This window comes from Trifolium pratense, linkage group LG6 (genome assembly GCF_020283565.1).
Source record: "Trifolium pratense cultivar HEN17-A07 linkage group LG6, ARS_RC_1.1, whole genome shotgun sequence".
In the NCBI taxonomy this organism is placed as follows: Eukaryota; Viridiplantae; Streptophyta; class Magnoliopsida; order Fabales; family Fabaceae; genus Trifolium; species Trifolium pratense.
The window spans coordinates 30,334,164-30,478,342 of NC_060064.1; the positions used below are offsets into that span (position 1 = coordinate 30,334,164).

The 144,179-nt window shown below is 31.8% G+C and overlaps 14 protein-coding genes, 1 long non-coding RNA gene and 1 pseudogene across 38 annotated transcripts; 5 read left to right on the forward strand and 11 right to left on the reverse strand.

Annotated features, from left to right (window-relative positions):
• The first annotated feature begins 2,032 nt into the window (after nt 1–2,032).
• LOC123891410 lies at nt 2,033–2,284 on the forward strand. Its single transcript, XM_045941277.1, has one exon. It carries the CDS (start codon nt 2,075–2,077, stop codon nt 2,282–2,284), a length of 210 nt encoding a protein of 69 aa, XP_045797233.1. The 5' UTR covers nt 2,033–2,074.
• A 1,843-nt stretch (nt 2,285–4,127) lies between these two features.
• On the reverse strand, nt 4,128–4,739 carry LOC123891411 (zinc finger protein 1-like). Its single transcript, XM_045941278.1, has one exon. It carries the CDS (start codon nt 4,737–4,739, stop codon nt 4,128–4,130), a length of 612 nt encoding a protein of 203 aa, XP_045797234.1.
• A 1,215-nt stretch (nt 4,740–5,954) lies between these two features.
• On the reverse strand, nt 5,955–7,165 carry LOC123891412. Its single transcript, XM_045941279.1, has 2 exons — nt 6,689–7,165; nt 5,955–6,177 (listed from the first exon to the last, which is right to left on the reverse strand). Exons 1-2 carry the CDS (start codon nt 7,108–7,110, stop codon nt 6,174–6,176), a joined length of 426 nt encoding a protein of 141 aa, XP_045797235.1. The 5' UTR covers nt 7,111–7,165; the 3' UTR covers nt 5,955–6,173.
• A 4,649-nt stretch (nt 7,166–11,814) lies between these two features.
• LOC123891413 (zinc finger protein 2-like) lies at nt 11,815–12,474 on the reverse strand. Its single transcript, XM_045941280.1, has one exon. The coding sequence runs from the start codon at nt 12,472–12,474 to the stop codon at nt 11,815–11,817; it is 660 nt and encodes a 219-aa protein (XP_045797236.1).
• A 4,500-nt stretch (nt 12,475–16,974) lies between these two features.
• On the reverse strand, nt 16,975–22,451 carry LOC123891414 (DEAD-box ATP-dependent RNA helicase 10-like). 10 transcript variants are annotated; one of them, XR_006803093.1, is made up of 17 exons: nt 22,252–22,451; nt 21,925–21,987; nt 21,716–21,848; nt 21,498–21,630; nt 20,870–20,939; nt 20,720–20,782; nt 20,559–20,639; nt 20,356–20,475; nt 20,020–20,061; nt 19,811–19,885; nt 19,535–19,690; nt 19,298–19,435; nt 19,116–19,215; nt 18,940–19,028; nt 18,592–18,683; nt 17,279–17,894; nt 16,975–17,136 (listed from the first exon to the last, which is right to left on the reverse strand). XR_006803093.1 is itself a non-coding variant. In XM_045941281.1 (16 exons), exons 1-16 carry the CDS (start codon nt 22,318–22,320, stop codon nt 17,062–17,064), a joined length of 1,458 nt encoding a protein of 485 aa, XP_045797237.1. In that variant the 5' UTR covers nt 22,321–22,451; the 3' UTR covers nt 16,975–17,061. The 10 variants fall into 10 exon arrangements, 7 of the variants coding, with proteins under 7 accessions (XP_045797237.1, XP_045797238.1, XP_045797243.1 ...); XR_006803092.1 differs by having other exon boundaries at nt 17,279–17,890; nt 18,583–18,683; XR_006803091.1 differs by having other exon boundaries at nt 17,279–18,683.
• A 13,572-nt stretch (nt 22,452–36,023) lies between these two features.
• LOC123892081 lies at nt 36,024–37,627 on the reverse strand (annotated as a pseudogene).
• A 1,205-nt stretch (nt 37,628–38,832) lies between these two features.
• On the forward strand, nt 38,833–40,632 carry LOC123891416 (F-box/kelch-repeat protein At3g06240-like). Its single transcript, XM_045941289.1, has one exon. It carries the CDS (start codon nt 38,885–38,887, stop codon nt 40,166–40,168), a length of 1,284 nt encoding a protein of 427 aa, XP_045797245.1. The 5' UTR covers nt 38,833–38,884; the 3' UTR covers nt 40,169–40,632.
• A 7,787-nt stretch (nt 40,633–48,419) lies between these two features.
• Nucleotides 48,420–53,377, forward strand: LOC123891417. The gene is made up of 2 exons (XM_045941290.1): nt 48,420–48,686; nt 52,707–53,377. The coding sequence occupies exons 1-2, from the start codon at nt 48,535–48,537 to the stop codon at nt 52,780–52,782; spliced, it is 228 nt and encodes a 75-aa protein (XP_045797246.1). The 5' UTR covers nt 48,420–48,534; the 3' UTR covers nt 52,783–53,377.
• Nucleotides 53,378–57,830: 4,453 nt separating this feature from the next.
• Nucleotides 57,831–63,022, reverse strand: LOC123891418. Of its 9 annotated transcripts, none has more exons than XR_006803095.1 (5): nt 62,553–63,022; nt 62,041–62,113; nt 61,712–61,748; nt 60,162–60,807; nt 57,831–59,898 (listed from the first exon to the last, which is right to left on the reverse strand). XR_006803095.1 is itself a non-coding variant. In XM_045941291.1 (2 exons), exon 2 carries the CDS (start codon nt 59,708–59,710, stop codon nt 58,997–58,999), a length of 714 nt encoding a protein of 237 aa, XP_045797247.1. In that variant the 5' UTR covers nt 59,711–59,898; nt 61,712–61,748; the 3' UTR covers nt 57,831–58,996. The 9 variants fall into 9 exon arrangements, 1 of the variants encoding a protein (XP_045797247.1); XR_006803099.1 differs by having other exon boundaries at nt 60,162–60,528; nt 62,048–62,113; nt 62,553–63,021; XR_006803097.1 differs by having other exon boundaries at nt 60,162–60,528; nt 62,553–63,020.
• A 1,675-nt stretch (nt 63,023–64,697) lies between these two features.
• On the reverse strand, nt 64,698–68,878 carry LOC123891419 (squamosa promoter-binding-like protein 16). 2 transcript variants are annotated; one of them, XM_045941292.1, is made up of 4 exons: nt 68,700–68,878; nt 67,616–68,036; nt 67,117–67,253; nt 64,698–65,715 (listed from the first exon to the last, which is right to left on the reverse strand). In XM_045941292.1, the coding sequence occupies exons 2-4, from the start codon at nt 67,966–67,968 to the stop codon at nt 65,105–65,107; spliced, it is 1,101 nt and encodes a 366-aa protein (XP_045797248.1). In that variant the 5' UTR covers nt 67,969–68,036; nt 68,700–68,878; the 3' UTR covers nt 64,698–65,104. The 2 variants fall into 2 exon arrangements, with proteins under 2 accessions (XP_045797248.1, XP_045797249.1); XM_045941293.1 differs by having other exon boundaries at nt 68,549–68,878.
• Nucleotides 68,879–73,894: 5,016 nt separating this feature from the next.
• LOC123891421 (probable WRKY transcription factor 75) lies at nt 73,895–77,550 on the reverse strand. The gene is made up of 2 exons (XM_045941294.1): nt 77,004–77,550; nt 73,895–74,321 (listed from the first exon to the last, which is right to left on the reverse strand). Exons 1-2 carry the CDS (start codon nt 77,348–77,350, stop codon nt 74,144–74,146), a joined length of 525 nt encoding a protein of 174 aa, XP_045797250.1. The 5' UTR covers nt 77,351–77,550; the 3' UTR covers nt 73,895–74,143.
• A 9,978-nt stretch (nt 77,551–87,528) lies between these two features.
• On the reverse strand, nt 87,529–91,589 carry LOC123891422. Of its 4 annotated transcripts, none has more exons than XR_006803104.1 (5): nt 91,142–91,589; nt 88,612–88,690; nt 88,367–88,443; nt 88,010–88,186; nt 87,529–87,936 (listed from the first exon to the last, which is right to left on the reverse strand). It is a non-coding gene; the product is annotated as an uncharacterized LOC123891422 (long non-coding RNA). The 4 variants fall into 4 exon arrangements; XR_006803103.1 differs by having other exon boundaries at nt 88,612–88,666; nt 91,088–91,589; XR_006803102.1 differs by having other exon boundaries at nt 91,088–91,589.
• An 8,206-nt stretch (nt 91,590–99,795) lies between these two features.
• On the forward strand, nt 99,796–116,356 carry LOC123891424 (ABC transporter I family member 11, chloroplastic). Of its 3 annotated transcripts, XR_006803106.1 has the most exons (11): nt 99,825–100,046; nt 100,193–100,272; nt 101,327–101,378; nt 101,491–101,624; nt 102,622–102,736; nt 102,899–102,985; nt 103,143–103,191; nt 103,753–103,837; nt 109,285–109,405; nt 115,791–115,867; nt 115,952–116,356. XR_006803106.1 is itself a non-coding variant. In XM_045941297.1 (10 exons), the coding sequence occupies exons 1-9, from the start codon at nt 99,939–99,941 to the stop codon at nt 109,361–109,363; spliced, it is 789 nt and encodes a 262-aa protein (XP_045797253.1). In that variant the 5' UTR covers nt 99,796–99,938; the 3' UTR covers nt 109,364–109,405; nt 115,952–116,356. The 3 variants fall into 3 exon arrangements, 2 of the variants coding, with proteins under 2 accessions (XP_045797253.1, XP_045797254.1); XM_045941297.1 differs by lacking the exon at nt 115,791–115,867 and having other exon boundaries at nt 99,796–100,046; XM_045941298.1 differs by lacking the exon at nt 115,791–115,867 and having other exon boundaries at nt 99,824–100,046; nt 101,332–101,378; nt 101,501–101,624.
• On the reverse strand, nt 110,563–114,693 carry LOC123891423 (protein LAZY 1). Its single transcript, XM_045941296.1, has 5 exons — nt 114,535–114,693; nt 114,385–114,451; nt 112,913–113,655; nt 112,285–112,546; nt 110,563–110,794 (listed from the first exon to the last, which is right to left on the reverse strand). The coding sequence occupies exons 1-5, from the start codon at nt 114,538–114,540 to the stop codon at nt 110,775–110,777; spliced, it is 1,098 nt and encodes a 365-aa protein (XP_045797252.1). The 5' UTR covers nt 114,541–114,693; the 3' UTR covers nt 110,563–110,774.
• Nucleotides 116,357–122,157: 5,801 nt separating the features above from the next.
• LOC123891425 (probable metal-nicotianamine transporter YSL6) lies at nt 122,158–129,378 on the forward strand. The gene is made up of 7 exons (XM_045941299.1): nt 122,158–122,850; nt 124,631–124,803; nt 125,229–125,326; nt 125,471–125,608; nt 127,013–127,202; nt 127,761–127,893; nt 128,019–129,378. Exons 1-7 carry the CDS (start codon nt 122,481–122,483, stop codon nt 128,951–128,953), a joined length of 2,037 nt encoding a protein of 678 aa, XP_045797255.1. The 5' UTR covers nt 122,158–122,480; the 3' UTR covers nt 128,954–129,378.
• Nucleotides 129,379–130,957: 1,579 nt separating this feature from the next.
• LOC123892082 (G-type lectin S-receptor-like serine/threonine-protein kinase At1g11330) lies at nt 130,958–135,746 on the reverse strand. The gene is made up of 4 exons (XM_045941928.1): nt 135,716–135,746; nt 131,965–132,259; nt 131,721–131,871; nt 130,958–131,621 (listed from the first exon to the last, which is right to left on the reverse strand). Exons 1-4 carry the CDS (start codon nt 135,744–135,746, stop codon nt 131,313–131,315), a joined length of 786 nt encoding a protein of 261 aa, XP_045797884.1. The 3' UTR covers nt 130,958–131,312.
• Between the last annotated feature and the right edge of the window lie 8,433 nt (nt 135,747–144,179).

Genomic DNA, 144,179 nt, shown 5'->3' on the forward strand with positions numbered 1-144,179 from the left:
TAATCACTCTAGATCATCACCAACCTTGTATTCTTTTAACTTTCGATTATTTAGAAGAGAACCATTCAAAAATAAATATTTAACAACTTTGATAAAATTGTATTAGACTATTATTGTGCATATCTCCTTATTTAGAATAGCAATGATTGTATTTAGTCATAATTGTATAGAAATCTAGTGTGAAACGCTCTTGGTATATAACCTAACACAAAGGAATAGAAAAGCCAAGGTCTATTATTCTTACATGGTATCAAAGCATTGCATTATTCAGGTCATGGTGTTTTTCATCAACTAGTTGTTAAGAATGCCTTTTTGCATGGAACCGTGTATATGCACCAGCCTCCTTGATTCTGTGATCCCTAGTATCTAGAGCATGTTTGTCTCTTGAAAAAGTCTCTCTATGGTCTCAAACAAGCATCTCGTGCTTAGTACCAAAGATTCACCGACTATGTTGCCACTTTAGATTTCTCTCACAGCATCTCCTGATAACTGTTTATTCATTTATCATCATTTTATTGATACTGGTTATATCCTTCTATATGTGGATGACATAATTCTCACTGCTTCCTCTGATACTCTTCGTGACTCTATTATGTATAAACTTAGCTCTGAAAATCTGTAACTAAACATACAAATGGTCTTTTCTTGTCTCGAAGGAAATATGCAGATGAAATTATAGAACGAGCGTGCATGTCCTCTTGCAAGCCAACATCCACCCTAGTCGACACCAAGGCAAAACTAAGTGGCTCTTTTGGAAATCTATATCACGACCCAACTGAATATCAGAGTCTTGCAGGAGCATTACAATATTAACTTTCACAAGACCTGATATCTCTTATGTTGTACAACAGGTATGCCTATTCATGCATGACCCTCAAACACAACTTATGTCACATCTGAAACGTATCATTCGGTATATTCACGACACTTTGGATTTTGGCATCACTTATATCCCTCCTATGTCAGCAAATTGATATCTTACACCGATGTAGATTGGGTTGGTTGCCCAGACACCGATGCAAATTGATATCTTACACCGTTGCAACTCTTTGAAGATTTTTGTGATAGTCTCAACATTTATCAACGAGGTGGGTTCTCCCCTCCCAACCGAATGTTTTCTTTACGCATTAGTAAGGAATCGAACCCCTGACCACCTGCTTAAGGGGACCAAGACCCTTACCACTTGGACCAATTTATTGTTGGTCGTGCATATCTCTTTATTTAGAATAACAATGATTGTATTTGATTAGTCATAATTGTATAAAAACCTAATATGAAAACTCTTTTTGTATATAACCTAATACAAAGGAATGAAAAAGGCAAGACCTATATTCTTACAAAATGCTTGTCATCATCACTAACAATAGATAATTAATTGCAGCAGTAAAGAACTTTGGATGTACTCCTTAAGCAAATGGTCACATGTTCGATCATTATCTCTTGCAACAAAAGAAAATTTAATTGAAAGAAGAGAAACCACTTTATATACCCTTACATATTCTCCGACAAATATTAGTTACCACTAAATGAAAATGAAAACTTCGTAGGCAAAATAAAATCCATTTCTCCCTTCATTGATAGCCGTCCAAGGATAATAGTTTATAAGATCTCAAAAGTGTCATGCCATAGGGATGTACCTTTCAAATTATCGTTTTATCCAATGCCTCTGCCGAATTTGATTCAATCCAACCAATTCTATTTGTCATATCTAGCATTTGAAAATTGATTTCTCTCCCTTTCCGCTCTCCTTGAATTTTACGTTGTCCTTTATGTCATCCATTTATAAGAAAATACATAGTAGACCGATCAACTATTAATTTGAGATCGGTTGGCTCACACTACACATAAACAAAATCATGAATAAATCATCTTCACCGTCAATTTTAAATCAGACGGCCGAGACAAGTAACTGCATGACATAGTTACTACGTGTAATCTAAATCCTCGTGCTTAAGTCTTATGCTTGCAAGGGAATACTTCAATAGTTTGTTTATAAATTGTTCTACAACTCCAATCATGTGTTACATTTTTTCATTAGCTTTTGTATCTCTTATACTAATTAAGTGATAATTAAATGGCAGATTGGGCTCCTATAATTATAGGCTTGATCCTCTTTGTAATTTTTTCTCCTGGATTATTGTTCCAGCTACCAGGCAAAGGCAGGGCAGTGGAATTTGTGAATTTCCAAACAAGTGCCATTTCCATTTTTGTTCATTCTCTTCTCTTCTTTGGTTTTATGGTTATCTTTCTTGTTGCCATTAAAGTTCATATAGGTAGTGGTTAAGGCATCGTCGACGGTCGATCCATGGTTTTGATTTTAGTTCCTGCAATGATATAAAAGATTTTGAGGTCTCACCGATTTCAATTGTACCGGCCGCAATTTTCCATGGTATAAAAGATTCGTAGAGTAACTGCGACTGCGATTTAAAACCATGTATTCATCTAAATACACTGCTTGTTCTTGCAAATTTAGTTAGTTATATTCAAATTTATACACTCTTTTGGTCTTATAAGTGAGGATTTTTGTGAGATAGATGCATAAAAGGTTGCTATGTGCTTAATTCCTTGCTTCTTATGATCAGTTTCAGTATTGGTGAGCTTGTTAGTTTGTGTACAATAGTTTTAATATGAAGATTTTGATGTCTTTTTCTTATTATATTTTAACTTGTTGTGTTTTGAATTTTGATTTAAGTACAACATTATCACTTACTATATATGTTCCTCCCATATTTTGTGGATAATGACATAACATAATCACTAATCAAGTTAAAAAAAATTAATGAAACATATTAACACTGACAATGCAGGCTAGCTCTTTAGCACAAGACGTACTAAAAGAGACCACAAAAGTTTGCAAGTCGACAACCGAGAAATAAAAATAAACCCATCTTAGCTGATATCCAAACAAGTAAACGGGCTCGGCCGGTCCACCGGTTTTCACCAGTTTTACCGGTTTCCTCTGGTTCAATAGCTTATCCGATCTAACATCCGGACCAGACCGGTGCACCCTCCGGTTCCCGGTTCAACCGGTCGGACCGGTTTTTAAAACACTAATTGTACCGTTTTTTATTTTAAACTTTTACTCAGATTGGAGAGATCGGAGGAAAAGAGAATGGACAAAAATATAAATTATTAATGTTTTTCACTAAACTTTTTTGACAGGGTCTTTCACTAAACTATGAGACAACTTTTTGTCCTAATAGCAGTTTATTAAAATACTATAATAATATTTTATCCAATAAATATCATATAAGACAAAAAGTTATTCAAAATCTTAAAAATTTGTTTTTTATTTTTATTTTTGGTATTGTTCTGTCTTATGCTTATCATGAAACCCATGGAAGATTTATGTTACAAACAAAATTTTAAGTAGAAATATATTTCAATGACCAGATGAGTAACCAGATGAAATCTTACATTCTTGCAAATGTAAATATGAAAATTAATCAATGTATAGTGATTATGTTATTTACCATTATGATGATACATGTACCTATTTAATTTAACCTTATTTTCTCGACAATTCTTCCCAGCGCTTTAGCAGTATATTCTATATTGACCTCATCTCAACTGTACCATGACCCATTACAAATTGCAGGCACTCAAAGTAAATCAATTCCAATAATATACAGAGGAAACTATAAAATAACAAACATAAAATTGTTTAATTAATTAAATTAAAAGTGGATAGAAAATTTTGTGATTTCTAAATTAACAAGTCAGCAATTTTATTTTGGAATTTTAACACGTCAATCAAAATAGTCGTGACAATATCATGTTACATGTTAAATAAAAATGTCACAATCCTGAGTTTGATCCGTTACACTCATATGTAAGTTTTTTTTTTTTTTTTTTTAATTTACTTTTTTATGATTTTTCTATCAATGTAAGAACATTTTCATTCATGGACCAAATATTGATGGAGCAACTTAATTAGGATGGCATAAACCGTATTATTATAACTTGAAATTTACCTTTTCATGCACTACAAATAATACTCATACTATTATAGATTGAAGTTTATGATTTACTTTATTCCACATAAAAGAAATATATTGTTTACACATATTATTATAATTAAAATTCATGGTATTAAGACCTTATTTATAGATTATATGAAACATAGATCAAAGTTTAAGGGTCAAATCAATCTTGAATTCTTCCTCCTTCTCGGTCTCTTTGTCTTCATGTTCAGCATCATCACAATCAGCACCCATATTTGAAGTTGAACCATAGTAAATCTCAGTCATAGTAATTTGTTGACTAACAATGCCTTGGTCAACCTCATTGATAATTTCATTATATTGATATCCATACCCCCCATGGTATGGAATGATGGTGTTTTGACTTATCAGTCCTTGATTACCATTTAAGTAATTTATCCAATCATTGTTCATATCTTCAATCATTTTTTTGAGTCTTTTCTCCTGTCTATGACAATTTTGATGGCCACCTAATGCTTGTGGACTAATGAACTTTCGGCTACAAAAATTGCACGAATATGCATGTTTAATTCCATTATTAGGATCAATAATGAATCCAAAAAGAAGAAATGGAGACATTTCTTTGGATGATTTTGTCGATTCTTTTTCACCACCATCGACATCAGATTCTACTAGAACGATCGCCTTTCTCTTGTTGTCATTGTTTTGAATCTCCATAGTCTTGAAATTGACTATTGGTTCTTCATTCACTTTCTCCTTTCCCTTGTTTGCATCACGTTTATTAGTGTTGCACATGGCTAAGGGAGAAAGTGAAATGCTTAGTGTAATTTGGTGATGAGATTTTTAGGGATGATTTAGAATATGATTATCTTATGAATTTATAGACATGAATTTAGAGCAAATATTCATGTTAGGTTTCCACGTGTTTGTGTTTTTGGTTTAGATTAATTCTCATGTATTAGCTTATGATGGAAGGTAAATAAAAAGCAATATTGATCTTATGGATCTATTAATATTAGATTTGAAATTTTATTACTTTTTCGCTTTATTTATAAATTTATATAATGGTAGGGATATACCTAATACAAAGTCAAAAGAAAAATCAATTTTATTAAAGATTTAAAATGAAATTTATTTAAAAACTAATCTACCAATAAATTATTAGCCTTTTTGTATTTTATGTGTAATAAACCTAAAAATTATAATAAAATGTTCTTCCACCAATCCCCAAAGGGTATAATTTTAATTAATAATTAATGCGTACGTAGTTGATAAGGGTATGATTCATGAAAGTATTTAAAGTGTCAATTTTTAGAAAAGTTTATGCAACATTTTTTTCTTCTCGTTTTCAAAGAAATATTAATTGTTAAAAAATAAAGTAATATTAATTGTTGTTTTGCTCTGACAATAAATTACAGGTGGAAGCATGGGGAGCTCAAAAAAATATTTGTTAAAAACAGTCTAATACCCTTACTAAATTTATCCATCAATCACTAATCAGAATCTTTACCTTGTCAAGATAAAAAACAAGCTTTCGTCAAAAAAAAAAAAAAACCTTATTAATTAATTGCAATTTAACTGTTCGATCAAGGATTTCACTACTTGGATTACATTACAAACAAAATTTGAAGTGAAGATAAATATGGTTTAACTATATATTTAGTCCCTTATGTTTATTTTAGGTTTTAATTTGGTCTCCTACGTTTAAAAAGTATCATGAGATGAAACATGAAATAAAGACATACTAACTCACGAGATGAAACATGAAATAAAGCTTGACTAACCAGATGAAATCTTACATTCTTGCAAATGTAAATATGAAAATTAATCCTGGACAGAACAACACAGACAGAACAACACAATATATGACAGAACAGCATAGAACAAACTTTTGGGATATTAACATTTTTTTGTCTTATACGATATTTTGTTAATAAAATAGTATTTTGGCATTTTAGACAACTTATACTGCGGACAAAAAGTTGTGCTGTGGTTTAGTGAGGTACAAAAAATTTTGTTTTTGTCCTGTCCATTGCTTCCCAGTTTGTCCAGTTCCTGAAACAGTTTTACAATCAAACACAGTACAACTACAGTTGTCCTATCCAGTCCCTTATTTTTAGCGAATCAAACGGACCCTCAGTTACAAGATTATGTAAATATGAAAATTAGCCTTTGTTTCTCCGACAATTATTTTCCCTCCCAGCACTTTAGCTGTATATCGGCCTCATCTCATCTGTACAACAAATTGCAGGCACTCAAAGTAAATAAGTACCAATAATATACAGAACAAACATAAGTTTTTTTAATTATTTAAATTAAAAGTGGATAACAATTTTGTGTTGAAATTGTAATTATTTATTAAATTCATCTTTGAATTTTATAAATCAGCAATATTGTTGCTGACTTTTTACACGTCAATCAAAATAGTCCCTCCAGAGTATAATCTCCGCCCAATTGCGAAGATTATTCTCTCAAGTTTTGTGGGACCTAAATGAATGACAAACTCTTCTTAAAAATTTACACTGCATGTCTAAATCAGAAATCGAACCTAAGACATTGACTAAAGAAGGCATATGCTATTATGCTATCAAATCTAAGTTTTAACATTATATTTTTTTTATAGGGTCAAATTTCAATAAAACATTTATAATAATGACACATGCATGTCCGACATCAGGACACATTTCATATTAGAAATATTGATTCTTCATGGCGAACTAGGAATGAAGAAAAGAGAGGCATACCTTGAACATCCTTGTGCAAATGCAACCCCAATTGAACCAACAATGAAACGACCGAACAAGGACAAGTTGGAGACAAAAGCAGCAACATAGAAAACCAACACCAAAAGAGTAATCCAAGGCAACAAAAGCAACCCAATTAAGAAAGTAACAGATCCAAAAAGCATGAAAGCTAGACATATGCCTAGAAACAACGACGCGAACGCTGCCGGTGAATCCTGTGATGATGTCCGCAGTGTTGTCATCCACCAGGGCTGTCTCTTAGAAGTTGACAGAGATGAAGAAGAAGAAGAAGAAGAAGAAGAAGAAGAAGCCGTAGAGGTTGAAGAATATGGATATGGAGGGAACTTGAGAGTATAGATTATCATGGAACAAAGCTCGTATAAAGCCTTTGATGGCTGGTCTTCTTCTCCTTGGTGTATCATGATTCTATCTTTTTAAACTTTGGAAAAATGGGGATAATGAAATTTGAAAGAGGATGAAAATTTACAATTGTTTTATAATAATAAATATTTTTCTCTATTATTATATAGTTTTGATAAAATGATTGTTAAAGTGGAAGAATGGGTAAGAGGTATGGGGGTTGGAATGGGATAAGTCACGGCATGGATAACGTCATATGTTTGGTATCACGGTGAATATGTCAGTATACCACGGCGAGTATGTCAGAATTATGATGATCAACTGTAATTTTGTAAAACTTACGACTTTTAAAAAATTACGATGGATTATCATAATTTTTGTTAAATATGTTTGGATCTCATCCCCAAAAGCTATCTCAAAAGGTGAGGTTGCCCTCACATATTTATACACTTTACATCGCGGTAACCTAAGCAATGTGGGACTTCAAACAAACTCCGACAACACAAACAACATATTCAACACCCACCCTCACGCATAGCATGGTCCTGGGTCAGATGTTCATATTGTAGTCCTTAACTCGGCTCTGATACCATGTTAAATATGTTTGGATCTCAACCTCAAAAGCTAGCTCAAAGGGTGAGGTTGCCCTCACATATTTATACACTTCACATCGCGGGAACCTAAGCAATATGAGACTTCAAACAAACTCCGACAAAACAAACAACATATTCAACAATTTTGACATATATACCCACCGTGATTTCATACATAAGGTGGAATTTCTAACTAATAAACTACTAAATAAAATTGGTCCTATTATTATAAAGTCATGCTTGGACAATTAGGAACCATAAAATGCATCATTTACACCGTATTCTTCATATTCTCTATATTTATTCCTGTAGAACAAAAAGAAATTAAAACAATAAAAATATTCTAATAAACTTAAATAAAAAACATTATTTATTTAATAAAAACAAAAATATAAACTATGCATGTCATTGTCGGTGTCACCACCGCCTATCCTTACTCTTCTTTAATCACTAGTGATCTTCTCTTAATCTTCTTAGCTTCTGCTTGTTTTCATCCTTCTTAATTACCTATATAAACAAAGCTTTGTGTCTTAAACAGAAAGTCAGAAAGCCATGTCTACTTAAGCAAAAGTGAAGGACATACCTCTCTCATTGAGACAAACGTAAAATGATTACTGGCATAATTTTTATTTTTTTGTTTTCTTTTTTACCGATATCCAGTTCACTAGACTATCTAATCTGATTCGGGGTCCTGACATCAAATCATTACAGTCCACTCCCAAGTCCCGATCATAGTTCCGGTATCCAGTAAATAATCTCTTCTACTTGATAATTTCTTAAGGACGGAATATTTATTGGATTTAATTGATATGCACCGACGGGGTAAAATAATTTTACACTGTCAACCAATACCAACCATGTTTTCCGCCACATCACCCCACTTTTTTGACATGACATTGCAAAATGATGGTTATTTATTGGACGATCATGTAAAATTATTTTACACCGTCAGTGCATATCAATTAAACTGATATTTATTTAACCTAATTATTAGATATTTCAATAAATATATTCATATTTTCATAAATATGACATATTCAACCAACCACAGTTATTCATAATAATAATATATATACAACATTTTAGGATCATACTTCTTGTAAATAATCTCATACTTCATGAATATGTTTTTGCAGTTATACATAAATGTAGAATGTACGTACATGTTCCATTATTTTTGTTTAGTTGCATTTATACACAAATCGTCGAATGTAGCAAAATTGTTCGTATCAACTAAATTGAAATATTAAAAATAATAAACACAAGTAATAAAATCATTTGACATATATTTCTCAATTCAAATAAAAATAGTACAAAATTTAGGCACAATTATAATTTACACATAATTTTGACAAAATTAAATTATATACATATGAAATTTAAGAGAGGAAGCAAAGAAACAATTATGGTAGCATTAATTTGGTACTTCTTCGTCGATTTGATTTGAGGATATGATCATTATTGAAGGTGGTCTTTGAAAATGTGGGAAGAGGAAAACAACACCGATAAAAAAATATGAAAACAATGTAAGCTTAAAACATGATAGACTTAATTTGAATCCATATTAGACACCATCTATAATATTATATTTCCTGTTTTTTTTTTTTTTTTTTATATATTAACTCTTCATTTCTTAGGAAAAGGAGACCTGGTAATTCGGAATTCGGCTTACGAAGCAATTATTCTTCCCAGGAATCAAACTCAAGTTTTTTCGAACTACTTGAGTCCAATAGCTTTGTCAGATTTGACTTACCCAGCAGTGATATATTATACAAAGCATACAAAGAAGGGTCTTGTTAACGAGTGCTCCCGGGGCACTCTTTAAGCATTCCATTTAAAGAAACTTTTTATTCAAAAAGTTAAACACTACAATTTCCAATGCGTTGACTTTACGCATTCCGATAAAAATTCTATAAAAAACTTACTATTTAAAGGCTTAAAGAGTGTCCCGGGAGCACTATTTAGCATTTGCCTACAAAGAATTATGATATCTCATCAAACTGAAACTCTTGATACCGCTATTAGAAAATAACATAGTTGAAGAAGAAAAATAAACACAATTACAACACAAAATATTTACAACTTATATTTTTGTATGCAATTTAATTTTCGTATTTAATTTTTATATTATAACTTTTTTAATGGTAACCATCCTCACTTTGAAACACAAGATCCCCTCATGCTCTTCTACCAAGCCGAACCACGGTTTTGATACCACTTGTCGGGGGAGTTCAGAAGAAACAATATGTCAATGCTCCAGGACCACAAGAGATGAGACGCCACATCCCAACCCAAAGTCAATGTGAGACTTAACCACTCTTATTTGAAACCCAACAACCACCTAAATTATTTTTTCTAGTTCCCTACGCTGCATGCACACACAAAGATATATAGGGGCTCCGGATAAAGGTCCGAGAAAGATAACCCCTCCGTGGGGACCAGCTCGGAATTCCGTTTAGGAAGATGAAGGACAAAACAAAATAAAATGGAAAAGAAGAAAAAAATAGAAAAGAAAGATTAGTGAGAGTGAAATGTAGAAACACCCTTTGGGAATTTGGGTCGGGTGTTTTTCTTCTTTCTTTGATTCGTGATATATATAGAGTCAAAAGAAGCTCCCTATCCATATTTCCCTTTCCCTTTTGTAGAGTATATGCATGTTTAATAATGTCATAGTCAATATATAACTCTTTGCATAACGTCATTAGGATCGAAGGAGTGACTATTGAGACAAATTTCTCCTAAATATACATTTATAAAATAACAATTACACGTCTTAAATCTTTAGCATTTCTGTAAAATTAAGTACAAAAAATCCTCTAAATTGTTTTACATAAAATTGTATTATATACTACATTTATTTAATTCATTGTGTAAAATAAAATAAAAAAATAAAGCTAATCAGTGTACATGACAATGTAAAACTATTTACAGAAACATTCGATTAAACTACATCATGATTGAAAATACGTGTTAAAAAAATTTCCACTCTCAATGCATATATAGGATTTTATATCATGAAAGATTTGTTATGTTTTTATTCATAAATTTCCTCCACTTGAGATAGTCATATTCAAGACCAACTAAATATAGATACATGTTCGGTAGGGATTAAAATATATTTTTAAATATAAATATTAGTTAATTGCATTTTTGGTCTATCTATTTTACAAGATCTATGATTTTGATCCATCTATTTTAAAATCAAACATTTTTGTCCTTTTATTTTATTTTTTTGGCACTTTCGGTCACCCATCCCATTTTTTTAACCAACTGACAAGAAAAACACTGATGTGAAAGTATCCATGTGGCAAAGAACAAGTATATGTTAGCAAATGTGTTATTTTCAATAAAAAAAATATAAGCATTTTTTTCCGCCACATCAGCATTTTTCCTGCAAAGTGGTTAAAAACGATGATATGGATACGACCACATCAGCATTTTTCTTGCTAACTAGTTAAATAATGGTGATGTTGATGTTGTTATTTAACCACGTGTGGATACTCTCACATCAGCGTTTTTCCTGTCAACCGAATAAAAAACGGAGTGGGGAACCAAAACTAAAAATAAATAAATAAGACGGGCAAAAGTGTTTGATTTTAAAATAAAAAGATCAAAGTCGTGGATCTTGTAAAATAAGTGATCAAAAGTGCAAATAAATCTAAATATTATACATATTATTACCTACATTTCATTAAATTTCAAATAAAAAATATTATATATTCTCATTGAAGACAAAAATTAATATTTATTAATTAAAGTAACATTATTACTAATCATTTTACAATTGTTTGTTGATGAAATTTGGGCTGACACCTCATGAAATTACAAAAGTTATCCGATTTTAGATTGGATCAAATTGTTGTACCTTATTCTAGTTCATTTTTTCATTTAGTATTTCAAAACATGTTCAAATTAACTTAAGAGTGTAATCCTGTTACATTCTTTTGCAAGTAATTTGTTACATTCATGTTTATAAATCAATTTGTTCTCGTGCACGAGTACTCCGACTAGAAAAAAAAAATGGAGAGCTTTATTTTATTAATTTTATTTTATTCAACATAAAAGATATATATTGCTTACACAAATTATTATTATTATTATTATTATTATTATTATTCATATATGGTACTTAATATATTAAGACCTTATTTATAGATTATATTAAAACATAGATCAAAGCTTAAGGGTCAAATCAATCTTCGATTCTTCCTCCTCTTGATTATCTTTGTCTTCTTGATTATCACCATCAGCACCTCCAGGCATAGTAATTTGTGGGTTCATAATGCCTTGGTCAGCCTCATTGATAACTTCAAGCAAATTTCCTGCATGAAAATTTGATGATGCTGAAAGCTGAATCATATTGTCATAACCATTATATGGATATCCATACCCGCCATGGTATGGAATGATGGTGTTCTGACTTACCATCCGTTGAGTACCATTTAAGTAATTTATCCAATTTTTGTTAATATCTTCAGCCCTTTTTTTGAGTCTTCTCTCCAATTTGTGGCAATTTTGATGACCACCTAATGCTTGTGGATTAATGAATTTTCGGCTACAAAAATTGCATGAGTAACCATGTCTAATTCTCTTATTAGGATCAATAATGAATCCAAAAAGAAGAAATGGGGAAATTTCTTTTGATGAATTAGATGATTCTTCACCAGCATCAGCATTTGTAGGACTTTTTAAATTGTTTGTTTCAGATTCAACTAGAACGATCGCCTTTCGCTTGTTCTCATTGTTCTGAATCCCTATAGTCTTGAAAGTGACTATTGGTTCTTCATTCACTTTCTCTTTCCCCTTGTTAGGGTCATGATCAGTGTTGCACATGGATGAGGGAGAAAGTGAAATGCTTTGGGTAATTTGGTAATGGGGTTTTTTTGAGGGATGATTTAGAATATGAAATTCCTTTGAATTTATAGACATGAATTTAGAGCAGATATTCATGTAGGTTTCCACGTGTCATTGGTTTAGATAATTCTCATGTATTAGCGTACGATGGAAGATACTCACTCCGTCGCAAAATATAAGTAAAAACTGGTCAATAAGTTGATGTATTTTGTTGAAATTTTAGACCAGATACATTAACTTTTGTTGACTTAGTTTTGCTTATATTTTGAGACAGGAGAGTAAATAAAAAGCAATATTCAAAAAGATGAATCTATTAATGCTAGATTAGAAATATTATTACTTTTTCGCTTTATTTTTTAATTAATATCAATAAATTTATATTATGGTAGGCATTTACACCCAATACAAAAAAAGAACCTATCAATTTTATTGAAGATTTACAATGAAATTTATTTAAATACGTGTAAGCAGAGCAGTCAGCTATCTTGTAAATTTCAATTATTATTATTTTTTTTTTGTAGTGCCTTTCAATTGAAATTATTTTTCACAAAAAAATATTGTTTTAATTAATAATTACATTTTAAACACAATCAATAACCTTTTTATTCTTATTTATGTATTTACTATATTTTTATTAATATAAATTTAAAATAGATAAGGTTGAGAGGATGACTCACAAAATTATTTTAATTAGGTATAAATGTTTTTAAAATCTTATGGATCATTTTTATTTGTCGTATTCAAAGTTATATTAATTGTTTAAAAATAAAATAATATCAATTGTTGTTTTGTTAATTAATTGTTAAGAGATAAAAATCTCAAATGAGGTTATAAATTTTAAGAGTACGATAAAAAAATCAAAAGAATTTTTTTTTTTTATAGCTTTTCTTGTATATTCAATGTATTTGTCCTATAATATAGACCAGATACATTAAATATGCAATAAACCTAGAAATGTGACTTTTGCTTATATATTGTCACTGAGGGAGTATGTAATTATGTATAATTAATATTCCTTAAACGATATAATTTTAATTAATAATTAATATTTAAATTTTAAACATAATATATTACGTATTTTCCCCCCTATTTTACGTTTGTTGTTGTTTTAAGATTTATCATTATAAAAACACTTTCATACACCAATTGCTAATAGAACAATTTAATTAATTGTTATTTAGTAAAAAAAAATTAATTAATTGTTATGATAGCATGCACAAGTATTTTTTTTTTTTTTCTATAAACAGCATGCACAAGTATTTTTAAACTACTCGTCGAGAGTAGAAAGAGATATGAGGTCATTTTCGACCATTAAAATAATTAACTCCCTTCTCTCGTTTCATTTAAAATTAAAATAATACTATAGTATAACTTTTTTTAGTCGATAGGTACGTATCTTCAATTAGTTTTCGTAAGTTATTTTATTGTATGCAAATTATAGTATATTATTTTGAAATTAAAGGGTCTAAGCCCTAATTTGTATATTCAATTATTTTTTGAATTTAATTTATATGCACCGTCGGTGTAAAGTTATTTTGCACATGCGTCCAATAATATACCGATACATTATGTATGGTAATTAAAAACACATGACGTGTCACATTCATTAAATGATGTGGCAACGCGTCATTGGATGCATGTGTAAAAAAAATTTACACCGACGATGCACAACAATTAAACTCTTATTTTTTTAATATATAATAAAAAGAATTTAATTGATATGCACCGACGGTGTAAAATAATTTTATACTATCAACCAATATCAACCATGTTTTTCGCGGATACACAAGGGAAAGTTATTGGAAAATCTCCAAACTGATATTTCCAAGTGTAAATGAATTTGTTACCTTTCATAAAAATAAAAAAAAACTATGCTTTTCGCCACATCACTCCACTCCCCACTTTCTTGATATGACATGACAAAATAATGGTTGTTTATTGGACAATTGTGCAAAACTATTTTACACTGTCGGTGCATATCAATTAAACTCTAATAAAAATAGATATGTTTATATATAAAAAAAGATATATTGAATTAAGACCCAATGTTGGTCAAATCAGATATAAATTTGGAGATTTATTTTTCCCACTCTACTGGTTACTCGCGCGCGCTACTTTTTTTCATTTTACCCTTCCACTACTTAAGTAGATGTATACTGATAATTTTGGTGGGCGCGCCCCAGAATCAGTAGGATGACAAAAATAAAACTCATAAATTTGGCCCTAAGAAAAGTACTTTTGGGCTCCACTGTTTTCTTTCAACACCTTAAGAAATATGCTTTTTAGACACCGTAGTTGCTTCCACGCCCCTCAAAAATTCAAAAATACCTCTAATTTTGGTCCCGGTTTAGTTTGTATTATACAATCCGAAATACTTTAATTTCTGTACATACGCTCCGAAATTTCTTAAAACTAGTGTTGTGCATGCTATACTATGGAATGGAAGAGAAACTAGTGGCGGAATCATTATGAAACAAGTGTTGACCCATAAACTAGGACAGGGAGGAGAAACAAGTGTTGTGCCTAGCTACTACATTAAACGTTACAATGTTGCTATAAATTTAGGATCATCACAAACACTCCTACACCAAAGCATTTCTTTTCTGAAACAAGTTCTCGCTATTTCATGGAAGAGAAACAAGGAGAAACCATGTAACCAACACCAAAAGACTAGCAATAATGGAGAAGAATCTAGCAACGATGTCTATTACAGTTTCAAGGTGAGAATCTTCACAAACCCTTCGTGACCTTTCAGAATTTATGTTACGAAGGTATGCTATTTTGGATTGTAAATTCCGAACCCGTTATAAGGGTAAAATGACCACGACAGGGGGCTCGAAAGTAACATATGGGGGCCTAAAAAACAAAATTCACACCTTAAATTGACGACAATACTAACAATGAAACTCATTATCGTTCTCTCCTCTACGGACTACGGTAATGTTATGTGTTAATATTTTGAGTTTTACTTTTCGCACTCCCTGAAATTCGTTACGCACTCGTTGAAATTATCAAACTAATCCCCTCACTTCCTAGGATGTGAGCACTTTTCGCACTCTAAGTAGCGAATGGCAATATTTTTAACTCAAACTCAGTATTTACGCTCCCCTAGACGAAAAAAATCATGAAAAAGGGTGTTCATATTCTAGAAAGCGAACTCAGTTGCAGTTTGCTATCTAGAAAACAAATTACTCAGTTGCAGTTTGCTATTTAGAAAGTGAACTCGGTTTGCAGCTTGCTATCTTGAAAGCGGACTCTATTTTTCATCTAGGGTACGCAGACGTTGAGTTTGAATTTAAAATATTTTCACTCGCTATGTAGAGTTCGAACTGAAGCACAATTCGCTATTTAGAGTGAGAACTCAATTTACAATTTTACACTTTAACATTTGTACCTTATAATAATGTGGCAACTATCTTATATCATATTTTAATTTGTCACTAGAGCAGTTGTGACATTATCGACCAATCACACACACACCGTAACACATAGCTATACTGAATTGTTACTTTATTCAATATCTCAAAGTTTACATTTACTTGCAATACACATGTATCAATGATACAAGAGTTGATAAGTTTGACAGAAAATAGAAAATTAGGTGAATGAATGATTCACACTTTAACTTGTGAAGTGTGTTTCATTCAAATTATTTCATGGGAAATAAGAAAAGGGTGAAGAGGACAAAAAAATTTGATTTTTATAAGGTTCACATTCTAGAAAGCGAACTAAGATTTAAGTTTGTTATCTATAAAGCGAACTCCGTTTGTAGTTTGCTATCTAGAAAGCGAACTCTTTTTGCTGCAATTTTTGCTATTTACACGCTCGCTTTCAAAGTAGTGAGAAGGATAAATTTGGGATATCAGGGGCGCTCATGTATCCCAGGAGGTTCAAAATAAAGCTATATTTTGGAAATTTTTTGGATGAGAGTTTTTTTTTTTTTGGATGAGTAAAATTATGAAGAATATAATAGATAATACAGTAGATGAATAAAGAAGAAAAAAAATGGAAAAAAAAAAAATTTAGTGGAGAAAAATAAAGTGAAATATGAAATTAGTGGAGAATGATAAATAATAAAAAAGTAAGAGAGAAAAGATAAGTGGAAAGAGAAAAAATAATAATAAAGGGTTAATTGTTAAAATTGACCTTGTAATATATGCGAAGTTTCAAAATGACCTTGTAAAAATAAAAACACATATTTTAAAAACATGTAAAGTGTAAAATATGTGAAGTTTAAAAAATAAATGGTTGAATTTTTTCATGCTTTAATTTTACAGTGTCATTTTTTAGACTTCATGTATTTTACACGATCAATTTTAACAATCAACCCAATGCAAAGTGTGAATGGACAGCTTGCAGTTGCTCGTGTTAATGAAAGTTTCTTCTACTTTAAGATAATGTGCAATACATTACGGATCATGCCAACAAACAAAACAAATAAACACTATACATAAAAAAAAACCAAATGAGGAAACAAAATTAGAAACAGCAAAAATAAACACCATTAAATTATTCCAGATAACTAAAAACCAGTACAAGTATTCTACATTAACACATTTATTCTTACTAATTAAAATTGTTCCAAATTGGTCTGTAGTATTCCCACTTGAATCTTTGACCGAAACCTTGTATCTTATTGACCTGAAATCACAAGAGAGCAATTTTCCCTATTACTGTAACTACAAATTTGAAGATAAATAAATTACACAATCAAGCATTTTTAATATACAAGCAGTGCATGGAAAATGCATTATTATAACAAAATATAGGAAAGATATTCAACCTAAAATAATATGATTAAATACTTTTTAGGGCAGCCCGATGCACAAAGCTTCAAAATACGCAGTGTGCAGGAAGGGATCCCACCATTTGGAGTATTGTACACAGCCTTATCCTGTTTTTTACACAAGAGGCTGTTTACAGGACTTGAACCTGTGCCCTTACTATCATGTGACAACAACTTCACCATTGCCCCAAGGCTCCACCTCAAAATGGCATCCCGGTGCACTAAAGCTCCTGCGTACGCAGGGTTCGGGAAGGGTCCCGCCATTTTGGTGTATTGTACATGGCCCTTACATTGTTTTCAGGATTTGAACACGTGACCTTTCAGTCACGTGACCTTTCAGTCACGTGACAACAACTATACCGTTGCGCTGAGACTCCCTCTGGATTAAATACTTTTTAAAATATATTTAAAAATTTAAAAATATATAAAGGAACAACTTTACCGTTGCGCCAAAGCTCCCTCTTGATTAGATACTTTTTAAAATATATTTAAAAGTTTAAAAATATGTAAAGTTCACCAACCAGAATTTATGTTCATTGGAGTTTGACAAAATAAAAGAGAAACGGCAAGAAATTATATAATTAGAGATAAAAATGATAACTATGTAAAGTGAGTCCAGATCCACTCCATTATTTTATCCTCCATTTCCCTTCAGTTTTCCTCCGGATGAATGACATGTGGCAATTGAATTTTTTAATGGATGAGATTAAACTTCAGTATAGGTTCAATTTTTATGGTTACTCTCTGGACCCTTCCTCTTCTCAACAACAACAACGAAAGATACCGAGACAACAACGTGAACCAACAACATCCACCCCGTTTTTGTTGCTTTACCATCGATCTCTTTATCTTCTAGCCGCCGCCGTCGTAGCGCCGCCGTTCATCTCCCGCCGTCCATCTCTATCCCACTGTCACAAACCACCCCAAGGCCACCGCTATTGTTGTTGGTTATGCTATTATTGATTCCAAAACACTGCAATTTATGTTGATGTTGAGCTTGCAAAAAAAATTCTACTTTGTTAATGCAAAATCAGATTTCATTTAATCAAAGTGTAGACGGTGGCACTGCAGTAAACATAGTGGTGGCGGAGCTTTGGCATGGTGGTGGCCATCGACGGTGGCACTGCAAAACTGTTGAATGCAAACGGAGAAGAGGAAGCGTACAGAGAAGTAACCATAAAAATTGAACCTATACTGAAGTTTAATCTCATCCATTAAAAAATTTAATTGCCACATGTCATTCATCAGAGGAAAACTGGAGGGAAATGGAGGATAATGTAATGGAGTGGATCTGGACTCATGTAAAGTAAATATGAAAGTAAAAGATTGATTGATTTAGTCAGTGTAGTACATCCTCCTGTGTTAAGTATCCTCCGCTCTTCCAACCGAATTCTTTCGTTTCCTACACAAATAAAATACAAACAGTTAAGTATTTAGAAAAGTATAGTTAAGTTAAATCAGATTACAATAGACCAATTTCAAATCACTCCTCGTAATTTAATATATCGAATTATACAATTCATGCATCTTTTCATACATTCTTTTCTATCTTGTCGGAAACATTACTTATACAAAAAATTAGAACAGATCGGCAAGGACACCACAATTTCAACTTGCCACAATCCCGAAACTGAACTATGCTCGATGCATAAATTTACCTTTTGTGCAAATTCTTTGGCCTCACTAACACGCCTTTCCAAAAGCAAAACATCCTCATTTGGTGCAGGATACATTGGTAGCTGATTGCCTGAAAAAAAATACTTGTACCAATTGTTTACCGACACTTTTGTTCTTTAAAATGGCAACGCAAAGGCAAAGAGCATACACTCCTCACCTATAAGTCTCTCTATCATATTGAACTGTCCCCCTTCATATTTGCTCACAAAGGAAATGGCAACATCAGCATGAGCAGTCCCCACGCGGTACATATAATCCTGTAGATCACACGGTCCAGAATATACTAAAACACTAAAACACATCAACAAAAGTACAAAAGTATTATTTAGCACATCTTACGTTTGGATCCCTAGGAAGGCCGTAGTTAATCACCATATATATCGCTGGAATATCTAGTCCCTTACTAACTACGTCACTACAAAGGAGAATATTGGACTCCCCGGACTTGAACGCATTCAAGGATTCAAGTTTCTTTGCCTATAAAAAAAGTTATTATGTTAAGAATTAGGCATATTTGTTGGTGTCGGTTTAGAAGAAATTACAATTATAACACAGGACCTATAGTACAGTTACTACCTGACTCATATAAATAATAATCGGGATGGGTCTGAAACCAAGATTCTTAAGAATCAAAGCCAGAATAAGCGTGGAACCACATGTCTCGGTGAATACAATTGATTTTCTTTCAGTGAATCCAGTCATTTCAGCGAGAGTGTATGCAAGGTAGCAATCCTATGCAAGAAGCATGCAATTGATGAACACAAAGTGCAAGCATGAATAATAATAGTTTCTTATGTCTTGACATTTCAAAGAATTTTCCCCTCAACATTTTGAACAAGGGAGAAGATAAACCTTATGATTTCCTAGCAATGAGCAGCGTTTCTGTTGCAGTGTGTCCAAGATAGAATATGTTGAAGATAAGTCAATCTATACAGAATAAAAAAATAGTGAATAACATCGGTGTACATACGGTAAAATACAACTCCTTCCCATGAAAGATGCTTAAAATTACACATCCCTCCGGATGAAATAATATGTTAAACTGTAAATTAAGGTTGTACCTTTACAGGATTCCTTAAACACACACTTTGGATTGGATGCACCTGAAATCACAGGAGTGCAATTATCGCTATTATTACAACTGTAAATTTGAAGACAAATAAATTACACAGTCAAGCATTTGTAGTATATAAGCCTTGCATAGAAAATGTACTACAATAACAAAATATAAGATATTCAACCAAGAATAATATGGTTAAATACTTTTAATTAGTGACTAATAATGAACCATCAGATTAAATAAAATTAATGGTTAAGATTTGGAGTAACTCTTTTAAGTTATTCTTGGAGTCAACTGATCCTTCCTCATAGTCACACTTATAAACCTTCATATTTACCTTCTCTGTCGATGTAGATGAAAAAAGAAATGTTCTCCGCTCACTAGGAATCATTTCTAAAATATCATATAGTTGTTGCTCGGAGGGATTATTCAACAGCAAGTGTGCATCATCTATAACCTGTTCAAAATGCAGCGCAGTCAAACTAAACAAAAGATAAATATGTAAAAACCAAACAACACAACAGAGAAATCAAATCATACCAGGTATTTTAATCTACCAAGAGCAAGAGAAAATCCTTGGGTGTGTCTTAGGTTGTTTAAGACTTGTTCAGGGGTCCCAACCTTGAAGAGTAAGAAATAAAAAATTAGAAGGGAAGAAGCAGTAGTAAATTGAAATAAAATTTCTCAAGAGTAACACTTACAATAATATGAGGTTGCTGAGAAATCTGGTTAGATTGATATTCCATGTCGGGCGTTTCAACAAGCTATTGGAAAAGGCAATGTTAGTAACCAGCAGCAAGCATATGATAATGATAAAATTGCTGATTTAAGAAAAAAATATTAGAACTCACCACAGCACCCTTGACACCAAATTGAGATCCCAGATCCCTAAAGTATTTAGCAATTTGAGCAACAAGTGGCCTATAGTTTAAGAAGGTTAGTTTAGTTAAATATATATGAGCGATGAATATGATTATGATCGGGTATCTAATCTAAGCAAGGTTTAAATTGCGGTCGCATCAGCAATTGCTGATGCGGTAGCCTTCGCATCCGCATCACACTGCAATTAAGGTATGATCTTAATTCACGTGTACGATCGCATCGTAACTGCATCACAACCGCACCAGAAGCTGCATCAGACGTTTTTGACGATGTTCGCTCAAATTTTCTCACCAAAAAATAAACTCTATGAACTTCAAATCCTAATTTGTGTCAAATCTAATGAAAAATCTTACTTTTAACAATCTCTCAACCGTGTATTTTAAGAACATTCAAATTAGTGTATTTTAAGAATAGACTAAAACTATGCAATGGTAGATAAATAGTGTAGTTACACATAGTAGTTTCATTTTATATAACTTGTGAAATTCCACAACAGTCGCATTGCGGTTGCAGCAACTGCAATGGCCACATTCGCAACAACCGCAACCGTTACCGCATCGGCAACCGCAATTTAAAACCTTGAATCTAAGTACATACCTTGTAGGAGATAGCACACAAGCAAAGAAAGTGTTTAGGTTCGGTCCGGTTTCTAAGAGGGCATGCAATATAGGAAGAACAAAAGCCCCAACCTTACCGGAACGCGGTGGCGAAATTGCAAACACATCTTTTCCTGGGAAGTGCAAAAACCAGAAATTGAGTTTCAAAATCAATAAAATTTGAGTTTCAAAATCAGAATACATTACATCTAACTTAACCTTGTAGCGCAAGGGGAATCACTTCTGTCTGAATCTTCATTGGATTATACCAAACCAGTTGTTTTTCACAAGCTTCCACCAATTGAAAAGATAAACCCAAATCCGTAAATGACTTCATTCCTTCTAACCTAACCTAATGAATAAAAATTCAATTTAATAATAAATTAATATAAAAATCAAAACCAATTCAACAAAGAACTAATACATACAATACGAGGAGGCAGAGGACAGAGGAGCAATTGCTGAGCGAGCGAGACTCCAAATTTGTAACCCTATTGCAGCAGACTCCAAATTTAAATAAATTTTTTTTTTGTTACAAGATTTGAATAATGTTTAATGACTACGTAAATAACATTTAAAAAAAAAATTAAAAATTTTAAAAATTATTTTTTTAAAAAATTTGTTCTTACACCCTGCTTCCAATTCTTGCTTTAACATTTTCCTCGATTAAGGTTAAGGATGATTTTTTATTTCTTCGAGAATGATAAAGAAGATATACTATCAAGGTTTTTAATGGAAAGCAAGAAGGACCAAACAAGTATTGCTGATAAGTATTTGAGGGATATAATACTTAACTTTATCATAGCTGGGAAACACTCTTTCATGGTTCTTCTACATGCTATGCAAGAATCCTCTTGTAGAGGAAAAAATTGTGTAAGAAATAAAAGATGTGACTTGTAGCTCTGAAAAGTGAACTCAACAACATAGATGAGTTTGTTGCAAATTTTACGGATGTATGTGACTGGAATCAGGTTTTAAATTGCAGTCCGCATCCGCAATTGCGCCCGCAGTATTGCTGATGCGGTAGCCACCGTAACTGCATCGCACCGCAATTGCGGTGTGATTTTAATTCACGTGTACGACCTCATTATAACCATATCAGAGGCCGCATCAGACGTTTTCGGCGATGTTCGTTCAAATTTTTTCACCAAAAAATAAAATTTATGAACTTCAAATCATAATTTGTGTCAAATCTAATGAAAAATCTTAATTTTAGTGATCTCTCAACCGTGTATTTTAAGAACATTCAAATTAGTGTTTATGGAATATACTAAGAATATACAATGGGGGATAAATAGTGTAGTTATATAGTAGTTTCATTATATATAGCTTGTGAAATTTCAAAATGATTTCACGCCGCAACAGCCGCATTGCGCGCTGCAGCATCCGCAATGAACGCATTCGCAACATCCGCGACCGCAACCGCAATTTAAAACCTTGACTGGAATTAAGTGTCAAAGTAGGAATTTCAATGGTTTGAATAGAATTCGGTACAAATGAGAAATAAGATCAATTGAGCGTTTTTGAGAGGAGGAGATATTTGTTGAAATGTTTGATTCATTGATTGATTTTTAAAATGAGGCACAATGCCTTTAAATACATCTACAAAAGGCTAAAAAGATAAATTGACATAAATAAAACTATTTATTTAAAATAAACTATTAATTAATGAGGAGGGTTATATTGACTCCAAGAGTAAGTTTTATAACTTACTCCAAATCTTGACCTTTGATTTTAATTCCAATTAATGGCTAAGATTGATTGATAATAATTATTAAGGTGAGACTTATTTCTTTGTTGCACTGGAAAATAAGGATGATCAAAACATACCTCAAATAGAATGAATTAATGAATTCTTCTACCATAAAAAAAGAAGAAATTAAACCATTAATTATCAAAAATCAAAATTATCAAAATAATGATTCTTCGCCTTTGTTAATTTTTTATACGCATAATAAATTGCATAGTAGAAAGGATAAAAATACTCTACCAAAAAAAAAAGTATAAAAATACAAATGATAACATTTGTACCAACAAAAAAAGAAAACAAATTTTAAACCAAAAAAAAAAGGTAAACAAATGATTGCATAAAAATAACAATAATTGGTACATTTTCTTATAAAAAATATACAATAAAATAATCAACTCCATTTAAAATAGTTCAACATAACAACGGCAAAGGAACACATGAATAAAACACATAACACAAATAAATAACCAATATTATGTACCAAAAAAATAAATTAAATAACCAACATTAACTCTTGCCATAAGCATAATAAGAGCTAAAAGTTCAAAAGCAAAAGATATAAAAATCCAAAAAAAATCATCACTATGGTCCAACCATCATCATAAACGCGGATTGAACAAACATAAAATTAGGTGTATAGGCAAAGAGAAGAAAAGAGCACACATGAAATAAATGGTGTATTGTCAACAAAAAAAAAAGAAAAAGAAATGTTGTACTTAAAGTGTCCAAAAAAAAAATGGTTTATTCGTAAAAAAAATAATTGTGTACTTACAATTAATTGTTAGAGTTAATATATTCTATTTAAAGTATGTTTTGATAATCTTGATTTTCAAGTGCAACAAAGGAATAAGTCTCACCTTAACAATTATTATCAATCCATCTTAGTCATTAATTAGAATTAAAATCAAAGGTCAAGATTTGGAGTAAGTTATAAAACTTACTCTTGGAGTCAATATAACCCTCCAAGAGTAAGTTTTATAACTTACTCCAAATCTTGACCTTTGATTTTAATTCCAATTATTGGCTAAGATTGAATGATAATAATTATTAAGGTGAGACTTATTGCTTTGTTGCACTGGAAAATAAGGATGATCAAAACATACCTCAAATAGAATGAATTAATGAATTCTTCTACCATAAAAAAAGAAGAAATTAAACCATTAATTATCAAAAATCAAAATTATCAAAATAATGATTCTTCGCCTTTGTTAATTTTTTATACGCATAATAAATTGCATAGTAGAAAGGATAAAAATACTCTACCAAAAAAAAAATATAAAAATACAAATGATAACATTTGTACCAACAAAAAAAGAAAACAAATTTTAAACCAAAAAAAAAAGGTAAACAAATGATTGCATAAAAATAACAATAATTGGTACATTTTCTTATAAAAAATATACAATAAAATAATCAACTCCATTTAAAATAGTTCAACATAACAACGGCAAAGGAACACATGAATAAAACACATAACACAAATAAATAACCAATATTATGTACCAAAAAAATAAATTAAATAACCAACATTAACTCTTGCCATAAGCATAATAAGAGCTAAAAGTTCAAAAGCAAAAGATATAAAAATCCAAAAAAAATCATCACTATGGTCCAACCATCATCATAAACGCGGATTGAACAAACATAAAATTAGGTGTATAGGCAAAGAGAAGAAAAGAGCACACATGAAATAAATGGTGTATTGTCAACAAAAAAAAAAGAAAAAGAAATGTTGTACTTAAAGTGTCCAAAAAAAAAAATGGTTTATTCGTAAAAAAAAGGGTAAATGATCATTTACCCCCCTGCAAAATAAGCAAATTTTCGTTTACCCCCCTGTGCATATTTTTTTTCTGTTTACCCCCCCTGCAAAAAATAAATTCTCTCATTTTGCCCCCTGGCTGTACAGCAGGACATGTGACTGTGCAAATCTGCTGACGTGGCTTGTACACATGGAAAAAATCATTTATATTTTTTTAAAAAATTCCACGTCAGATTTTTTTTTTATAAAAAATAAATTTTTTTTCCTACAAAATAAAAAAACCAATTTTCTTATTTTCTTTTCCCAAAATAAAAAAAAAATTCCTACAAATTATTTTTTTTCCTACAAAATTTTAAAAATTATATTTGTTATCCTACAAACGAATTTAAAAAAAAAAATTCCTCCCAAAATAAAAAAACGAATTTTCTTATTTTACTCCCAAAATAAAGATTTACTCCGAAATAAAGTTTATTTCCAAATTAAATATTTTAAAGATTTATTTTCAAATCTCTTTAAATTAAAAAAAAAACATAATCTTTAATTTTTAAAAACAAAACTTTATTTTTTTTTGTTAATCTCTTTGAATTAAAAAAAAATAGAAGAAGAAGTTTTATTTGTGTTTTCCTCTTCTACCAAAATTATATGTGATATTAAATTATGCAGCAAAAAAAATTAAGCAAAATTATGCTTCAATTCTTATGTGATATTAAATTGTGCAGCAACCTTAGCTTGTACTATATCTGCAGCACTAAATTACGCAGACAAAAATAAAGATTCTATTTTTTTTAATTAAAAGATATTTGAAAATAAATCGTTAAATTCTTTATTTTGGGGACAAAATAAGAAAATTTAATTTTTTATTTATGCAAAAAAAGTTATTTTTGTACGAAATCTTTTATTTTTTTTTATTTTGTAGGAAAAAAATTATTTGTAGGAAATTTTATTTTAAATTTTGGGAAAAAAAAATTCGTTTTTTTTTTTGTAGGATTTTTTTTTTAAAAAAAAATTATGTGACATGGAATTTAAAAAATAAATATAAATGATTTTTTCCATGTGTACAAGCCACGTCAGCAGATTTGCACAGTCACATGTCCTGCTGTACACCTAGGGGGCAAAATGAGGGAATCTATTTTTTGCAGGGGGGTAAACAGAAAAAAAATCTGCATAGGGGGGTAAACGAAAATTTGCTTATTTTGCAGGGGGGTAAATGATCATTTACCCTAAAAAAAATAATTGTGTACTTACAATTAATTGCTAGAGTTAATATATTCTATTTAAAGTATGTTTTGATAATCTTGATTTTCAAGTGCAACAAAGGAATAAGTCTCACCTTAACAATTATTATCAATCCATCTTAGTCATTAATTAGAATTAAAATCAAAGGTCAAGATTTGGAGTAAGTTATAAAACTTACTCTTGGAATCAATATAACCCTCCAAGAGTAAGTTTTATAACTTACTCCAAATCTTGACCTTTGATTTTAATTTCAATTATTGGCTAAGATTGATTGATAATAATTATTAAGGTGAGACTTATTTCTTTGTTGCACTGGAAAATAAGGATGATCAAAACATACCTCAAATAGAATGAATTAATGAATTCTTCTACCATAAAAAAAGAAGAAATTAAACCATTAATTATCAAAAATCAAAATTATCAAAATAATGATTCTTCGCCTTTGTTAATTTTTTATACGCATAATAAATTGCATAGTAGAAAGGATAAAAATACTCTACCAAAAAAAAAAGTATAAAAATACAAATGATAACATTTGTACCAACAAAAAAAGAAAACAAATTTTAAACCAAAAAAAAAAGGTAAACAAATGATTGCATAAAAATAACAATAATTGGTACATTTTCTTATAAAAAATATACAATAAAATAATCAACTCCATTTAAAATAGTTCAACATAACAACGGCAAAGGAACACATGAATAAAACACATAACACAAATAAATAACCAATATTATGTACCAAAAAAATAAATTAAATAACCAACATTAACTCTTGCCATAAGCATAATAAGAGCTAAAAGTTCAAAAGCAAAAGATATAAAAATCCAAAAAAAATCATCACTATGGTCCAACCATCATCATAAACGCGGATTGAACAAACATAAAATTAGGTGTATAGGCAAAGAGAAGAAAAGAGCACACATGAAATAAATGGTGTATTGTCAACAAAAAAAAAAGAAAAAGAAATGTTGTACTTAAAGTGTCCAAAAAAAAAATGGTTTATTCGTAAAAAAAATAATTGTGTACTTACAATTAATTGTTAGAGTTAATATATTCTATTTAAAGTATGTTTTGATAATCTTGATTTTCAAGTGCAACAAAGGAATAAGTCTCACCTTAACAATTATTATCAATCCATCTTAGTCATTAATTAGAATTAAAATCAAAGGTCAAGATTTGGAGTAAGTTATAAAACTTACTCTTGGAGTCAATATAACCCTCCAAGAGTAAGTTTTATAACTTACTCCAAATCTTGACCTTTGATTTTAATTCCAATTATTGGCTAAGATTGAATGATAATAATTATTAAGGTGAGACTTATTGCTTTGTTGCACTGGAAAATAAGGATGATCAAAACATACCTCAAATAGAATGAATTAATGAATTCTTCTACCATAAAAAGAGAAGAAATTAAACCATTAATTATCAAAAATCAAAATTATCAAAATAATGATTCTTCGCCTTTGTTAATTTTTTATACGCATAATAAATTGCATAGTAGAAAGGATAAAAATACTCTACCAAAAAAAAAAATATAAAAATACAAATGATAACATTTGTACCAACAAAAAAAGAAAACAAATTTTAAACCAAAAAAAAAAGGTAAACAAATGATTGCATAAAAATAACAATAATTGGTACATTTTCTTATAAAAAATATACAATAAAATAATCAACTCCATTTAAAATAGTTCAACATAACAACGGCAAAGGAACACATGAATAAAACACATAACACAAATAAATAACCAATATTATGTACCAAAAAAATAAATTAAATAACCAACATTAACTCTTGCCATAAGCATAATAAGAGCTAAAAGTTCAAAAGCAAAAGATATAAAAATCCAAAAAAAATCATCACTATGGTCCAACCATTATCATAAACGCGGATTGAACAAACATAAAATTAGGTGTATAGGCAAAGAGAAGAAAAGAGCACACATGAAATAAATGGTGTATTGTCAACAAAAAAAAAAAGAAAAAGAAATGTTGTACTTAAAGTGTCCAAAAAAAAAAATGGTTTATTCGTAAAAAAAATAATTGTGTACTTACAATTAATTGCTAGAGTTAATATATTATATTTAAAGTATGTTTTGATAATCTTGATTTTCAAGTGCAACAAAGGAATAAGTCTCACCTTAACAATTATTATCAATCCATCTTAGCCATTAATTGGAATTAAAATCAAAGGTCAAGATTTGGAGTAAGTTATAAAACTTACTCTTGGAGTCAATATAACCCTCCTCTTAATTAATAGTTAATTGCTGTAACAATCGCTCTCGTTTCCGCCAAGGTGTTTCGTTCCGTTTCTATCAAGAACGACACCCTAAGTGAGTGTCCATTCTCTTTAATTCCGTCACAAACGTCTCCAACAATAACCGAGTTCCAAATGATGCAATCTTTGCTTGGACAAGCTTCTGGCTGGCCATGGGTACCAAAAATCATCATATCCAAAATAGGTGTAAGATTTTTAGTGAAATGTATGACAACATCATAAACAATCACTCAGGTATATTAAATGTCGTTAGTGTTGTTGTGTGCCTAGTGAAGGGGCATGGATTGTCTCCCGTAGCAGTTTCACGGGAGGAAATAAAGTGTTAATCTATGCCATTCATTTTTTAAATTTTAAATAATAAAAGACTTGCAAGAAAAATATCAATGGTTGTGATTTCATGGGAGGTTGATTTCACGGGAGACAATCTCCTCCCCTAGTGAAGCTTCCTACCAATCTCTTACTTACATTGATCATGATATGGAGATCCTTAATCACAATGTTGCATTTATGTTTGTTTTGTATGATGGAAGGGTTATACCATACACTTTTCACTATGTGATCTTAACGTACTGTTGCATTTATTTTTTCATGGGAGATGAGAGAAGGGTGAAGAGGATAAAAAAATTGATTTTTATAATGTTGATGCGAACCTCGCAGTTTGCATCTTAGAATGCAAACTATTTTTCCCCAATCTTTGCTATTTACACACTCACATTCTAAGTAGCGAGTTATTAAATTGGGAATGCTAGGGGTGCACAGGTGTCAATTTACTACTACTAAGGCAAAAGTAATTCTATGCCCCTTTCCTTGTCCTTTCTTTTTTCGAATAGAAATTTTTTTATTTTTTGGAGATAGTTTGTTGGTTTCTTTTTTTAATAGAAATTTTATGGTTTTTTTTTTTGGATATACATGTTGTAGTAATCGTATATGTTGTTTGTTGTTTATCTGAATTATTAAGATGAATTTTTTTTTAGTAGTGCTTAAATTTTTAGTTACCAAAAAAAAAAAAAATTTAGTCTCATTGTGGATCCGCCTCTCATGTGTCCTACTACTATTTTTTTTTTTTGTAAATATCAATTTTCGTTAAATAAAAATGGCACGACAATATAATTCGGTCAAAAGCTACGTTGGAGGTAAACGAGAGAGGATTCCCTCAATTTTAAAATTCACCGGAGAGAGAGCAGTGGTAATCTGTACCCTTAAAGTTCAATTTCTCCATATTTATTAATATTTTAATTTTTTAATCAAAGGCCAAAATTTTACTGCCTTCCTCATGTAATATGCTCTTGAGGTAAACTATGGGAGGTCGAAATCACTCAATTGAAATTAAGATGATCAAAATCGCACAATTGAAAAAACTAAGAAGATTAAAATTGCTAAATTGAAAATAAAGTGTTTCACATCACATATACTAGAGGGTCAAAAATGCAATTAACACTAATTAATTTCTAAACCCATAATTCAATAAACTACTCGATCCACACTTATGATATTCCAAAGAAGATATTAGGATCAAGAGCTTACAACATTTGCAAACTTTGTCATTTTATTTAAACAAAATACTACATAGCACAATTATATCTACACAAAGTGTCATAGTGACACAAACTACATACTAATTATTAAAGGGTATACCACATCTAGCTATAATAATATACTATAGCTAAAATACCATATGCTTCATCAATTCTCATGATATTGCTTTTGTTCTGCTTTCAAACGTTGTTGAACCATAGATATATAAATTGCAGCTTTCATGTCCACACTTTCATCGGTAGGAAAGTTATCACTCCAAATATCTGTTACTACAATAGAAACTTTCGGGTTCGGCTTTGCGTAGTCGTTGCGGACTACGACAACATGAGATGCTGGGGAAGGAGAAGAATGATTTGGCTTAACATTTGTTGTTGTGTATTCAACTGTTGAAGAAGGTTTTGTTGTTCTAAATAATGGTGCAACCTTTCCTTTCAAGAGTCCTCTACTTCTCTTTCGGTTTGCTTCCATTTTTTATAAATAAATTGTGAATACTCAAAAGACCTAAAAGGAGTATACGGTGCAAATTTGTGTAGATTAGAATGTAGAGGGTATGCGGGTATATATATTGCTCAAAGGTCCTTATTGTGTTTTTTGTTTTTTTTTTTTTAAACAGGTTCCTTATTGTGTTGATTTGGATTATGGATTTGTGGGACCCACTCATACAAATAGTAGTGGACCTGGATTCTGTACAATTAGGAAATTCTACTTCACATTTTCGACACATTAAAAATAGTCAGATAAAGATTAGAGAATTCAATTTGTACTATAATATTTTAAGGGCAAAATTACACTACAGGTCTTTTATCTTATTTTTTTGTAACACTTTGGTCCTTTATCTTTTTTTTGTAACACTTTGGTCCTTTATCTTTTATTTGTAACACTTTAGTCCTTTATTTTTTTTATTTGTAACATTTTAGTCCCTTTTTTTGTAACAGTTTGGTCCTTTATCTTATTTTATTTGTAACACTTTGGTCCTTTATTTTTTATAAATAAATAAGATACGGATCAAAGTGTTACGAAAAAAAAGATAAAGGACCAAATTGTTAAAAAAAAAAATAAAGGACCAAAGTGTTACAAAAAAATAAGATAAAGGACATGTAGTGTAATTTTGCCTATTTTGCCTATTTTAAGTGTATTGGTGTTTGACACCGAATATCCAACACCGAATATCCACAATGAGACATTTGAGTACGTGAAATCACTTTTATTTTCTTAAATTATTATCAGTATCAATGTGTTATTGACGTGTCCAAGATTTTAAATTATTGCGGCCACAATATTATACTATTATTGCGCCTCATATATTCAACAACATCGCACAATTGCGGTGTGATTTTCAATCATATTTACGAACTGCATCGTAACCGCATCAAATAATTTTTAGCCATTGTAATAGCGGCATCAATCCGCGTCTACCATTTCATCTAATCTTCCAAATAAAAATAAAAACTAGACCCCAAAGCCCTTATCTACTTAAGTATTGAAGAAAATTTTGACCATAATACGAAGGCTCTTACAATTATGTATGTCAAAACCTCTAAACGAATATATGTGGAATAAACATAAATATTTCTTTGGTGTGTTAATGTTAAATTATTTCACACTACAATTTTTTTTTACAGCAAAAGTATCATATATTAGAATAATCGAATCAATACAAGAGGTACTAACCCCACAACAGTAGGAAGAGTACAGATAGTACACTGCATTTAATTATAATTATAATATTAGTTGCAATATTCAATAATCGTAATCGCATATCTGCAACTGCAATTTAAAATCTTCGATGTGTCAATGCTCGTGTTACATATGTAATGTAATTTAGTGATAATGGAGATGTGCTTTTTCTCCCAATAATTGGCTATCTTCTTAAGAATTGTTTGTAATCTCTCTGATTTTTGAATTAAAAAGACATAAACCAATGTACACCTATGGCTATGGACGAGGATGGGCTTATGGTCCCCTATCTAAATATCTAGTAGCATATCTCTTTGAACTTGTATTGGTGCCTTGGTTTATTCCTATTGATTATTAATATAGTTTTGTTGTTTCCTAAACTATGATGTTGGTTACTTTTGCTATTAGAATCGATAATATCATTACTTTTTACAAATACTTTATCTAGAAAATACTGCCCTACCAATCTTGGAAAAGGATCAGATTCAATCCAACCATATTAAATTTCTTCTTATCTGGTTAATTAGGCTGAATAAAACACATGCTTCTCTTAATATCTATTTGTTAAGTTTTAATCATGCATCTTATGAAAATTAATAATATAGTTTGCTTGATTTAGGAGTTTTGCATAAAGGAATACATGGATTCCACATATGATTGATAATTTAGACTTTAGAGTAGATGAATTTATGCTTCCATCCACTAAACCAAAACTTTTCTATAATATATATTTTTTGTGAAAGAAGCTTTTCTACTAATATAAAAAAAAAGTACTTAGTTATAGTTATAATATGTACCATCACCTCAATAAGATACGAGAAAGCCTAAGAATTTGTTAGTATTTAGTGTATTTAGGAAAATTGACTGTTTAAGCACTTTTTGGGGACTATAATTCAACTAATGACCTGCCATGGAATAAAGGAAATACCATATCTTCAAAAAGACTATATAGAAAGTAAGATCATATATGGATGATGGATAAGAATGGATTAGTATTTTAATTTAAAGGATTTCATGCAAATTATGTTTTTGATAATTTAAATATGATGTGAAGAAGATTTCCTTCTTGAACTTGGTTGGGTTTTGATGATAACAAACTCACATCACAAAAGAAGAAAGCTTATGAAGACCAAGAATTAGACTTAGTATTTAACTTATTTTGTAAGTATGGTCTTTATCTTTGATTTATCATTTTTAATAATTAATTACAAATAAGTTTCTAAGTTAAATATAAGGGTCCATATGAAGCAAGCTCGTTAAATTATGTACTCGCATACTTAGTACTTGTGATCAAACCTATTTAGGAAAACTTATGAAAACTGTATAACATGATGATCAATTGTTTTCAACTTATTTTCAAACTTAATAAACACCAAGTAAATTCACTTCTCTTGTGCCCTTCCTTAATTAACCTTCTTCAACTTTATGTTATTGTAACCTTAGAGAGGTTGGGTTTGTTGGACCATGAGGGAGAGGCGGAGAGCCTTACAACTTGAGCAACTTCAAGTGATTTTGATAGCATATCTTTACCAAAAGATTTTAAGACATTAGGTTTATGTGTTACTCACACTTATAAATAGATCTCAACACATTTCCCCTCAAGTGTGATTATTTTCGTGTCCACGATCAATCATCATTCACTTATTGCTCCCACATCAAATTGAATCGATTATGTGAGATGGAGTCTCATTGAGTTGAATATTACGCTAAGAGCAGCCACATGAAAGACTTTTGATACCACACTTAATTTCACCCAAAATCTTAAGTCATTAGATTTATATGTTCTCTTACTTAAATGTTCCTAAACATCAACTCTTCAAACTAATATAAAACTTAACTCACACTTGATAGATCTCATCATCTTCTCTCAAGTGTGACTCTCTCTGTATTCACCAGCTATCACCAACCTCTTATTATTCTCCCCTCAAGTCGAATCAGGCTTTAATACCAATGTTGGGTCATTGAGGGGGAGTGTCACTAAATTGGATCAACATATTGGACTAAGAACAATCAAATGATTGACTTTTGAAAACATATTTTCATAAAAAAAATTAAGGCATTAACTTTTATTTTTTTGTTGTTGCTAGTGCAGTTATTATGTAAACTTGATCTTATAATTATAGCCAACAAATTAACAATTAAATTGGACTATTATTATATACTATAAATTAACAGAAAATTTGAGGTACCAAAAATTTGAATGAACCTTTGAAAAACTTGATGCACCTGTCCAAAACCAACCTTACCGACGTACATCAAATAAGATTACCACTCAAGGAACCTTTGGTAGAAAAAAAGTAGTGAAAAAAGCTATGTTCCAAAATTTTCCAGGATAGAATCTCAGTATACTAATAATGCATGCTTCTTGATTACAAAGATATTGCGTATGATTGTGGTACCAATAATGGCATCAAATTGCTATACGTGGATGAGGTATAGCTTTTTCATCTTTTTTGCTTTCTTGTTTGTATGTCCAAATGTATGATATTGAATTCTTTCCTTTCTTTAGTATGATTGAGCTAGCCACGGTTAAGAGTAAAACGGTCATGCCCACTTGCTAAATTGGCTTGTATTGCTTTACTCGATCATGTGCTAAAGAAGAGACAAGGGTCCTAAAGTTGTTCAGGATTCAGGGATAAGATATTCCAACTATATATTTAGTGTCTAGTCGTACATCGAACCATTGTAAGTTGCCTTTGTTTTTATTCTTTTATTTTTATTTTTATTGAATGATCTCAGCATAGTGATTAGTTTATCTCCCGGGAAGATAATGTGGTGGCAAGTGTGAGTTAAGTCTCACATTGTTTAGAAAAGTGGAGGTTGAACATTTTATAAGTGAGAGGACCAATAAACCTAACACCTTAAAGTTTTGGGTTAATGTCTGGTGTCCAACTCGCTTGTAGAGTTGTTCTTAAGTCCAATGTAGATGATCCCCCGCTGCCCCCTCGTGACCCAACAAATAACTCAGTTTCTAGAATATAGTATTATAAATGTAAGAGGTTGGATTCAAAATCCGAGATTCCTAAATTATTCGGTTCAAAGAGTGAATTTCCAGCCACACGGTTCGATTCTCTACTTGCTGTGTCTTGTCACAGGGGGTTGGTACTTGAATCGGTTCGTGTTGGTGGACGATTCATTCTCATTTTGGAGATGTGAAAGCTCATGCATCAGTCTTTTGGGTTCGTTGGAGAGTCCCGATGGTGTTTGCGCATTTGTGTCTATTTCTTTAGACCACTTTTGTATTTGATTTGTATGTATATCCATCTGGATTGATTATGGGGTATGACTGAGTTTGGTTTGACCCCCCAATATTTTGTATTTCCTTTTATTTTTAGTTTAATATATCTAGGGCGTTGCACTTGTTTGCACCCCTATATTTTTAAAAAAAGTTTATAACTTTGTTTTCTCCTTTTGGGCTAAAGTTTAGATTGGGCCTCATTATATGTTTGTGTTGGACCTTTCTTATACAAGAACTTTTCTCTTAATTAGACTCTCTAACTACTCTCAACCCTCTCAAATTTCCATTTTGCCCCTTTGATACGGTACAAAATCTATGTTCCAAACCACATTTGTGATTGAATTCTAGAATTCGCTCGCTAGGTATCATAATCGACATTGTGGTACGGAGGGAGTAGTTTTTATTGATTCAAAAAAACTAGTAGTTTTTATAATCAGTTGAATTCTATCTTCAATTTCGTTTGAATGTAACCAAGAAGAGTTTTGATTGCTGCAATAAGGAAGCAGAAGTGGAAATTGAAGGTTGAAGTTGGATTTGGAGCTCAAACAACCAAGTCAAGTAAACTCATCAAGCTAAAGGTGAGTTCCTATAGTAAATGATAGTGGATAACACATGTAGTGATTAGTTTAACTGTTCATGAGGAATTTAGAAATTCTCTTTTCTTCAGCAACAAGAATTGGCAATATTTTTTTTTTTTTTTTTGAACCAAGAATTGAATTGGCAATATTAGAACAACTATATAGCTTATAATTAGTTAAGTGATGACTTTATGTGACACAAGTTTGACTTTAAAAGTCAACCATACTTTTAAATGCAGTTTTGTTCTATCAGAACTTTACATGATGCTTGAATGTGGAAGTGAATGACATATTAGCAGAAAAATTAAGCATTGATGGATAAACTTAACCATTTAAGTATGTATACATTTTAAAAAATAAGCAGTGACATTAAGATGAGATGTTGTATTAGCAGCCCAATATGCCCATATCTCTAGCCACTGTGAAACTTCTAACCCTAGCAAACAATGCATCCGTGATTCATAGTTAAAACTTCACCAAAGTATTCTCAGACAGCTAGCAAAAGGGCATTCTTGACGCAAGAAGATTTTTTTTCTCCTGGACAACTTCAAACTAGATGGAGTTATATCCCTCCATGACGGCCTTGAAATAACCATTGAGGCAACAACATTAGCATCCACATTATTATGATAGCTCAAATTGATCTCTCTTAATTGTGTACAGTTTTCTATGACATGCTTCACTCCTTTTTCCGTGACATTATTACAACATTTCAGTAACAGTTGCAAAACTCCACGACAATGCTTTGAGATTACGTAGAGTGTTTTATCATCAACTTTTGTATGCGACAAGTTCAACACTTCTAGTTTGGGAACTTCAAAGTTTAACTCAACTTACTCAAGTAATTTCAATTGTGAACAACTGGTTAAATTCAAATGTATAATCTTACGACATATCTTTAAAACTTGACAAATACCTTCTTCAGATATGTTACTGCAATAGCTCAAATTAAGTAGCTGTAAATTGGGAAATACGGAAACAAACATTTTGATTCTTTCATCTCTTAACGTATGATTATATGCCAAACAGAGAGACTTTAACTGAGGGATTATGGCAACATCCATAAAAGGATTAGAATTTTCTACCCAATATGCGTGCCTTAAACTGATCTCACTAAGTTTAGTCAAAAAAAAAAACTGATCTCACTAAGTGAAGGACCGTTGTTAAACAGTGCAAAAAATGTTGCATTGTCTGGCAATTCAGTATAACGGTGGTCAAAGGATAGAGACCTTAAAGTTGGTCTCTCGCGTAGAGCAGAAGCAACACCGGCATTGGTTATGTGATCACAGTTAAGTATGATGGCCTCCTCGAGAAGCTTCCAGTTTTTGAACAAGTGGAATAGCGATTGATCATTGATATATTTATGACGACTGAGATTAACCTTTCGGATTTTGTAAAGTTTCGATGAAAGAGCCTTTACTCCATTAAGTAAGCTTTCATATTTTTCTTCTGACTCTATTTTGGGGTTGCTGAGGTCAAGTTCCTCGAGCAAAGGGAAACAATCAGCGATGAGAACCATGACAGTGCCATTGAAGGATTTACTATAGGAGCAAGTGAGAGAGGTCAAACTTGCAATGTTTTGAGAGAAAGTTCGCAACCCATCGACAGGAATGGGTTTGTGGGAGATATTGAGCGAGGTGAGCTTCAATGGAAAATGAGAGATTTCTTCAAGAAGCGCGTTGATTTCTTCGAGGTGATCACTAACAAAGCCCGAGAGGTTGAGGGAGATGATGTTGGTGAACCTTTGGAAGAGGCGAGTTGAACTTGAATTGTAGAAAGTGAGAGAGAATCGAAAACGGTCGGTGATGGAGAGGAACCGTTTGGAGACGATGGAAATTGAATCCAAATAGTTGTAGTTGTGGTCGTCCCTAATGATGAATTTGAAAATAGATTCCCAACACTCGTCGGGTAAGTAAAAGTTAAACTCAGTGACAAGCTTCCTTTTTTTGCTTCTTGTTTGAATGGAAGAAGCAATTTGTTGTGAAGAAGATATGAAGGTGGGTACGTAAAAATCAAAATCTGTATCAACGCTCCTAATTCTTCTTTTACTTCTTCTTGTTGTGTGTCTTTTTTCCATTGTTGAATTCTTCTAGTATGAATGCAGCCGTGCGCAAACCCTAATCTCTATAGGTTAGAAGAATCTATAGGAGACAATTAAAATTGACTGTATGTGAAAGTTGGATTTTTGGATATAGTAGTACAAAGGAGTGTATTGGAGCGAGATTTTAAAAGATTTTTTTGATAAAAAAAAACCTTAAAAATTTTAAAAGATTTTGTTAGATTTTATTGACTTTGTAAGATTTTAAAAGTTTTTTTTAAAAGACTTTTTTAATCAGGATTCTTAACTCAAGATTCTACGTAATAGACTTCTAACACCGATTTTTAAAATTTCACTGTATTTTATGGATTTTTAAAATTTCAGAAGATTAATCAATTTCAAACAAAAAAAAAATAAAGAAGTTGCAAAATTTTTTTTTTTTTAATATCGTTCAGTGCAGTTTTTTCTTTTTCTTTGGATTTCTTCTTTGTTTCTATTTTTATTGTTTATATTTTTCTTTTTGATTGTTGCCATGAAAACAAAGTGAGATTGGAGAACAATATATACAAAAACATGATTTTCTTTCTCCCAAAATGCATGGATCTGATTGAAGTGATAATTGCAGTAATGTGTTGTTCCCAGTAAATAAAGGGAAGAGTCGGAAATCTATGAGAAAACCGAATGTCCAGTTATTTTGAGGTTAAAGAAATATGGACCCGTTTGGATTAACTTATTTTTGAGTTTATGCAAACAGCTTATGCAACTTTTATGTATTATTATAAGTTTGTCAATGTAGCTTATGCAATTTTTATGTATTATTATGAGTCTCCACTCTCCAATCTTTATTATATATAAATGGTTGACTATACTATAGCTAATCAATAAAGTTTTAATTTCTTTTCGCCAAATAAAATAATATTAGTTAGTAGTTTATTTTATTGAAGGAATATTATTAGTTAGTTATTTTTTTAAGGAGAATATATTATTAGTTAGTTGTTACCGGTGAAACAGGTTGGAATATTCGTGTTTACTTCCTCATAATTTCTGAGTTTCCCTTTTGCATGCTACAAATCAATGTGAATATATAAATATTACAGTCAAATATTATATGTCTAAAGAATATTGTTATTAATAATTAATTACCAAAGACTAAATCACTAGCAACGTACACGTTATTTGGTAAGAATCATGCATTGCAAACTTATCTATAAGTATTTCCAATTCTCTTCCAAACAAGCACACAATCACCATTCAAAAAATCATAGTTTACTACGTACCCTCAACAATCAAAGAATCATGCTTTCTTTTTTCATTTTTTACTTTCTTCTATTTTTAGCAATCAACAAAATTCTTTATACCAAACTACCATTGTTCTTGAAACTTCAAAGAACCAAAAAGGATATAATAAGAAGAAGCATGGATAATTTGCCACAAGAATTGGTATCAAACATCCTCTCAAGGTTACCATCAAGAGAGTTGTTGAAAACCAAATGTGTTTGCAAATCATGGTATAATCTTATAACTAATCCTTATTTTACAACCAATTACTATTCTTTCCACAACAAAATCCATAGCCATAATCTCTTAGTCATTCAAAGACCCTTAATTTCTAGCCTCAAAACTAACATTTCTCTTCTTTCTCCCACTTTAAACGATCCAAAAAATCATGTTTCATCTTCTCTTATAAATCTTCCTAAAGAATACATTTCTGACCATAAATATTGGTCAGAAATCATAGGACCATGCAATGGCATTTACGTACTTCAAGGAAATCCAAATGTTATGATGAATCCTTCTTTAGGACAGTTCAAAACTTTACCGGAATCTCATTTGATAGATTCTTCAAATGGTATTTATTCTCTCACTGATTATGCTAGTTTTGGTTTTGACCCTAAAACTAATGACTACAAAGTTATTGTCCTAAAAGATGTTTGGTTAAAGGAAACAGACGAAAGACAAAAAGGGTATTGGACAAGTGAGTTATATAGTCTTAATTCAAATTCTTGGAGAAAGCTTGATTCTAAAGCTCTTCCTCTTCCTATCGAAATACGCAGTTCGTCGTCTCAAGTTTATACTTATGTGAACCATTGTTGTCATTGGTGGAGCTTTGTTAATCATGAGAATTCTTTAGGTACAAAACAAGATTTTGTGTTGTCATTTGATATGGTCAATGAAGTTTTTAGAAAAATTAAAGTACCAAGAATATGTGAGTCTTCAAATGAAACATTTGCAACATTAGTACCCTTTGAGGAATCTTGTACAATTGGTGTCATTGTAAGAGGAAATGTGAAGAAACATTTTGATGTTTGGATGATGAAAGATTATTGGAATGAAGGGTCTTGGATTAAGCAATATAGTATTGATCCTATAGAATTAGTGATTAATCATAGGTTTATGGGGGTAATTGGGAGTAATAATTTTCTTTGGAAATGTAGTGATGATGATGATGGACTGGTGTTGCATGAACATGAGTCACAAAAAACAAGGGGTATAAAAGTCAATGACAATGGAAAGTATGATGATTCATTCAGAGCTGTGGTATACAAGGAGAGCCTTGTTTCTCTTCAAAGGGGGAATTAAATTATTCAATTCAAATGTCCCACTAAGGGTACCAATTCCCACCAATGCTATCGATACTCGGTGATTTAATGGTGATTGACGTTGAATTTGATAGGAAAGATCATTGTTCAATTTCCTACAATTGTGATTGGAAGAGGCTGGAACCACTTGATATCAGAACTGACATCCAAACCAAAATTAAAAAAAAAAAAAGAAAACACGGTTCAATAAACCGAATACTGGTAGTGAAAAGAAAAATGTACCACTATGAGGGTGTAAGTTATTTTTTAATGTATTCACTTTTTTACTAATTAATTAGTTTGATATGGTAGATAAAATAGTGTTTAATTTTAATATATGTTATTTTCTATTATATCTTTTATCTAAAAGCATATATCATGCTGTTTATATATACGGCATGTTTGGCAAAAACAGAGTATGAAGTCAGGGGATAGGGAAATGAGTTAGGTGATTAGGTCATAACAGATAAGTAAGCAAATTAAATTATAATTGTTTGATACTATTAACTATTGAATTAATTGATAAATATCAAATTACATATAAATATATTTTTAATCAACAATTAGATTTATGATTAAAAAAATAAACAATTACTGTAGATTATTTCATTTAGTAAGGATATAAAATAATAAACTACAAATTCAAACTTACTTCAAGTAGCATCTCAAAACAATTCCAAGTTAGTTGAATTTACGATCTAAGCTATTATTTTTCATCCCTACTTATAAGTAAATTTGGTGAAAGGAAAAATATATATTTTATTTAAAATTTGGATGAAATATATTAATTTTTTAACTCACTTTTATTTATAATTAGAGAAAACTTGGTGCGAATCGGGATACATATGCTCATGCTCATCCCACCACCACCACTGTTGCCGACCTCACCACCACTATGTCGCCAGTCCTCACTACCACCCTGTTTAGAGAGAGAGAGAGAGGCCGAAGAAGAGAGAGTAAAGGGAAGTAAGAGGGGGGCCACATAAGACAACGGGGGATAGATAGATAGAGATGTTAGATTGTAATATCATAACTAGAAGTTTAGTTTGTTAGATTGAATAAAGTTGATTACAACTAACTTTGTATTTTTTTTTTCAATTTTAGTTTTAATTTTGTTTTAATTGATTTACAATCACAATTAAAATTAAAAACAATTTAAACATTGAGTTAATTTTGTAACTTTTAATATGATAGGGATTTAGTTAAAATATTAATAGATATAAAGATGCATGGTAAGTACCATATAAATGGTTTGTAACATATAATTCAAAGTAAGTTAACAATGCATCCTCATTGGCCAGATTAGGACTGCCCCAAAACAGTCTAAAAAAGGGCTGCACCATAAAATTTTCCTTCAAATTATGTATTGGTTAAAAATTTGACTAAATAATTAATTTGGACTCATTAATTTTTGTTTAAACCGTCATTTTGTTTTTAAGAGGGATATATGAGTTTGTAATATTTATTTATATATACAGTATTTTTTTATGACAAATCCCCAAGTTCAAAAAAAAAAAAAAAAAAAATCCCCAAGTTCATGAAACGCACCACATTTCATATGGTGACCAACAAATTGATTATTGATAAGGATACGTCCCAACAAATTAAGTATTAAATGAGAAGATTATTCGCCAATGCATGTGCAAGAAGTATCACGAGAAAAGCTTCATGTTGTACATTAATAAAGAAGCATTAAATGAGCACAAAGTTTTTTTTTTTTTGAAAAAGTTAAATTAGCTTAGCTAAATTGACACCAGAGAGAATCGAACATAAGACTTTAAAGAGGAGCACACTATCAAGTTCTAAGTCAATACCACCAGATCAACCGGTTATAAATGAGCACAAAGTTAAAACCAATGCATGTACGAGAGACCAAGGAGAATCTGAAGCTTGGATGTCACTTATAGCAAGTTATCCTCTGGGGTTAGCAAGTTGCTTGCATGTCACCCATATTGAATACAAGATACTACACTTTTATCCAAAATCTTAACACAATAGATTTATGACTCATTTCACTTATAAAGTGTTTTACCCTTTTTTGAACCATCTAGAGAATAAATTGTTGTATGTATTTTGTTTATAGGCTTAAATGCAGTTTTACCACCCTATTTTAAAAAATGCGGAATTTTACCCCCCCTATTTTATAATTTGTTGGATTTTGCCCCCCACCAAAATTCTGCACAAAATCTGATTCTGAGCCTCAAGTTCAAAGTTTCGCACATAACTCAATTTGGATCAATAATTCACAAAACTGATACCGAAACGACCGTAATCGAGTTAGCTTTCCACAGAATCAAACCCCACTAAATTTGGAGTTATAGAGAAAAATTAATTACCGTTTTAGTGAAGGTCTGTCCAATTACTAATTCTGCGGAAATCTACTTGTGACCTTCAAATTCAACATCTTCTACCGAACGCATCGTAACTCCAAATTCGACAAAATTGAAATGAAAACAAGGGTAATTTCGTTAGCTTTCCATACATGTAATTAGTATTCAAAAATGAGGTATAGGGTGAGAGGCATGACAAAAATATCAGTAGTAGTTTCATACGATAATTAATTTGAACATACCTTCACTAAAACGGTAATTAATCTCTCTCTGTAACTACAAATTTATTGAAGTTTGATTCTGTGAAAAATAACTCGATTGCGGTCGTTTTGGTACTAGTTTGGTGAATTATTGATCCAAATTGAGTCCTGTGCGAAGCTTTGAACTTGAGGTTCAGAAGCAGATTTTGTGCAGAATTTTGGTGGGGGGTAAAATCCAACAAATTATAAAATAGGGGGGCTAAAATTCCACATTTTTCAAAACAGGGGGGGTAAAACTGCATTTAAGTCTTGTTTATATTTGGGCATTTGATTTATTTTGATTTTTGTTATTGTAATATTAATAACAATTGACACTAATTTTGGTTTTGTTTTGAAGGTTTCCACTCAGGATTCGATGTCTCAAGTTGTTGATTTAGATGATAATTCTGATACAGGTTTCTATTGTATCTGCTAAGAAAAATCTATTCATTGCCTTCTCTGAGTTTGATGATATGCAAATTCTTCAAAGGTCAACAAACTTTCCCAAAATTTAGTGGTTGCTGCCTAGATTCCTATTTGTCAATCCTGTAGTTTAAATAATTGTGTTGTTTAGTTGTTTTATTTCGAGGTTGTAATATAAGAATTTTCTATGAATTTGATATTTATGTTAATTGTGTTTTGATGTTTAACGTTGTTTATCTATTATGGTTATTTTAATTATGTTAATCGAGTTCTATCAAAATAAGTTGGGAGTTTGTCATGATAAGTCACTTTTATTATCTTAGAATATAGTATAAAATATAATTGTTTATGTATATTGTACATAAATATGTGTATTTTCGTCATAACAATTATTTCGTGTTGCCTATTTTTTCGTGTTAACAAAGAAATGAATTTTAACATGAGATTGGTAAAGTTTTTGTTTATAATTTTCATAAATCCACATTAAAATCTTTAAAAAAAATTAATTATATTAAAACGATATGATATTTTATAATCGATCGATTTATTTTTAGCAAAAATGCGGGTAACGGGTACGAGAATGAGTACTTAGGTACCCATAGGGTATGGGGACGGGGACAAAGGTTGCTACCCACGCGGGTATGGGATGAGTACTATAGTACCCTACCCATATCCTACTCATTGTCATCCCTAAACCATAGCTTTTATATTTCTTTGTACCGCGATAGCCTTTGACTTTAGAGACATTGGAGATTTGTATTTTTTTTTTTTAATAAGTGTAGGTTTGGATAAATTGATTTGGGTTTAAATTTTTAAGAAGTAAACAAAAGATATTAAATTAAGTTAAGTATATGGTGTGTAAAGCAAATATAAATCAAGATTGCAAAATAAAATATAAAATAAAAACAACTTTTTTACCCAAATTTTAACCTCAAACAAAGTAAAAGATTATATCACGAAGTTCAAATAAAAAATAAACTGTTCTTTTTACTCTCCATCCACCACGACGACAAAAATTTTACTTTTCAAACAATACATCAATTGGTGGTTTTTTTAGCACAAAAATCTTATTATTTTTTTATTTTCATATGCTCCAAAAAGTAACTTGTAGACCTAACTTCCGTAAAAAAAACTTGTCGACCTACCCTAATCTTCTGCTAGGGTTTACGGCTGTCCAAACAATAAAAGTGAGTTAAACGAATGTAGGTTCCAAAAATTAAAGAACATTTCGGATCGTAGGTTTTAAACGAAACTGAATAAAAATTAAAAATATTTTTGGATTTTTAGGGGTCTGGATGCATTTCAGAGGCCTAAAGAGCAACTTTCTAAGCATTTATGAAAAAGTGAACCCTTTTGCTACAATATTTGAGTTTAATACTAATTTTTTACACGATTAAGCAATTTATTCGCACAATTGTTCTCTTTGAAGACATGATAAAATTGAACAATATTGAGACAATTAGAAAATTTCATGACTCTGTGCTGATTAAGATATTTGTTAGCTGATTTGGAACACCTATTTTTATTTATTTGAAAATACACAAAATATTACGCACAAGAAATGAAACGCATAAAGGGATGAATTAAATTGAGATTTCAAAGAATACGTGAGAGTTAGAGATAGCACCCTTAATTACTTACTTAATGGGCCAAATCCCTTACTAGTTGGATCAATCAATTATTAGTACCTCAAATTTTTACATTTTAAAAATTCAAAACGTAAGAAAACGGATGAGAAGATGGTAAACTACATCAAACGTAATTAACACTTTTTTATTTTTTTTATTTTAACCCTTTAATTCTTAAGAAAAGGGAATTCTGATAATTCAAATTCGACTGCAAGATAAATAAAATTCGACAAAATATAACGTAAAGCATACATATATTGACAATAGTTTTTTTACTGAGAAAACAATGAAGTATCCTTATTTATTTTATGGATGATTTGCTTGTGGGGGTTAATATCACTAGAGATGGCAGAAAAACCCAAACCCGTGAGACCCACCCGAACCCAAACCCAAGTTAACGGGCGAAACCCGAATTGACTGGGTTTGGGTTTGGGTTTGGGTGACACCCGAAAATATGGGTGTGGGTTTGGTATCACTCAAACCCACACCCGAAACTCATACACCCACCCGAAATATGTTAAAATTACCTAAATACCCCCACATATATATATATAAGTGTAAAAGTAAAATTAGGTTTTTCACAAACCACAAACCAAAATTGTGTTTGAATTTTGCTTGAAAGTTGGAAGAACTTAATTTTGGTTTAGTTGTAATTTAATTTCTTGAAAGACTATTTTGTAATTTTAAATTCCCTTGTAATTTTAAACCTATGTTTTTGCTAAGTGATTGACAATATGTTTAAATTCCATTGGTTTTGCTTAAATTTACCTTGTTTTGCCTAAATTTGCAAAGTAGTACAAAATGTGTTGTGGGTTTGGGTTTGGGTGTAAAAAACCCGAACCCAATGGGTGTGGGCGTGGGTGTGATTTTGCCACCCGAACAGATTTGGGTTTGGGTTTGGGTGTTGATTTCGGGTGTGGGTTTAGTATCACTCAAACCCGCACCCGTGGGCGCCCATTGCCATCCCTAAATATCACTATACTTTACTACATTATTTAAATTTTAATACTATTCTTTTCACCAAGAGTTTAATACTACTTGTCCTTCATCCATTATCAATTTATAAAATGTTTGTTTCTCAGTCATCGTGAGCTTAACTCAGTTAGTAGAAATATTGCATATATTATGCAGGGTTCGAATTCCGAATACTCAACATATCCACCTTTATGGTGGAATTTCTAGCCACTAAACTAATGAATTAAAAAAAATGTTTGTTTCTCAAAAAAGGAAGGAAAAAAAAATGTCCTCGTGCCCTAGGTGGTTGAGCTGAATTATGTAGGACTTGAGAGGGGCTCCCCTATTCTGTTCGTTTCATGTCCATCATGTTGTTGAATTGTTTCACCAATATTATTTGATTTTCCTATTTGATTGGAACATTTTAACTCCCCATGTTACCACGGCAGGAAGATGATTATAAAGTTAACAAAAAGAGTCATAAGAATATTCAATAATGAGTCCCCGTAAGTTTAGTTTAGTTCATAGAAACATCGTATTATATATGTAACGATCGAGATTCGAACTTAATTGAATTTACTAATTTTAGAATAATTGGACCTTTGTGGTTGTCTTTCCACCTATATTAGGTATAACCAAAGAAAGGTAAAGTTACCAACAGCAAACACATGCTGTTCATTTAACAGTTAATTTGATCCAATTGAAAAATATGATCTTATGAATTGTTCCCTATATAAGCTATGTTCCTTGCACCCTTAACTCGATAACTCTAACTATCTCCTCATTCTTCATTGCAAAAAACATATGTTTTCCTCTATTTAATTTTCTATTTCTTTATTCTATTTTTATATTTAGCTCCTTTTTTATTCTATAATTCTTTACTAGATCTGGATTCTCCGTAACGCTGCACATTATCTATAAGAACGTGAATCAAAGCTTCTCGCTTTGAACTTAAACACAACGGTCTTGTAGCCACTACCATGTGTGTAGCACTGCGGAGATCCAAACCATGTTTTGCTTATATTAACGGTGACAAAAAAGAGTTTAGAATGGGGGATGCTAAATTGTTGTTATAAATGTGGGTTGTATTCAATGTGAAATGTGTATTGCTTTATATTATTTTTCACTATTTGACTATATATGTTTATTTCATATTTTGCTTAACATTCAATTTCATGATTGATTGCTTGCATTAGGAAAGTATATGATGTTGAACGGCGTAGTTTGAACCCCGCCTCTCCTATTTGATGTTGGCTTGGCTCAATCAAATCAAAGTTCTTGAAATTTGAGTTCTTTTGTTTGATTGAGTCGTGTCAATATCATATCGAAGATGACTGGTTGTAAGACACATATTGAAGTACAAATCATACGTGTTATAGACTGATTGTTGTATCCCAACAACATCTCTTGTATGCATAGAAGACTTGTTCAAGAAGAAACCTTGGACAGATTAAAACAAGATGATCCCCACACCACTCCTTATAAAAGAGATGGAAATACAAGTCACAAGGTATATATCTGCATGTTGTTCCATTGCTTAACTATCTCTAAACATTATAATGCTTTTGTAGGAACATAATCCCTTGTTCCACCGTGACAAATCAGAAGAGAAATTGACCATAAGAAATTACAAGGCCAAAGACGGTTAGAAGGAAGCATTGGCTTCGTTGAGCAGTAGCAACGGTGGTGCAAGTGTATATGTGAGTTAAGTTTCACATTGCTTAAAAAAGTAGATGTTGAACACTTTATAAGTAAAATGAGTCATAAATCTATTGTGTTAAGATTTTGGATAAAAGTGTAATGTTCAACTCACTTTTATTCAATGTGGGTGATCCCCTGCATGCCCCCTCGTGACCCAACAACAACAATACCCTTTAGTTTTCTTATGTGTTATGAGATTCTTCAAAGAAAAAAAAATGAACCTTGATCAATACAACTTAAAATTGAGAGTTGGACATAAGGGGGTGTATTGGAAAAAATTAAGTCCCACATTGATTAAAGATAAGATCTGACTATAGTTTATAATGAGTGACACACCGATCACCTTACAAAGCGGTTTTATAAAGATGAGCTAGACCTAACATAAAAATCTAACATCACTATTTTGTGTTTTTGAATAAGCGGAGAATCAATTTAGCATTGAACCGCATAATTAGAGACCAAAATGGTTGTTTGCTCGTATTTAACCCTACCAAATACAAATAAATATTTACTAAATATAATTTAGTAAAATTAGTACTCCCGACAAAAAAGAAAACGATATTAATTCATTCAAATGAATACATCAAATACAAATACAAATTAACGTCGCTAAAATAATTTAGTAAAATTATTATTTATGTACCCAAGAAAAATTAGTACAGTAAAATTGTCATTTATTTCTACGGCTAATGCTACAGTGGACCACCTTCATAAGTGGTCCACCGTGAACAAGTGATCTACCGAATATCAATTTTACGAAATTCACTATTGGATTGAAAGTTTATATCGTATAGATCATCCATAAATTTTTTAAATTTTTTTTAAAATTATTTGATATGTCTCGATATCATATCAAATGATTTTTAATTTTTCTAAATTTTTCCGTAAATGATCTATATAACTTTTCCATCCAACAGTGGATTTTGTAAAATTCGTTATTCACTATAATGTTACACGCAAATGCACATACTCATTCTCTAGAAAAAAACGTCGCCTTCATCAAAAACAATTTTTTATTTTTTTTTTAATGAAAATCATATTGTGGGCAGAGCAGAGAACCCTTATTCGTGAATCGGCGTACGAAGAGGAAGCATGGGTTTGACGAATTTCGTACTGACGGTGGCCGGTGTAAGCGCCGTTGTTCTTCTTCTAAGGAGCGACGTGAAGCAATCTGCGTCCATATTCAAACGCAACGTCAAACAAATTCGCCACTGGCTTGAAGAAGAAACCGCCAATTCTTCAAAGTGAGTCATCCCTTTCCAATTTTTTCTTTTCCGTTTGTTTAGATCTTTTTTTTTTTTCCTCTTTCAATTTTTTGATTAAGTGAAAATGAGATAATCAAATTTTAACTATGATTAGAACATTAAGGAGTTTAGGATTTTATACAAGGGGATTCAATTCTATAGCGAATAACTTATAAGTTAGCTTACCGTGGATCAACTTATTTGTACCGAATAGTGAATAGTTAGCTTACAACGGATAAACTAACTTATCGAATTTATAGTGTTCGGTAAATTCGCAGATGAACGGGCTTATAAATATGAAATGACATTAACAATGTATGTTTAGATACTATATATTTTTTTCAAGTAAGGTGACAGGAGTAAAATTGAGAGAAAAATGATAAATTATATGTTTATTGAATTAGCTTATCAAAATAAGCTATAAGCTAGTAAAAAGAAGGTATAAACTCCTGAGGAAGATGTTACCAAAGGAGTCTATTTTTTGTCATATGAGCTTATAAGCTCAAAATTTGGCATTGCTAAAGAGAGCCCACATATACTTACTTTAGACATGCTATCTGAAATTGTATATCTAGAATGTTTGTAACTGAATTCTTAATCGCTGATACCATACGGACACGACACTAACATGTAGAAGCTGGAGATAATTTCAAAGATGGAAGTTATTGTATATAATCACATGTGTCGATGTTGTGCGGTGTTGGAACTATACACTTCAATTGCTACATATCTTATCCATTTTTCACCAACTGTTTGCTTGTTTGACAAGCTTGTTTTTATTCGAAAAACTCTGTTTTGGTGCACTTGATTAGAGCTTAAAACTTGTGTATTATTAACGAGAAAATTTGAAGTGCTGGAACTGTTTTTTTCTCTGATGGTGAGCTGAAGATATATGCCTTTTTTTTTTTTTTCCATTTTTCTTGAGAGATTTCATGAGAACAATGATTTTGAAATATTGTACTTTTAGTATAGATTTTAGTGTAACCATGTAAGGGATGCAGGGTCCCTTAATCTAGTGAAGATATACGCATAAACTTTTGTTTTGGGAAGTGTTGTTAAATAGTGGCTATAGTGCCGCAATATCCTAACGGAATTTGAACAAATCTCTGTGATACGTTATTTAGTACAAAATGCTTTCAAAAAGCGGCTAGAGCAGTAGTATAGATAGCACTGTTGTGTAGGTATTTTAGCAAACCGCTATTTTCCACAATTGACACAACTGGTTTTGGGGACCCTTCCTGTTATTGGCTGAGCATGAACTGGAGGAATGCATATAAGTTTAAACAAGAAGTAGATATACTGTATTACTGATCAGAAACATTATTTGTGAGACATGGTGTAGTGTATTATTTTAACAGTAAATCATTATGAATATAGCAAGAAGTAGTAGAGGGAAGCTACGTATCACCGGTACTTCAGATTGAAGGCGTGTCCATTGTCCTACACGACACTGACTCATGTAGTTACATTTTGCCACTTCTATTTTCTTAAATTGTTATCGGTGTCTACATATCAGTGTCATGTCCGATGCCCGTGTCAGTGTTTCATATGATGAAAATAATGAAATTTGGCCTTTCAAGTTATGGTAAAACTTAACATATTTGCTGATAGTTCTTTTAACTTTGTAATATTTTTGTGTAGTGGTCTTTCCTTTTATTTACTTCTTTTAACTTTTCAATATTTTGTGAAATAGTGTATCCCCTTTTATTTATCGTCATATACCATGGTCCAGGGCATATTTTTTTATCTTAAATAAGGTGCCTCAACATTAACTGATATAGATTAGCAATGGGTCCAAGAATCTTGTCGGAGAATGTGCTGGATCATGCAACCTTTTCCTAAAGACTGGAACAAAAACAAAACAAATGTAACTGCTAGTTCAAAAAATTAAATGAACATTCTAAATATTTAACAAAGAGTTGTTGAATTGGTTGTTGGATTGTTAGTAGGATTAGACTCAAAAGGATTTTCTACTCTTTTTCATATGATGTATTCATTGAGTTAACCTTAGGAAACAACACCCATAATCTATGGATCTTATCAGATAATAATTTGATGACTCGAGAGTCCAGATTGCTTGTTATGTTTTGTGAGATTATTTGTGCAATGCTGCATTTTGACTGTCTTATATTTTCATTTGAAGTTTTTAATATATTCTCATACTTGCTTTCATTCTTTCTTTAGTTCTTATTCAAATACTATTTCAGTGGGTTTATATTATGTACCGGGGTTGTACCATTCTTTTGACAGTTAGTAAGGGGGGGGAGGTATTATTGAGTACCATTCTGTTGGAAACCATGTAGTTTGGGAAAAGAGAGCGATATGCCTTCTCTAAGGAGCTTTTGCTCTGCGATTAAGTGGGTTTTCCTTCTGTAATACATCTATTTCCGATCAATAATTGCATTTTCTATTTTGTTTGATTTTGGGTTCCTATCATTTATGACATATCTAATTATTGTATTTAGAAATGTTTCAAGCTTTGTGATTACATTTGGGAATCTACTTTATGATGAACTCATCAAACCAACAAAAAGGTGTTTTAGTAAGAAGTAGATGAAAGCTATGTAGCACCAACCCTTGATGGTGTCTCTAGTGTCCAACACCGACACGATACAAACACATGTAGTTACATTTTATTATTTCTAATTCCGTAAGTTATTTTTGTTGTCTAAGTGCCAGTGTTATGTCTGGTGTCTGTGTTAGAGTATGAAAGTAATGAAATTTGCTCTTACAAGTCACAGTGAAACTTAACGCAGACTGAGGTCATCAAAATGCAATGCTGCTTTTCAATATTTTTGTGGAATGGTCTTCCATTTTACTTATTCAAATGTACTGTGGGGATAAAAAGAAAGTGCTTTTGTGTCTCTTACTGTGTTAGTTAGCTGCAGACTGCAGTTGTCGGTGATTCTTTTAACTTTCTAGTACTGTTGTGAAATAGTCTCCCCTTTTGTGTCTCTTAAAGTGCTTCATCATTATCTGATAGAGATTTAGCAATGAGTCTCAAAAAATTGTACGAGAATGTGCTAGCTCAATAGATCATACAACCTTTTGTTATGGATTGGATTTGGATTTGGAAGGGAAACATAACATCTACAACTGCACTTTCAAAACATTAAATAAACTTGCTGAAAAGTTGTTGAATTGGTTGTTGGATTGTTGGCAGGATTTTAAACTCAAAAGTATTTTCAACTCATTTTCATGTTATATTCTAATTCAAGGAGTTAACCCTTGTAATAAAACCATAATTTATGAATGTTTTCGGATAATAATTTGATGACTTCGGATTGGTTGCTGTCTTCTGTGAGATTATTTGCACAATCCTGCATTTTGAATGTTTTACATTTACATTTTCATTTGAAGTTATTTATATATTCAGATACTTCCTATAATTATTCTTTCAGTTCATATTCCAATTCTATTTTATTGTGTAAAACATGAAGCATATCTAGGAGAACTGAGGAAGGGCAAGTCGGTAGGTTGGTTGGTGAGTTAAGGAACATCAAATGAGACGTAAACAGGATGTCCAGGGCTCTATTCTTGGAAACTAACAACCAATAATCTAGTTACCATGTTATAGGCACGAATTTTCCACTGTTATTTAGTGGTGACTAATATCCGGTCAAAAAACCTACATAGCCAACCTGAAGTAGTTAAACCTCTTCTTTATATTTATTTAGGCTATGTATTAATGTTTTATAAAGGAGAGGATAAGACTGAAAATCAAAAGAGTTGTTTTTCCCATTTTGAATTATTAACAAGGTAATACCAACAATGGATTGATCCTAGTGGTAAGGGACTTGTGCCCTTTAAGTAAGTGGTTGTGGGTTCGATCACTGGCTCTTGCATATGTAGAAAATTTGATTGAGAGAAGAATTCATCTTGTTTGTTCCATATGTTCTTACGGGCGGAGATTTGTCGCCCCTATGGCAGTAGAAACTTCGTATAGTGACCTAAAAATAAAGTGAATAAATATGAAGAAAAATAGGTTTTAATATTTATTTTTTTTTTTGGCTTTTTCAGGAAAATAGAGAAGGCTGCAAAGGAACTGGAATCGAAGGTTCCTCCAAAAGACATTCCTAAGCAGGACAAGCACTAATGTTTATGTGGTTGATGGAGTGATGGGGTGGGTTTAGTGTAGTAATTTTTCAGTTTCTTTATTCTCACCTCTTACTGTCTTTGATGGATACAAATTTCCTTTTTTTTTGTTTAATATACTATAATGAATTCTTCAACAATGTCATTGATAGAGATGTTGGTCTTGATATAAATGTTAAGACTAAAATATGGAGGGTATATTCGAGAAAGAGAAGGAAGGAGTAGCTGGCAAGTAAAGCATGTGCAGAAGGTGTGTGAGTCATGTGCATGATGTGTGCACGGCTACTATATAAGGAGTAGTATGAGAAATGAATAAATAATTTAGCCTAGTTTTCTGTTAGAGTCAATGGGGTCATCTTGTATAAGGAGTAGTATGAGAAATGAATAATTTAGCCTAGTTTTCTGTTAGAGTCAATGGGGTCATGGTCATCTTGTAAGGTGATTTGGGAGAGTCTATGTACTCATTGGGATTGGTAGTGAGTCACTATCATTATGTTATCTTTTCATTCCTTGTTTACAGCTTTACAGAGTCCATTTCTTTGTTAAAGTACAATTGCTATTCCATTAATATTCTATTTCATTCCTTTTTATTCCAATTTCGTATTGATATCCATCAAATTGGTCCGACCTACCGGATCAAATTCCCCCACCGTTTAAAATAGTAGATGACCCCAAGAAGACAAACTAAACCAAAAATGGGAGACAAAGTTGATAAATCGGAGGGACAAATGGGTGAGTTGAAAAGTCATATGGGTGAGGTGAAATCAACACTGCAGATGTTAGTACAATAGATGCAACAACATAGTTTAACTATGGGTGTTGGGTGAGGTGAGCAAGCAATCAGGGTTGAAATCAACGAGTCAAACAACAAACCTGGTGAGTGAAAAATCTGAGGGAGAATCTTCACAGGTAATCTCGACTTGTTGGGAAGAAGGTGAAGTTACTGGTGTTTGAAGGAGAGGATCCGGTCGGGTGGATCACGCGACTGAGATGCGCGTTAAGCTTGCGCGTTTGAGTATGGAGGGTTCGACCATCCATTGGTTTAATCTTCTGTTGGAAACTGGGGATGATTTGTTTTGGGAGAAATTGAAGAAATGACTGATTGCTCGCTATGGTGGACGGAGGTTGGGAAAACTATCAACTCTCCGGCAGGGAGCGTTGAAGAGTTTGTCGAAGCATTTGAGTTGTTATCATTTCAAGTGGGTCGTTTACCTGAAGAACAATACCTTAGGTACTTCATGGGTGGGTTAAAACCCCAAATTCGACGCAGAGTTCGTACATTGAATCCTTCGTCTCGGATGCACATGATGCGCAACGCAAAAGATGTGGATGAAGAGCTTAGGGAGGAAGACGATGAAGGTGATAGAAGTGAGAGTAGGAAGAGTAATATGGGTCGTAGTGATTGGGTTGGTTCTTACGAAAAATCACGAAGTGAAATAATCGTTCTAAATTTCTAATAATTCGGGTTGGGTTAACCTGAGTAAAAAAAGGGTTCGACGAACTCCAATCAAAATTCAACTTCGTCGTTGAACTCAACAGATCCAAAGGGAGAGATTGAGCGTCGTGGAGGGTCGACTAACCGGTGGAAGGGAGTTAGAAGCATTCACAACAATGAAATAGCATAAAGAAGGGTGAGGGGTCTTTGTTTCAAGTGTGGTGGAAAATTTCACCCATGAGGCTTCTTATTTTGGGAGAAGGAGAGAACGGGAATGAAGAGGGTGAAATCATCTCTTTAGAAACAGAAGATTCAGAGGAAGGAGAGGAAGAAGTAGAAGCTGAGTGCAAGTTCATTGAAGTGTTGGGTAGCATGGGGGAATATCGAACAATGAAGATTGGGGGAAAGCTTGAGAGCGTCGATGTGGTGGTGTTAATTGATAGTGGTGCCAGCCACAATTTCATTTCTCCAAAAATTACTTCTGTTTTGGGGTTATATGTGACTTCTGTCAGTGTGAGGAAGATAAAATTAGGAGATGGTCACAAGGTGGGGGTGAATGGTGTGTGTGAAGGAAGCTAGAGATTGAAAAATGGTAGAAAAAGTTTGAGAAGAGAAACTTATGTCACTTAGTGAAGAGAAACAAGTTTGTTCTGCACTTGTTAATATGAACATATATATGATAATAATGTTCATAATATCAAATAACCGTTGTTTTGGTTTAGTGACGCTATGTTGGACTTCTTGTTGTAAATAATCCTTCTGCAAAAGATCTACGGTATAAGCATAAGTCAAGATATATGCAAAAGGATCTACAAATAAGAAATTATATGTTTCTCATTTCAATAATTATAAAATGGTAGATGATAGACTTGCTATGGAACAATTGCATGAAATTGAACGTATTGCCGATAATTACTAACAACACAAGATACACATGGGGGAAACCATTATTTTATATTCCATAATATATAAAAATTTCACCTTCATTGAAAGATTTCAAAAGAACTATAAAACATAAAAAGAGGATATATCTCTTGAGCAATTGGGTAATCATCTTTGGTTAAGAGAATTTTTTTGAAAACAAGATATTAATCACCTTCGGTTAGGTGATTAGTATCTTCTTGTTTTTGATACTCTTCTTTTAATCGAAGATGACCACTCAATTGCTCAAGAGATATATCCTCCTTCTTATGCTTCACGGTTCTTTTAAAATCTTTCTAAGAAGATGGGTGTTTGTCTGTTATGGAATATACAATACAATAATTGTTTCATCCATGTGCATCTTATGTTTGTAATTATTGAGAATACGTTTAATTTCATGTAATTGTTCCATAACAGGTGTATTATCCCATAGATCTTTTTGCGAAAGGTCTACTTTGATAGATATCAAACAAGCAGTCTAACATACTGTTGAGGAAGCATCCTCTTGCATATATCTTGACTCTTGTTTATCCCATGGGTCTCTAATGCATGAGAGCAAGAGTAAGAAACATTTTTCTTTAAACTACTATTTGAGCATTCAATCACTTTTTTTAAAAAAATTATTACCTAGCCTACTTGTCTGGTGTCTGTGTCAGTTTCATATTTACAAGAGAATATGTGTATTTGCTAGAAATTACTATGAATTTGACCCTTTTTACCTTTAAAGTGTGTGTATTAGTATTTAAATGTCAGGTATATTCTGTGCATTATTTAAATGTCAGATATCTCTGGTAAGAAGCAAAATCATTTGCATATGAAGATGCCTATGTAGATCTTCACTTGAGGATTTAATTTAGTTGCAGCTGGTGTGTTTGGCATAGCTGAAGCCTGACTAGAAAATATTGTGTAGCAGTGTGATATGGACCAATTTGAGAGTTTCTTAAATCTGTAAGAAAATTTGGATGCTCATGTTTGTGATACTGTCATTACTCTTATTTAAATATTTATTTTGCTTATAAGCTTGTTTTAAGTGTCAATTGGCCTTTCTTACATTATTGGTAATGTTCCTTATTAAGTGTTGTGATCATTTGAAATTATTAGCATATTTTTATTTTCAATGGCAGTCTTCTTTTGTGATTTTATTGCTCATCCATGTCTAGTAAATACTAAATACATTATCTTGTCCTAATCGTTATTTATGATTCTTTTATAGGACTCCTAATATTCTTAGTTTAATGTTGAATGGTGTTGGGTCTTGAAGATTCGGGGAATCATCACATCGGGCCATGAACAACTTTACAAGTGAGTTGGACAACACACTTTAACCCAAAACCTTAAGGTGGTAAGTTTATGGGTCATCTCACTTATAAATCATTCAACATTCACTGTTTCATCCGATGTGGGACTCAACTCACACTTGAAATACCAACATCTCCCCCTCAAGTGTGAGTCCATCCATTACTTTATGGGTATCCTCCCCTCCAAGTTTATAATTCATTGTGTGGTTTTAACTTATATGTAAATTAAACAAATGAGTCAAATTTGACAAATCCAACTTTTTCACAAACCAACTCCAAGTTTATAATTCATTGTGTGGTTTTGTATTTTACTACCTCTAGTGCTTATATTTAGGACTCGTTTGATTAGCTTATTTTTGAACTTATGTAATTTTTATGTAATATTATAAGTTTGTCAAGGTAGTTTATGATAAAATAACTTATAAAAATACAATTTTCACTAGTGTGAACTTATAAAATAGTAAGCCTAATTTATATTGCATAAGCTGTTTACATAAGCTCAAAAATAAGTCAATCCAAACGAGACCTTAATGTATCCAATATTACTTTCTCATATTCCAATACAAGTTAACGGTATATATTAAGAGGGTTAGCCATGAGTAGAGTTGTCAAAAATGGTTCGGGCTAACGGGCCGACGCATTAGCCCATGAGTTTGGGTGGATCGGACATCCAAATGAAATCGGTTTTTTTTTGCCCAAGCCCATGTAGCCCAAATGCAAATTGGGCTAGCCCATCGGGCTTCGGGCCGGCTCATTATCGAAATATTACGTCTTTTTTGTAAAAATAATATCAATTAAAAACATAAAAAATTATCATCTAATTGAAAAATTATTATAAAAAAATGTAGTTAAATCCGTAAACATAATAAAAAGGGTCATATTTATCTAAAAATAAAATTAAAAATTTTAAGTTTATAATTTATTCATTTGATTTAATTTCTTTTATAAGAACCAAACTTAAGTTTAATTGATAATTAGTGTTGATGTAAAAATTATTTACACTTACATACAATTGTATCTCAATAAAATTGATAATTATGATAACTAATACATCAAAGTCATGTAAAAAAAGATCGAATAAATCGAACGCAAAAAATATGTATAAAACGGACGCTTGTAATTTTTAAGAAATATTTACTTCTAATATAATCTCATAAAATTAGTTACTACCAAGCTATCTAATATGTCCTCATCATTATCAATCTTAATAATCTCCAACATTTTCTACCCTTTTATGTAAGTTAGTCAAATATCGAACACAAAAACTTAATTAGTTTACCATAATTAATTCTTTAACCGGTCTAGTTAAACATTTAATCAGGTTTTTCCATTTTGTTATGGAGAAGAGGTAAGGAAACGAAAAGACCCACAGAGTGGCGAAGAGTGTGCTTAGAATGAGACAAAAATCCAACCCTGCAAAACTTGTTAACAAAGGAACCAATTACATTAAAAAGTTACTTTCTTTTCCCAAAATTGACAAACACTATTCCTATTGCAATCTTTACCATACCAAAATCATTTCATAAAAAAAAAAAAAAAAGAAAAAAAAGGAGAGACCTTTGTATTCAAAATTCATAGACACATCTAGGAAGAAAACTTTTCTTCTTGAAACCCCTTTCAGCGTGTTATGCATTTTCTACTTAGAGCACTCAAAACCATTCAAGAAGAAAACACAATGGACCCTTCAACTTCAAGAATGAAGAAGAAGAAAGCTACAATCTTTTCTTGGTCATAACCACGAGAAAGACATCTCATTTATCCCATGCCTCAAGGCCAAGCTTCAAAACAACATGTAGGCAGCAATATTTTTCAAATAAGAAGTGTATGCGTATTAAAAGGAGACCGACATTCGGCCCTCAAATCATTGTTCCGTATGACCCTTACAATCCTGCACTCCGGAACTTAACTATTATTAATTTTCCTCAAAATCCTACAATAAGAATTGATGATCCCATGGATGCTAGCTTTTCAGTCGGAAACACATATTTAGCATGTGATCAGAGGTTTGGTCTTCATGGTTGGCAATACGTTTCATCGAGTAGGCAACCCTGCTAGAGACACACTTTCAAATCGCTCCGATCATCCACTCATTATTGAAGGTGCTAGACACTTCTTAGGATATGATGCTGTTACAGATTGTTACAAGATGATAAGGTTTACAGATATAGTAGGAGAAGTTCCAGGAACCCAGATTCATCGCTATACAATTGGGTCGGACCAGCGGGATTGAAGGCATATACTTACATCAGATTTGATTATCCATGTTGAGTCAAGGCTGCCGAATGCAGGTGTGCAAACTTTGGAAAACAGTCATCTGCATGTGGTCAATCTTTCTAGTCGCCTACATTTTCTTTGCCTCGAAATACTACCAAGTGGTTATACAAGAAATTGCGTACTTTCTTTTGATTGTGAGGATGAGCGGGAGATAAGAGTTTTACTTCCAGAATTAAATGGTGATCCTATTTTGTGCTGTTTAGAAAACAAACTATGTTGTGCCGAATGGTTTATGAATACTCTTCAGATTGGCCACATGCAGATACAAGTGACAATAATTACTCCTATTAACCAATCTGAAGAGTATTCATAAACCATTCGGCACAACATAGTTTGTTTTCTAAACAGCACAAATTAGGATCACCATTTAATTCTAGAAGTAAAACTCTTATCTCCCGCTCATCCTCACAATCAAAAGAAAGTACGCAATTTCTTGTATAACTACTTGGTAGTATTTCGAGGCAAAGAAAATGTAGGCGACTAGAAAGATTGGCCACATGCAAATGACTGTTTTCCAAAGTTTGCACACCTGCATTCGGCAGCCTTGGCTCAACATGGATAATCAAATCTGATGTAAGTATATGCCTCCAATCCCGTTGGTCCGACCCAATTGTATAGCGATGAATCTGGGTTCCTGGAACTTCTCCTACTATAACCGTAAACCTTATCATCTTGTAACAATCTGTAACAGCATCATATCCTAAGAAGTGTCTAGCACCTTCAATAATGAGTGGATGATCGAAGCGATTTGAAAGTGTGTCTCTAGCAGGGTTGCCTACTCGATGAAACGTATTGCCAACCATGAAGACCAAACCTCTGATCACAGATGCTAAATATGTGTTTCCGACTGAAAAGCTAGCATCGATGGGATCATCAATTCTTATTGTAGGATTTTGAGGAAAATCAATAATAGTTAAGTTCCGGAGTGCAGGATTGTACGAGTAAGGGTCATACGAAACAATGATTTGAGGGCCGAATGTCGGTCTCCTTTTAATACACATACACTTCTTATTTGAAAAATATTGCTGCCTACATGTTGTTTTGAAGCTTGGTCTTTAGGCATGGGATAAGTGAGATGTCTTTCTCGTGGTTATGACTGATGTTTGAGATAACCGAGATGTCACAGCCACATTTGCATCACCTTCCGTCACCTTGTATCAAGATCAACAACTTCTATTCCATGAAGTACCTAAAACAAAATGATTAAAGCATACATTGAAATCAATAGAATAGAAAAAACAATAAAGTAAACTACAAAATAAGATGGATCTTATACTTATTTCTTATACATATGAAATCAACCGAATTTCACAAAGATATACATATGAATAAGCCAATAAACTAAATTTCTTATACCAACTTTTTCTACAGCCATTCTTATACAAACTTTATCTATTTATATCAATCTAAATGAACAAACAAAAACCAAAATCTTTTATATCACAATGTTACCTTTATGAGTATAGCCAAAATCTTCTCCAGTTCTTCCATTCGTAGCTTTATTCCATACCTTCTTCAACCCCTCGTGCTCTGCTTCTGTATCTTCTGCTCTCTTTCTTCTTCTATTGAGATTCCATTTTTGTTTTCTAAGTTTTTCCACATCTCATCTTTGAATCTCAGTCATATTTGAACTAAGGGTTTTGGTGCTTTGAGAAATGGAATTGGAAGCAAATTAGATAGATAAAGAGAGATGGAGAGACAGAGAGAGTGTGGAAGATGAAACCAAAGAAGAATTGTGGGAGAATTTGAAATTTGAAACCAAAGAAGAGAGGTTGGAGAATGGAATCAGGAATGTGATGTTGCTTTCATTGTCTGAACTCTGAACATGCAGTGTTGTTCACATGTGAGACAGAGAAAGGTTATTGTATTGAGAGGGTGCAGAGATTTGCATAAATTTGTGTGGGTTTTTCTGGATCAATTGCTTGGAGGGACAAAGAGATTTACAAAAATGTCTTTTTACGCGTGAAAGGAGAAGTTTTGTTTCTTTGGATTCCACTTTTCTAGGTTTGTTTTGTTTTGTGAGGGTTTTATTTTTTTGCCAAAATAGAAAGATGTGGTGGGCTGAATCTAACTGTGTAGTGAAAGGCCCAAGTTGCATCTTCAGCCAAAAGAAGGGGGAAAATTCAAAAGTTTGAATTTTCTTCCAACTCAAACAACCAAGTTGGCACCAAAGATAAAAATATGGTAAAGATATAATATTTTTTAATGATGATTTGGCAACAATGTGATTAGAAGTGGACAAATCATCAAACTTTCCCTAACATTGGTTTGAGTTTGTATATTACTAGTTCTAGTGCCCGTGCTAACGCACGGGAAACACCTTCTTTCAGTAAATATTTAATTTGCAATTGCTATATAAATTTGTGATAAAATTAAATAGATAATTATATATTGTGAAAATACATAATGTCAAAATGTTATAGTTAATAAATCTATCATTCAATAAACAAATTGATGGCAATTAAGATTTCAATATCCTTGAAATTTGTCTTGATATCAAACAATTAAAAAAGATATGCATTATTTCTATTTAGGACCAAAATATAATGCATAATCATACTACATGCCAACACATATTGTCAAAATCACAAACAACCTAATAGCAAAAATTAAATATTACATAATTTAAAAAGTTATCATTCTTTCGAAGATGGATCAAAATGTAATACATAGTCATACTACATTCAAAACACATTCGATTTATGACTACATTCAAAACACATTCCATTTATCTTCCATTAGCCCCTTGATTTTAGGTCATTTTTGCCCTAAAATCACCCCCTCAACATCTTTTTTTTTTCTTGCTTTCAATCTAAATAAGTGATTTTCACATAGATTAAGTCTTTTAGTTTTTCTTTCTTTTAGTTTTTTTCTTTCTTTTAATGATATACATATTATCAAGAGGCCAAACAACAATGTATTTATCTAAACTTTTTCTATCAAAAAAAGAAAATGTATTCTAAACTTCATCTTTCAAAGAAGAAAAACAGTAGACTCCTTACCTTTTCTTGTAAGTAATTGCATCACATCGACATGAACCTGCAATAATTTGAAATCTTCTTCAGTAACATAAATGATATTGATTTTGCATTCTAATGCCTTCAAAACACTCTTAATATACATATTATCAAGAGGCCAAACAACAATGGACGTTTCGAAGACATAAAAAATTAAATAACAGACACAACACAATTATAACTCACTCCAACAAAAAGAACATAAGAAATTATGCCACTATTGCAAACTAAAAAGTTACAGGTCATGTAGTGACTATACCCATGGTTGGTCTTTGAATCAATAAAAATAAGAAGGATAAAGCCTCGGAACTTACAACAAACCTCAGGAGGAGACATGACTTGCCCACACCAGAGTCTCCAATCAACAAAAGCTTGAACAGATAGTCGCTGAAATTTGCCAATGTGAAATATCATGAAAATGTACTTGTGTATTCTAGCAACAAAAGATTCATAAGCTTATTCTCTGTGAAATAAATACCCCCATTCCACAGTTATAAATAATAAATACATTTTAGCACTTACAATTAAGGTGAATAAATACCCCCATTCCCCATTCAGGAGAGTAAATAATTTCTGATTTGAAGGATAAAATAGACAAAATAGTTACTAATGTGAATAATCTTTTCAAAGAGGTGATTGTAATAAATGAAAACTATGGAAAAATAAAATAAAAGCAAGACATGGATGAAACAGTTTGTAATTAACATCGTAAATGAACAGCTTACAATTTGAGTGTTAAACATAAGGTTAAAATCAAAACTTAATCAAATCACTATCCTTTTAATCTATAGTTTGAAAAAAAATAAGCAACATAAGAAAACACTACCTTCGGTGGCTTTTGCTTCTTCTTCCACGTTAGATTTCGTAATCTGAAATACAACGGGGTTGGAGAATGGAAGTTGATGTAGCTTTTGTAGTTATTGTTTTGAGTGGGGGGACAATTGGGTTTTTAGGGTTTTGAGGTTGAGATTGATTTTTGATTTGACAATGGCAAAAACTAAAAAGGAGGAGAAGAAAGAAGAGAATGGCGAGATAGTTGAAAAAGAGAGAGTGAGGGATTGAATGTGTAGAATTGTGAATTTGAATTTGAATTTGAATTGTGAATTTTGTCTTGTTGTTGCAGACAAAATCAGAATGGGATTTGGTTCAGCTTAAAATCAGAATGGGTTGATGATAAAAGCCATTTAAGCTGGAGCAAATTTGTTGTTTTCACTGATTTGGGATTTGGTTCTCTGTGTTGATGGTGTGGACAGAAGAAAAAATTTGCCAAACTGATACTACAGTATCAAGTGGTTCTCTGTGTTGCAAGGGAATGGTTTTTTTTTTTTTAGCACCGAAGTGGACTTCCTTCAAAATTGGGCCGAAGCTTTTTTGTCTGCTAGCTACTTCAGGGCCCGAATTCACCAATAAAAGATGGGAAAATTTGAATTTTGAATTTTATGCTTTGTGATCACATTATTTTATTATTTAAAATAGCAATTAAATGTGGCATATTCTTGTTTGTTAGTGCATGTTAGCTTAATATGGATAACGAATTTGAATTTTACTTCCGACTAAAGCAAAAGTCACTCTTTTATTTTCTTCAAAATTTTGAATTTTCATCCAACTCATGCATCCAACATGGCAAAAAAATCTAAACATGGAATGAAAAAATTAAGATTAAGATTAAGATTAAGATGTAATGAATCCTCTGTCGTGATTTATCATATTAGAAATTACTCATTCCCGCACGAGTCTACACTAGTCAGTTGAGAAAACATTCCTTGAGATTGTGATAGGCTTAGTGTTTGATTTTAGGTACTCATTCCTGTATCATATTTGTTTTTTGAAAAAAATCATGTATCATGTTATTGTGTTTTTTAAACTGCATGGTTGCTTAAAGTATTTATAAGGACAGAAAGGCACGTGATAAAAATGTTGTATCCTATTATGATTTTTTTTTACTAATTTTTTGCTGGAATGGTGCAGCATGGCTTGACTCAAATGAGAACCTTAGTATAGGTGTAGTGTCTCCATATGCTGCTCAAGTTGATGCAATTCAGGATATTCTTGGACAGAAGTATGATAAGCACGACGGTTTTGATGTGAAGGTGAAAACCATTGTCTTAACCTATAAGTTTCTATAAGGTTGATTTCATATGTTTTCTTTTAATTCTTTGGGTAGCAGGGCCATTATTTAACTTTTGTCTTTTCAACCTTTTTCAATTAGCTATAATTTTTTATTTAGCTATAATTTATTGTTATAAGCTCAAAGCAATTAATCTGTTCAGTCTATCATGCTCGAACTCTTTTCTCCTTGTGTTTTCCTATCAATTATGTTTTAGCTATCATGCTCAAAACCTGGTGCAAATCATGTTAGGGAATATCTTATCTCAGTTGTATAAAGATGATGCTTGGGACTTGAGTTCATCATACAGCATAATCTATTTCTTGCCTTTCTTTCTTTTATTTCTTCAAAATCTCATCAATCTGTTTACTGTTTTCATTTTGAAACCCAAATCTTTTATGTTTTATCATTTGGTTTAAAACTGAGTTGGAGCCCTAATTTTGAACGACTATAACATGTTTAGTGAGAAGATATCATATTATTTAAAGAGCTTCAAGGAGCTACAGGTATAGATCACAGATTCACAAATAGTGTTGGCATGAAGATATACTTTGCTTTACCATACCTTGTATCGTATCCATAAAGACCTTTGAAATCATTGCTACCAAGGTCAGCTGGATACCAGTCCCCGGCATGCTTGGAGACGAAAGGCCACAGAAAACCCCATATGGCTAAATGACAGGATTAACCACATATGTAGCTTTCAAATCTTATTAGGTAGGAGGGATTATCTATGATGATTATTCACTATTAGTATTATTATTAACTAATCCACACCTATAATCTCAACAAAACCAAAAATTATAGTTAATGGCAGATTTATTCATTTCAGCCTCAGCAGACAATTGTTCTACAACATTTGAATTGATGGTAACAAAGTACATTTGGTTATGAAGCACAAATACATAATACTGACATTGACATGTTAACGCCAATAATAATTTGAGGAAACATTTGAATAAAACTACACGCATCAGTGTCATGTTAGACACTAGACACCCCTTCAATCTGAATAGTCGACATTACATAAAATCAATGGCGCTACAACATTTGAATAATAAGGTACACTTACCAAAAACCTCAACAAGTCTAAGTTTAATTATTAAGAGTACACACAATGTCTTAAAGACCAACAATTCCATAAATTTCCCAACGAAGACCAAACAACTCAACAACTTAGTGTTGGAGAGTCAGGGGGAGCATTGAGCGCAACAACGGACAAATGACCAAGAGCACCACGAGACCTTAACGCCACTCAGGTCAGCTACATGTTACTCCCAGAAAAATGGAAGTGTCAGCGAGTTTTCATTTTCAACCAAACTACTAGGCCCCATTTGCAGCATCCCATTGCAATGAAGGTTTGTTGTGTTTCCATCTAGAACAAAAACTGAACCATTATTAGGCTTATCTTTCGCCTTTCCCGAGCATGAGTACTCATTCATCGCATCGAAATGCACCGTTCCAGACGAAGATTCTGTTGGACTGTTGTTGATGCTTGACTGCATCAAACTCAACTCTGAACTTTGTGTTTGAAGTGTTGACAGAAGATAGAGAGCACAACCCGAGTCAAAAGATCCGGGCTTGCTATCAGAAGAGAGTTTCCTACCGCCTTTTCCACCTGCTGATGAATCAACAGCACTCCGAATAGGTTGGTTGATAGGAATTCCGGGCACAGCTTTGTTAACATCGCCGGATTTAGGGAGAATTTCTTGCCAATGAGGATGTCCTTTATCCTGTTTATGTTTGTCGATTCGATACAAAAATCGGTGATGATCGTAACCGGATTCAGCTTCAGTTATGGAAGTGGCAGGCCAAATATTTCTAACAATAGGATTCACATTCACATATGCCTGAGGGCTACCAAAGTGCAGGATTCTAGGTCCTAAAGTTGTAACAAAAACAAGAGTGTTAAACTTCATAATAATTGTACTTGGGTAAGATAATAAATAATGACAAAAAAAATAAATGTCACATCAGGAGTAATCATTAGCTCTGATCGAACTTGCCCTCAATTGACGATCAAGATTCCCTGCAGTCGGGAGATCTTGAATTCATGCCATTAGCACACCGATGACTGTTGGATCAAACTCGGATAGTCTCAGTTTCAAGTTTGGTGTTTTGAATTTTCAAAAAGATCAAAATCAACATATTTTGTGAAATGTCTTATCTGAATCCATTCCAATGGTCATGAATATACTAACTGTTAATGCGGGGATATCTCAACCGCAGGGAATCCGTATTCGGCAAGGGAATTCCATGGTGGAATATTACCAAAATTTTATTTAGGATGAACTAAGTTCTAGTCATTTCCTTCTTAATGAAATTTATTAGGGAAACATTTGGAAGAGATTATTTACACTTATCTTATGACATGAAAACTTGTTTTTAGCTTATTTTCATAAGCTCGTCCACAAAATCTTCTTGTCTTAACTCTTAAACTATGTTTAGCTCTATGAAGAGTTTATATACTCATTCTCTATTCAATAATAGAATCAGCTTAAATTATATCCTCATTCTCTCTTCAATAGTAGAATCAGCTTAAACATACACACTTATACAATAAAATCTCACTAAATAAAGGGTTGTTTACTTTGCGAAAACATTTTCTATTTTCATTTTAAAAAATATGTGTTTATTTTAACTTGCTAATAAGAAGATATGAGACTTAAAAAATGAACAATTGTGATAGAAAGACGAAGAAAGGCTAGTTAGAGATGATGCATTTATGAAAACAATCAAAACAATATTTTGGCATTTTCACTGTTTTCTAAAAATGCACATAATTGTTCACTTCGAGAGTCTAGTATAGTATCTCTTTGTTAGCAAGTAAAATTAACACTAATTTTAGAAAATGAAAATAGAAAACATTTTCACAAAGTGAACGGAACTGGTGTTTAATTAAGTTGTACATCCAAATGTCCCCAAATAACTATGGCTAATTATTAAGCTTATAGCTTAGAACTCAGTTCATCATATATAAAATAAAAATTTGAAACAACTTTCAAGAGATATTCTAAATTCTAATGCCAGAGTTTCATGTATTGTCAGGAATCTACTCCCGACTTAAATATAAGCAAAATAATACATGTATCTGGTTCACATATAGACCAGATACGTGTACTTCTTTGCTTATATTTATGTCCAGAGAGAGTAATATCTCTTTCCTAGTTCCCTCTTTCATCTCGGTTTTCAGTCATAAAATCAAGATCATGTTAAACAGCAGCAGCAACAACAACAAAAAGTCATCTATCTTAAAATCATGGGATGCCATAAACACACAAACCTTTGTAATTGTACATGAATTTCTCAGCAGCCATGAAAAGAGAAGGTGGCTGAGGTTTCCTCCTTCGCTTATTATGTCCATCAAGACGCTTCCTGCAACTCCTCTTAACATCATCAAACTCCGCAAGTGAATGAAACCTACATCAAATTGACTCGTCAACGAGACCTCAACATAATAAGAGTTCAATCTTGTAGTCTCAAGGAACACCGTTCAAACCCCTCAGAGACAGTCATAAAATGATCATTAAGACATCAGCCCGTGTTACAAAACAACCTCGCAACACATCTAAAGCAAGTTGCAACAAAATGAGTGAATAGACAAATTGGTTGCCGAAATTGTAAGTAGTCAACAAAATTTACGAATTGGCAAATACGTCCCTGAAATTGTAAAAATCCATCAAAATTGACTAAAGCTTACAATTTCAACTACTAATTTGTCTATTTACTTCAACAAAATTGAACAAACTACCAACACCAAACAACCAACTTCAAAATCATACCTGCTGCATTGTTGGCAGAACCTCTGCTGCTTACCTCCAACCAAAACAACTGGTGTCTTCGAATGCTTTTCGCATACCCTATGACGCTTATGATACTCTCTACAATCACTAAGATCAGCATCACATCCATCAACCGAGCAAATCATATTCTGCGATCCATTTTGCGAACGCGACCGTTTCAATGATCCCGAAAAAGACGACACAGCTTTCGAATCTTCCATTCCTGTTTCTTGAACAGATTTTTCCATTGAATCAGAAGCTTCACCAAGCCTCAAATCAACAGAATCTCCTTCATTTTTCAACTCTTCTAACCCAGATGGATCCCAAGCAAACTCTTTCCAATCCCAATCCATAAAACAAACTAATTACTTCAAACACTTAGTTTCTTCAAATCCTTTAACCCCTTTTTAATATGCTAAACCTATAACAAAGTACTCATTAACACAAGAATCAGAATCTAAATCACTTTAAATTTTTCTCAACAAAATCAAAACTTTGACTTATGAGAATCAAATTCAAGATAAAGGGTGTTAAGAGAAAACATTAAGAATAAATACCCGGTTCTCAAATTTAAAATTGAATCCATGACAAGCATTAGAAATTAAAAAATGAAAAAAAATTAAATAATAAAAAAAAAACATATTAAAAAAATCAAAGAAGCAAAAGAATATATTAGAAGATATACTTTAAAAAATCAAATACCACAAACACTAAGGTCCCCTCAAACTAAAGCGATGTAATGAATAAACATTAAGAAAAAATTAAAAAATTATGTCAATTTAATAATCAAGACTTTGTTGTTTTTCTATACTAGAAAATTAAATTAACATAAAGTTTTTTTTTATTTATTTAAATAGAACAACTACACTATACACCTAACAGACATTAGACACATATAATCTTAAAACATAAATAAATATCCTAAAATCTTACAATTGTTGATGAGGTTCCAAGACAATGGTCAGAGAAAAACTAAGACTCATGTTTGATTTTTTTTTTCTATTTATCAATGAGGAGTAGATAATAAAGATAAAGAATTTATTAGGAAAAAAAATAGATATATTGGAATGAAAAAGTAGCTCACCAAATCTCATTCATTGAGCTCTTGTGGTGGATTTAGAGGCAGAAACCACATCAATATAAGAATATATTATCATATTATATATTTACTTTTACTTAAAAAAAATTATAGGGAAGAGTGAGATCTGATTTTAATATTTGTGGAGGGGTGTTACTGTTATATGATTTTCATCTTTTTGGCTAGTCATTGTAGTATAGTATGTATAAATAAAAATATAATGTATTTTGTATTTTATTTTGTTAATAGATTAAATCGTGGATAAAGTAATGACCACATGAATGAATAAATAATAATAATAATGCAAGTATGTGTCAAAAAATAAATAAAAAAATAATGCAAGTAGAATAAATAGTGGTAGTGGGCAAATGGACATGGGAGACAATTTAGAAAGTGACTGGTGCAGCTTTGGACTATATATCTGTATCTTTCCAGACTATAATATCATACTTTTATTACTTTATATAGAAAGTAAGTACCTAACTTGCTTGTTTAAATTTAACTAACATTTCTTATTATGTTCTACAGTTGGAGCTTCCACATTTGGTTGTCACATAATTATTTACAACATTTAATTTAAATATATATGATTTTAGTTTATGTAATTATGGTGTTTTTATTTTAATTTCTGTAAATTTTTTAGTTTAGATTTGTTTTTTGTAAAAAGAAAAAATCTTAAAAAATTGTTTTTAGTCTTTAAAATTATTTTATTGGACCATAATGTTTTAAGAACCGGACCGGAGGTCGAACCGTTGTGACAACTGGTTCAAGGGTCAACCGGTCGGATCGGTTCAACCGTTATTGAACCGTTTATATTGAACCGTTCATATAATTTTTTCACGTGTTTGAGTCTATGGTTGGAAAGGAAAGATTTTTGATTTTTTAACCTTTCAATTTCAATCCATCGTTTTTTTTAATTAAAAAATCAGTTTTTTTTTTTTTTTTTTTTAAGTGAGAGAAAAACCGGCCGGTTTTTCGGTTCACCGGTTCACCGGTTCACACCGGTTCACACCGGTTCATACCGGTTCACACCGGTTTTTGACCGGTTCCACTGACTAGCGGTTCTTGCTAGTCGACCGGACCGCCGAGGGCACCGGTTCGTGGTCGAACCGGTCGGACCGGCCGGTCCGGTCCGGTTTTCAAAACATTGTGTGACACCACATGACGTGATTATATTAAATAATTTATGATTCACAATTCAAAAATAGTAATAGTTGTATTCAATAACATTTAGATTAGATATTTTTTAGTTTAACTAAGATCCTGGATTTACTCACTTACTTTACTTTGACATGCATATTCGGTTTATCCTAAAAAAATAGTAATAGTTTTTGAATTTGTAAAAAATGAACCCAACCAAATATACTTGAAAGTTGAAACAAAAAACACTTTTATTACAAACTAGAATTATATTTAAAGTTATACGAGCTTAGCTCAGTTGACACGACATTACATTATATATATATATATATATATATATATATATATATATGATGTTGGGGTTCGAACCCTGGTCATCCTACTTATCCACCTTAAAGGTGAAATTTATAATTATCGGGTCAAACTCGAGACTTTGTAATTATGTGTGTGAGTTCTAGTAGTATTTCATACATCGATGGCTACTGAAAAAATAATCATATAGTTGAAAATTCTGAACTTGGAATAAGCTCTGAAGGTAATTATTGTATGAGATTTTATTTATATTATGATTATGATTGGTAAAACTTAAATAATATGTTTGACAAATATACTTTATATATCTGAGCTATTAGTTATTATGTTGTTTATTAATTTGTCTAATTGTTGGATAATGAAGTCCCTTAGTAATTAATAATATGTTTATTTTAATAATCAAGTAGTTCGCTGGTTCATAAAGATCTATTAAATACCTTTAAAATAAATCATTTTTTACAAGTTAAAAAAATCAATTAGAAGGCTCATCTCCTTGGATTGGCATGTCAAAATCAACCACACATGACAGCATGGCAATAGAAGTACTATTGACTTGTTAATGTTAACATTTCGATATGGATTTTCATGTTATGGAGAACCCTTTAGCGTTCTTCAGAGTCTGTTGTTTAATGATATATCAAGGGCTTGCATATATCTAGAAATATTAGTGTAGTTTCTTAATTTTTTTCTTCTTTAGGCATTAAGTTTCTTTTGTACCAAAAAAAATCAACAATTATAATACACTTTTATTCTTAAAAATAGTCAATAGTGTTTTCAAGTGCAATTTATTTTATTGATATACTTGATCAGTGTAAAATAGTTTTACAGTAGCATCCAATAAAAATTTCCTTAGTTGTCACATCATTTCATTTTTGTATGGTTTATTTTGAAATCAATAGTCCATCTTCAATGACTCGCACTCTATTTTCTTTTTTATTTTATAGAGTATCCCAATCTCTCTTTAAAGTTGACTTTAAAATTAACTAGTATAATGCATTTTTTTTAAAAAAAAATAATATGTATCCCCTTTTGTTCTCTATATATTTTTTGACAATTCCGTCCCCATTCTTTCACATAGAGACGCCAACTTTCTCAAAATATGATTTTTATCGGAAAAAGAAGACCGACATTAAAGTTTCCACTTATCTGCTAAGTATCCACTTTGGTTTTTAAACTATATCTTACTGAATACTGTTAAAATTACTTTTTTGTTGTTGATAATATATGCCTTATAATACTAAGCTTACAAGGAATTCTTTAATAAATTTGACTTTATATTAATATGAACGTCCGCTAGAGCGTGATAATGTTAAAAGTCTCACATCGAATATATTAAAGTATTTAATGGTAATACTTAAACCGTAAGACTTTCCTATCTATTAGGCTAATCTTTTGGATTAGACTCTCCTGATCATATGCTTAAATCTTAGTATCATATTTTTTTTCTAATTTAATTATCATATATATAAAATGTAGGCAAGTTACCTATTTTCACTTAATTTGGCCTCACATTTATTTTATTTTTTGCTTCACTTTTTATATTTATATTAAATAATTATACTATCCACAGCCCATACAATAAGTGAAACCAAAGAATATGTTTGTAATATTAAGTATCAATGAGGATTTCAGTGCACCGAACAATTCATGTAAATGCGAATTGACATTCCAAACAAATTATATAGTATGAAGTTAATTTGACTTGACCAATAATGTATTATATACTATTGTTTGACAAAAAAATCTTTTTTGGAAAACTACTTTCCTGATTTTATTTTTTTTAGGGCAAACTTTCCTGATTATTAGCATCAATACTAAATTGTTAAATGCATACCAATTTTTTTATTAACTTTTTGATTCTTAGAAAAAAGAAATCTGATAATTTAAAATTTGGATGAAAGATAAGTAAAATTTTTAGTTAAAATTTGTTTTCATTAGGAATTAAACTTTGATTTTTCCAAACAATTGCTTCTAAATAAAAAATATTTACTAATCATTTGAGTTTAATTAGTTAATTAAACGCATACCACTTAATCAATGGTGCACAAACGCACCTATTTTGGGCCCATATTTATTATATATCTTATCCAAGAGAAACCTCCTCATCAGCACTTGCTCCGTTTTAAAAATTATTCATATATGCACTAAATATTGCGTCTAGTCAACAGGTGAAATTTTATATCAGATGCTAGTCGGTTTAGTGGTGATTGACGCTAAACTTGGTAGGAGGACCGCGGTTCGATCCCCACAACTGCATTTGCGAGGGAACTGGAACCACTTGATGCCAGAACTCGCCCCGAACTCTAGACTACTAGGGCCCCCTTCCCCTAGGAACCAGAGGATGAAAACAAACAAAAAAACAGGTGAAATTTTATCCATTACTAGATTACTTGACGGAAAAAAAAAATATTATGAGGAAATGACAATTTAATTATGAGTCTAGTCATGAAATATACAAAGTTTTAGTTACGCAACAATTTAGATATAGTCGTTATAGTTTGATAATATACAAAGTTTTTCATTTAGTTTGTTTAGGCTTGTTTTGAACTTCTGTTATGTGTTTTATTATTAATGTTAAATGTTTAAATGGGTATTGTGGCTATCTTTTTTCTATGTTTAAGACCTTTTTTATGTTTATGATTAACATCTTGTAATGGTTTCGTACCGGATGTTGTTTAGGGTTTCATCCCGAACTCTACATGTGTTTAGAATTGGGCTTTATAATATTATTTGCTATTTCAAAAAAAATGAATGAAACCTTCTTTATGAATTAATTTTAGTAAACCAACAAATTAATTTTTATCTATGTAACTTACTCTCAAATATGTCTCTAACTCTCTTAAATAGCTAGGTTCTAAAACAATGGTAAAATGAAAACAAAAATAAAAACAAAGGCAATGGTTTCAATTTTTAAACCGCAGCGAAAGCTTTTAAATAACTTTTTTTAATCTATTGTTTTTGTTTCTATATGGCAGCCATTATATATAGTGTGGCAGATGGTGCGGTGGTTGCCAAAACCACCGCAAAAAGAGTTGTAGATGCCTAGATTTGCAGTGCAAGACGACACATTGTTACATTGTATTGATGTAGTTGGAAACCATTGTCGACTCACTTTCAGAACCACCGCTACCCTCTATTTTACTTGTAGTGTCTCCGCTATCATCACATACTAATCATATGGAGGATATCTCTGAGAAACTTGATGTTCTCTAGTACATCTTCTCAAACTAAGGTTGATGGCTCATGTATAGATTCTCTTCAACTAGCTCATCAAGGTGCATATTAATTATGGTTATCAGTTACATATTAATTCTAACATCAACAAGAGTTCCATTAGGAGGTTTAGACACAACATCAATGTAACTTCTAACATTGAATTTTTGTTTCTCAACTTTATCAAAATCTTCAGTAGTTTGACCTTCAAGAAATATCAAATTAATTAATCACGATTTCTAATAATTATTTTATCAATTTGATCCCATTATCGATAACCAAGATCTTCATGACCGTACCTATGAACACTCATGGTATCGATTTCTTGTCATGTTTGGAGCTTTTGTCTCTTGGAATGTGACCAAAAGCCCGGTAATCAAATATTGTCAACCAAAATATTTATAAATATTTTTTTATAAAATATAAGAATAGATATTTTATTAAAATTCATAAAAAAATACTAATTAAGGTTAACTTTTAGATCAAATTCATATTAGACACTCCATAATCTAACTTACAATAAATTAAAAAATATAAATAAATAAAAGATATTTTTATTATCAGCATGCCGAACTCAATAGCTGAATTTACATTACATATAAATATAAATATCCAACAATAAAAGAACAAATTAAAAAGATTGTCTAAAAAGTTAACATATATATTGACACAATTTTATTTTTGTATCAATGGAGAGGAACTAAACTAAGAGCCTCAAATTGATCTAATTAACATGAAAGAGAAGATTTTAATTCATGTGCTAATTCATGTGGAATGAAGAAGGTTCAAAAGGGAGTGTATATTTGCATCTGACTCAAAATATGCTCAAAGTTATCGGTTGTCTTCTCAATAGGGTGAGTATGCACTCCTTCATAAGTTGTCACAACTACTCCCTCGTCTTTGGTTAAGCGTTGAACTTGTTTCTTTACATTGCATCCTTGATGTGTGCACCTATAATAGCTCCTGCAAAATAATAAATTAAACCCAAAGGAATCAATATATAATATGGTAGGTAAGTTTGCATGTAAGATCACACGTACTTAATATATAATTTCTATCACATGCATAATTTCAGTTTAAACTTGTTTTTATATTTAACTTATAAGTTTGAGTTATTTATAGATATTGGTTTTTACATGTATGGGCATGGTGCATATAAAAACTCCTCCGTATTTTAATGCAAGGAAATACATTATGAATAAGTTGATTATTTGTTCAGTTCTTGCAACCAAATCTCACTTATCTTAGGCGGTTGGATGTTGTGTGGGTGTCTCATTGTGGTATCCTAGTTCTAAAACACGATGGATGCATGTTTGCGTGCCACGACAGGAAAGAGATCACCGGAGTATAGCACAAGATCGCCTTTTTTTTCTTGCTGCAATGGGGTCGACCTGTAAACAAGGTAAACCCAATGGGAACCAAAACAGGAGATATTAGGGTGTTTTGAAGTTTTCTTAGACATGGGTATGAGTAGGAAAAACAGATTGAGATGAATGTTAATTTGACAAACTATTACGTGGACTATCTGGAACTTCCGAAATACATTTTCTTTTTGGAAAGAACTTTTTCTGTCAAGTGTATGGTCGATATGGTGAAACTTTCATCTTGAAAATGGTTCATAGGTAAAAACTATTCCCGCTGCATCTTATTTTTTGTTGGAACCTGTAGAGTCTGTCGGGGTGTTGAGTTGGGTCTTCAAGAGGTATGGTTGATTGGAGACCTTTTGTGTTTATCCTTCTTGGTGGTTGATCATTGACTCTCTCTAATGGGTCCTTGAATCTTCTTGTGGTGGTGGGTTAGAAGTGATTAACTTTTGTGTGTGTTTTTTAGAGATTGTAGGTGTTGGCGGGGTGTATTTCTATTACCCCTTTATATTTCTAAATTTTCTTTTGTTCTTTTTGCGTATTATATATAATATTATTTGTCATTTAAAAAAAGTGAAATAATGTATTTAGAAAATTGTAAGAAAATACTCCTCCGTGTCTCATTTTTGTGTCTTTTAATTTTAATGTAATGCATATTTTCTTAAAACAAAATCAGTTTATCGTGAATTTAATAGTAATATAGTATTTCTAGCTAAATTATAATATATGTTAATTAGAGTGGTTCAATGTAGGATAAGCCAAATAGTTAGGCCGGTGGACTATTGCTAGCTGAAAAATGTTAATTACTGTATTAAATAATGTCATAGTATTAATTAGTATTTTAAAATGACAAGTAATTTAAGATAAGAAATATAAAAAACGCAAATAAGACACTTATATAATGACATAGATGTGGTACAATTGATATTTATATAAGAAGATATAGTTAATTTATTTTTAAGAAAAAGAAGTTAACTACGTACACCCCACAATTACGAAGTTGCAAATGCAGAAGGAAAATTAAATTATTATGTGAGTAGGGTGAGAAGACATGCATGGAAAAGATGAAACAAATTCTTAGTTACGTTTTACTTCAAATAAAAATGAAGCTCCCTCCTAAATACAGTAATTTTTTATTTTGTGCTGTAGATCAAACCCAAAGAGGCTTTTTCTATAAGAGAACTAATTGATGAAATGTGAACTAGCTTAGTATATAAGCTCAACAGAAATCTCCACAATCAGCCAACTTTTTGAGAGCGTAGTAGAAAATAATAGAGGTATTAATGGCAATTTTTATACACATGAAACTATTTAATACGGACCTAGCTCTCAAAAAAGACTAAATTAGATGTGGTAACCCAAACAAACAAAAAAGAGATGTGCCTTATTAAAAAAAACTATATTTAGGAAGTACTGATTATGTTTTGTACTAAGAACTAAGTATATATAAATAAAATTTAGCCTTATTAAAAAACTACATTTAGTTAAAAGAAAATGATAACAAAAAATAAATCTAATATTTTATTAAAATTTAATAAAAATAGTAAGGTATATATTTGAACCAAATTCATATTAGACGCTACTTTTTTCTTTTTTGTACAATATTATACGCCACTTCTTATATTGAAAAATGAACCTTTATTCACGAAAGGCGTAACAATCTGGACACAGTCTCGGAGAGAAACGTTTACTAAAAATTAATATTATAGTATAATAATAAAATTAATATTTTATTAAAATTTACTAAAGATAATATGATAAGATTCCATCTGTCTCAAAATATAGGAGAAAAACAATTGATTTTAGAAAAAAAATAAGCGTTTATCTTTTTAAGAAAAGTTCTTGCTTATATTTATAAAATTAGATGGAAACTATTTTCTCTCTTATTTTTTCTATTACAAATAAAAATTATTTTTATATCTTCCTATGCAACTTATTTCAAAAAAAAAAATAAATTATTATGTTTTAATTTTCTTTACTTTATAATTCAAGACTGAGGGTATTTTTGTATCCGGTCCACATTAGACGATTTCTTAAAATAAAAAAATTGAATTCAAAGGGATAAAATGTTGTACGATGGAGGTCATAATATTGTTTGTACAAATATACACGTAATAATAATAATAATAAATAATTAAACCTAGTCAAACTTAGCAGCCGTGCAATTGCAACACATGTAATAATAATACTCACCTAAAATTCAAACCAAGAAGAAACAAAAATAAAAATAATCAACTATGAACAAGAAACACTAACATGAACAAAGAACACAAAAACAAACCTGGGAAATTTGTTGTTTTTAACAGCTTTTTGTCCATATTTTCTCCATCTATAACCATCATCAAGTATATCAACTTGACTTCTAGTTTGAAAAGCATATTTAGGCTTCTTAGCTTTTTTCTCTCCTTTCTTTTTAACACCTTGTTGATCATTAACAACATTAATACTCCCTTCATCTCTCTTTTCATCTTCATCATGATCATGATTAACACTAATAATTTGATCATTATTATTAGCCTTCAAACCAAGAAATGCATTTGAACTTTGACCATTCAAACCACTTGTAATTGGAATTTGGTAGCTAGAAGAAGGAGGACAAGGAAACAACATGGAATAATTATTCTCCATATAAATTTAAATCAAACCAATTTGTTTATTTCTTTTTTTACTATGTGCTTGAAAGAAAATGGATAATATAAGATGAGGAGGGTAGGGGGAAAAAAATGAAGAATAAGGTAAAATGAAGAAAAGATGGGTAATATAAATAGTGGTGGCGGCGATAAATGTTAGCGTGAATCACATAATGGATACATACATGGAATGTGTAGAAAGAGAATTAAAGTCTAAATGTGATATATATAGACACATAGTACCATGGACCATAGTGTCGTGAACGGCACGAAAATTGTCTTATTGTGTGCTGTGAAAACTAAAGATTAAAATATGTCTATTTTAACTACAATGGTTCAAGTGGTAAAAGATCATAAGCAAGATATTCGTAACCTAAGTGGTTATAGATTTCATTTCTCACGTGTGTGTAAAAGATCATAAGCAAGATATTCGTAACCTAAGTAGAAATAGAGAATTCATTTTATGTGCTCTTAGATTTTTTGACAGAGATTAATCTTTAATAAATGACGGTAGAAATTTTATACCTAGTTTAACCATGAATAAATTGGGCTAATCTACTTTTTTTTTAATCTAAAGCATTTTTTACGTGCAACTCCATAGATTAATTTTTTAAGGTAACTATTAGATACATTTTTTTATTCTTAATAGTTGCTGAAGGTCTAACAGGCATAGTGCGTAGAGCTGTTGAAATAGGAAGATTCAAGGGATTTCAGATAAATGATAGTACTACGTACTTTTCAAATTCTCCAATTTGCTGATTATACTATTCTGATGGGAAAATGAGTCTGGGACAATTTTGTGGACTATAAAGGTTCTTTTAAGAAGCTTTGAACTAGTGTCAGGGATGAGAATTAATTTTGTGAAGAGTAAATTATACGGATTAAATCTTGATAGCAGATTGTTGGAAGCGGATTCATCATTCTTGTCATGTCGATCCGATATTATGCCTTTTAAATTTCTAGGAATCCCGGTCGGAGCCAATCCTTGAAGGAGAGAGACTTGAAAATCGGTGGTGGAAGCTATGTCTAGTAAACGAAGCACTTGGTGCAGTCGACAATTATCAATAGGGGGCGTATTACTCTTATTAATTCGGTGTTGACAAGTATGCCCCTATATTTCTTTTTGTTCTTTAAGGCTCCTAGTTGTGTCCTAAAACAGTTAATTGGGATTCGAATGAACTTTTTATGGGGAGGTGGTATTGAGGAGAAGAAGTTGTACAAATGGGACTAAATCTGCCTACCTAAGGAACAGAGAGGTTTAGGGGTCAAGAATTTGGAGCTTTTTAACAAGGCGTTGCTTAGTAAATGAAATTTGAGATTTCTTGTTGAAAGAGAAGCAGTTTGGGTTAAATTATTTAGGTTTAGATATGGTCATTTACCTACTAAAATATTTAGTGGGAATTCAATTCAGGTAGGGGCTAAGGACTCTATATGGTGGAAAGATATCATGGGTTGTAGCAGAACGTTGAATGAGAATTGGTTTAAATTGAATGTAGGGTGTGGTGTTGGTGATGGTAACAATATTGGGTTTTGGAAATTCAAGTGGTGGGGGAATCATCCCTTTTGTGAATTATATCCTAACCTTTTTGCAAAAGAATCTTTTCATGATGTTTTGATCTCAAACAAAATGTGTTGGAATGGAGACAATCTTGAGTGGCTAGAGTTATCTGGTGATGAAGAACAACAGTTGCATGAACTCAAAGTTATATTACAAAGCTTTTCCATTCATTCGGATAGACCTGACCAGTGGCGGTGGCTGCCGAGCTCGATGGGTATCTTCAACATCAAATGTTGTTATTCCTAGTTGCTTCAATCTTCCAACACTTGTGCTTTGGATTGTAATGTTTTGAAGGCTATTCAAAAACTTTGGAGGAATGATGTTCCATCTAAAGTTAATATTTTTGGATGGAGATTACTCTTAGAGAAGTTACCAACAAGGGCAGCGCTTAATCGTAGAGGTATTTTGCTTAATCCACATGAGCTCCTGTGTATCTTTTGTTTTAGTGCTCTTGAAGATTGCTCTCATCTTTTCTTCTATTGTTCTTTTGTTACAAGAGTGTGGGAAGCTGTTTATAGATGGATAGACCAGGATGTTTCGACTTCTTTGGAGGGTTGGAGTCTTTTTTTAGAATTTGGCACAATGGTTTAATCAAAAATTGGTAAGGGAGTTCGACAATTGATTTGGCTGTCTACCACTTGGTATATTTGGAAGTTACGAAATAACGTGGTGTTCAATGGGGTCAGCAGCGGACCTAGGGGTGGGCTGAGGTGGGCCGCGGCCCACCCCCACCCCCAAATTTTTTTTTTTTTATATGTAGGGTATTAATTTAAATGTATTATTAATGATTTTAAGTCACCCGGTATATATATGTACAAATATTAATATAAATATTAATTTAGAGTATATTATTGATGATTATAAGTAATTCGGTACACATATTATAGTTCAAGTATTAGTGTAAATGTTAGTTCATAATTAATTGAATTTATAATAATAGATAAAATTAGCAGTTGAACTAGCGTATATAAATATGAAATGACATAAAAAATATGTTTAATTAATATTAAATTTTTCAAGTCCCATATTTTCACATTTGTTGTAATTTTAGTCCTATCTCAATATTTTTTTATTACTTTTTTGCTGTAAAATTAGCGAATTTTAATGGGAAAAAATTGTGAATTTTGGTCTCAAATTTGATATTTCATCTTTAGATTCAATGTTGGAGACAATAAATCACCTTTATAGCCAAAAATCACAATTTTTAGAGTAAAAATATAGTTTGTTGGTACCAAAATAGTAACATGTGAAAATAGAAGAGCAAAAAATTCAATTTGAAAATAGATTGACTATTTTTCGGCCCACCCACGATATTTTTTCTAGTTCCGCCACTGAATGGGGTTATTCCTAACGACTCCCTATTGATAGATGAAATAAAAGCTACTTCTTGGTTTATGTTTAGAGGTCGCAAAGGATGGAAAACCTCTTTTTCTTTTTATGATTGATGTGTTAATCCTTTTGTATGTCTCCAAAGCATTTAATCATATGCTTTGTATTGTAAGAGATTGAATACCCCTTGTACTCTCTTATAATAAAATTTTTTGCTTATAAAAAAAAAATACATTTAAGTTCTTTCAACAAATATTTTTCATATACCGATCAAATATTGAATCCTAGACTAAATGTTTAAATGATCGATATCTATCACTTATGTCATTATTTGTTGTTTGTAACCCCTATATATTTTGTCAAGGTTTTAACTTTGGCTAATTAAATCGAGTTCGTGCAAAGCCCCCATAATGTTTACGGCCTTGATTATAGCTAGATTGCAACATTTATCTAGCTTGTTAATGTTCTGAGTGAAACTAGGGTTCATCTAATATTGGCCTCAGAAAAAATAGTCTAAAGGTGAACTTTTATTATTTTTAATTAACTTGTTATGAATTTTTATTTTTTTTTAACATGAAAATATGATATATTATAGAAAAGGTAGGAAAAGTACACAAGAGACACTCTACCCAGAGACGCAGGAGAAGTACATGTAGTATTCTACTATTCTACCCAAGGCAAAATAAGAACACAAACTTTGTCCTATAAAGAGCACTATACCATATACTTTTAAACATATTAGAAAAGTCCTTAAACGAAAAAGAAAAAACACAATTCTAGAAAGAAATCATAACAAATACTCCATGTCATTTTATTTTTTCAATGAGACTTTTGTTCTCCACAAATGAGGAGAAGAAAACTGTTTTTGATTTGGTATATCCATCCCAACCAATATTATAGTTAGAGTGCAGTGTATTCAATTTTTGCGCATAAAAAAAAAATAGTTAGAGTGCAGTGTATTTGTTTCAAGATTCGATTGCGAGTTCAACAATTTGGAACATTTCCATATTTGGTAGAAGTTATAGAAAATTTTCTACCAAAAAAAAGAAAGTTATACTTATAGAAAATTATTCCTTGAAACCTTGACTGTACGTGATTTTTCTACGTTCTATTTCCACGTGAAGATGTGGAAATCTTATATTTTCATTGAAATAGAAGTTATCACTTTCCACTTTTATCTTCCATCTCATTTTTCATGTTTTTCAATTATATTTAAATTTTAAACTAACATAACTTTTTTAAAAAAAAAAAAAAAGGTTCTGACAATATATATGGTGTGTTCATGAGGTACTATTTCATTTTTTAATTTTAAACAACATTTATTTTAAAATAAGTAAATAGATTATGTTCATAACTTTTTTTTTTCCTTTAAAATAGATAGAGTACATATGAGCTGTTTGGTTTATTATATCAGCGGGAGTAGCTAGGGGTTTCAATTGGAAAAAGAGTTTCAGTCTAAGTTGGAATTTTAAGGCGGCTCCATGATTATGAATTATGATAAAGACATTAGTGTGTGTTTTGTGCATTTTTCAGATAACATAGCCAATAAGCTACATAAATTATCATTTGAAGTTTGAATATTATGTACGTGCAATAGGATGGCTAATATGTCTTTATTATTATGGTGATAAAATTATGTCACGTCACCATCAAACTAGAGCTCATCAAAGGCACTATGAGAAGAAAATTACCCTTCAGGAAGAGAGAGACAAAGATCAACCACATGTAGCACAAAGTAACAAGAGGATGTCGAATCCTAGCCTCCTGACTCATCGGGACCCAACATGACACCCTAACAAATTTTATTGGTTCTAGGATAAAAAGTAAGGTGGATACCCCACTCATAAAAGCAACAAGAAGAGTCGGGGTTTTTACCTATAAATCACTTTCAAGATAAAAGTTTCACCCTATCTAACCGACACTCAACATAAAAGACCTCTTCCAAAAAGAATACGTTTCGAGATTTTCAGATATTCCGCACAATAACATGTCAAATTAATAATCACCTTAATCTATCTTTTCAACTCATGCTCATGCCCAACAATGCCTAAAAAAAACCTAAAACACAACGAAAGACACAAACTCCACACCCAATCGAAGAATACTACACCAAAGTCTCGTGAGATTTGGTTTCAAGCACCGAATAAGTGATAAGCTGGTTCAGTCCTTAATCCACATATCGCACACAAACTTCTAAAACACTAAAACACTACGAGAAGACACAAACTCCACACCCGATCATCGAAGAATACTATATATATCAAAGTCGTGAGATTTGGTTTCAAAAACCGAATAAGTGATCAGTTGATTCAGTCTTTAATCCAAATAGCGCACACACATGAAAGCATTAGCATCCCTAATAACCGCGTTGCAAATATTGTAAAAAATTCTATATATTATTGACGCAGCAAGAAGCATCAAACACACACACTGCACAGTTTGCATAGGCTCAAGGCAAGCCTATGAGCATGAACTCTGTTTCGAGCAAATGTGCTTCAAAAGAGTTGAGTAAACTTCGAATGAGGAAGGAATGAATACTCGAGATTTCTAATGAAGAGAAAAGAAAAAAAAATTATTCTTCCGCATAGGGCCATTATGAAAGTGATACAATTGAACCCTATTTATACAATCTACACTAATGACTTATGAACTAAGTCACTTACACATAAAGCAACAAACTTCACAATTGGTTGTAACTAACTAATATGGTTGTAACTGACTCATTTAATTAATTGTAACCAACTTATTAACAAACTAAAACTAATTTTCAATTAACTAAGTATCAAAACAGTTGAGAATTATATCACATTCTAACATATATTAAGTTATAACCGATATAATATTAATCATGTATTGCAAAAATGTGTCTTAAAAAAAAAAGTGTATCCCAAAATTGTAATTTGATCTCTTTTTGTGTGTATATATCGAAAAAAAAGTTAATAACATTAATTGAGAAATTTATTTTCCAAACATTTTCCATGTTTGACGTTTGTGAAAAATTGTCTGTTGTTTGGTGTTTTGTTCTATTCGTGGTAGTCTTCGTGATGATTGGATCGAATTAAGCAGTTTTGTTTGGACAAATAAATTCCAACGTGTTTTTCTTTTATGTTCTTTCAACGTGTAACGTCTTTATATACGGAGAACAATTTAACGAAAATTTAAATAGAAACTCATTTTTGTGTCAAAAAAAAAAATTGAAACTCATTTTATTTTATTATTATTATTATTATTATTATTATTATTATTATTTTTTGTGTTAACCCCATTTTGATAATCCAAAGTTCAAGATTAGTAAAATTTGACTAAGATTTATTTTTAATGATAAATATATCATATACTGTCTTCGGACCTTAATATAAGAAATAAGCTACTTTTTAGGTTCATTTGAAAAATAGTGTATATAATCTATATTATAGATTAAATATATTAGTTTTTTTAATGAACCTAAAAAGTAGTTTGTTTCTTATTTTAAAGAATGTACAGAGTATTAAAATAAAAAATAAAAAATATAAGAAAAGGTCGGAAAAATAAAGAGGTGCCACTTGAGCTTAGGATTTGGCTAAAATTATTTCTATCAAAGAATTGAACTCAAATTCTTTCGAATCTTAAAATGAAATTTATTAATCACTTGAATTTAATGTTTTGGTTAGAAACTCATTTTATTGCCATAGAGGCATAGAACAATAATTAGGATTCTAAATTTCTAATAACTCAACTGACAAAAATATATAAAAATTGATAGGTCGGAAGTCATAACCGGAATTCGAATGATGACTCTCTCACTTATATGTCATAACTAGAGTCCTACATACAACATGTTAATATCATTTTATTAATAATAATTTTTCACTTTTTCAATTTTTATTTTTTAAAAAATTTAATGTTTAAAAATGTAGGCAGGGAAGAAATGTAGGCGCAACGTGATGATGAATCTAATAGCGCATGCATATGTGTGTAGCAGCTTCCATGAAATAACCAGCTAATTGTGGAGAACCGATAATTGCGCCAACTCTCTCTACACTCCACAAAGATGGCTACTATACATGTAACATATTACTCTCTCCGATCTTATATATAAAAAACATTTTATTTTTCAAATTTATTGTAAAATTTATCTATTTAGACTATATTAATGTCTAAATATATTAATTCTAGAATGAATTCGAAAAATAAAATGTTTCTTATATATAAGATCGAAGGGAATATATAGTACTCACGGCTATATAGCTAATCAAAATATTATTATCTACCACATTTGGAATCAATATGTAATTCAACCTTTGTAAACCTTCGCTCCTACGCAAACTGGAGACCATTAAGCACTCCCAACAACTCAGCTAAACAAGCATTACAACCGCCCAAATTTCTGGAAAAACTGTCTAACCATGCACTAGTAGTGTCTCATAGAAGATTTCCACAACTTACCGAAAGTTCGGGAATGAATTCTCTCCCATAAAATTTTTTTTCTAGTGAAATCTCAACCCTTTAGAGGGTGTTTGTTTCGGAGATTAAAAATTTATTCCTGGGAATCTTAGATGGGAATAAAAAATATCTATGTTTGTTATGAGATAATAAATAATGATACCTGAAAAATTATTATTACCAGGAACTTTTTATTCCTTTAAAGCCTGGAGTTTTATTCCCTCCTCATAAGCATGGGAAATTGGGAATAAATCATTCCGGTCAGTTTTATATATGTATAACCGATATATGATCCACTAGTTTATGCACGTTTTCACCATAGTGTTGTCAAGGAAGCAGTTTTTTATGTGACACGTACACAACACTTTGCCATGTGTCATGCAATGGTATTTACTTATTTTAATTATTTATAAAAATTTAAAATGAAAGAAAAATAATTATAGAGTTAATCGAACACTTTTTTTACAAATGCCTAGGAATAAAATGCCTGCCATTATAATCCTGGGAATAGATTTCCTTGGAAAGAATTTGGAATCCGGGAAACAAACGCACCCTTGTTTTCACCACTTACAATTTTAATTATTAAAAAATTTAATTATTAATTAGATGAACACACTTAAGGGTATCCAGTAAAAAATACACCGGAGACAACCCTCTCCCCTAAAAGCTCTCCTTTACTTGTTCATAAATAGAAGATCAATTTGCTGATAGGCTATAGACCGGCTCATCCTAGCACAACTATTCCCATCTCTAATGTTAAGAAACCAAATAGTTTCTTAAATATTAAAATATTGGTATTTATAACATGGGTCTTAGAGCACATGAAATGTGAAATATATTGTCTTGTAAACCATGCTTTTTAATTTTATATAAGTTTAAAAATTAATTTTTCTAACACAAAATTATCTTTTAGAAAGTCTCTTTTTGAATAACAACTACGTATTAATTTAAGATCGAACGATTGATATTTAAAGAAAATAACTTACACACTAATCATCACCAAAATGAAATCATTCAACAATACATTTTTCTTTAAAGTAGCAATTATTTTTCACAAAAATCTAAAATCTCACGCTGTTTTTTCAGATATATTTTGTGTATATTACTTTAGTACTACTACAATTTAAATTTTGGTCAAACTCCGCCATTGAGCAAGAGCAGATTAAACCCAACTAAAAGTCAAATTGACCGTACTAGTGTGGCAAATATTATTTTAAAAACTACAACACCTGATTATAATTGCCTGAAAATGGATATAAACTTTGCATAATAATTATCAAATATTGCTAGGGATGGCAATGGGTAGGTATAGGTTGGGTACTATAGTACTCATTTCCATATTCGCAGTTTGAAAAAATATTCGTACCCATCCTCATACCCGTGTGGGTAACAACTTTTGTCCCCGTCTCCATACCCTATGAGTACCTAAGTATCCATACTCGTACCTGTTACCTGCATTTTTGCTAAAAATAAATTGATCGATTATAAAATATCATATCATTTTAATATAATTAATTTTTTTTAAAGATTTTAATGTCGACTCATGAAAATTATAAACAAAAACTTTACAAATATCATGTTAAAGTTCATTTCTTTGTTAACATATTCACATTGTGTTTGTATTATATTATAAATAAAATTTTTTATTAAAAATGTGTAATATAGTTATTATATTTTTTTAAATTGATATACATATCTTATTATATATATATATATATATATATATATATATATATATATATATATATATATATATATATATATATATATATACACACATTATGTGGGTATGGGGTGGGGTGGATACTAAGGTACCCGTACCCGCATATCCATTCATTTTTTGCGGGTAATTACTCATATCCGTATTCGTACCCAAAATACGGGTTTTTATCCTATCCGTTATGGGTAATTTTTACGATGACCACTGGATATGGATCAAATTGTCATCTTAAATATTGCTTAGGATGTTCCAAAATAATTTCAATACGTCATTCTATACTCCGGTCAAAGAGTGAGTAGAACTTTATAGCTTCCTAATTAAATTAAGAGATGTGCTATATAAACACAAAAAGTTGGACAAAAATACAACATTGTATTTTATTTACTCACAACACAGATATCGAGATGTATAATAAATATTAAAAAAATCAAAATGTGTAGTTTTGTTGTATTTTTGTTAAAAAACATTTTCCTTAAATTAATCAATGTAGTAACCTTATGTTGGCAATTTACACTTTGTTCGAGAGTGAAGAAGAACTGTTATAGGGATAGAAAAATGAACTTAACTATACAAATTTCAAATAAAAACACTAGTGCAGAAAGGAGATACAACTACTGGCCAAACAGACTTTCCACTACTGGCCGCGGCCAGTAGTAAATGCAGCCGACGTTGTAAGTGCACACTTTCCACGTCGGGTATTTTTATACCCGTCGTGGTATGTGTAGTTTCTTCTGTAATTATTATTTAAAATTACGGGGATTCCACGTCGGTTTTTACAAATACCCGTAGTGGTATGTATGAGATTCCACTACGGGTATTTACAATATCCGTAGTGGTATGTATGGTTTCCAGTTTTTTTTTTTTTAAGAATTGGGGATTCCACTACGGGTATTTACGCATACCCGTAGTGGTATGTATGGTTTCCAGTTTTTTTTTTAAGAATTGAGGATTCCACTACGGGTCATTACTTTTACCCGTAGTGGTATGTGTAGTTTTCACTACTGATTGTTATAAATATCAGTAGTGGTATGTTAGTTTTTTTTTTTTTTTTTTCGTTTTTTTGTAGCTTCCTGTGCCTGCATATTAGTAGTGGTGTAGTTTTGTAACATGTTTAAGACCAAATTTCATCACAGACCCCAAAGTTACATTCAACACATTAAAAGTCAATACTTAACATTATCACTAATTAATTCCAAGTCTAATTCCAAGCAGACAATCACATGTAACTACTTCATATATGATTCTTTTATAAATCTCGTTACATTACTTATCGTAACAAGATACATACATATAAATATTAGAAAGTCTAAGGTCTCTTAAGAAAATTCTTGAACCATTGTGCTGAGAGCTTGTGAGCTACTAACCATCCAATCATGAAGTCAATTGATCGCTCTGCAGCTCTTTCATCGAATTTGCTATTTGAGAACGGCACAAAATGCATCACAAGCAGCCATCATGACTCTATCATCGTGTTCCAGAAGAGTTGCATGATTGTCATAGGCGAAGTTCCTTGGCTGAATCATTGCCATCGCAGACCTCAACATCAATCCTATACCTGGAAGTAAAATAGGCCAAGTTGAAAATCCATAAATATAAAATGCAGGAATTCCAACATATTAGACTAGCACTTAATCAATTTTGCAGGTTCTATCAGGAATGTTTGCTTATCAATTTTGCTGATGCATTAGCTGAAATGCAGGAATCTGAAGCTATGCCAAAGACGAAGCAATTGTTGCGACAAGACTATATCCTAATAAATAACTGGCGTACCAGTTCTTTTTCCTGCTCATTTGACTATATCATCCCTGAAAGCATCACAAAAACACCTCAAAATATAAACATTTCAATTGATTCAAGAAGGATTGTCGAAAAAAAAAATAATTCAAGAAGAAACTTAGCCAAAGCAAATACAAGACTAAAAAAACAGTAACAGAAGCCTTTCACCTTACACCTCAAATAACAAAAAGCTTAAAGCTAAAGGTTACCTGATACAAAGAACTAGCAACTACCAGCCATGCCAGATAGATGTTGTAGAATAAACAAGAAGCCTTTCACTTTACTACTGCAAGATTTTCACTTTGAATTAGTCCAAGGCATTAGGCATAAGATTTTCACTATACACACAAAGTGGATACTAAAGATGCCTATTTGCCAAAACTACAAGTTTAGTATGATAATGATTGTATGCACAACTCCAAAATAAATTAAATCGTCTTAAAAATATGCATACCTGTTCTACTTCAGAGTAATCTTGTAGTGCTTGGGACTCAGATTTGCACAACCGTCTGCAATATCAACAATAAAATTCCCTAACAAAATCACCCAATGGCTTTATTAAATTAATAACTTTGAAGAGAAACAACGTGTTATTCTTATTCTGTACGTGTTCAACAATGTTGCTAGCTTGAGAAAGAGGTTCTTGGCTCTTACTAGAGAGCTTGGCCAAAGTAGTTGTATGGGTTGTATGAATGCATTCAACCACAACAATCATAGGAACAACAAGGGTAACCAAAGCCATGTGCCAAACAGCAGTGAATCCGACAACAAAACCAGAAACAAAAGCAATCATGTAGTGAATAAAATTTCCTAACTAAACAAACCAAGCACACAACTCAAACACTAGTTTGATTCCAATTTAATAACACTATCACAAAAAAGAAAAAAAAAGAAGAAAAAACATTAAAACTTGAAGCATTTCCAAAATGAAATATAGAAAGTGGAAGCGATTGATCGAGAAAACATACAAGAAATTTGTGATACAGATACCCCTTTTCTCTAATAATCAGAGGGATAATGCAAAAAAAATAATCTGAATTGAATGGAGCAAATATAATACAGTAAGTTCCAAAAGAACAACTCCAAAGCTATATACATCAATTTTCTCATGGAAAATTGATTTTAATATTTTTTTTAGCACGAAAACGAATGGCATTCAGAGGCCTCGCAATAGAGACCGCGATCCTAACTAGGTCAGTACCACAGCACGTCCAAAATATAAGCTTTAAAGGAAACTATAATTTGATTAATTTGAATAACATACTCTGGATCTAGATAACCAGCAGTTCCCTTGACAACAGTTGTGACATGAGTTGCTTCTGCTTTGGTTTCCTGCTTAGAGAGGCCAAAGTCACAAACCTTAGCATTCAAATCCATGTCCAAGAGAATGTTACTACACTTGACATCGCCGTGTATGATTCTTGGTTCACTTTCAAATCCTAGCCCTTGAAATAATTTATACTATATGAAGCAAGCAAAGTTCCCCATATTAAAGCATCAGACTCAACAGGCATGTTGTTAATGAAACTTTGAGCTTCTCTTAGTCTACCTGATCGACCAAGAAGATCAACAATACAAGCATAATGATGAAGACTCGGTGTGATGTTGTAGTCTTGAAACACTGCATCAGGTTGGATTCCTTCTCTTTTTTCATAAGTTCATATGCAGCTAAGGCATCTGCGACTTTACCGTGTTGATCATAGCTCACTATGATGGATGTCCAACCAATAAGGTCAGGCTTCTCAACATCGTCAACAAAAAGCATAACCATGAATTTCTCTACCTCTATGCAAGAAACGGAGATCAGCACATGCAGTTAGAATTGAGACTAATGTAATGTGATCCTGTACCCTACACATAAGCAACTCATAATACTTAACAAACTACAAATACAATACTCATCAGGTTTCACTCCTTCTCTTAACATTAAAGTGAATAACTCAAGCGCCTTTCCAGAATTCTGGTTCTGGTTCTGAACCAAAGTATATTCATTGTCCACATACATAATGAGCATAAGTACACATACATAGGATATCATTTTATTATAGACCTTCAACTCTAGTGAGTACCATAAAGAATTATATTTAGTACTATACATTTTTATCAATTTGGTACTATACTAACAGAGTGTTCTGTTTTTCCCCTCAATCAATAGTCTTTTTCTCTAGATATTATGCTTTGTCAACAATAATCAAGAATTTGAGCAGGTAGCAAGATTACCAAGAAAAAATTACTCTAATTAAGACAATTTGTGAGATAGTAAAAGCTAAATTACAACTTTATTGAAGTAGTAATAATTGGAAAAAATACATATAATATGAACAGTTTATGACAATAACTAATTGACATAATTGAAACTTCAGTATCTTGCACAAAGTTGTGAGCTTTTGGGTTGAGCAAAGGGGTAATTAGAGAAAAGGGGTATCTGTATTCCAAATTTCTGCAACACCCACAGGGGTGCTCTACTAAGTGACTTGTAGAATGGCCAAATAAGTTATTTGAAACAAATATGTTCACCACACCCAACTAAGATATGTTCACCACAGCCAACTTAGATGCTAGATAATTGGAAAAGGAATTTAAGGCCTATTTACTGCGATACTGAGAAGCTCGGTACTAACTGAATTAATCATTTTATTCTTTTAGATGATGCTAATGGAATATTGTCAAATATTAGCTCTGTTCATATAAGAAGCTTGAAATACCTAATTCTTTATACTCAATCAAAACATACAACAAAAAGTGTATAAATTTCAAATACCTAATTCCCATAAATTTTAAATGCCTAATTCTTCATACTCAATCAAAACATATAACAAATGAATAGATAACTTTCATATACCTAATTACCAATTTATTAATCTACCATATGATGAAAAAATTGGAACAATAAGTAAAAAATTCAACAGTAACGAAGTGAGAAACTGAACCTGAAGTTGATTTTGAAGGTTAATTGAAGAATTTGAGGAGAATTTGAAGCTTACTTTGAACAAACGAGTTGTTTGAATCTGAAGCTTAGATTGAAACGAACGAATTCGAATCTTAATCTTAGGGTGAAGACGAAGATTGAATAACTTAGGGTAAGAAGAAGGTTGAATCTGAAGGAAGATCAAACGAAGATCGAACGAAAAATCTGAATCTTGTGCTTTCGTTACTCACACGCGAGTTTGAATCTGAAGATTGAACGAGTAATTTGAACAGTTTTAGGTGAAAACGAAGAACTTGTGATTGTGATTTGGGAGAAATTGGGAAGAAATTAGGGAAGAAACTGGGAAGAAATTTGGGAACGATGAAGAATGAGAATGAAGAATGAAGAAATTAGGGACGACGGTGGTGTACGTTCTCGCGTTCGCGTAGGAGAAGAATTGGGAACGATAAGAATGAAAGAATGAGGAATGAACAAATTAATTAATTAATGAACACTAATAGGGATTCCACTACGGGTGAATACCAAAACGGTAGTGAAATCCAATTAAAACAAATTTTAATGTAATTACAACATTGCCACCGTTTCTACTTTTCACTACTGATTTAATAAAACCAGTAGTGAAATCCCTTGTCTATGAACTTTTCACTACCGGTATTAAAATATCAGTAGTGGAATCCTTTGGTCAAATGTATTTCACTACTGGTATTCACATACTAGTAGTGGAATCTCTAAACCAAAAGTCATTTTTCTACTAGTGAAAATTTAAGTTAGTTTATAATTTTGGTATAATTAATTGACCACAAAATTTAAAAACATATTCCATACTACAGTATATTTTTTCATCTCTGATCAAATGAGTGCTTTCAATTAGTTAATGGGATCTCTATGAAGAAGAATTATTCGAATGAATTTGTTAGTTTTTAAGTAGAACAACTTTTTATTTAAGTTTATTTATTTTCCGACTTAACTTTATATTATTAAAAAGTCAAACATAATAGACTGGTTTTGTCAAAAAAATAAAAAACATAGTAGACTGGTCAAAAATTGGCGAAAAGGCTAGAGGAAAAATCTTTCTTTTCAATCTTTATAACACATGTTAACTCTTTGCACATCTGCAAATGTTTATTCTTTAACACTTCAATAAAAAAGAAACCTTTATATAAATTTTTATAAGTATGATAATTAAAAAAGTGAAGGTTGAACAATTTATAAGTGAGAAAACTAATAAATTTAATACATTAAGGTTTTGGGTTAAAATATGGTCAATTCATTTGTATTGTTACACTGAGTACAATGTGATGATTCTTCGGCTGCCCTTTATGATCCAACAACCCCCTGCCTTGCCTACTTTTAAATGGACTTAAACAAGATGGATCTAGGTTGGGCGGACCGCCTACTTTACCACCCCTTTTCCTAGTTAAAAACTGAAATCGATCGCCGATACATTTGAAGTAGAAGTTAGATTTCATGGGCTTCATTAATACTCCAGTTCCACAAGATCACCAATTCCACTCAAAAAAAATTTCACTCTTGTTTATTTAATTATATTTTGAGTATATTACTTAAAAATTTAAAATTTGGACAAGCTCAATTGCCATTCAAAGGGAAAAATATTAAAAACCCTAGACCAACTAAGAGTCAAATTGACCGTACTAGTGTGGCAAATATTCTTCAAAACTAAAACACGTGGTTATAATTAGCCTAAAAATTTATGCAAACTATGTATAATTATGCAATGCTTAATTAAGATTAAGATATTCCAAAATCAACTTCAATACGTCATTGCATATCTTACAATATGTTCTATGCTTCTATAGTCAAAGAATACGAGTGGAATGGAATTTTCCTCTTTTGAATGGCAGCATATCGACCAAAGAATCTCCCTTTATAAAGTATTAAACTACTCTTAGCTGTGAATGTTCCAATGGATGAATTAAACTGAGAGCTACCTTCTTAATTAAGTATATGTGATATATCTTTCATTGACACACACTATGTTCGAGAGATGTGTGAAGAAGCACTATTATATTAGAATATTAATACAGAAAAATGAATTTAACAATAATCATTAATGTTAATATTGTTATTATGCATGAATGAGATTTGTTGAGATCTATATATTTTGAGGTTTTTCGAGTTTGCCTCCAACGCAAAAGTACCGTTTAGTATCCGTATCAATATTGATTTTAAATTATTTGTGTTTGTTGCTTTGTTGCAGGGAGTTGTTGATTCTTGAACTGTTCTATATTGACGATCGGTCCATTCACCAATTGATATATCTCTGATTAATGTTATGCTTAACTAGAGGTCGGACCTACTTATGTCGTAAATGTTTGCATTATCCATTTAGGTTGACCTATATTTTCTATGGTATTACTACTATGTTAAGTTTTATGTCTCTCAATATTTATTTATTGTGTAATTTTTTCTTTTTTATATAAAATATTATTATGAGAATATGGTAGAGAATGAGGATCTATGCGCCAACCTAATTGGTATATATGTCTAATAATTCTTTGATGTCCATGCACTATTCTTTTAACTTATTAAAAAAGAAAAAAGAAACAAATATATTTCTTTTTTCATATCTTATTTAGGTCGTTAATTTAATCAATTAAGCTCCTTAATAGACAAATACAAATATAATTACATTTCAAAAGCCAAAGGAGGGCATGCATGTTAACTGTGCTAATAGTGTTGTGATTTAACATTTTGATAAGAAACACATTATCCATCCATTATTCATTTTACTTTCTTTTTTTAACACGCATTATTTATTTTACTTGCCGTGTTATGATTCAAATTTTTCTCATGTAAGGGGCACAAAAAAAAATCTCAGTAAGATACACATGCATGGTATTTCAAGAGACAATAACGACATGTCACATGTATATACTTCCTAAATTCTAATTATATATTTTTCCAAAAAGAAAAAATCCATCATTCTCACGGGCAAGCCAAATTGTTCATATGTATAGTATAATATTAAGGGAGGGTCTGCTTGATGATCATGATAACCGACAAATGACATATTTTTTCCATCTTCAATGTTAAGTGAGACAACATATTGTACGATAAGTTAATAAAAGTTTTTATCGTATTTTTTCTTTTTAGTTAAAAAAAAAATTATCTTTTAATATTAGCTTAGTTAGAAACTTGCAAATAGATTAAAATAAATAATAAAATAAATATTCACTTTTCTGTATAAAATATAATTTGAAAATGTAAATAAAAAAACAAGGAAAAGTAATTTGATGTATTAGATTAAAAAAAAATTAAAAACAATTATTAGAAATTAGTAAATTACAATACAAGACTATTAATTTAAACTTTTCAACAAATTAAATATAATTTTCTTTCAAGGGTAGTTTTTCATTACATATAGTATATATAATATATTTCTTTAACTTATCTGACATATATAATATAATAATCTATATTTTATATATCGTGATTTTTTATGAAAAAAATAAAATTATATATTTATTAGTATCGATGAAATGAAATATTCAAAAAATTATATAAAATTATTTAATTATCATAATTTTTAAATTTATATAATTTTAAAAAAATTATGATATTTTCTTTTATGTCATTATACTTCTAAGGGTCATTTTTAAGTTGGTCGAAAACATTGATGCTATGATGGATCTGGATCCTCTCTAGCTCTTCCTTTTATGTTGTCCATCTTGCTTTAATTTGGATCATTCATCTTTTTTTTTTTCTCTCTTCTTTTATGTTCTTTTTTTAAAAAAAATTGGAACCGTTGGATTAACAAAAAGGAAAGAGCGCTCCACAAAAAAGGCAACATTTGGTGAAAGAGACAAGAGAAGCATGCGTGTTTGAAGTTTGAAAACCAAACGAACAATGCATTTTAAAATACAAATAGGAGTGTTAGGTTGGAGCAGCCTCTTCTACTTCCCTTCATAAATGTTTGAAAAGCATGCTTCAAAACTCATTTTATTCAAACTCATTTTGAATCGTCTCAATGCATGGTCACATGTGCCTCAATTATTCTTGTATTTTAGGTAGTAAAATACTCAATTAACCTCCATGATCCCTAATACCCCCCACCAATCTTTCTTTCCAAACATCACTATCATTCCAAAATTGTCACTATTCTTACGTAAGAGCCGTGAAAATTGCAAACACCAAACTACGATCAATTGTTTTATAGTATGTATTTTGGTCATATTCATTTATACCTTCTTCCAACGTTCTATGTGCTAGGGTACGTGGAATTCGTGTGGAGTCTCGTACGATATAATCTTTGTAATATTTATATATGTACATATAAATATAGTTTAATTGATAAGAATAATAATTACATATAGAGAAATATGCAACATTAAAGTTTAAATTTTGTACATTTATTTATTCATTCACTTGAAAAGGGTTGCATCCTTAAACAAGATAAAAGGGTGCAACCACCACACATTCAAAGAATAGTCAAATTTCTTCTTTTGTGTCTTCAACACATCAACCGCTAACTCATTTTGCGAGAATATCATGTTATTTCTTTCCTTTCAAATTTGTCAAGAACAAGCCAGCCAAACAGTTACGATACCAAGCCTTACATTTTTGTCATATTACAAAATTACAAAGCATGATCGATTACTATAATTGACATTAGACAAGATAAACCTAACCACCTACACATATGATAATGAATCCATATGAGTCATTCTGCGATGCACCAAGTTGTCTTTAGTGTTTTAAGATAAGTCGACCCGTCAAGCAATGAAAAATAAAAGGCTTTAGAAAAATTTGGATAAAGAAAAAAATCTCAAAAAATTCAATTTAATTTTTTTATATCAAATTCAAAAACAATAATTTGAACTCAATAGAATAAAAAATGGATCCGACTAAGCCCATAAAGCATAACATGGAATAATATGTAAAAATAATAATATGTAAAAATTAATTTTTTTTAAAAACAAGTAATTAAATGTTAACTATAGTAGAAAAACAATAACAATGAATTAGTTTAAGTGGTAAAAATTGTTGGTAATAAAATAAGTAAAGATTTTGGATCTCTTATTAAATAAGTGGTTTAAGATATAATTTATAACTCCTGCGTATAAAATGTCATGGAAAATCTCAATTTTTGTTGTTAAAGAAAAGAGTGGCTTCGACAAAAAAAAAAAGAGTGGAAAAACTCCATTAAAAAACTACCATAATAATTAAATTATTAGTTACACAAAAATATGGAATTTACCACTATTTCTGTTGCTAAACTTAATACTCACTGTCAAAAAAAATTTAATGGTCAGAATTTTATTTTTTTAAAAAAAATTCAATTTCTATCATTGATTTTATTTCATGTACTTCAATAATTTCCTATCTAACCCATATGCGAGCAATAACATGATGAGACATATATGGAGGTTTAAGACAAATTTTAAAATGAGACCTATTTATTCACATAAAATTAATAAATATATTGGCTTAAAATTTATTTTTCATGCACTTTAAAATGCAAAATAATCAAGTTAATATGTAATTACAATTAATATTTTTTAATTGATAATCAAATTATTTGATTTAATCTATCGATAGTAGAATAGGTGATTTAATCAAATTGATAAGTGATTTAATCAAATTTGATATCAATTTTAATATCAATTTTAATATCAAGTTAATATGTAATCAAATTAATAAGTGATTGAATCAAATTGATTTAATCAAATTGATAAGTGATTTAATCAAATTGATAAGTGATTTAAATCACTTATTAAAAATAGTAGAATAGAGGCTTTTTAATAAGTAATTTTTTTAATACATTTTTTAAGGTGTAAAACAATTGTCATGGTCGCCTTACCCTTGAGTCGGCCATAGACAATATCAATAACATTCAATGACTAGTTATTAGCAATTGAGGCAAATGAAGATGGAATCACATAAGTTTAGCAAAACTACCCAACGTAAGGTGCAAACCAGTCACAAAAAATACCTCCACAAGTAGCCACGCTACGACAACCAAGGGCAATGCTATCAGTATTGCATTTTATCCATGAAGCCTTGGGAGGAAACCAATTAATTTCTTTAATGGCCGGAGCTTTGGGAGGATGAATCCGAACCGAAAAGGTTTTGAGAATTTGAAATTCTTGTATAGATACTATATGAATAACTCATTGTAGCTTATAACCTGATTCTACGATTATTAAACCGAGCCTGACTCATACAATATCAAATAGTGTCATTTAAATGCTTGCAAGCACAACTGCCTGACATTGTTTAGACCATCTACGAGGGCATAACTTCAGGATGTCGTCAATATTATGAGAAAATTGAATCAGCGAGATGGATCCGAACAATTGCCAAATTTTTCGAGCAAACCTGCAATCAAGGAAAAGGTGATGACTAGCATCATTGTTAACACCACAAACGTCACAACACGATGCTAGAGAACAACCTCGAACCATCTGGGCGTTCATCCGTTGGAAGGACTTTACGTGAAAGTTTCCAAAGAACAAAAGATTTTGAAGGAGGAATTTGAGGTTGCCACACATATTTAGACCAATTAACCGGTAAACCAAGAGGAGTAAAAAACAGATAAGCATCCTTGAAGGTGAGACAACCAGACTTAAAATGAGTCCACATTAGCTAATTATCATCAACGCTATCAAAGTAGGGCAAATGGACCTTTTAAATAAATCACACAAAGTAGGAAATTCCTAAGCCAAGTCCTAAGGGACACGACAATGCTTCTCATGTATGAAGTGTTTAACTTTGGCTTCAAGAGTAATATAGAATGATACATATTTTTCCATTCAACTTATTTCAAAGAAAATAAATAAAAAAAAAAAATTAATGAACAATATTTCTAAACCCATCAGAATAACAGAATTGTCACCTTAGCAGATGTATCCATACATATTTAAATAATGTCTGATGCAAAATTAACTTTCAAATTATCATGTTCTAATTTTTCATGTAACTAGACCCTTACCCGTGCGATGCACGGGTTTTATGCGCTATTTTACATTATAACGCGGAAAATTTATTTGTATAAGTTGAAATAATAATTATTATCAAAATTATAATAATAATAATAATAATAATAATAATAAACAAAAAAAAATCATCTAAATATAATATATTGATGTAAATATGTGTTTATACATTTCGAAAAACTTCTCTATCCACCATATATTTGAAATTAAATTAGTATATTACAACAAATCAATAACCCAACAACTAAAGAAATCTAGAGTAAACTATCAACAAAATTGATATTAATCACTAAGTAAGAGAATGCGAGAATATGTATGTACGTACCCAAAAAATGAAAAAAGAATCCAAGAATAAGACTAACATAATTAGAAAATTTCTTTAGCCAAAAAATAATAATTAGTTAGACAATTAATAAATTGACTGAGATTTTAATGTGGGTGATTATTTACAAAAAAAAATAGAAAAAAACTTGAAAAGTAAAAAAAAAACTCCACCTAAAATCTTAATCAAATTTTAGTAGACAATGTGAAGAATATTATTTATAATAAAAACTTGAAAATTTACAAAAAAAAAACTTGAAAAGTCATCTATATAAATGTTATTGATGTGAGTATATCAAGAGTACATAATAATGACAATGATATAATATAAGAAAATGATGTGGCATTATTGAGTGATTTAATTGGATGTAAGTGGCTTATGTGGATTAGGGTTAGATTAGTGGTTCCACAACTATTTAGCTTATTATTGAATTTGTCATTTATATTAATTTGAAACTCATTGGAGCAACGATAAACCAACTTAACTCATACTCAAAATCGAATATGATAAAAATCATGCGGTGCATACCAACCATTAGTAATTTTTTATTTTACTAACATTAGGAAGTAGTCCTAACAATCGACCAACTCCTTATATACACAAAGAATAGACAAATTTTGAACATTAACTATTTTGAACAAAAAACAATAAAATACACAAAATAATAAAATTAAAAAAAATTAAAATGGATAAAAACCCAAACCAATAATAATAATAATTATTATTATTATTATAATTATAATTATAATTAGTACCACACGTTAAATGGATGTAAGTGATGTGGCTAAATGAAAGGTTTTGATTAGTTTGTGGATTAGGGTTTAGATAGACAATTGGACAACTATCTAGGATTTATATATATAGATTGTGACTTTTATACATACACAATTTTGACGCAATAGCTTTAATTGTCTTTATTTAAGTGAAATAACAAACTATTAGAAGTCCGTCCACAAATCTCAGTTCAACCGACAAAAATATCGAAATTGATATTATCCGACTACAGGATGAGGTTAAAAGAAGGCTTAATTAGTCTTTGGTCCCTTAAAGATATTTTAGGTTTCACAATGGTCCCTTAAAGAAAAAAAAGTCCGGATTGGTCCCTTAAAGACACATTTGTTTCACAATTTGTCCTTTCTGTCAATTTTTTACAAAAAACGTTAGTTTTAATTGACTGAATTGTGGATGTCATTAAGTGTAAGTGGTCTACCAAAAACCTTATTAATTTTTAAAATTTTAACCATTGAAATTTTTTGTTATATTTGGAGTTAAAATTTAACGGAAAGGACCAATATGACAAACATATATGTCTTTAAGGGACCAATTCAGGCTTTTTTTCTTTAAGGGACCAATCTGAGCCTTTTTTTCTTTAAGGGACCATTGTGAAACCTAAAATGTCTTTAAGGGACCAATAGATTAATTAAACCTTAAAAGAATTAGTGTTCCCCTTAAACCAAAAGGACAAAGAAGAATGAAGAATCCAAAGTATAAAAGCCAGATGTCATATTTCTGAACTCTCCCTAACATTGGCCCCTCCAATCCCACACTCCCAACCACCAACAAATCCACCGTCAATGGCGAACTCTTTCATTCCACTTTCTCTCTTTCACTCGCATTTTCCCTCTCTTCCTCATTGCACCTTCAAATTCTCCACCACTCGCTGCAATTACTCGTCTCTTGAAGTATGTACGCTCTTATCCAGTAACCGTTTCAAGAATTCATTGATTTTAATTTTAATTTTGTTTATTATCTGAAATGCAATTTTTAATCTTGTTCTTAATTGAAGGAATGTATATGTAGTGACGAAACTGTGATATTTTTGTTTAAGGTTAGAGATGTTAGTTATCAACCTCCAGGGACTCAGCTTAAGCTTCTCAATTCAGTTAATTTTTCACTTCCTGAGAAAAGGTACTTGTTTATGTCTTAATTTCATCAAATTCAGTTATTCTGTTTGGCAAAAAATAGCGTTTAGCTGTTATGCTTGCTCATAGTGGATGAGCTTATGCCAATAACTTAGAAGTTAGTTTATAGCGGATAAGCTAACCGATTGAATTTGTAGTGTTTGATAAAATTAGCGGTTAAACTAAATTTTAAATATGAAATGACATAAAAAAGATATGATCAATTAATATTTCATTTTTTTCAAGTAAGATGACATGGTATGTAAAAAAATAAAAAATAAGCTATAAGCTCAAAATTTGGTATTGCCAAACAGAGCCATATATGTATTAGTTTTTGGGATGTTTACATATTGGTTACTTATAAGGAATGTTTTAAAAACCGAACTGAACTGGTTTAGCAGTGAATTGGCACTGTAGAAGTTGGATTATTTGAACTGTAGGAATGCAGTTTCGTTCCAATTTGAGCGGTTTAGAGTAGTTGAATGGGTCTTGCTGGTTCAGTTTTTGAAATATTGTTTAGAGGTAATCTGAGATTACACTAATTTGTATTCCAACTTTTCCTCCTTTCTTGAATTAAATATAAAAATCAAATGTGTACGTATTCATCACATGCAACGATTTTTTTTTTTTAAATGTAACTGAACTGGTTGAGCCGTCAATTGATACTGTGGTTTGATTATTTGAGCGGTTCAATTACAGTTTTGTCTCAGTTCAAGGGGTTTAAACAGTTGAATCATGATTCAGAGATTTCATTGGTTCAGTTTTAAAACATTGCTTAGAACTGATCATGAGTATGAATTTCGCCACTAATTTGTATCCAAAGTTATCCTCCTTTTTTGAAATAATTTACAAGTGGTAGAACTTACTGTTAGGTGACTTGGGTGAATCTTTCATGGTTTGGAACTAATAAACTGTATCGCCTTGTAGTCCCTCCTAAAATCACTTTAACTAGCATCTTGGTTGAACTGTTTAACATATAAATGCTGGATGTTTTACATTTGTCGTAAAGGAAAAAAGGAATTTTCATTTGTGTGGTAGCTCATTTCTGTCAATTGCCACAGTTTAGGTCTAATTTTCGGACAGAGTGGAAGTGGAAAAACAACTCTCTTGCAGGTCTTACATCTTTTTACTCATTTGTAAATCTGCTTTATTGAACATTCATGTTATTTACTTGTCTGGTTAATTATTGTTGCTCCTCCTCATGGCCTCCTTTTGTTCCATTTAGCTCCTTGCAGGAATAAGCAAACCAACATCTGGATCTATTCACATTCAAAAATATGGGGATGATGGGAATCCTAGTCAATCTCCAGAGCCCTTGGTGCCGGAAAGGGTTGGTATTGTCTTCCAGTTTCCGGAGAGGTATGAATATAAACTAATAAAATATAGTAATAGATTTCTTACTTTATAACTTGCATTTTGTTTTAATCTTTTGTTGTAAAGATTGAGCTATAATGCTATATACATCAAGTACATCGTTTCAATTTTACTGTTGAAACTGCCATATGTAACAGCCCCCGGGCCCCATCATGGCGATCCCGGTGCTTAACCTCACGACCTTCTCCACCCCCCTCTCTAGTGGAGTTTTTGCCTTCCGTGGGAATCGAACCATGTACCCTGGGGTTCAAGTACATGTTCAATCCATTCCCACTACCAATTGTGCTAGTAGCTCAATTGGTAGTGGGAATGGATTGAACATGTACTTGAACCCCAGGGTACATGGTTCGATTCCCACGGAAGGCAAAAACTCCACTAGAGAGGGGGGTGGAGAAGATCGTGAGGTAAAGCACCGGGATCGCCATGATGGGGCCCGGGGGCTGTTACACCATAGATTTAATGTAACTCAACCCAAGAAGAATGGACCTGGAAATTAGACAAGGTCACACGGGACCAACATTTCAGGCTTACCATCATCTATAATATATATATAGCTCTCTTGATTCTGAAAATGTATTACAATACATGATTGTTTGACATTACATATAAGTAAGATTATTTATACAAATCTTTGTTTCAAACACTTGTCTAACCTGCAACACAATACCTTTGTAGGATTAGATTTAGAGATAAGTTTTTTGTCTGTCAGTTTTACTTGAAACCTTTTGAACTTTGAAGGATAATTCTTCTTTGGTATCCAAAATTCCAAATATTCTTGGAAATCTACACTTAAACACTTTTTACCGGTTTTATGATACTAAATCGAATCTTTTTTGATCAATTAGTCAGAGTGATATATTGTTAAATTTTATAACTGTTTCCATTAGCCTTTTGTAATTATTTTCTAATCATGTTTCATTTTTATTGGATTTTCATCTCTAAAGAGTAATTATTTTCTGATCACGTTTCATTTGTAACCTAGGTATTTTGTTGCTGATACTGTACTTGATGAAGTTACTTTTGGGTGGCCAAGGCAAAAGGGTAATGATCAATTAAGGGAGAATCTTGCTCTAGGGCTTCAGAGGGCAATTAACTGGGTAGTTTATACCTTTGATATTAAAGAGTGTCTTCTTATATATATAATCTGCAAATTCATTTTGTATGTTTATTTATAATCATCTCATTATATTATATAGTACTTTCTTCACTGTCATTTTGTTCTTATGTTCCATAATGCTGTTTGTTTTTCATAACTATAGGTTGGATTAGGTGGGATATCATTGGATACGAATCCTCAATCCCTCAGTGGTGGTTACAAGCGTCGCCTTGCTTTGGCAATACAATTGGTAAGTTAATTTTTTAAAAAAGAAAATTAGAAACAAAATACAGACATGCCTGCTTGATTTTGCTTCATGTCTTCACCTAACTGTTTCCTCATAGTTAGTTGTTTTAGTTGTCATTCCATCGAGCGTCAATTGGATTAATGGTTTTTATACTTTTCAGGTGCAAATCCCTGATTTATTAATATTGGATGAACCTCTTGCCGGACTTGGTATAAAACTGCATCACATGATTTTTTTTTTTATGCTGCATTACTACGAGTTACTCCCTCCGGACCTTATTATAAGAGAAGTTTTACTTTTTAGGTTCATTGTAAAACTAATGTATCTGGACAATTATAGTCTAGATACATTAGTTTTACAATGAACCTAAAAAGCAAAACTTCTCTTATAATAAGGACTAGAGGGAGTATTCAACTAAATTAACCTTTGGATTTCTTCCCTTTAAAAAGTATTGAACTTATTCCAATTAAAATCAAGCTTTTGCTACATCTTGTTAATATTTTGTAATATAATTGTAATTCGTTCTCAGGATTCCTATAGTTTTGGGAGTCTTATTAACTTAGTGGTGTTATTGATCCTGGCCTCTACTGATTGTACTACGCTAAGTTACTTGGCCTTGAATATTTGTAAAATTGTTGAGAAGTTATTGATGTCATAAAATTTACTAAATATTTTTCATCATCTCCTTTCCCATCCAATTTCAATATCTTTATCAAATGAGCTACAGTGTATTCTTTTAAAGATGTATCTAATACTTTTGCTCTCATCAGATTGGAAAGCACGTGCGGATATTGTGAAGCTTTTAAAGCATCTAAAAAAAAAGTTAACTGTTCTAGTTGTCAGCCATGACTTGAGGTTGTTTCGGTTTACTCTTAATTTTATACCATCTAACATTTTAATCATATTACCGTTCAATTATTATTATATACTTCCTCCGGTCCCATATATAAGAAAAGAGATTAATTGCTATGCACTGACTGTAAAAAAAATTTACACATGTGTTGGAAAATATTTAGTTTCCTAGTTTGTTATTTCTAGGAGATTCTAAGCTTATCTATTATTTCCTTTTATGTTTGTACTCTTCCTATTTAAACCAGCCTTGAGCTGAGGAATAATATATAACAGTATTCACTTATTATTTTCTACATGGTATCGAGAGCTCCCGATTTTGGGGGTCTCGCTTCCGCAAAACCCTAGCCGCCGTCGTGTTTACAATCTGACCACGACAACTGATTTTGTGTGCGGCACTGTTCACCCGCGGTACTGTTCATACGCACTGTTCATTCACTGGTACTGTTCACGGCGGTACTGTTCACGTGATTACTGTTCACACGTACTGTTCACCGGTGTTAATTTTCCTTTGCTGCTTCCGGTACTACTTGGCTAAGATTATTAATTATGACGTTTTTTTATTCTCGACGACGATCATCCACTTTCAAATACCGTCGTGAATGCAAATATTGTCATCGTTTGGGACATACTATTTTTCAATGTTGGAAATTACATGGTCTTCCGCGACCTTCAAATCAGAAGAACAAAGGTGGAGGTGAGGGTCATACATTCCAAGCCAGTAATTCTGATCAAGAGCATCAGTCTTCTTCAATTCAGCTTTCATTCACGATGGAACAACTAGACAGACTGTACAAAATTCTTGAATCTAACACTCTTTCTGGCTCTGTTGCCCCCAAAGGTACTTCTGCCCTTTTTAGTGTCAGTCCCAGTCGTGCTTGGATAGTAGATTCGGGTGCAAGTGATCACATGACAGGTGATTCTACTCTGTTTTCTTCTTATAGTCCATGTGCAGGTAACCATAAAATAAAAATTGCGGATGGATCCTTTTCAGCCATTGCGGGTAAAGGTTCGGTTGTGTTGTCTCCAAGTCTAACCCTTAAAGATGTTCTTCATGTCCCAAATCTATCTTGTAGTCTCTTGTCTGTCAGTAAATTAGCCCAAGATAGAAATTGTCAAACTAATTTTTTTCGTACTCATTGTGTTTTTCAGGATTTGAACTCGGGGAAGATGATTGGTAGTGCTAAGGAGAGTGGAGGACTCTACTACTTCGACATTGAACCTGAATCACAACTACCTTCCAAACCAATAAGTTCATGCTTTGAATCTTTTTTAGTTCTGAATAATAATAATGATGATGTTATGTTATGGCATTCACGATTAGGTCATCCTAGTTTTCCTTATTTAAAACACTTATTTCCTGAGTTATTTCGTAATAAGGATTTATCTTTGTTTAAATGTGAAGCATGTGAATTTGCAAAACATCATCGTTCTCATTTTCCATTACAGCCCTACAAACCATCAAAACCTTTTTCTGTTATTCACAGTGATGTTTGGGGCCCTAACCGAACGAGTACACTTTCTCATAAAAAATGGTTTATCACATTTATAGATGATCATTCAAGAGTTTGTTGGGTGTACTTGTTAAAGGGGAAATCTGACGTTTGTCAGGCCGTAAAAGATTTTGTTAAAATGGTGCAAAATCAATTTCAAACAAATATTCAAGTATTTAGAAGTGATAACGGCAAAGAATATTTTAACACAATGTTGAGTGATTTTTTTCGTGAAAATGGAATTGTGCATCAAAGTTCATGCCCTAACACTCCCCAACAAAATGGAGTTGCAGAAAGAAAAAATAGGCACTTGTTGGAGGTGGCTAGAGCTTTACTTTTCGCAAGTAAAGTACCAAATTATTTGTGGGGTGAAGCAGTTTTAACTGCTGCATACTTAATTAACAGAGTGCCCTCCAAAGTTCTTAATTTTAAAACTCCAATTCATATTTTCAAAGAATGTTTTCCTAATGATCGTGTTTCAAACGATTTGACCTTAAAAATCTTTGGTTGCACTGCATTTGTTCATGAACATAAGAATATTAGCAAACTTGAACCGCGTGCTATAAAATGTGTTTTTGTTGGGTATTCTCCAACCCAGAAGGGATATAAATGTTTTGATCCAAAAAATCAGAAAATGTTTGTCACCATGGATGTTACATTCTTTGAAAACAAACCTTTTTTTGACACGCATCTTCAGGGGGGAAATTTAAATGAAGATTCGTCTCAAACTGAGGACATGAGTTTTTTTAACTCGTTTCAAACTGAGGACATGAGTTTTTTTAATAATTTATCTTTGCCGGTATCACAAAGTTCTAAGACTTATACTTCTGCACCAACGAAAAATGGCCATGATTCTTTATCTAATCCTACTCCTGTTATGAGTAGTGAGCTTGGTGAATCCGAGCCTACATTTTCTCATGAAGAAAACAATGAGAATCTTGAAAACAATGATAATGATGATCTAATTGAAATGCCACAAAATAATGAGTCATATAAAGATAATAGGTTTGAAGCAGGAAACAAGACTTGGAAAGGAAAGGTTTTTGTGAGAAAGAATCACAAAGAAAGTGATGAGTCCACATCTCAACACTGTCATGAATCTGAACCGGGGGATGATCAACTTCCTAAAAAAAGAAAAGGTAAGTCTATCTCTGTTTCTGAGAGTCGTATTTTGTATCCCGATATCGATGATCCTGTGGCTGTTAGAAAACCTGTTAGATCTTGCACTAAATACCCATTGTCCAATTTTATATCATATTCAAATTTGTCTTCGTCTTTTTCTGCCTTTACCTCAAAATTGTCTAGTGTAGAGATTCCAAAAAATGTACAGGTTGCTCTAGAAGTTCCAAAGTGGAGGGAAGCTGTACTTGAGGAGATGAAAGCTCTTGAAAAGAACAAAACCTGGAGTGTTATGACACTACCGGATGGCAAGAAGACGGTTGGATGCAAATGAGTGTTTACTGTGAAGTATAATTCAGATGGGTCAATCGAAAGGTACAAGGCTCGATTGGTGGCTAAGGGTTTTACCCAAACTTATGGTATAGACTACTCAGAGACTTTTGCTCCTGTTGCAAAATTGAACACTGTCAGAATTCTCTTGTCTCTTGCTGCTAACTTAGATTGGCCCCTACATCAGTTGGATGTTAAGAATGCTTTTCTCAATGGTGATTTAGAAGAAGAAGTATATATGGACATTCCTCCTGGCTTTGAAGACAAGTTTGGATCAAATGTATGCAAACTAAATAAGTCTTTGTATGGATTAAAGCAATCTCCTAGAGCTTGGTTTGAAAAGTTCACTTATTCCATGAAGAAACAAGGGTACATTCAAGGACAAGCTGACCACACCTTGTTCACAAAGTTCTCCCAAGATGGAAAAATTGCTGTCCTAATTGTTTATGTTGATGATATCGTCCTTACTGGAGATGATATAGTTGAAATGGCAAGAGTAAAAGAGAAATTAGCATTAGACTTTGAAATCAAGGACTTGGGATCCATGAGATATTTTCTTGGTATGGAGGTTGCTCGATCAAACGATGGTATTGTAGTTTCCCAGCAAAAATACATTCTAGATTTATTGAAAGAAACAGGAATGAGTGGATGTCGACCAGCAGATACTCCCATGGATCCTAATGCAAAACTTTGGGAAGAAGGTAGTGTTCCTGTTGATACTGGAAGGTACCAGAGATTGGTTGGGAAACTGATTTATTTGGCACACACTAGACCTGACATTGCTTTCTCGGTTAGTGTAGTAAGTCAGTTTATGCATTCTCCTTTTGAGGAACATCTTGAGGCAGTCTATAGGATACTGCGATATTTGAAAGCAAATCCTGGAAAGGGATTATTTTTTAAGAAGACTAATGAAAGAAATGTGTCTATCTTTACCGATGCTGATTGGGCAGGTTCAGTCACTGACAGAAGATCAACCTCCGGATATTGTACCTATGTTTGGGGTAATCTTGTGACATGGAGGAGCAAGAAACAAGGAGTTGTAGCAAGAAGTAGTGCAGAAGCTGAGTTTAGAGCTATGGCTCAAGGTATTTGTGAAGGATTATGGATCCACCGAGTCCTAGAAGAGCTTAAGATGAAAATTGAGCTTCCATTGAAATTATACTCTGACAGTAAAGCCGCTATTAGCATAGCTCATAACCCAGTTCAACATGACAGAACCAAGCATATTGAGATCGATCGACATTTCATAAAAGAGAAGTTAGATGCCGGAATCATATGTCTACCTTTTGTAACTTCGAGTCAGCAAGCTGCAGATATCTTGACCAAAAGCTTAGCAAGACCCACCTTTGAGCATTTGATCGGCAAGTTGGGCATGATAGATATCTATGCACCAACTTGAGGGGGGGTGTTGGAAAATATTTAGTTTCCTAGTTTGTTATTTCTAGGAGATTCTAAGCTTATCTATTATTTCCTTTTATGTTTGTACTCTTCCTATTTAAACCAGCCTTGAGCTGAGGAATAATATATAACAGTATTCACTTATTATTTTCTACAACATGCATCCAATGAAAACACATCATAGTCCCACTTTTATAGGTTTGTTCCTAAAATATAGCCTCAAATGTCTACATGTCATGATTCGATTGGATGCATGTGCAAAATAGTTTTACACTGTCAGTGTATATAAATTAAATTCACGCCAATATATGCATTTTTAGTAAATATAGAAATGATATTAAAGTAATTTTAGCAAGTTATACAACTTCAAATTTGTGATTTTTTCTTATCATTAAAAAATACACCAAATGTTTTCTTATATATGGTGTCGAAGGGAGTGTTATATTTATTTGAGTTTTTCTTTTGCTTTAATTTATGACTTGCCCATTTGAGTTAGAAATTCTAACTTCAAATGTTACAAAGAAATTGAATTAATTTCAGCTAAATAATTATTTTGCTATATTAGTATAGATAAACATTTCTGTAGAATTTATACGGTTTTCATAGGTACCCCTACTTAGTGGGTTAATTAAGCTAATCAGGGAGATAGATGAGTCGGTTAGAATAAATGAATCCAACATTTTCCCTATAAGGACTCCTATTATTTTTTCACAATCGCCAATCAGATGGTAGGAATCTCCTATTCTATTAGTGGAATCCCAAATAGGAAAAGGGCAGATGGAGAGCGAAGCAAATGCTGAGATAGAGTTGTCTTGAATATCTAGGGATTTGTTGAGTCAGTCGATTAAGAATTTCCTTTTCTAATTGAGTTCCTATCAGTATTTATGTGAAAAATACATTTAAGGGTTTTTGGTGGCAGTATAGATGCTCTATACATGTACTGCAGCTAGGAGATCGTGAGGTTAATCCTTAATACACTTTCTAAATTCAAAGCAGAATAATTTCTCACATGACTGAATTCTTTTTAACCATAAAAGAAGTTTCTCTTTTTATATCCTGTAGTACTTTGTGAATTGCTAATTTTCCTTATGGAGCTTCCTATGTGCATTTCAGCGAGTTTGCAAGTCTAGTTGATCAATCATGGAGGATGGGAATGGGTGGCAATCTTAGACAGGAGCTTCTACCATTATAATTTTTATTTATTGCCTTGATAATCAGTGTGGAATGCTACGAGGTATGGTTTCTCTTCAAGTGCTTGATGTATTTTCCACTGCACCTTACATAATTATACATTAGTTTTTTTTTTTTTTAAAGAATAGGGAAAGTAATTCTGCTTTAGCAATTGTTAACAGATATGTGGCACTCTTTAGCCTAGGCTTCTATGACCAAGTGGTTATTAAGAGTTCAATCCTTCCCACTCTTCTATGACTAAGTAGTTAGGAGTTTAATCCTTGCCACTCCCATTCTCAGAATATATTTGCGGGCTTATGCTTTGTCCACACTTCAAGCCAAAGTGAATCGGGTAATATCAGTGATGTAGTTTAATAATACGCATAGAAGAATATATATCAGTAACCTCCAAGTAGGAGAGCATATGTGAGAAGGAATAGGAAAGATGCAAAGGATCACACCCGCTATTATTAGCTGATATAGCTGCATGGTGGGAATTAAAACAGGAGAAAAGGAAGTGAGGGAGGGTATTAGATTGAATTCTGAGTGTGTGGAAGAGGCCAGGATCCTCTGAAGTGTTCAATTTATTCTGTTCAATGTATTATTTCCCCTGAACCAATTCGCGAAGAGATCCTCTGAAGTGTAAATTTTATGCAATGTAATCTCAGCCACTGATTCACTATTGCTCCATTAGGTCTCACTGAATTGGATGGCCAGGATTACCATTAGACACTCCAGTTAAAAACCCACCGGATAGGATCCATTCCCAACTAATTCACATTACATTGGTACGGGATTTGGGAATTAGGGTTCCTCAACAAAAGTTCGGTTTTCTTATCTATAAAATGTTTAATATCTGAATACCTTTTCTATTTTAACCAGTCACTACCTACACAGCCTTCTTAATTTATCAAGAGATAACTTACATGCCGTCTTAAACCCTAGTTAGGAGAGAGTTTTAATGATGACCTTATATCAAATCCTGGGAATTCCTACGGATGGTCTCTAATTAACGTATTGTTAGCTATTGTTCACATTCATTTGTCTTTTAGTTTGCTACAACACATTTAAAAGTCACAAGATTGATACATTAAGCTCTCAAGTTTGACATCAGAATGGTTGGTTATATTTACCACACACGTGATGCAAGAATGACTCTTAAGAATTCAAATAAAACTAGTAGAAGTATCCAAAAGCACATGCATAACAGGTTTACGGAACTAGCCTAACAGTTCACATGCTAGCTTTCAAGTAAGTTTGACTGCAGAGTGTCTACTTATTTTGAAGCTTTCATGAAACTCACAGATTTATTGAATGCATTATCATTTTCCACTCCAAAGTACATGCATAACACGATCACACTATGAAATACGACTCTTGAGATGTCTCTTATAGAGGCTCAATATATTAACACTTTCATTCAGCATAAGTTGCTACAGCTCCAGCACCAAATCTACAATACCAACAATTTTAAGTTAGTTAAAATACATACTGGGGATTTCGTTTAAAATATGATGCTGCATAGTATATCAGTTTGCGTTAAAATAAAAAAACCTACTGGAGATTTAGTTTGAAATATGTTGTTTGCTACATATTAATATTCAGTGTTTTTAAAGAAAAATATAGTTTGCACATTGGTAGGGTTTGAATATTTACAATATTTTGTATGGGCAATATGAAGACAGTGGGAGTAAGGAGTTATGCTTGAAAATGTCTTCGATTCCTTGTAAGAATTGTTGTCAAAATCGCGAGTAGAATCGTGAAATCCATGGATTTTGCGCACCCTAAACGATCTGAATCCTGAATAGAATCCTAAATCAAAGCAAAATCCCAGTAAAATCGCACAGAATCGCAAAAAAACCCAGTAAAATCGGCAATTTTGTATGGATTTTACCGATTCTGGTTTTTTTTTTTTGGTTAATTTTGGAATGGGTAAAAGATGACCCGGTTTGAGGTTTTTGACCTCGTTTGAAGCTTGTTTATTAAAATAAACGGCAAGTATTGGTGTCATGCCTGTGCTCGATACCAATATGTATACAATACTCCTAAATATGCATTCAGAGAGTGAATATTCTCCATATTTGTTTTTGTAAATAAATTATGGATTAAACAATATAATTTCATATTCAGTAGAATTACTGTTACATGTTTTTCGTGGCCAATTCTAACATGCACAAGTGATGCATATGGTGCATGATGCACAAGTTCCTGATATCATTATAACGAATACGAATTTTACAAAATCAACCGTTGGATGGAAAGTTTGTATCATATAGATCATTCATGACAAATTTTAAAAAAATTGAAAATCATTTGATATGTTATTGAGATCGATTAACGGTATTTAACAAAACTTATAAACCGTTAATCTTGATGGGTCTCAATGACATATCATATGATTTACAATTTCTTTAAAATTTGACATCGATGATCTATATGATATAAACTATCAATCTAATGGTGGATTTCGTAAAATTCGTATTCGTTATAATGATATCGTTAACTTGTGCACCATGCACCATATGCATCACTTGTGCATGTTAGACAAAGCTGTTTTTCATTAGTATTTTTATATATTCAATTTGGGACACAGTTGAATTTTATTTCCTCTATGGTGTTTCTATAATCATTTGCTCTTAACATAAACGTTTCATTTTATATAATATAACAACTATGTTTACTGGCATGAATAGCTATCTACCATTAATAACATCGGCGCTGACTCTCTTTTTTCTTTTTCCTTCTCTTATTTACTTGCGTGAAAGTCCCATATCATGAAAATTTCAAAATGGCATAACATTATACCGTCACTCACTCCATTTATACTTCATATTTTTTTATTTAAAAAATTCTATATGAAAAATTAAAATGATGCTGAAGGAATATATTTATCAAAGTTTTGTCTGCATAAACAATTAGATTCTAGAGATATATAGTACTTACACTCAGCATCTGTTTTGATCCAGTGCTCATTGTTCCCAGTCATACCACTGCAACTTAGGCCATCTTGCGGTGGGTTCCAGTTGGTCTCACAGTGTTTAGACCACTTTTTTGACTTGCTATCTGGGTTTGGGGTGTCTCCATTATCATACTCATCGTAGCAGTCACGAGGAAGATTTTTAATCTTACCTTTGTGGGATTTAGTAACACTTTTTGCATTTATGGTGTCTTCGGGATAGACTTTTCTGTGAAACTTACGTAGAACCTGCATACCCAGATGAATAAACCAAATGATTATAATTTTTTTATGTGTTCAAGATGAAATATTGAAATTGGGGTTTTATTTTGTCAGCCAAACTTATTCAGGAATATGCCAAGACTTTCCATACGTTTGTGATATTTGGCACATTGGGGGAAGGTTGAGTTTAAATTCAAAATAATTAGGTGAAAAGAGTGAGATAATGAGTCCAAAAAAAATTATGATAATTTTGAAAAATACTACAATCAATTTGAATGTTACTGACTTTTACATTTAGTTAAAGATGTCTTATATAAAGGAACAGATAGAGTATTGTTATATACGTAATAGAATATCTAATTGTCATAAGAATATCTAGTAATAGGGACCGACCTTACTGAGCTTTGTATTGCTTGTAGTAGATTCAGCAATATTCCCAGAGGTCTTACAGTTTTTTGAGGAACTGTGGACCATTTTCATCATCTTTTTCATAATATGCATGGGAGACTTACGTGCTTGCTTGACTTGTGTCTCTTTTACTCCTGTCTCTATATAGTCTTCATTTGTTATCTTTGTCCTTTGAAATAGCTCAGCAAGTGATGCCCTCTCTTTCTTCACTTCTACTTTGTCTCGTATTTCGAATGACGACCCCAATAAATATCCTTGAAGTGGACACGCATCCTTGTTTCCACAATCTTCAGCTTCAGATCCATCTGTTTGCTTTCCGCTAAGTGTGATGTTGCTAAGACGGCTGTTTCTTCCTGATGATTCATAGAAACTTTCTTCTTCAGTCTCAAGGAATTTCTCAAGCTCGTAACTTATGAACTTCAGTTCAGTCTCTGTCACGTCTGCATCTTTAGGTATGTTTTCTAAAGGCGTGGCAAATGTTGGTGTTGCTGGCTCATTGGTAACTGCCTCTGCACCAAGTGTTCCAATTGTCAGAAAGCCTTCAAAGAGCTCAGAGATGACTGTAAATGTTTCTTGTGATTTATCTTCTTCTCTGCACCAAGATGTTTGAGTTTCCTGATGGTGCGGCTTTAGGAAACGGGGTTGGTTAATGGAACTGAAGCTTGGCTTTGTTTGAGAGTATTGGTTGTCAAGTGGTAGCTGCACTGTAAGAGAGGCACAAGGATTTCCTGAAATTGGAGTTCCAAAAGAAATTACTAAATTGGTGAAATTAGATAAAGAAAAGAAGGATTATTATCTGATAGTGAAATGTGAATTAGGGGCCTTGAGAGTGATATAGATCAAACGTTTCATCAGCAGTAGGTTAATGATTGGGATGCGGCTGGCTTAAAAACAATAGTGGTCCTAAATAATTATCTGAAAAGCCTAATACATAAAACACCTTGGTTAGATTATTGCTACAGATGCGTAACATCGTAACTTTTTAATTAGATTATTGCTCAAAGAAAATGGTGCATTCGTGCAGCTCTGAAAAACCAACCTAATACATATTTTGTTATGTTCATGGACAGTGACCAGTCATCAGTGAGACAATTTAATTGTGTCAAGGTGTATCTGATGATTATTTTTGGACACAGATTGAGATTATTTAAATGGTGTATACTTTTATCAAACAATCGTGTAAAAATAAATCATTTTAATTATATCTAAGGGTATAGGGTATCATTAGAAAATAATGGTTAATTCTATCTTGAGTTTCTAAAACTCCTATTGTTTTGAAACAAATAAAATGGTAAAACTACCAGAGATGTTTAATGGAGGGAGTAGGTTTTAGTCTTCACTAAATGCCTTAGAGAACATTTACATTGCCATCCACCCTTTCCCCTTTCACTCATCCATGAAAATAAAAGAGAAAAATTGGATGAAAAGAGATAAGAATATTAAACACAGCTGAATACCAAGTGCTGAATCATTGAAGGGATCAGTATTATTCTGCCGAAGTTTTCGATGCACCCATTGGAGCAACTGAAAGAAGTAAAGGCAAGGATTAAGTTAAAGCTCTTGTTAGAATTTTTTTATCCTAAATTGGTAGTAGAATTTAGACATACCTTCATTTTGACTCTTTTCTTAATTTGATAACCAAGGTTTCTGATTTAACAGATTAGGCTGGTTTTTATAAATAAGAATTGGAAAGGTCTCTAGGATTGGGTGGTTATGATGGATAAAGTGAAAAGACACAAATACCTTTTCTTTATGACTCAATGAGTTGGAAGTTGGTAAATGCAAGGGTCTAAGATATATGTCTGTATGGAGAAAAACAATTAGATAGATACAACAATTTGGTTGGCCATTCTATTCAAAATCTAATCATATGGGTTAATTGAGTTTGTCATGAGTGCCAACATGTTTTTGTTTGTCTATTTTTGTCTCTATGAACTTTAATGGAGTTGGCCAAAGTGGATTGAAATTGCAAAAGCACTTCCATCTTTGAAAGATAAAACGCTTTCACTGCTGAGTAGAGAACTCTAGATCTATTGAATTTATTTTTATAGCAAGCCATCTATTGAATGTTTATTGTTACAAATTTACCTTATAATATATAATTAATTATTACTCTTTAGGGATCGCAGAAGCAATACTGATGTACTTTGTGCCAATTGCATACCGTATTTCTATTTGTATTGTCCGTAAATGGTAGCGTTATCAATGTGGTACATAAAATCAGAAGTCTCAGTGTTTCCACTTTCAAATTGTCCAGAGTATTATGTGAACCATGAGAACTTGCTAAGATACATCAAATGTTAAGTTCAGATTACAATGGTAGACTTATACTTTGCAGACAGGGTTGCATACATTTTGATATATTTGAAATCATGCAGAAAATATTGTCACAATGGATGCGCCTGAAAGTTTTCTGCCGACATATTAATATAAATGAATTATGCTGGCAACACTCTCTAATAAGTTGAAATTCAAATGTGTCTCACTAAATTTATGTGGGGACTACATGATTTAGTAGGATTCATTTGAATTTCAACCAATTGAGAGGAGTAGATAGTGTTAGTATGTTGATAACACTCCTCTTAATGTAATTCTACATATGAATATCTATGTTTCACTTTATGCATGTGTGTGTGTGCCGTGTGCGTGCACGTGTGTCTTTTCATTGATGAGTTTTTGGGTAAAAAGTTTATGAGAGTTGTGGTGTAGTGACCAAGTGAAGGACCAAACCTTCAACATCAAAGATGCTAAAACCAAACCTTGGTTTTGTATTGTTATAAACCAGATATTTGTGATGCCTGTGGTAATAATTAGATAAAAATCTTCTTACCTTTGAATCACTTTCCATGTGCTTTCTACCTAGGTCATAGAAAGGGATGCTAAGATCTCACCCCGACACTTATGAATTGAACTCTTGCATTTCTCTAAATTATTGAGCAGGTCTTTTAAGGATATTTTTCAACCATTTTCTTTTTTGTAATTATGCCCTCTGGACAACCTTAATTGCTGTACTACATTTTGCAGAGATAATATCTATTGCTGCCTGAAAGATCCACATTATGTCAAGAAAGCGATGTGAGTTACTTTTTGCATGGAGCTGGAGAAAATTAAAGAGTTGTAAACCTCAGACTTTAACATTACTAATATTTATGATTACTAATCATTTATCATTTGTAAAACATACATCATCCATGGAGTTGGACGTTCTTAACTCTGGATTTTACCATGTCACATAAATTTTAGGAACTCAAAGGTTTCCCACAAGATACCCTACATCTGATGCTGTGCATAAAGAAATTATATTTTAAATTTTATAGCAACATGTTCTTCTACAAGAACAGTTTTTACATGTTGTAATTGCTTTGACCTCCCTCCAGCAGTGATACTTGTTGAAAATAGGTTCTTACAGTGAAGATGTTCTCTTTGGTAGTTTTTGTTGCATGGATATCTTTACTTCTGTCGGAACAGGGACAAATATGTTACTCACTATATCTGTAAAACTCAAAATCACATGTAGCATACAAAAATGACATTATGAAATCTCTAAGAAATTTCTATTGAAAGATGCTCTTAAGCTTTTTCTTGTGAAGATGGAACTCATAATTGAATATTAGTTTTTTTGGCCAATTTTATGGCGTACAAGTGAAACACATTTTTCATCATGCGCAAGTTGGTTTTTACCGTTTGTATTAATGAATCACATCATTAAGATTCAATGAAATGTGATGTGATTTAATGATACTATGATGAAAAATATATTTGCGACAAAGCCTATTGTACCTACTTATATTTGATTAGCTGGTTTAACTAAAACACTATATTTGATTCAAGCTGGACCAGCTTTTGTTGTCAATCGTGTACACAAACCAATAATTTTAAGGAAAACAGTATAAAGACTATTTCCTGTTACAATCAGTACGAACTGAATTATTGTGAGTCAGTTCTATTCGAACTAAATTCGGATTGGTTAATGAAAAGTGTGCAGTGTCACCCTTATACTCATGCAAATGAGCTTCATGTGTTTGTCATATGCTAACCTGCTTCTCACAAATAGTTACTTAGATTTTTATATAACTTTTCGTGCTTAATTTATTTTTCCTTAAAGTAGTTAAAATGATTATTGTATATTATATATTATCTCTTTTATATGTGGAATAAACGAAACCAACAATCTTGCACTTCGGATGTAAGCAACACTATGTTTCAACAGAAGAATGTGTCCCTAGTTGTAGCCTGGTGGACTCAATAATTGTGGAGGGATAGAGAGGGTATTTGGATTTGTCGTAATAGAAAGAGCACGCAGTTATATGCTGTAATTGATTTCAGCAATTGATTTTACATTAAATGGTTTATATTATATATGCAGTAAATAATCTTGACTATTGATTGTAATCGGATGGTTGCCGCTGTTATTATGTTAACGCAGTTCCAGCAGAAAATCGGCTTTCGGAGAGACATGTAAATGATAGAGACAAACCCCACCAATGAGGTCATTATTTGTGTCATGGCATCCTTATTTGTAGCTAGAAGCCTGATAGATCTAAAACATAAAAAGTTTCGCTACTTTTGGAGGATTTGTTAGATTAATGTTTATAGCTTGACAAGGCCAAGTCATAGCCATTAATAATGTGCTAACCAAAACAAACAGAAGGTTATCATAGTTATGGGCCATTTTGGGGTCAGTGCCGGGTACAGGTGAGATCCTTATCAACTCTACATGGTAACCATGTGATTTTGATGGGAATTTGGGGTTAGGCTTGATAAATGAGTTTGGATCTCGCTTTAATAGAACTTTAAAATTATATTCGTTACTGATGTTAGGTGTAAGACTGCGTACTGAAGTTGTATTGAAGTTTTACATTATCAAAGTTTTTGGACTATTTGGTGTATATTTGGATAACTTCATCTTATGAACTAGTTTTTGAAAGTGGTGTTAATATAACATCTAAAATGTGTATGATACTTATTGAATTGACTTATCAATAATTCGCCGCTGAATACCCAAAAATTTGGGAACATAAGCATATGGCTTTATGTTTTTAGTGTGATTCTTCTTATTGAAGTTGTATTGAAGTTCTACATTGTCAATGTTCTCGAGTTATTTGGGTTTATATATATGTTTGAAAACTTCATCTTATGAGATAGTTTTTGATGTGCGATTCATAACTATTTAACATGGTATCACAATTGAGTTAGGTATTGAAGTTGAATTGAAGTCTCACATTACTAAGTAATAAGGTTCTTGAATTGTTGGATGTGTATGTGTTTCGACAACCTCGCTTATGAGCTAGATTTGAAAAGTGAGATTCAATTGCATTTAACAAGGCTCGTCTTCTATCGGAGAAGATTCCATCTCATGAATTTCATATGGTTAAACAAGTTGATTTGATTGAGCCTTGTCATTCTACAAAATTTTGACAGAGTATACATTTTATAGTACAACATCAATCTTAACCAATTTTCATTCTGCTAGAAACATGAATCAAACAAAGTCACCAAATTTTATCATAAATAGTATGAAACTTGCATCTAATTCTTCAATCTCCTATTTGTAAAAGGCATACTTCTCGATTTTGACTTTTCAATGTACTAATAAGTGCATCAAAGACTAAGTAAGAAGATAGTTAGTTGACCCTTGCTGCAGATTTTTTGTTATGAAAAATATCTATTGTGATTTTATAGGATTCACCATTGCTTAGTGGTTTCACTTACTATATATTGTATGTACATGTTATACACTTATACTATTTCTCACTTACATCTATTGTGAGAGAGAGAGAGAGAGAGAGACATATATAACATACAATACAATTGAAATGGTATAGTTCATGGCACACATACATTCTTATAATAAGAGGTAAAAGGATGATATAATAGATTACAAGTGGTTTGGTCTAAGTAAAAAAATACAAAAATCAAATCCCTTTAACAAAGTCAAAATGACATTTTTGGGACATAGCTCTGAAAAACTCCGGACTTGGGAGCCAATAATTTAAGTTACCACCTTTTTTTATAATTTCTTTTTATTGCTAAAATTTTTTTTTGTTACTATAATATTAGTATATAGTTTTCACTGTTGTTAACAATGATTAATTTTTGTCAGAATTTATAGAGAACATAAGGTGAATTCTCCCTTTCCAACTGAATTTTTTTCATACATATGAGTCATAAATCAAATTTTCTACCATATTTAAGGGAACAAGACTTTTACTAATTTATTTTTTTATTCTATAAGAGTCTTATAATAAAAGAAAATAAGAGTATTATTTTTCTTTTAAGAAATATCTTTAAGTAGTTTTTGACGACAAATAAACATCTTTGACTCCCATTAACAACCTTGCATGTAAAACAAGTTTGGAAGAATAACCTAAAATTAATATTCCCTCCGATCCTTAATACGAGAAAACTTTCACTTTTTAAATACATTGAAGTATCGATGTATCTAGACTATGATATGATCTAGATACATCAATATTTCAATATATTTAAAAAGTAAAAATTTTCTATATTAAGAACCGGTACATCAATATTTCAATATATTTAAAAAGTAGAAATTTTCTATATTAAAAACCGGTGGAGTACTATTGATCATAAAAAATGTCGTGCCGTTTGCAACTTGGTTTGAATATTACACACAAGTTGCTTCTTATCCTTGCTGTCACTTCTTCCCCCATAAAAAAACAAAGGCACGTTTCCATATAATAAAAGAGTCATAACTCCATTATCAGTACGTAGTAGTATTTGGACCAACCTTTACCAATCCAGTTACCTTTCTTTGTCACATGATGTAATAAACAATCATATTTTGTCAAAAAATAAATAATATATAAAGAACTTAACAAGACACTATTTGACACAATATTTTAATATTATTTTTAATCAAAATTCAAAGATCACACTATTTTAAAATGATTGTTTGAATTTCATAAAAAGAAAAAAAAAAAGATTGTTTCAATAATGTGTACGGACATTTTGTAAAACATTATTTTGTTGGAAGAATAATGCTAGCAACACACTCTTTAACAAACACACTCCAACACACTCTTTGTTTATAACTCTCTGATTTCTAGGGAAAATGGGCCCTAATGATCCAGAGTTCGGCCGCGAGGTAAGTAAAGCCTAGCCAAGAAATTGTTTCATCTAGGAATCGAACTCGGGTTCTCCCGAAATCCGTCCTTTTTAGTGAAGTTAATATCAATGCATTGTCTCAAATTTAAAAGTAGTATAGTTCTGAATTTATTTTTTTTTACTAAAAATAAACGATTTTATTCATTCAAATTTAAAGAGTACATCGATGCAATACAAATTCAAATTTGCTAAAAACCAAAAGGATGAATCTGCGAACAAACTCACAGCATTCATGTTAATAGCATAAAACGACAAATTACATAAGCCTACGAATATGACTATATTGAAGTGTCTGGAGTGTCCATGCCTCCAGATCTGTAGTGTTGATGACACAAAAGTCGACATTGAAATATGGATTTGCACTTGATCGAAACTTATCCTTCAACCTGAAACAAATGAACACCGCACAAAGACGGGATGACAAAATACACCACACAACGACGAGACAACACTGCACAAAGACGAGACAACAAAAAATACAAAAAGCAAACAAACATGTGAAAATCACACTTATTTAATATAACGAGAAAGAAAAACAATTTGGAGGGGTGATTTTAGGTCAAGATTTGACCTGAAATCACCCCTCTTTGATAAACTAATAAGAAGAAAAGGAAAAAATGATGACGGCTAGGGTTAGAAGAGTATAGGAATTTTTAAAACATTAAAATTTAATCTTAAATATAAATCATCTGATCTTGATCAAGCAGTCTTGATTACACTGAATGTAGTCATGGGTGCTAACCGCACCCAATCAAGGTCCTATTTTATTAGATTAGTGGCTTAATGTAGGTTTGATCTTGATGTTTGGTCTTAGATTCTAAATTTGAGATTTTGATCACTCATATTTGATCATGGGTCATTTTTAACAAAATGGGATAATATATATAGTACTCCTTAATTATAAGAAAAAAAAATCACTTTTAATATTCATTGAATAATTGAAGTTGTTTTGGTTATGTGAAGCATCAAATGGACATGCTCCAGAGACATATTGTAGCATGTTTGGATTGTCGAGTCTTACACTTTAGACGATCAACCTACACCTATCTTAAGGACAAATGTCTAGAAGAAGTTTTTGAGCCTTAAAAACCCTAATCCCTTGCTGGGATAATGCCTAAGTTGTGATCTAGGTTTAGGTATTGAATATTTAAACTTTAAAACCTCTCAGATTTGACGTCTACTTACTTAATCGTTAGAGTGTGTGCATTTACATCTCCCACCATCGAGGCTTACTGATCAACATTCCGACATCAATAACCCGAAGCATACAGTTTAAAATGATCATTTGCCAAATCTCCAAATCTTGAAAGATCAAATATATCTAACTATATTAAAATTTCTTTTTCAAATTCATTGAATTTTAGATTCATTAAATAAATAATGTATGATCTTTAACGATATATCAGTTATTCAATAAATATGAAAAATCAATATCTACTTATAATCAAGAAAATATACATAAATAATTTCAATAAATTAAAAGTATATTGTTTAGAAATTAGAAACCAGTTAAACTAAAACAAAAAAATATCATCATACCACTTGTCACATCATCATATCATATTAATTGCAACATCATCCAATTTTGATCTCAAATTTCACAAGACAAAATATTAAACATTTTTAAAATTGAAACCTAAATCAAGAATTTAGAAATGTTGGATAAAAATCAAAGTGCCCTTATTTTCCATAATAATATAATATAGGTAAATTCTAATATGTACCACTCATCAAGTGGTCCATGGTAAATCAGTCATGAATAATATTATAACGAATATAAATTTTACAAAATCCATCGCTTGATTGAAAGTTTATATCATATAGATCATCCATAAAAAAATTTAGAAAAATTGAAAATCATTTGATATGTTATTGAGACACATCAAGATTAACAGTGTATTAAATAACGTAAATCTTGATAGTTCTCAATAACATATCAAATGGTTTTCAAAAAATTTTCAAAAATTTATGGATGATCTATACGATATAAACTTTAGATCCAACAATGAATTTCGTAAAATTCATATTCAATAGGTCAATTGTTTAGGGTGGACCACTTGTGAAGCATTAGCCATATAATATAATAATAATTTCACAAATCCAACTAACAATACTATACCATTACCATCATCTTCTTCTTCATTGACACATTGAAGCACAAAATCAGATTTTTACTCATCCACATCCCTTATCCCATTTCCCACCAACCCATGCATCTTTCATCATTTCTCCCATACCCAATTCTAATAATAATTTACTATTAATTTCACATTCATTTTATCTCTTATAATTGTAATATATCCAAATCCATAATTTTCTCTCTTGTTATTCTCGTTATTAATTTTCTATTTATTCTCAATCTCAACACTATTCACAATCTCAGATTCATTGAATTCAAAACCCACAAAAACAAATTTTCATCATCATGGGTACAGAAACATCATCAAGGGACATAACAGAACCATTTATTCAACAAGATCCACAAAACAACAACAATGAAAAAAATGAATTTTTAACCGAACCAGTTCCTGAATGGAAAGAACAAATCACAATAAGAGGTTTAGTTGTGAGTGCTGCTTTGGGTTGTTTGTTTTGTATAATAACCCATAAACTTAATCTCACTGTTGGGGTTATTCCTTCTCTTAACGTTGCTGCTGGTTTGCTTGGTTTTTTCTTTGTTAAAACATGGACTGGTTTGTTGACAAAGATTGGGATTTTTACTAAGCCTTTTACTAGACAGGAGAATACTGTTATTCAGACTTGTGTTGTTGCTTGCTATGGTCTTGCGTTTAGTGGTAAATTTCTTTTCTTTTTTTACCTTTTGATTCAAAGGATGTTTAGTTGTTTGTGTTTTTTGTGTTTTTGTGATTTGGTTGGTTTATATTGGATTGTGTTTTTCTTGTAGATGTATGTATGTGATTTGAGCAAAATGGTTCCTCTACGGGTGGTTTCACGGTGCAGCTGACTGTAGGGCATTGGCTTATGAAAATGACCTACAGCCTGCTGCATCGTGAAATTGACCATAGAGGATTCAAGTTGGTGATTTTAGTTTAGTTAGGTTTGAGTTTTCTTGTGGATGTAAGTGATTTGACCAAAAGTGGATCCTCTAGGGTGGTTTCACGGTGCAGCTGATTGTAGGGCATTGGATTATGAAAACGACTTACAGCCAGTTGCATGGTGAGATTGACCGTAGAGGATTCAAGTTAGTGATTTTAGTTTAGTTAGGTTTTAGTTTTCTTGTGTGATGTATGTGATTTGACAAAAAATGGATTTACTAGGGTGGTTTCATGGTGTGCAGCTGACTGTAGAGCATTGGATTATGAATATGACCTACAGCCTGCTGCATCGTGAAATTGACCTTAGAGGATTCAAGTTAGTGATTTTAGTTTAGTTAGTTTGGTTTGGTTTTAGTTGTCATGTGGATGTATGTGATTTGACCAAAATGGTTCCTTTAGGGAAGGCTTTACGGTTAAGGCAACCGACCGTAGGCTGTTGGATTAACAGAACAGGCTATAGAAACTTGTTCAAATTTGGCTATGGAATAGTGCTATAATGCCGTTATAGTTTCTATTTGACAACACTGAATTGAAGTTTAGATTTTACCAAAATGGTTCCTCTACAGCTTCCTTCACAGTGCAGTTGATGTTGCCAACTTTAGGCTGTTGGGTTAAGACAACGTGCTATGGCTAGCTTCACTTTAAACCAGTCGGAGAGGATCAAGTCTTTGGTTTTACTGTTTCAATGGTGAATTGAAGTTTAGATTTTTAGTGTTTAAATTAGTAAAAAAAAGTTGTTTTCCAAGATGTTCTGTTTTCTCTTGTGTGTTGTGTGTGCTGCACGACCTTGGTGCTTTTGTGAAAGATATGTTTCTTGCTTGCGGTTAGGTTTGTGAAGATGGGAGGCTGGTAGATTTTGTGATACATATTCAGAATCTGTTTGGTTTTTGAGAAGACTTTATCTCATTTCATTTCTAATTTTCACTTTTAATTACAAAACTTTCACATTGTTTTTATTATGTTTCTTGATTTCAAAGATTTGTATATAAAATTGGACAAAAAAACAATTTAGAATAAGAACAAAATATAAACAATGTGACAATTTTGTGATAAAAAGTAAAAACAGTTCGTTTTCTGATTCTCTGAAACCCAATAGAAGGTAGTAATATAAATTGAGAACGAAGAAGAGTATTGATAGTAATATCCTTCTGCACTTGCTCTCCATCGGTTTTAAATTTGAACTCTCTTTTCATTGATGGAATTAGAACAGCGTACGTTAAACAAAAATCCTACCAAGGTTTAAAACCAAATAAGAAGGATCAATTAGAAGATAAGTTATCTAGTTAGATGTGTTTTTCAGCTATGTTTGTTCTCATTAGAACCTTTTTTGTTGGCATGATAGTTAGGAACAGTCTGTTTGTTTTCAAAATCATTGATTTTTAAAAAATTGGCATGATAGTTAGGAACAGTCTAGTTAAGCAATCTATGTTAACTTTGTATCTGTCAGTGCTTCTGATAGTGGTGAACTTGTTTCTCCCCGTCAGTTTTCATAATGTGCTGACTGTGATACTATTGACAGGGGGGTTTGGTTCATCCTTGATTGCAATGGATCAAAGAACATATGAACTCATTGGCCCGGATTATCCTGGTAATAGAGCTGAAGATGTTAAAAATCCAGGCTTGGGATGGATGATCGGTTTCATGTTTGTTGTCAGTTTTCTTGGACTTTTTAGTCTTGTACCACTTCGTAAGGTAATCTTTCTAGTTCATTTTTATTACATAGGATTTGCAAGATGTCTTTTTCTTTCTTTGATCCTTTTCTTTTTATCTAAAGCAAGTTACTATTTAAAGTGGACAGAACAGGGAGCGCAGGTAGAATAGTGAAAGGAGATTTTCGAGACCTTTTTCACTTTTGACCTTAAATTTTGAGCAAAATCATTATAAGTTTATAACTATTAACTATAGCTCTTTAGGTATCTTTTTTGAAGCACTGATATAATAAGTGTACTATTCTTCAACTTTCATGTGAGGTTTTATTGCTGAATATTTGATAATCACCTATGAAGTATTGACACAGACACGACCTTGACACATCGACATCGTGTCGGAGGTGTCGGTACTACAGAGTATATCACTTCTTTTACCAACATATTTAATCTATGTGAATGCGATTTCAGGTTATGGTCTTGGATTATAAGCTTACATATCCCAGTGGAACAGCCACAGCAATGCTGATCAACAGTTTCCATACAAAAACTGGAGCAGAACTTGCAGGGTATACTAATTTGACTGACCACTCAGAAGCTTAATCTTAGACCTTGAACGCTTTTGACCTTCTTAGCGTGTTTTTGTTACTATTTTTCTTTTCTTTTTATTTATTTATTTATTATTTTTTTGTTTTGTTATGAGAATTTTACAGGAACCAAGTTAAGCAACTTGGAAAGTATTTAAGCATAAGTTTCTTTTGGAGTTGCTTTAAGTGGTTCTTCAGTGGTGTTGGAGATTCATGTGGATTTGACAATTTTCCTAGCTTTGGTCTGACACTATTTAAGAACACGTAAGACTCTTCTACTTTTGGCCTTCTCTTCCTTTATCCGAATTCAATTTTGGCTTTGTTTGGATATAATAAAGCTATATTTACAAGTGCTTATACTTAAGCTATATCTATAAAAAAAAGATATGATAAAGTCTAACTGTTTACATATAAACTATAAGTCATTTTCATAAGTGATCCTGTAGAGTTTATTGACATTTCATTAGTTGTTTTCATAAGCTCTTCCAAAAAATCTCAACAATTGCTTATGCCAGACTATAACTTCAAAGTTAATGAACTTAATTAATAAATAAAATTATTTATCCTCGTGGTGAAGATCTCTCTGTATTTGGAAAATACTGAAACAACTTAATTATGATTATGGCTTTTGAATCCTTCTCAAGAAACTGATGGGGACATTCACATATTTCAACTATTGGTGATAAAACTCAACCCTTAGCCACCATTATAATAAAAACACGAGGGTTGAATTTCTTTGGTCACATGAATTCTGAGAATGGGTTTCATATCATGTCATGAGCAAGATAAAACTTTATATATGGTTTGAACATGGCCTGCGCTTGTCTCAGACTAGTTAATTGCCTGGCATGCGCAGGGACACAGTAGGTAGATAGAATTAGGAGAAAAGAATAGAAAGGGGTTTCTAAGTTATATGAAGCTTCATTATACGTTTCAATTTGGTCTAGGCCAACTTAAATGTCGTTGTACATTTTTAAAGCGTGGATTTGCTGCTTTTGGCCTTTTCTATTATTGTTTTGAATTGGTTAAAGTTTTATTAATCACCCTCTGATGCTCAAAGTATTGAATGACCGACATGCACGATATTAATGCTGATATATACATAATATTAATGATGTCAACATTAAGTCTTTCAGTATTTTCTACGATTATACTAGAGAGTCAAATCTATTAGTGGGAAAATATCTCAATTATTCTACATTCATTGTCCATGATTCAAATATCTAAGCACGAGGGGGTGTGCTGAGATCCCTTTTATTCCACTTGCCTTTGCCTTAGTCCATGCTTAAGATATCGAATCCTATGTGAGTAATCGTAAGGGTCAGAGGTTGTGTTGAGAGTCCCACATCAACTAGAGATACGACTTAGTGCTTATAAAATTTAGGCAGTTCACATTTTACAAATTGGTTTCGTAGGATTGAGTAGGCACCAAAGCAAAATTCTAAGAACCTCTATATGCGGTGACCCTCTCAACCTTTACTGGTGGGGGTGCATTACAAGAGGCAGCAACTTCACCTAATAGTCTAATCATTTTTCTTAATTCTATAGAGTTGCTTTAGGTTTTACTTTGTGATGGTTTCTATTTCTTAACTTTCCCTTCAGCCGCATCTTAAAGTGAACATTTCTTCATTAATTTCCAGATACTAACGTCGCGTTCTTTTCATGCAGATTCTACTTTGACTTCAGTCCAACTTATGTTGGATGTGGTCTTATATGTCCTCATATAGTCAACTGCTCAGCTCTCCTTGGAGCTATTGTATCATGGGGTTTTCTGTGGCCTTTCGTCTCCAAGCATGCCGGGGACTGGTATCCAGCTGACCTTGGTAGCGATGATTTCAAAGGTCTTTATGGATACAAGGTATGGTAAAGCAAGTATACACTATTTGTGAATCTGTGATCTATACCTGTAACTCCTTGTAGCTCTTTACATAATATATTATATCAGTATCAAAATGAGGTTTTAAATATTACTTTCATCTTGAAGTCAATACGTACAATATGTTGATGAGACATGCTATTTATTACGAAGCAATTAAGAGAATAAATGCAAGAATCAACACTTGGCAATATCTTAAAAAATGATGTCAGGTTAATCTCCTTTTTTCGTAAGAATAAGCTTTTCCCTATGTTGATATGTATATTTTTTTGCTTTTCTATGTCCATGATTGTTTTTGCGAAAACGTGAAATGGTTATGCCTTGTTTGCTCTTAGACAAGTTGTGTTAGGATTGTACCTAGCTTTTGTGTCTTAAAAAAGGTTTCTTTGTCTTCTTTGCATCCTTATCCAAAGGCAATCTTGTAAACTAAGCATTAGTATTCTAGATTTTCTTTCCTTTCTGCATTGGTTACTGGTTAGTTGCTATATTTTAATGTGATTCTGCAGTAAATATTTTACATTCTTATCATGGTTTGTGCAGGTATTTATATCTATTGCCCTTATTTTAGGGGACGGTATTTACAATCTGATAAAGATTATACTGATAACCGTTAGGGAGATGTGGAAGACAAGATCTAAACAGAACAGCCTTCCTGTTGTGACTGAGGTTCATGGTGAGTAAAATCGAATATATTCTAAATATTTCTTTTGATAAGCATGATTTTTTTTTTCTTTTTTATTGTAATCAAATTCTGAACATAGAAGTTAATTTATTTTTCTTTCGTATTCATGTTCTCAGATGGTGATAGTTCTGAACTGCATTTAGAAGAAAAGAAGAGGAATGAAATATTTTTGAAGGACGGAATACCAACTTGGTTTGCAGCCTCGGGATATGTAGGCTTGGCAGCGATATCCATTACAACAATACCAATTATTTTCCCTCCTCTCAAATGGTACTTGGTTCTATGCTCTTACATCCTTGCCCCTGCGTTAGCCTTTTGCAACTCTTATGGCACAGGGCTCACAGATTGGAGTCTTGCATCTACATACGGAAAGATTGGTCTTTTCATCATTGCGGCAGCAGTTGGTACAAATGGCGGAGTAATTGCAGGTATAGCATCTTGTGCTGTGATGATGTCCATTGTTGCAACCGCAGCCGATCTCATGCAAGATTTCAAGACTGGTTACCTAACCCTTTCATCGGCAAAATCCATGTTTGTGAGTCAGCTAATAGGAACAGCTATGGGATGTATAATTGCTCCCCTCACATTCTGGATGTTCTGGACTGCCTTTGATGTAGGCTCACCCGATGGCCCTTACAAAGCACCATACGCTGTTATAATGCGAGAAATGGCCATTCTCGGTGTTGAAGGATTCTCAGAACTTCCAAAGTATTGCATTGAAATGTGCTACGGTTTCTTCGCAGCAGCATTAGCTGTCAATCTTATAAGAGACGTGACTCCGAAGAAATATTCACAGTACATTCCTATTCCAATGGCAATGGCAGTTCCTTTCTACATCGGTGCTTACTTTGCAGTCGATATGTTTATCGGAACTGTAATATTGTTCGTTTGGGAACAGTTGAATAGAAAAGCTTCCGAAGACTATGCTGGAGCTGTTGCTTCCGGTTTGATTTGTGGCGATGGAATATGGACTATTCCTTCAGCAATTCTCTCTATTTTGAGGGTTAATCCACCGATCTGCATGTACTTTGGACCTTCCGCAAGCAGCTGAGTTACGGAGCAACTTTCCCCACCCCCAAATTTCTAAAACCAAACATGGTCTTGGAAGTGTACTTTCAGACAACATAATTTGTCCGAAGAAAGTCTATTTTCTGAAGGCATACAAATTGTTCCGAATGTGTACATCCGAAGTAATTTCGGGGCGGGAAAAAAGTAACTTCCACTATGTTAAGCATATTTTAGGTTGTCCTTAAAACCTTAATGTTAGTTGGTCTTGTGTTTGTGTTTGTAAATAAATCAAATATATTACTTTGCATTTGTCTAAGTAAATATTAGGGGTAATTAATTTATCTATGTTTCTTATGTCTTTGGAAAGTAGAAAGACAAAAGGGGAAGGGGTGCCTTCCTTGTGTTGGCTAGTCTTATCTTATATTACATTCAGATTCGGGGTAATTAATTTGTCCATGTTTTTTATCACTCTGATTATTTGAATATTGTTTATAGAAGATTTTCAATTTCACACACTTTAAAAAATATATATTAATGGTTGTAAAAAAAATATATATTAATTTCAACAATCAAATTCTACAAGACTAAATTGATGTATCACCTAAATTTTTGTTGGAAAATGGGATTGCTTTCTATTACATGTTCCTGGTTAGTATTCTCTTAATTTTAATTTCAATTTCCTTTTAATAATTTATTTACTATATACTTGCTACATAAAAAATTTAACTAGTTTTTTTTTTTGCTACCTTAAAGATGAATATAAGTGGAGTGTCCGGGGTTCGAACCCCGACTCTTACACATATAGTGCGATATCTCTACCAACTGAGCTAAGCTCACGAGGACAATTTAACTAGTTTTTAAATTTCAATTAAACTTTGATTTTTTCTTAAAAATATTTTATACCTATTTATAGACGCAAGTATCCTATTGGTCAAATATTATGGAGATTATGGCCTACAAAATCAAGCATTGACACTTGTTATTCGTTTAAACTTGTGAGTAGTTTGTTTGTGATTGTTGTTTAGCACACAAGTATTGTATAAGTTAGAGATCAAATTTGGAACTTCAATCCTTGTATATTACTTCAATCCTTCCAAACAAGGTTTATCTATGTCTTCCTTCAATTACATATTATGTTTTGATTCAATTAAAATATTAAAGCAAGATGTTTATATGATTGTCTCTCTTGGTATCACTCCTTCCAAGCCTAATCAAGTTTGAAAACTAATCAAATCCTTATATGGCCTTAAACAAGCCAAAATAAAGTGGTATGAGAAGCTTACTTCCCTACTTGTTTCACATCATTTCAGGCAAGCCAATTTACATCACTCCCTCTTCATCAAGAAAAATCCTTCCACATTTACTGCGCCTCTTGTTTACGTGGATATGATGTGATACTCGCTTGCAATTCCATGACAAAATTTACTTCACAATTCGTTCTCAGACCAATGTTTCTTTCTTTATTGTGGCTAGATTATCTTTAGAGGCATAGTATCGCGCCTTAGCATCTGCCACTTGTGAAATGCAATGACTTCTCTACCTCCTCACTGATTTACAAGTATCTTGCACCATGATTCTTGTTCTCTATTGTAATAATCAAAGTGTCATCGTCATATCTGTGAATCCAGTGTTCCATGAGATGAGCGCACCAAACACTTGGATATAGATTGTTGTATAGTTACAAATAAGTTGGAAACTGACATTCTCAAGCTTCGACCTTTTTTCTCCAACGATCAAATTGCCAACTTCTTCATCAAACCTCTCATCCGTCGACTTTTTTGTATTCTACTATCCAAGTTGGATATGGTTGACATCAACCAACCATCCTCCAATCAGATGACTACAAACATTGTGACTGCAGCAAATCATCGACTGCATAAAATCCATTTTCCTATCTTACCCACACAAGATTTTCTCATGCACACTGTTGTTGACTTTACATACAAGATTTTCTGTAGAATATGGCAGCCATAGGATCTACAAGATATCATTTTACATACAATTACTTGGTAAAGGCAATGGATATTGATAAAAACAATTGTCACCATAATTTTCAATGTAGTACTTGAATCTGAACTCTTGAATAAATTAATATTGGATGGAAAATTGTGTGAACTTTGCGGAGAATGAAGAATTGAAGATAACATAAAGTCATTATTAAGCACTATATGCCATACTGTGTCTGTCCTTCACAAGCTCTTGCACACATAAAGAGTACAGTCCTTAGCTATGCAGCACGGACACAGACATCAGACACGACACTTTCACGTCGACATCGACAAGAATTTAAGAAAATGAGATAATTCAATGAAACCATGTGTGTCGGTGTCGGACACCAAAACAATTCCGACACAGGGATACGCCTAATCTGAAGAGTGGTTGTGCTTCATGTCCTTAATGTGCTATCTGCCACATACGTCTGTAATACTGACATTATTAATGGAACACACGCTTTGATTTTCTTCAGTCGACTTTGAATTCGACATATTCTGCCTCAGGATGAATGCAGGTTCAGTTGGAGGAGGAAGAGATGCAACCTCACTATTGAGCATAGAAATTACTGTAGCCATAGTAGGTCTGTCTACAGCTGATTCTTGTACACATAAAAGTCCTATATGTATGCATATCAAAATATTCTTATGATCATTATGATCATATATTTCTGGATCTATTAAAGATAAAATATTGTCTTCCCTCCATTGAATCCAGACCTAAATGCAAAGAAAAATCAAATTTCAGATATTTGTAAGTTGTGTAAGCAAAAGGAAAAAATAGATGTTATTGAGCCGGATATGATCGTTATCGCTTACAAATCCTAAAAGACTCAGAGCATGCTCATTGCCATAAAAGCTTGAGTTTCTTCTACCAATAATGATCTCAAGTAACAAAACACCAAAGCTAAAAACATCTGATTTCTCTGAAAAATGTCCATGCATTGCGTATTCAGGAGACATATAGCCACTGCATTAAAATGTAAAGATTTATTCACAAAATATTTATATTTTATATTATAGTATTGGGCAAGGAATGACACACTTACTAAGTTCCGACAACTGTACACTAGTATTATTCGACTCTATGTTGGAAACATTTGATGACCAAATTACTTGTTTCTGTCCATTCAATACCACAAGATTTCCATCATCAGATATTGTGACAATCCCATTAGAATCATTCAGTGGATGTTTTCTGTTAGCCACCCATATATTTGTGAGTTGAGACTTCCACCAAATTCCGACGTAGCGGTTTGTAGAAGAATTTGTTGGGCTAAAGAATCCAAAGGTAAAGTTACCATCTTTGGAGATTAGAGTTTCAGGGTCTTTGATGAATGATGATGATGTGATTTTGTCTATGGCAATAGTAGCATGTAAAAAATACAAAAACAGAATGAACCAAACAGAGGACAGATTCGAACAGTAGCTGAAATTAATCATACTATCACTATGAATCTATGATCATACATAAACAGCCACTATTGATAATCACAATTCACAATTAAGGAAATTAATCACTTTTCTTTTGTATCTATGAGCATCATTTCTTTATTCAAATTTGGGTCTTTGGCAGAGATGCCTCACACCTAATCAATAAAATACTACCAGTTGTGTAATGTTTTTTTTTTTGAAAACTTGGTATCTTGCTCTAGCACCGACTAATCCAATGAGACTAATTTCACGGCCCACTTGCGGGAGCCCCATTCAAAGCCAAAGTTTTTTTTTACTCTGTATGGACTTAGCCCACCAAAATTGGCACCATGGGGAATCGAACCTGAGACCTTGATAGGAGCATACTCGAACGACTCAAGCCAACACCACTAGACCAACCCTAATTGGATTACCAATTGTGTAATGTTTGCTAAGTAATAAAACTATAACTTTAGATCATTCATATTTACTCAAAGACAACCTCATATAGTTTCATATAAAATAGTTTATCACATTATACCGTGAGTACTCCTAAAACGATGAAGTACTCGGGTACATAACTGATACCGGTACACGTTACGTAACTACTCGTACTGTCCTATTTCGTACCAATTTTTGCTTGGCTGATTTGTGGTAGTGAATACTACAAAAACGAACCGGTGTTGAAAAAATAGCGGAAAGTATTTTGATTTTTTATTGCATTTCAATTCTCTCTTTTGATTTTGATGAAAATACTGCGATCAATAAATAAATAAATAAATCAATCTCTAAAACATAACGGTAATAATTCACTTAAAAAATATATATTTACTCCCTCCGTCCCAAAATATAAGCAAAAAGTGGTCAACAGTATTTAATACCAAAAAAAAAAAAAAGTGAATGTATTTGGTCCAAATCTTTAATTAAATACATGAAATTTCTTTGACTCACTTTTGCTTATATTTTGGGACGGATGGACTAATATTTTATATATCTATATATATAAATCCTAGATAGTTGTCCAATTGTTTATCCAAACCCTAATCCACAAACCAATCAAAACCTTTCATTTAGCCACATCACTTACATCCATTTAATGTGTGGTACTAATTATAATTATAATAATAATAATAATTATTATTATTATTGTTTTGGGTTTTTATCCATTTTAATTTTTTTAATTTTATTATTTTGTGTATTTTATTGTTTTTTTTTCAAAATAGTTAATGTTCAAAATTTGTCTATTCTTTGTGTATATAAGGAGTTGGTCGATTGTTAGGACTACTTCCTAATGTTAGTAAAAAAAAAAATTACTAATGGTTGGCATGCACCGCATGATTTTTATCATATTCGATTTTGAGTATGAGTTAAGTTGGTTTATCGTTGCTCCAATGAGTTTCAAATTAATATAAATGACAAATTCAATAATAAAGTAGTTTATCCAACTCATAATCATGCCTTATTCAACGTCAATTGTTTTTCATGGTCAATTATATGATGTCATTTCCAAAGTTATTTTAAAGAATGAGTTAAAGATATTGCTAACTAATGTTAACGAAGAAAATACCAAAGTAACTTCAAATGTGATGTATAAATAAATAAGTTTTTTAAATGTATAAACACATATTTAACATCTATATCACATTTAGATAACTTTTATTGTTACTATTATTTTGATAATACCAATTATTTCAATTTGAATTTTTTTTTTGAAGGATATTTCAATTTGAAATTACTACTTATACAAATAATTTTTTGACATTATAATATAAAATAGAGCATAAGACCCGTGCATCGCACGGGTAAGCGTCTAGTAACATGATATAGTACCTTCATTTTTTTGCCCTATTGGGTATTTTTTTTTTTTTTTGACTAAATAAAAGATATTCATTCATTCAAATTGATAAGAGTACATCGATGCAATACAAATCAAAATCGCTAAAAACAAAAAGGATGAATCTGCGAACAAACTCACAGCATCCGTGTTAATAGCATCAAACGGCATATTGCAAAAGCCTACATATTTGACTATATTGAAGTTTCCGGAACATTCATGTCGCCGGATCTATAGCGTTGATGGTACAAAAGTCATGGATTGGATCTGCACTGGATCAACCTTAATCTTCAAACCTGAAACAAATGAACACCGCACAAAGACGGGACAACAATACTCCGCACTAAGACGGGACAACAATACTCCGCACTAAGACGGGACAACAATACTGAAAATCAAAACAAAGGATAAAATCGCAAAGATGAAAACAAAACTATAAGACTTAAACTATGTGAAAATCACTTATTTGTATTAAAAAGCAAGAAGAAAAAAATGTAAAGGGGTGATTTTAGGCCAAAAATTGACCTGGGGTACTTATGCCATAAAAAATCAATAATTCTATAAAATATCAAAAAACTATAAATAGAAGTAACCTTTTATTATTACGAGTTATTTTTTACTTTTATTAATAATTTGTGTTGGGTCCGTTAGCTCATTAAGTTAGAATAGCTTATAATAGCGGTTGTAGTCTCGTAACCTTGGAAATTAGTCTTCAAATGTATCTAGCCAAATTAATTAGTGACCAAGACCAAGAGAAGACAAGACCCTTATTAATTGATCACACATTATCAATTGATTCTTTCACTTAAATTCCTCTTAATGCTTATTAGCAAGTCAATAAATATTTTATTTTTAATTATTTCTTTCACACGTGATTGTATTGTCCTATGAGCATCTCAAATGGAAGTTTGTATGGAAAGTCAAACTTGGTTCCATAACCACTACTAAATGATTTCTACAATGTTATTACTTCAAACTTGTGCAATTCGAGCATGTTTTACTCCGATGGAAAAATAAATTAAGCAACTTTTAACAAGAAATGTAATTGATACCATAATAAACATGACAAACTCCATTGGTAAAAAAAAAAAAAAAAGAAGAGCTAAATTAGCTCGAAGATTATGAAATGTAAAGGGGAAAAGACAATTTTGTATACCAATTGAATAAGCAAGTTTAAAAGCGGTTATAAGTTTATATAGATGCTTCAGTTTGACAGCTAGGCTAACTAACTCATCTAACTAACTTGCTTGTGGTACAAGTTAACTAACCAACTAGTTATAATTAGCTAAACACAAATCAATCTATAATTTGTCACACCCTCTCAAGTTGAGGCCTGAATATGCTGAGAAGGCCTAGGTTTGAAAAAAAGCCTATGGTAATTTGCTGGATGCAACGCTTTTGTCAAGATGTCTGCTATTTGATTATAACCCGAGATAGGCAAAAGTTTCATGAGTCCTCCTTGAAGCTTCTCTCTGACAATGTGGCAATCGAAATACAAGATTGGTGGCAATGTGTATGGCACTTTGACTGTCACAGTATAATGCGGGAAGCTTTTATCTGTGTTAACTTGCAAATCTGTCAACAGATATCTCAGCCATTGCAGTTAACAAGTAGTTAAGGTTAAGGCACGATATTCAGCTTTTATGGATGATTTTGAGACAGTCAATTGTTTCTTTGATTTCCAGGCCAACAAATAAAAGATTGACCAATAAAGAAACAGCGTCGTGCGATAGAAATACTCACAGTACATTCATATTCTAATAGCAATGGCAGTTCCTTTCTACATTGGTGCTTACTTTGCAGTTGATATCGAAACTGTAATATTGTTTGTTCGGGAACAGTTGAATAGAAAAGATTCAGAAGACTATTCTGGAGCTGTTGCTTCTGGTTTCATTTGTGCCGATGGAATATGGACTATTCCTTCAGCAATCCTCTCCATTTTAAGGATTAATCCACCAATCTGCATGTACGTTGGACCTTCTACATGCAACTGAGTTATGGTCCGCCCCCAAATCTCTAAAACCAAACATGGTTTTGGAAGTGCATACAACTACACATATTATTCACTACACATAAAAGTAATACACACACATAGCACAAAAACATGCACATATATATTAATTGCAGGTTACAGAAACTGAGGGCAAAACCTTCATCTACCCCCTTGAGTTAAAACATGCCTTTTAATGCGAATTCATCCACGCCCTTACCTCGATTAAGCAGTGAATTTCTGAAGTTTAGACGAATTCTTTAAGTTTGTCCCTCCCTCCGATCTCTAGTTGCTCTCCTTAAAGTTCTGTGTTCTTTCTTGTTGCTAAAGTTTCAATCCTAATTTCTTCATTAATTCTTTCTACTGAATTACTATCATACCCCCCCTGTTATTACTAACACAACACCACTCTCCTTCTCATACTTCTTTCATTGGCCCACTACTGTTTTACTTCTATATAACCCCCTTTCCTGCACATGCTTGTTACTCACAACCCCCTTATCTAAATTTCTTCTAACTTCACATTTTCTTCATAAGACTATTCTCTCTCATCTCTTTTCTTATTTTAATTTACAAAATCAATTAAAATTCTATCTACTATTTTCCTTCATTACATCACTACTCCTACCCACAAATCAATTAACACATAAACATACTAAAATCAAATATATTCTAATAAAGTAGGTTACTTCCCATATTATAAGAAGAAAAAAAAAACATTTTTTCATGTCTCAAATTTTAAGCAAAAATAACTTATTTTTATCACTTTCAAAATTTACTTTTACTTATTGGAAAATGATAAACAGTGCTCCTGGGGCACTAGTTAAGCATATAAACAAGGAAATTATGTCTTGAAACTGCTGCATTCAATGCATTGAAAGTTAAAAAAGTTATCTTATAAACATTAACTTTATCTTTTATTTTTATTTTTGGTATGCTTAACAAGTGCCCTAGGGCACTGTTTAGCATGACCCCTTACTTATTATCATGAAATTAAACACAAACTGCATTTAATTTACATTCTCTCTTTTTTTCACCATAATCAATAACCAATGGGGTGAGATGGGTAGTTCAACTGGTTAAACTTGTTGAGCTAAGGGTTAAAGAGCAGGAGGTCCAGGATTCAAGTCCTGGAAAAGGAGAAAAAACTAACATAACATTGTAATACTAACAACTAACATTGCTTATAAAAAAAATAAAAAATCAATAACCAATAAAAAGAATTTTACTTCTTCCCATGAAACTTAAAAAGTCGTATTTTAAATTATCATATTTACTTTTTTTAATAAGTATGAAAATATTATTTTTATTTATAATATGGAAGGGAGAGAATGTCCTAAGAAATCTGGGGGGCCGGAAAAAAGTTCCTTCCACTATGTTAAGCATAGTTGAGGTTGTCTTTGAAACCTTAATGGTAGTTGGTCTTGTGTTTGTAAATAAATCAAATATATGACTTTGCATTTGTCTAAATAAATATTACGGGAAATTAATTCCTTATTTTGGCTAATCTTATATTACAATTCAGATTTGAGTGGTTAATGAGCTCCTCTAAAACATATCGTTCATAAGAATCCGAGTTTAATTCCTAGTGAAAATAATTCTTAATCAGACTTTACATACTTCGCGATTAAATTTTGGATTACCGATATCCTTTTCTCTAATAATCCGAGGAGAATACAAAATAATAAAAATTAGGATGAACAAAAATGTATTTAAGTCCTGAAAAAATTGAATCTAAATTAGATTTGCACAATGCTTTGCAAAGTGTGATGTGTGAAGATGAGAAAAGGGAGTTTTCTTTTCTCAGTTGACTAATGTAATTTATCGTAATCAAAGGGAGATTTTGATGATTACAAGATCATATTCATTTACATAATTAGGCCAACAAAGAAATTCTTCACCCGTTTTCAATTTTTCTCAACAAAGAATTATGACAATAATCATATTCAAAATCATGTCAATGTTTCTTTTTTCTAATTTTGGTAGAGGAATAAACATAGAGTTTCAAACATTTTTGGTAGATTATTTTGGAAATAAAAAAAAAGGCCATAATTCTCAAATGGCTTTGTCAACAAAGTGGATGTAACACTTCTAAGAAAGATTTTACCTTCCAAAGTTTCAAGTTGTGAAACACTTCATGTAGTAGTTATTTATGCTCTTTCTTACCAAAACATTTATTGAAAATGACATAATATAAATAAGAGAAAATATTATCTGTTGTGAATTCTCTAATAATCACACCAATAATCTTGATGTGTGGAGCAAATCGAATAAGCAATCAAAACGTGGAAATAGCAATAATAATCACGAACAAAAGATAAGTAATAAAATTGTAAAGAACACGAAACAATTGTTTACCCAGTTCAGTCAAAACCGACCTACTCTGGGGGAGAGAGCCGCTCTCCGTTCCACTATCAATGAAAATCTTGATTACAACGAGATTCAATACAAAAGGGTTGCAAGAATTAGACTTCAACCCTAATTCTACCTTTTTCCCAAATCTCTTCCCGTGACCAAGAGATTTCAATGATAAGTGATTACAAGATGAAAGAATCAACACCCAAAACCTAGAGATGAACAAAGAGTAACTCTCTTAACCCTAGCCGCCGTTTTGGTGAAAGAAATGCTCAAAACTTGTTGTCAAAAAACAGAAAACGTGACCCTTTAAATACCCTGCAGCAATTTTCGCCCGAGGCACCACTGTTTTCGCCTGGGGCGAAAACTTTCGCCTGAGGCACCAAATCTTTCGCTTGGGGCGACAAGAAAACAGAGAGCCCCCTTTTCCTGCATCAAATTTCGCCCGGGGCACGGGTTTTTTCGCCCGGGGCGAAAAACAGCATATTAGTGTTTTTTTCACGTTTTCAAGGCAATTTGCAACATTATCAAAATTTGAAAAGTGGTCATATTGCTATAAACCATTAATTCGTTTTAAAAGTGGTCAGAGTACTATATTAGAATTTCTTTTTTAAGAAGAGTATTATATTTGTCTTAGTATCATATTCGAAAGTGTATTTTTTGAATTAATTAAGACGTCGTAGTTGGTAAACTGCTTGCACAATTTTTTATACATTAATTCTGTGAAATATGCATGATTCTTTAAAGTGATTAAGACAATTAAATTCAAACTTATCTTATACGAAACCGTGTATTCTAAAATGAAAAAAATTGAAGAAAACAAAAGGAAGATTCAAAGAGATCAAATAAAAAGAAACTCTAGTGAAAAGAAGACATTTTCTTGCTATTCAAGCTTTGAACTCTTGTGATAATTGGGTATAAAATTTCAACTCATATCTTTAAAAAGGGACCCAACCATGTCTACATGGTGGGAAGCAAATGTGACTCGTAATCGTAACGCAATAATCAACACACATATAGTCGAACCTATCATTATTATGATTACACAAAACAAGTAATAGGTCTTTTTTGCATCGAAGTATACAAATCAAAAAATTAAAAATAAAGTATGAAGCCTACTTTAAAAAAATATATATATCGCTAATTTTTTTCGTCAACTAATTTAGTGGTTTGAAATTTTACCTTAAAGATAAATAAGTGGAGCATTCGAGGTTCGAACCTCGACTTATGTACATATAATGTGATATTCCTACCAACTGAGTTAAACTCACGGAGATAGGTAAATCACCAATTTAATCTTTAACATATGTTATTTTACACTCCTTCAATTTTAATTACTTTTTTAACGAAAAATTTAAATGAGTTATTTTGGAAATTTATCAGAAAAGGATTTCAAATTTTAAAGAGCGATATAAGTTTTCTCGATTTTCAATAATAAGCAAAATTCTTACGTTGCTAAGCTATGTATTGAATGAGCATGGATTCTCTCCAATTTTTTCCTGTCAAGTTTTCTCAATTTTTATGGTCAAGTTACTAGTACTATTCACTCAAACATTTTCTCCAATAGAGAGGATTTTTCTCATATTGAACTCACACTCTTATGAAATATAAATTAACTCATTATTTTCACAAAAAAAAAAAAAAAATTACGTTAATTTCTTTACGTATTCTTTAGTTTGGCTTTTGAAAGATGGGAAAAAGTACACGGCAAAAATGAAATTGAATTCTATTTATAATTGTTAAAATTAACTCAAAATTGCTTGCTGGTCAAGAAAAGAAAATGCAAATGGCAGTGACTTGATCCTACCCACTATGATATAGTTACCCCTATTATTATTATTATTATTATTATTATTATTATTATTATTATTATTATTTTTAAGAAACCAAAAGAATATATTAAATTTAGTCATAAAATAATTATTAATTATTACATTAACTACTTGAACTCAATAATAGAAATTAATTATTACACTGACAATATCTCCTACCAATTATTATTTTATCCACATGCAAAACTCGAGTATAAGATTTATTATACACTTGGTCATGTGGTAACAATATAGTTTAAAATCATGTTAGAGTTTTGAAATTATATATTGTTTTAATTAGGTCATGCTTGGCATGGCTATTTTGTTTAATTTTTCATTTTGGAAAAGAGGTTGCTTATCAAATTCGTTTTCTAATCCTTTATGAACAAGGATAACAATCATATCAGTTAGGGTTTTGCTTTTAAAACTCGTGATTAAAGTAAACAGGGATTAATTATTACACTAACGATGTTTTTTTTTTTTGATAATTATTACACTAACAATGTTTGTTAATAATGTCTTGTATATCAATTGCTTGATGAGCCTTAAAACTTGTACATTAAGATTAGACACAAATAATTGTTCAAACAAAAAAGGAAAAAAAAAAGTGATACTTTAATTTGTGAACACCTCGTTATTTGAAATTAGATACTCCCTCCGGTCCTTATTATAAGGAACACTTTGAAAAAATCACACAGACCAATGAAACAAATTTAATATAGTTATTTTCATTTAATACTTTTATAAATTTTAATTTATTCCATGTATACCCTTATTTAATTACTCTTTATTCAACTAACTTACTTATTTTTAAATTCTCTCTCATAATAAATAAGGGCATAAGTGAAATTGAACATTTAAAACATTTGAAAATTGGTCAAAGTTTCTTATAAAAAGGACCAAATTTTTTGCCCTAAGTGTTCCTTATAAAAAGGACTAGAGGGAGTATTTTTGTGTTAACTCCCGGTTTATAGAGAAAGGATTCTGATATTTAAAGTTGTTTTTCTTAAAATTTGAGTTCAATTATTTGATTTATGTTGTATTAAAGTAATTAAAAAACTACAAATTGATATATATAAAAAAAAAAAAAAAAGAGGATGTGTTTATAAAAAAAATTAAAATAGGAAGTGAATACTCGGATGATCACATATATATATTCACATTAGATTTGATGAGTTAATTTGTATTTTCTCCATTATTAATTCTTATCAGTAGTAGTACTATGGTCCTGTTTGGATTAACTTATTTTTGAGCTTATGCAAATAGCTTATACAATTTATATGTATTATTATAAGCTTGTTAAGGTAGTTTATGATGAAATAGCTTATAAAAGTACAATTTTCACTAGTGTGAACTTATAAAATAACATAAAACTTAATTTATATTGCATAAGTTGTTTGCATAAGCTTAAAAATAAACTAATCCAAACAAGGTATACATCATTTGAAAATGAAATAAAGAAAGCCGGATTAAGTAACAGTATTTGGTCTATAGAGAATGTTATTGTAGCAAAATTCTCTTTTAAGTTCTTAAAACTCAAAGACATCAATAATATTTTTAGGGTATCTGATTTTTTCTAGTTTTGAATGATCAAATATTAGAAAATATTAACGAGTGTTTTCGAGGCACTCTTAAAGCATCTTAATTACTAGTAAGTTTTTATAAAAAAAATTATGAAAATATATGTGACTTTAATGTATTGAGAATTGAAATGTTTACTTGAAGTTTCTTTCACAAGTTATTTCACTTTGTCGGATGCACTAAGTGGTGCACCTGACCTGGACCTCTTATTTAATCAAATATGTAAATTAAGAATACTACAGATGTGTGCATGAAGTCGGGAAGGTATTACCCCATAATGACCCATGTCTAACCTTGTTCGGGCAATAATGGGAGATGGCGGTGAATTCTTTGGTACACCTCTAATTTTAAGGTGTATCGGTATGTTTATTGAGATAGAAAATTCTGATTGGTTTATAAATAATATTTATTAATTTTTTTATATTAAATATTATTTATAAACCTATTAAAATTATCATATCATCAATGTATTGGTACATATTCAAATTAAATAAGTTATGTTCATGCTGACCTAAAAAGTAAATATATAATGATGAAAAACTTATAATCACTTATACATTACAGTACATGTTAGATACAATCCTTCTTCTCATGTGAATGCGAATTTTATGGTATGGTTGTTTCTTCTACTAGGTAGATATTTTATGTGCTACTTTCAACTTAACGACAAAAATAGATATAAGGATCAAATCATTCGATTATAATCGTACAAATCATGCCTAACTAACCACACTCTCGTCTTGTTGGATCCTCACACGATTCCTTCACCGACAGGAGTTAATTAATTATAGATATGTTATGAGTTTTAAATTATAAGAGACATATAATATCGTTTTTGAGACAAATTTTAAAAAACAATGCAACTTATACATAGGAGAAATTTGTGGCATATATTTTATGTGACTCTCTTTTTTTATGGGGAAATAGTCATTTTGGTCCCTCAATGTGAAACTTGTTGTCATTCTGGTCCCTCACCGAGAAAAAACTACTAAATAGTCCATGAATCTGCATTTCATTAGTCAGTTTAGTCCATGGTGTTAAGTTTGGCCGTTAACTCAACAAAAAAGCTGACGTGTCATTTTTTTGGGCACACATCAGCTTGCTGAGTTGGCACTAGGGACGGGGAAACAATCATTTTTTGTCCCTGAATGTGCAATTCTCTGTCATTATGATCCCTGACTCAAGAAAAAAAATATAAAATAGTCATTGACTCTGCAATCCATTAGTCACTTTGGTCCCTAATGTTAAAAATAGTCGTTAACTTTATAAAAAAGCTTATGTGACATTTTTTAGTGACACGTGACACGCAGAGTTAACACATTTATATGATAGCTGAATGGATGAGTTAACTTCTTCTTCTTTCAAATTTTGTTGTTATGCATATTTTTTTTTCTTCATTTATTTATCTTCTTCCTCTTATTCTTCTTTACTTTCTTCATACATTAAATAACCTAACAACAACCCATTTTGCTTCTTCTTTCAATTTTTTTGTTGGATTTCATCATCAGTTTAATCTGGTTCGGGGGTTAGTTCTGACATCAAGTGGTTCCGGCTCCCTCCCGATTACAGTTTTGATGGATCGAACTATGAATCTACTATGAATCTACGTACCCCCTCCGTTGCTTTTTTTTTTTGTCGTTTTAGATTAATGTACATTATTTATATAATCTACTTTGAACATAAATTTTTATTAATATATAAAAATCAAATGTTAGTAAATAAGATATTGTTCAATTTGTCTCGACGAATATTCTCAAAATATAAAATTTTCATAATTTTTTATAATAGATAATTAAAGTTATTAGTGATCAAAGTTATGCATTGACATGTGTACAGTGATAAAAAATAAAAAATAAAAAGTAACGGATGAAGTAGTTTATATATGATTTTTAGGTAAATGAATAGGTGCCAACAATTTTTTCTTTAAAATTTGGGTTTAAAATTATGGGTTTTATTCAAACTTCGTGATGTCCATTTCTCGAGTCGAGGCAATTGACAAATATGCATCCCTCATTGTTTTTCTTTCACGGACCTTATAATCACTTAATCCAACATTTCTATAAGGTCCGTGAAAAAAATTAGTCAGAGTTAAACGTGGAGGAATTTTGTTTTAAACAAAAAAACATTTGATACCCTACATTCCAAAATAAAATATACTCCTTTCAACCGGAGGGAGCATATGATATCTTGAAAATTGTTACTACTCTTTTTTAAGTAATCTACATAACTTTTAAGCAATTTTCATCCACACTTTTTTATTACTTAGTACTATTAGTTTTGATTACAAACCAAAA

Excerpts from the sequence above, each read along its gene's own strand:
- LOC123891410 (XM_045941277.1), top strand. The coding sequence starts at position 2,075 with ATGGCAGATTGGGCTCCTATAATTATAGGCTTGATCCTCTTTGTAATT.
- LOC123891411 (XM_045941278.1), bottom strand. The coding sequence starts at position 4,739 with ATGTGCAACACTAATAAACGTGATGCAAACAAGGGAAAGGAGAAAGTG.
- LOC123891412 (XM_045941279.1), bottom strand. The coding sequence starts at position 7,110 with ATGATACACCAAGGAGAAGAAGACCAGCCATCAAAGGCTTTATACGAG.
- LOC123891413 (XM_045941280.1), bottom strand. The coding sequence starts at position 12,474 with ATGTGCAACACTGATCATGACCCTAACAAGGGGAAAGAGAAAGTGAAT.
- LOC123891414 (XM_045941281.1), bottom strand. The coding sequence starts at position 22,320 with ATGAAAGAGTGTTTCCCAGCTATGATAAAGTTAAGTATTATATCCCTC. Across the intron at positions 20,783-20,869 it reads TTGGTGTCAAGGGTGCTGTG|CTTGTTGAAACGCCCGACAT; the intron begins GTGAGTTCTAAT and ends CTTTTCCAATAG. Across the intron at positions 19,886-20,019 it reads GTTTAAGGAATCCTGTAAAG|ATTGACTTATCTTCAACATA; the intron begins GTACAACCTTAA and ends TATTCTGTATAG.
- LOC123891416 (XM_045941289.1), top strand. The coding sequence starts at position 38,885 with ATGCTTTCTTTTTTCATTTTTTACTTTCTTCTATTTTTAGCAATCAAC.
- LOC123891417 (XM_045941290.1), top strand. The coding sequence starts at position 48,535 with ATGGGTTTGACGAATTTCGTACTGACGGTGGCCGGTGTAAGCGCCGTT. Across the intron at positions 48,687-52,706 it reads GAAACCGCCAATTCTTCAAA|GAAAATAGAGAAGGCTGCAA; the intron begins GTGAGTCATCCC and ends TGGCTTTTTCAG.
- LOC123891418 (XM_045941291.1), bottom strand. The coding sequence starts at position 59,710 with ATGTGTATTAAAAGGAGACCGACATTCGGCCCTCAAATCATTGTTTCG.
- LOC123891419 (XM_045941292.1), bottom strand. The coding sequence starts at position 67,968 with ATGGATTGGGATTGGAAAGAGTTTGCTTGGGATCCATCTGGGTTAGAA. Across the intron at positions 67,254-67,615 it reads TTCTGCCAACAATGCAGCAG|GTTTCATTCACTTGCGGAGT; the intron begins GTATGATTTTGA and ends AATTTGATGTAG. Across the intron at positions 65,716-67,116 it reads ATTCATGTACAATTACAAAG|GACCTAGAATCCTGCACTTT; the intron begins GTTTGTGTGTTT and ends TTACAACTTTAG.
- LOC123891421 (XM_045941294.1), bottom strand. The coding sequence starts at position 77,350 with ATGGAGAATAATTATTCCATGTTGTTTCCTTGTCCTCCTTCTTCTAGC. Across the intron at positions 74,322-77,003 it reads AAAAACAACAAATTTCCCAG|GAGCTATTATAGGTGCACAC; the intron begins GTTTGTTTTTGT and ends ATTATTTTGCAG.
- LOC123891424 (XM_045941297.1), top strand. The coding sequence starts at position 99,939 with ATGGCGAACTCTTTCATTCCACTTTCTCTCTTTCACTCGCATTTTCCC. Across the intron at positions 100,273-101,326 it reads TTTTCACTTCCTGAGAAAAG|TTTAGGTCTAATTTTCGGAC; the intron begins GTACTTGTTTAT and ends CAATTGCCACAG. Across the intron at positions 101,379-101,490 it reads GAAAAACAACTCTCTTGCAG|CTCCTTGCAGGAATAAGCAA; the intron begins GTCTTACATCTT and ends TGTTCCATTTAG.
- LOC123891423 (XM_045941296.1), bottom strand. Across the intron at positions 113,656-114,384 it reads CTTCAATGATTCAGCACTTG|GAAATCCTTGTGCCTCTCTT; the intron begins GTATTCAGCTGT and ends CTCCAATTTCAG. Across the intron at positions 110,795-112,284 it reads GATCAAAACAGATGCTGAGT|ATTTGGTGCTGGAGCTGTAG; the intron begins GTAAGTACTATA and ends TTGGTATTGTAG.
- LOC123891425 (XM_045941299.1), top strand. The coding sequence starts at position 122,481 with ATGGGTACAGAAACATCATCAAGGGACATAACAGAACCATTTATTCAA. Across the intron at positions 122,851-124,630 it reads CTATGGTCTTGCGTTTAGTG|GGGGGTTTGGTTCATCCTTG; the intron begins GTAAATTTCTTT and ends TACTATTGACAG. Across the intron at positions 127,203-127,760 it reads AAGGTCTTTATGGATACAAG|GTATTTATATCTATTGCCCT; the intron begins GTATGGTAAAGC and ends TGGTTTGTGCAG.
- LOC123892082 (XM_045941928.1), bottom strand. The coding sequence starts at position 135,746 with ATGGCTGAGATATCTGTTGACAGATTTGCAA. Across the intron at positions 132,260-135,715 it reads ATCTGTTGACAGATTTGCAA|ACAAAATCACATCATCATCA; the intron begins GTTAACACAGAT and ends CTATTGCCATAG. Across the intron at positions 131,622-131,720 it reads CTCTGAGTCTTTTAGGATTT|GTCTGGATTCAATGGAGGGA; the intron begins GTAAGCGATAAC and ends CTTTGCATTTAG.